The sequence below is a fragment of the Idiotropiscis lumnitzeri genome, chromosome 10 (genome assembly GCF_059441095.1).
Source record: "Idiotropiscis lumnitzeri isolate Australia: NSW breed Sydney's pygmy pipehorse chromosome 10, RoL_Ilum_1.0, whole genome shotgun sequence".
NCBI lineage: Eukaryota > Metazoa > Chordata > Actinopteri > Syngnathiformes > Syngnathidae > Idiotropiscis > Idiotropiscis lumnitzeri.
Window position 1 is genome coordinate 12504443 of NC_142400.1, and position 130995 is coordinate 12635437.

The 130995-nt window shown below is 40.0% G+C and overlaps 4 protein-coding genes across 5 annotated transcripts; all 4 read right to left on the reverse strand.

The window, feature by feature from the left end:
• Nucleotides 1–5037: 5037 nt before the first annotated feature.
• scgn (secretagogin, EF-hand calcium binding protein) lies at nucleotides 5038–16365 on the reverse strand. Its single transcript, XM_088306963.1, has 11 exons — nucleotides 16212–16365; nucleotides 15897–15967; nucleotides 12822–12914; nucleotides 10812–10901; nucleotides 10253–10309; nucleotides 9859–9936; nucleotides 9689–9744; nucleotides 8657–8702; nucleotides 8481–8540; nucleotides 5585–5653; nucleotides 5038–5401 (listed from the first exon to the last, which is right to left on the reverse strand). Exons 1-11 carry the CDS (start codon nucleotides 16279–16281, stop codon nucleotides 5273–5275), a joined length of 819 nt encoding a protein of 272 aa, XP_088163089.1. The 5' UTR covers nucleotides 16282–16365; the 3' UTR covers nucleotides 5038–5272.
• A 1140-nt stretch (nucleotides 16366–17505) lies between these two features.
• LOC148329404 (F-actin-uncapping protein LRRC16A-like) lies at nucleotides 17506–70755 on the reverse strand. 2 transcript variants are annotated; one of them, XM_088306531.1, is made up of 39 exons: nucleotides 70094–70755; nucleotides 64249–64346; nucleotides 49042–49092; nucleotides 44465–44524; nucleotides 43509–43630; nucleotides 42693–42790; nucleotides 42475–42545; nucleotides 42249–42322; nucleotides 42047–42122; nucleotides 38581–38669; nucleotides 38199–38293; nucleotides 37493–37579; nucleotides 35408–35511; nucleotides 34728–34805; nucleotides 34031–34107; nucleotides 33048–33152; nucleotides 32890–32959; nucleotides 30783–30864; nucleotides 30593–30692; nucleotides 30382–30436; nucleotides 28492–28664; nucleotides 28352–28420; nucleotides 27006–27099; nucleotides 26705–26803; nucleotides 26416–26544; nucleotides 26154–26285; nucleotides 25278–25453; nucleotides 25109–25196; nucleotides 24843–24983; nucleotides 24516–24533; nucleotides 23481–23547; nucleotides 22967–23193; nucleotides 22782–22891; nucleotides 22462–22710; nucleotides 21996–22206; nucleotides 21474–21510; nucleotides 20581–20775; nucleotides 20356–20502; nucleotides 17506–19692 (listed from the first exon to the last, which is right to left on the reverse strand). In XM_088306531.1, the coding sequence occupies exons 1-39, from the start codon at nucleotides 70131–70133 to the stop codon at nucleotides 19517–19519; spliced, it is 4170 nt and encodes a 1389-aa protein (XP_088162657.1). In that variant the 5' UTR covers nucleotides 70134–70755; the 3' UTR covers nucleotides 17506–19516. The 2 variants fall into 2 exon arrangements, with proteins under 2 accessions (XP_088162657.1, XP_088162658.1); XM_088306532.1 differs by lacking the exon at nucleotides 24516–24533 and having other exon boundaries at nucleotides 70094–70753.
• Nucleotides 70756–72905: 2150 nt separating this feature from the next.
• Nucleotides 72906–75488, reverse strand: LOC148329405 (tumor necrosis factor receptor superfamily member 21-like). The gene is made up of 5 exons (XM_088307238.1): nucleotides 75418–75488; nucleotides 74932–75331; nucleotides 73709–73888; nucleotides 73337–73418; nucleotides 72906–73259 (listed from the first exon to the last, which is right to left on the reverse strand). The coding sequence occupies exons 1-5, from the start codon at nucleotides 75442–75444 to the stop codon at nucleotides 73007–73009; spliced, it is 942 nt and encodes a 313-aa protein (XP_088163364.1). The 5' UTR covers nucleotides 75445–75488; the 3' UTR covers nucleotides 72906–73006.
• Nucleotides 75489–77584: 2096 nt separating this feature from the next.
• LOC148329406 (tumor necrosis factor receptor superfamily member 11B-like) lies at nucleotides 77585–102248 on the reverse strand. Its single transcript, XM_088306799.1, has 6 exons — nucleotides 102121–102248; nucleotides 88562–88789; nucleotides 86730–86874; nucleotides 83038–83253; nucleotides 81004–81228; nucleotides 77585–80284 (listed from the first exon to the last, which is right to left on the reverse strand). Exons 1-6 carry the CDS (start codon nucleotides 102202–102204, stop codon nucleotides 79890–79892), a joined length of 1293 nt encoding a protein of 430 aa, XP_088162925.1. The 5' UTR covers nucleotides 102205–102248; the 3' UTR covers nucleotides 77585–79889.
• Nucleotides 102249–130995: the final 28747 nt, after the last annotated feature.

Consider the following 130995-nt stretch of genomic DNA (forward strand, 5'->3'; position numbering starts at 1 on the left):
AGAAAAAATCATAGTCAAATAAACAATTGCTCACCCCAGTAGGAAAGAGACATGCAAAAATTGTTGATGTCACTGAAACTAAGATCAGAGTCAGAGTAACTTGAATCACAAGTTATGGGTGATGGAAGTGAATGTTCCATCAAAATGCCGAATGGATCAATCACACCAAAGAAAATGAAATACAAGCAAAATAAACTAAAGCGGAACTCAAACAAAGCAAATCAATATGAAAAAGTCAATTGACCAAAGAGAAACTAAACTAAACAAAAGAAGCTGAAATGCAAACAAACAAAGCATAATAAAAGCAAGAGAAACAAAAATGATCAAGTCAATCTGGAAAGTAGCGGATCAATCAAAGTGAAAAATGAATAGAAATAAAAGAAGCAGCAATACAGCTAAACGTAAGCGGAATACAAGCAAGAGAAAATTAAATAGAAGCTAAAGAGTCACAAAATCAAGAAAAAATGGAACTCAAAAGAAGAGAAGACAGAGAGTTGTTTTTGACCTAGGCGACATTTGTCACATCACCGCCCGACTCACTCATCCAATGATAAATTAGATTTGTTAGCTTTGTGATTGACAGTCAGCGTAGCGTCTGTTGCTGCTGCGTTGGCTTTTGGCAGTTTTGCCAAACTCTGACTAAACAGGGTGTCAGAACCAGTGGAATCCATTCCAACATTTCAACGAGACTTCCTAAAACTATCCACCATCGCCAGTTCATGCTGTCACGATGTGGATCAAGCGATTTCGGGTCAGTGCACACGCAAGTGCTATGTTGGGCCAGAGGTCTACAAAGCAGCCCAGGCTGCTCGAGGCCCGGCGGCTCCATCAATGTATATGTGGTCAAATGTTTTACATCTCGCCGCACTGTTATTGTCATTTTTAGGTGTGATTTGTCATCATCATCAAAATTGTTGATTTGCATAAACAAGTCATGAACATTGCGAATCCATAAAATAAAATTGACAGAAATTTTAAAAGCGCAAATCCAAATTGAACCCTCAGAGGAATCATGAACAAAGTATCATTTTTTTTTCTTTTGAAATTATTTATTAGTGTTTACAGGTTCAGCCATGAGGTTTTAAGCTTGAAACGCCCTCTTTGAAAGAGTTCCAAATGTTAATCTCTCGCAAACCACCAATCTGGAAAGTTTTTCCTTTCTGGCTGTGACAGGACACCCTGTTGAGGGTTTACAGTGCGTCCGGCAGTGGTCATGCTTGGACGGCTTCTCCGCCATGAAGTTGTTTGTGTTCACTTCCTCGGATGGAGGACCCAACATGTGGTTACCACGTTTTTGTGGAGGGGAGGGGAGGCTGCATATAGAAATAAATCTCAAGTATTTATAGCCATGTTTTAAAAAGTATTTTTAGTTCAACACACAGAATGAGAACTAAAAGTAGCTGCTTTTGAAACCATGACAGCAAATATTTAATCTCCGATTGGGTCACATCCCAAACACTAAACTAGGATTTTTTTTGTTTTTTTTTGCGTACATGAAATTGAACGTTTGGTTACAATGTACATTGAAGAAAAAAAAGACTTGAAATTTTAGAATGTGCAGAAAAGCCTTGATTGAGAACTTTTCCGCCTTCGCTTGACCAGTTGCCCGCTCATCATAGCAGTGCTCGGATGTAACCACGGTATCCTGCAACCTGGCAGATCCATACATTGTCAAATGTCTACGACGCCGCTCACAGGTTCCCCCGAATGGCGTCTCGGCCTCTGGCATTTTCAGAGCGTCTGTGTTGGGTTTCACCTAGGAGAGGCGCAGCAACGCAGGCCCAAGCTGCGTCACAGCGAGACTTTAAGGGTTACAATTTACTGCATCTGTCTTGTTTGTTGTTTACTCAGCCTGCAACCTTTGCAGGAAAAGACAAAAAAAAGCTAAATAACAGAGAGTAAACATACAAGGAAGGAATTCAGGGGAGTTGGGTGGCACCATTGCCTTTATTAACTTATACACCGCCCTGTGATGAGCATCTCGATAAATGTTCAGTAATAAAGTTCAATTCAAAAAGTAAAGTTCATCAAGATTCATTAAATACATATATTTCCAAAGGCGAATTGCTACCTAATTTCTAAATTTTTATAATTTTTTTAAAAGTATTTTTTAATTGTTTGAGATGGTTATTTTTTCTTTTTCTTTGCTGTGATCAATAAAATTAGATGAAAATTTTGAATCTAAAAGTACATTCAAAATTAATCAACGTAACTACTGAAATGAAGTTTTTCAGAAAATTCAAACTTAATGAGATACACAGTATAAAGCTATTTTTCTAAATGCAAGAATTATTTAAATTTTCACATTATAGTTGGATTACTCATTAGTGTCCTTATATTTTATTTTCTATTATAATAAGTTTAAATTTATGAACATATATAGTAATATTTTTATTTGAATATTTTTCTTATTTATTTTATTTTTAATTGAGAAAAATAATGCATTCTAATTGAGTCACTGTGAAACACATTCAGACAATTGGTTTTCCAGCTACTAAGCACTCACTCAAAGCGCTTCACCTTGACTCGGACTCCTCAATGACAAACCATAAGTGGGTATTCGGATTCTAAACAATGTTGGTTTTCCCAGTGTATGAAACAAAAATCTTTGACATAAATGACATTCCTTTTCAGATCCACTTTCCCTATATTGCACATTATGTTATGTCACATAAATGTTTACTAGTCTATATATTCTGTTGCTTTGAATAGACAACAGCTTTGAAGTGTTTAATTTCTGACACATACTAGATATAGTACTCTAGATTTTCAGAAAGCCAATGGAATGGGAAAGTGCTGCATTAATTTATTTCACCACTAGACGGCAGCACTTCGCAAGGTACTGTAAACAGAGTCGGTGGTATCATTTTAAAGCAATTGTTAAATCTTGAAATGTTTATTTCAAAAGTAACAACTAGCCCATGTGGTGCTTTGTAGTGAACCATCCTTAAAGACATTTTATCAACAGGGTCATTCATTAAATCTTCAGACTTTAAGCAGCACTTAACTTAATTGTTTTGCGTGTTGAGCAAAGGTAATTGTGCCAAAGTTGATAGTAGTTTTTCTCATTTTTGTCATCTCATTTTAAAGCACAAGTCATGTTACGCGGAGAGTTCGAATGGCGGCAGAGAGATCTCATTGTTCAGTGAGGAAAAATATTGCACAACAATGTCCTGATCAAGTACAGAACGTCACACAAAAAAATGAATGAAAGAGGAAGAACATTGGTCAAAGATGCTGCTAAGAGGCCAACATGCAGGAACAATAAAGAAGATGCAGGAATTTATGGCAAGTAATGGATGGAAGATGCCAAAGCGCTTCACACTGTTACCTCATCTACCGACTCTGCACTGTAGGGCAGACGTGCTTACCAGTCAACCACCGTGCCGTCTATAATATTTCATTTTTAATTCATCCGTCCATCCATTATCTGAGACACTTATTCTCAAATTATTTAATTTTTGGGCCTTTCAAAATGACCCAACTAGGGCGATGCCGTCGTGTCTTTTATTGATGAGCAACCATTGGAAGACAGAAATTAATTAACGGAGTAGTGCATTTGGCCGGTGACCAGTGGAGGGTGTACGTCGCCCCTCACCACCAAGTTAGATGAAGAAAGCTGCAGCTCGCCCGTGACCATAATGCGGACACTCACTATAGAAGATGGAGGGACAGTATAGAAAAGTCCTTACTAAATTACAGCGGAGCAGAGCAAGAACCTGGTGGTTCTGCACTTAGTCGAGTCCCTTGGGCCATAGAGATGACAGTCCAAGCATTGCAAATGTTCCGCTCTTTGGACAATTGATATCACTGCCACTACTTTGACTCGACATTATGTTCGATTCCTATCGCATTTTTTTTTGTTACAAAATATTTACATGCATCATCTTTCTGAGTAATGACAGACAGCGGCTTAGAATTCAACCTGCACCCTTTGGGATTTCTTTGTGATTCATTAGACGTGTTGAACAGCAAGTGGACACGAGGATTATGGTCCTAGAGAAACTGAAGCGCTCTAAATGGGAACGTGTTTGTTTGGGAGCAGCTGTTAGACAGCTGCTTATACCGCACAAATACACACACACACACACACTCACTGTACACGCACACACTGACAATTTGACACCATCTGTAAACAAACTAATAATATGCAATGTCTCTTTTTGATAGCTACAGTCTGTCGTGGCTGGCTATTAGATTGTCGACAAATTAGCCGTAAGTGGTAGATAAGAAAACTGGACCCTGCGGTATATCTCATGAAAAGTATTCTCACCCACATGCACACGCGCACACACACGTGAACATCACAGGTGCAATTATCTGGGGAAAAAGAGGGCACTCATGCTTTTATGTCCACCCTATTACCTCCGTTTAGTGGCCACAGCAGGTCTGGACAAACAAGTCAGCCAGTTGCAGTCATGATGTATAATCATAAAAGGGTCTGCTTAATGTTCAAATGTTCTCAGACAGAGATAACGTAGAGGTCCATTCAAGTCAATGAGAGCAAGTCTCGTCATTCAATGTATCCACACGATCCTCTTTAGGGCCGCCACACGCGCACAATACCAGGCAAGGTTCACAAAGGTTGCTACAGAAGGACAACATGGTCGGCAAAAAAGACAAAAATGAGCATATTTTGAAAGACAGGACTTTCTCGGGTTCACTTGAAAGCCGCTCATGACATTTTTTTCGTTTTGGATATTTTTTTCAATGAGTGAAATTGTTAGCTACTTGTGAGGCCATGCGTTTCATGTTGTTCTTAATAATGTAACGGTAAAATAGAACATCCGTCAGCGATGGACTGACGGACCAACTTGCCCACCTCTGCTTTTCACACTGCACTAAACAGGTTGCAGCGTGCCGATGTCGCGATTATGGGTATACGAGCCTTATGGAGACACTTGCGATCCCTTATGGGAACACAAAACAAATAAAAGCCGGTTATCATGTGCTCTCAGTCCGAGTAACGAGAGCTACAACAATTCATTCTTTTCGTTCATTTGAAGCCACAATGAATTCCACAGCACCAATTCTGAATTTAACACAAGCATTCACTTTGCATCATTTAATTTGAACTTAAACATGCACAATACAGCACTTTTTTAATTAAACAATATCACAATGTGTTTTTTTTTCATTATAGTTAAGTCAAAGAGGTGCTTCAATGATTGAGCAAGATCACACATGAACCAAATGATCAGTCTCTGCTTCACATAGATTACATTCATGCTTTGAAAATCTAACATGATAACGCGATGCTCTAACAGTACACCTAAGGCATGTGTTTCACTCCCAAGCAAAGCGAGAGCTCATTTTTCTGAATTTTTCCATCCTTGTTGATATCACAGTGGCGCAACAAAACAGCTCGCAGCTTGTCTAGCTCGGGACCTGTGAGGTTGGGCTGAGGGCCACACAAGAGGAGGGAAAATATGTCATTTATAGCAGTGTTGAATTCAGTAATGGTGCTGAAAAAAATTGTAAAAGATATTTCTGTAAAATCTCAAGGATTTTGACTTATAGCATGACTAAAATTCACGTTAATAACTTGAAACCAATGTTCAGTACTGATCTCCTGAGATCTTACCCTGACCAGTTCCATCATATCTTTGACAAAGCCATCCACCTCTGCACCCTCCAGTGCTCCAGTCTTGTTCTAACATAGGGAGGAGAAGAATTAAAAACAAAAAAATGCATTGCCTCTGAAATAATCACTACATCATCTCAAACATTTTGACTCTCAAGTTTCTCTAATCATTTGAATAGATCTAATTGAAAAACTTGAATATCCAGTCTTGTAATATGTGTTTGTAATTCCAAGGCCAAATCGTAGCCAACTCCAACAAGGTAGTTCGATATTATTATTACCATTATTCGGCTGTGTTTACTATTCATCGGGGGAAAATTATTCGGTTTCCATTCATCCATCCATCCATTATCTAAGCCACTTCTCCTCACGAGGGTCGCAGGGGGTGCTGGAGCCTATTCCAGTTAACTACAAGCTGTAGACGGGGTACACGTTGAACTGGTTGCCAGACAATTGCAGGGCACACCAAGACAAACAACCATCCACTCTCACAATCACACCTAAGGCCAATTTAGAGCGTCCCATTAACCTGCCACATATTTTTTTCGGAATGTGGGAGGAAACCCGAGAACCCGGAGAAAACCCACGCAGGCAAGAGGAGAACATGCCACCCTGCACCTCCGTACTGTGAGACAGACACAGACTTGCTAACTAGCTGCCTCTCTTTCATTTCTATTAAGTCAATTCCTTCCACGCGATTCTCTCACTTGGAAGGTGCCGCAAATCTCCCGTTTAGACTTCTGACACACCCACCATGCGTAATCTGGAGATATGTGCGGAGCCACCAAAGCGATGTGATTTGGTCAAGTCTAAGGGTGGCCGTAATTTTCGTCTCATGCAGTTATCATGAGACGTGTGAATTCCATAGAGATCCATTTTTCATTATAAATCATACCATGTGAAATGAACTTGGGTCATGGATCTTCAAATTATTGCGAGTAACATTTGTGTGTCTTATCTTTTGTCTACTTTGAAGGAGCTTGTATTTTTGGATTCACTTTTTAATATATAAAAAAAAGCAATTAAAAAAAAAGCAATTTAATCTGAATACTGTGTGCAAAACTGAATACTTAGGAGGTGCAAATTGTGAGTTGACCCGGTTGCCAAGCAACACACTTGGTATGAAATACCACAAATGTTTGTATAACTCACATAAGTCACAGTCCGTTATTAAAATGACTGTATTGTTTGTGATTGGCGCTTCAACATAAGCCCCATCAGAATGTAGAAATGCGCCTTCAATAGTTGAAACATGGCATTATGATTAATATTGCATGAGTGGACAATGAGTTAAGTAGCAAAATCCTCCCGATTTTTAGCTATCTCAATGGGAGGCTATTTTGTCACTTCTGTTGACTGAAAATGACATCACAATTGCTCATGGCTCAGGTAACAACCAATCATGTCTAAGCTTTTTTTTGGAGCTGAGCCATGATTGGTCATTAGGTGAAGCCTGAGCAACTGTGATGTCATTTTCAGTTGACAGCAAGTGGCGAAATGGCCGCCCCCTGAGATGGCTAAAAACGAGTGGATTTTACTGCTTAACTCATGTTTCACAAACGCAAAATCAATCACATTGCCACGTTGCGACTACTACTACTGCATAGAACCAATCCTTGTATAGAAATGTTTGGGGTGCGAATTTGTCTAAATGTTCCATGTGGTTGACGAGTCCAGGGAGTGTACCGCTTGTCAGTGTCAACAGAATTTAACAAACAATGACTCATATACTAACATTGTGGTATTTACTGCAGCTCAGACTTTGAGTTCCATCATCAAATCTATGTTCATTTGAGGTATGTTTTATACTGCCCCCTAGTGTTTAAAACTGTTAAACTATATTGTATTTAACGTTACTATATTACAGTATTACTATATGCTATTATACAGTACAGTACCGCAGACATTGTTTTATAAAAACAAAAAAAAAATGTGTTGGTGTTTTTTTGGGGGGGGGAAAGGGGGGTCATGGGTGCTGGAATGGATTACACATATGGGATGTCATCCAATTAATAGTTAAGAAGACGTGCTATTTAAAAAAAAAAAAAAAATCGCAACACATGCCCATAAGAAATCCAGTGATGTTCTCTGAACTGAGATTTTGAGTAATATGAGGATGTCATGCCAGACTTTTTCAAGACATGAGAGTAGGAGGGGCCAAATAAATGATCGCATCATATTACATACAGTAGAAATCAAAGGCCAGTAAAAAACAAAACAAAAACAACAACAAAAAAAAACAAGCTCAAATCACATTTACTTTGAAAGGGGGGTTGGAAACTAAAACGGCTTGCAATATTTTTTACATTTTTAAAAGTGAAGATGATTTGCAAATGTTGTATTTTAGCTAGAAACAAAGTCAATGCACAGAATTTGGTTTGGTGGTTCCCATATAATGATGCGGAGGGCACGAACTGGCCCCGAGCGAGGAATTTGATGCCTGTTCTTTAGAGTTTAAGAGTAAAGTAAGAGACGAAATCAGTGATAACACTTTGTGGTTAGCTCTTGAGATGCCTTATTACTATTTCTAACCTCAGAAAACTCTTTAAAAACATTTACACTGGCTATTCATTTACACATACATGTTCATATAAATTCTCATCTTAGTGCACAGGAATAAAAGAAACGTATTAGTGCCGATAAGGCAATTACCTTGTTAGGCCAAAGAGTGCACTGACAACCTAATGCGTGTTCTATTTCATTAACGACCTTTTACTACAAGACTCAGACCTCTAATAAGTTCTATCACTGACCAACACATGAATAAGTAAAATGGAGGGTGCTCTATCAATAAAAAGCGACATTACAAGATATGTGGAAATGCTTCTTGTGGTCGTGTAGCATAGGCACCGGAGGTTTTTTATGATGGATGTATTAAAAACCTATTCGTACTTACAATGTCATAATGGTCAAAAATCTTCTCAAAATCTCTCTTCCTTTCTGCTTTACTGCCGGCCTAGAGAACATACACAAAGACAAGTTGTTGGACTGGTTCAAATGGTAAAAAAGACAATTTCATGACGTTAATGACATTCATGTAGTTTGTATTATTATGTAAAATAGGACACCTACATCCAAGTGGAACTGGAGCAAAAAATTCTCTTCTAATGCCAAGATCCTGTTTGAGGAAAGCATTGTCATAACATGTCAGTATAAGCAGATTAATAAAACGATCTAATGATCTATGTTCAAACATTTTGTTAAAAGAATAGCCAGAGATAGGCATTTCGTCCCAGGGATGGAACATCACAGATGGACAGACGACAATTTTTTTTTATTTAAAAAAAAAAAAAAAAAAAAAAACGCACTAAGAAAGACTGAAAGTGGCATTTCGTCCGTCCCTTTAATCGTCCTTAGAATTTAAATGTTTGCACTTGGAGCAAAAATCCTGTTGTTTTTACAGGCCCTTTAACTGAGAGTTCAACTGAGAGTGTGCAAGAGTGACAGAGAGAGAGAGAGGAGAGAGAGAGAGTAGGGAAAAATAGACGCGATACCTGCGGTTGTGTGAAGAAGCAATTGAGACCCAAATCAAGCATCTTAAATTGCGTTTAATCTCAACAAAGGGATGAATTGCAATAAATACAGCCATCTCTAAAGTGCGACCCCAGTCCGAATTCGCAACAAGAGTCTGAGAAAGGTTCCAGTACGCTGTGTAACTTCAGCTGTGTTCTGTGTTGTTTAGACCTGCGGCTATTTGATCAAAGCGACTAATGTATGTAAAAGTCAGTTTTTATGGCTGAATTTAGCTAATGTGGCTTTTAGGAAATTCCGGTAAGTGGGTGTGAATAGGTTATTAGTCAGCTGATGACATTTAAATAATGTTTATGAATTATGAAACCCCTGATGTTAGCCTTTCATCATGCACGGACGCTATATTTTTTATTTTTTGGGGCCGGGGGAGACGGACTGGTTAAGCAGTTTAAAAGGACGCAAGACGGATGGGAACGCAGGACGAGTCTTTTATGAATAAGGACGAGGTGATGGCGGAAGGAGGACAGAGCAGCAAAATACGGTAAAATGCCCATTTATGCGGCTTACTATGGCAGTGAACACTTACACACATACCGTATGAGTCACACATTTATTTATTTTTTTATTATATACCTGGCCAAGTCGTTCAGATCCAAACGACCATCCTTGTTCTTGTCAAAGATTTTCATCTGCCGCACAAAAATAATATAAAAGTGTTTTTATGTGATGTTGTAATAAGCAGCTTCTCTGTCCGTTAAGGCTGACCTCAAATAAATGTGTTTGATGCGAGGTGTGAATCATACCATTGTGTCCGTGTATTCTTCCAGCTTGCCAGGTGACACTTTCCGATTATGCTGTTGGAACAGGTCTTTCAGGAAAGCCTAAAAACACACACACACACCCACACACACACACCCACACACACCAAATGTAATCAAGATGTTTTTACACACAGGGCCACCAAAAGGAAGAAAAAAGATTGCAAATATCTTAAATGAACTTTTTAAGTCATTCCCAATTCCCGAGCGATCATCTTTGCTTGCCAACCATTAAAGCGCCTTGCAAGTGGTTAAACATGCCAAACATGTTGATGTGAAAGTGGAAGGACAGGAATTGGGGGCTGAGCCTTTTACATTCCCCTTCACAAAGAAAGATTTTTTTTTCATTCTGCTTTTCTTTAGAGCTTTTGTTTGTTACCTTCAGCTCCTGAGCTGAAATGTAGCCACTGCAGTCCACGTCGTATTTCCTCCAGATCTGCAGCGGCCGGCATGTGAGCGATGGCATTCATGGGAAAGGATTTATAGGGAGGATGAGAAGAGTGGAAAAAAGGTTAACCATGATGACAAACTACAACTGAAAATAATCATAAAAGTGACAGTATCCTTGAGTGTTATTTTATGCAATGTTAATGAAAATAAAATAAGAAGCTCTTGTTGATCGCACAAAAACGATTGCCAGTATAACTTGTACCTATGGAATGAAATAAACAATGCGATCCCGAATATGAAGAAAAAGTTTGGCGGACCAGCTACGGTGTAGAGTATATTTAATTTCACTTTCAAGTTTCAATTGTGATGATAGATTTCTTTTGCTTTCAGAAGCTGCGGTTACCTTGCCTCATAGCGAGGGGTGCACCTTAATATGAACGCCACTTTGGTTGACCATGCTTGATAGAGGGCTTCTGTCACCCCCTGATTAAACATGCACTTAAACCCTATACCCAACAATTTATTAGCGTAATAGCGATTGGCTTCACCTGCATGAAGTCGACACTATTGTCCAAAGGAGCTTCTCTGTGGAAGATCAACAGGAAGTTCTCCGTCTCAGGTAAGATCATGTTAGCCAACTGTAAAACAAAACCCACAATTGAGGGATAGACGATTTCCTTACAATGTAAATGTTCCATTCGGAATGACTTTTATCCGGGGAATAGAATGTTCCAACGAAGTAAACATGAGATGATGGAAAAATAAAGTCTACTACTCCTACCCTCCTCCGTAGATAATTATTGAATTTATCGGAGTGCAGACACGACCGAGGGAATAGCAATGAGTGTTTGGACCAACTCACCTCTCTCTCATTCCTTCCGTCTGTCCTTTAATAATATTACTGGAGGTCCATAGTAGATTAAACCTAGCCCGCTGGCATCAATCTCACTGAAATAGTGGCCCACATTGCAGCTAGTGGTTGATGCGGAAATAAACGCAATGCACCATCATGAGTGCCAAATGCACACTCTTTAACACATGGCCTATCAGAGAGGAAGCAGCAGCTCCCTGAGTGATCGGCTCACTTCCTTTCTAATTCTGCAGAATAATACTTGGACCAGAGAATAAGAACTATTTTGACACGGGGGACTTGCTCAACTTCATCCACATCTTAATAGCATAACATCAACATTTATCTAGTAACATGACATGAGCAAATTAACAAATCACACTCATCCGAAATGCTGATAATTAGATGTACAATTGTGCCTTGACTTATGAGTGCTTTGACTTACATTTTATTTTTTTTTTGTATTACGAGCTGTCACTTGACCATTTTTTTATTTGTCTGTGTCAAGTTTACTCAGACCAATCAATGAAAGCAAACAAAAATGTTGACGTTATTGTGCTGGTGAATTTGGATTATCAATATATTCTACACTAAAAAAGTATAGTGACATTTACTTTAAAAAAAAATCGGGGAAAAAGTTTATCAATTTCTAATTAATACTAAAAAGTACTAATGAGACTAAAATTAATTAAAATATTTAATAAATAATTGCTAGTCGTAATTATTTTAAATAAACTCATACTATGACCGGAAAGTAAAATTTAATGAAGAAATTTCCTTATAAAATGTCATTTCTGAGTGAAAAAACATTTTTTCCATGTCAATATCGTTCTAGATTCGACAGGATATTGACATGATGACATATAGAAGCTGAAATCTGATTGGCCCAAAAAAAAAAAAAAAAAATCCAATATCTACATACAGTACATCTAATAAAAGCGAGTGCAGACAAACACTACAAAATGACAAGAATAGACTGAAGGGAATACATTCATCCAATTCAATGGAACAAATATTCAAATGTAAATGGAGGTCATTGCCTCTGATAGTCTTCAGACAAGCAGGGAAGGTCCTTGCTGTCCCTCAGTGTTCACAACAAACTCAAGAAAAAATGGAAAATTTCAGGGCGTGTATGCTTCAAATGCAGCAAAGAAAGAACCCGTTCTCAACTGGTTCTACATCGTAAACTAATTGAATTGGTGGAGCCTGGGAACATTGTCATCTTCCATCCGTGACATTAAATCTCAGTCGTCAGACAAGTTAGATTAAATGAAAAATGCCTCCTTTGAGAATTGAGTCGATATTTGAACAGTACTTGACAGGGCCTCGGTGTCAGTCAGTCAGTGAGATTAGCGGTGGAAAGCCTCCAGAGCAGACTTAACAGCATTAAGGCTGTGTCTTTGTCATGGAAACATGAATTAAATAAAAGACAGATCTTTAAATGCAGCAGCGGAAGAGGAGAGTGGCAGTGAATTAGTGACAGACAAAAGTGCGCCATAAATACTTTTAATTGTGAGGCTTTCAATTGGTAACGACAAAAAAAAACCAGTTGAGTGCGTGCTTTTCTGTTCATGTGCGCAGAAGTAAGAGTTGAACTCGAGAAGATATCCATATTTGCAGCATGAATGACCTCCACCAAGCTCAGTGCCACAGACGACACAAAAATGACACATGACACTAAAGAGACATGCTGCTGATGACGCCGTACCTCCTGGATCTGTAGTTTGCCATCAGCGGAGACGTCGTAGGCCGACATGAATCTCTGCTTCAGCCTCTGGACCCGCTCCTCAGTCACATTCTCCTGCAGGGACATAATGAGCAGTCATTTGAACATCCATAGCAGTGAGGCTCAACTTTCTATCTTGCAAATGTGTTTTCATTACACTACATCGATGAGATTCACAGAATAACCCGTGATGCGATATCATACCAACAGTAATTGCGTAGAAATCAACACAGAGTCAATTAACGATGAATAAGGACGTGATCTTGACAAAAGCGATTCATTTTAACAAGACAACCCTTATGAAATTACTATTTTCCACATAGTATGTGATACTTTATTGTTTAAGTGGAGTTTATGTGATGAAGATGTGATCAAATGTTTTTATTTGTTGTGCAGTGTTTTAACTCATTCACTACCAGCCGAGTAAAAAAAAAAAAATAAATAAAAATCTTTGACGTGTTTATCCGTCAATGGGAGCGAATGAGTTAAGTGATCAGACTTAGTCAGCTATAATCGCGATATATGATGTTTGTGTCGATATCGTATCAAAACAAATCACATATATTGTAGACCACACAGGGCGTATTATTTAATTCTTAACTGTTGTAACAATTCAGATTAATTTAAAAGGTATAGGTGTGTCACTAAGCTGTAAAGATGAAGGCCGGGCACGCACATGCATATAGATGTCAAAGGGGGCTTGAGCCCCTGCCTCTTTTTCTTCTTGAGGAAAAAGTGCCCTTGATGTTTTTCTTTCTGCTGTTTTACTCTTGGAGGCAAGTGCTGATGAATGAAGTTTTCTAGTTCACAAATGACAAGACCAAAGATAGCTAGTGTATGTCTTGCTAACATGCACGTAGGAGGTGCTGGCTGATGTTGTTTAAGACGCTTCCATTGGCTTAAGAGCAAGTCGGCGGTGATCACTCCCACAACGGCGCAAACTCTATTTTCTAACTGCCCGCATCTATGAAAAGGCCAAAAGATGAAGAAGAAAAAAAACAACTCCACCCATGTGCACAGTTAGACCAGCTTGACTTGTGCTGGGAATGTAATAGGGCCCAAGGTGTCACAGTTTCTTTTATTCGTGCTCATTCTTGTGATAAACCCAGTGCATACTCAAGAAAAAAATGTCTTTGTGCAGCTACTTCCAACCATTATGTGAGTGTAAAGGTACCGTAATAAACAGGTAAGTCCTCTGGATGTTTCTATACATAAGTTACAAGAATCTCTTTTTCTCACTTGAGCCCCCACGCTTCAAAATGTCTGTGTATGTCCCCGAGGGTTTCACTCTCATATACAAGTATCACAACTTCAAACTAAGCACACATCAAAGATTACAGAACCATGTACTGTTCATAAGAAAATAATAACAAGATATTTAAAAATGAAAAAATAAAAGGCCAATGTCTAATCATAAAATTAAAAGTTCAAAGCATTATATGCAACTAAAGTTAAAATTTTTTCCCAAATATTTTGATTGTCACTGATGAATGGTATGTCCGTATTACTAGGGAAGGTGACTGGCAATTGTAACACTAAAAGGTAAACAACCATGTACCGGGACTTTTTATTTATTTATTTTTTGGTTCTGCAGTCTCAAGGATGCACTTTTCTTCACAATGTTTCCGTTTCACATATTGGGAGAAATAAAGAGCAGTGACATTGGTGGCTGACTCACATAAGCAAGAGACACATTTTGCACCGAATGGAGACAACAAGAAAGGCCACAGTCTTTTTTTTTTTTATACAAAACGTCATATATCAAAGAATTCATAACCACAGTTGAAACAAGATACCAACATCCAAAGAAGCAAGTAACTATGGAAACATATGATTGGGAACATGACTTTTCAAGTGGAGAACGCGCAGGCTGCAGATGAGCATGCTGGCTTCAGATCCATTAGTGAAAAGCCAGTGTTTGTCTTCATCATCATCATACTTAAGTCGGGAACCATTTGTTGTTGCTAGGCAAACCTTTTCCATCTCACAGACTGAAACTGGACTTTTCTGGGAGATGGGGGCATTGCAAACTTGCACATTTCAATTTTGTTGATAAAAATGAGCGTCACTTTTCAAAATATCATATCACAAGAATATGTATACATGTACAATAATGTATGAAAGATTACAATATTGAACATCCTAACGTAATTATTTTTGCAAAGTCACTCTGATAATGTGCTTAGAATTGTGTTTCTAAAGCCTTATTAAGCCAAGGTAGAAAAAAATCTCACCGCACACCAAAACAAACAAACAAAAACAAAAAGTATGAATACTGAAATAAATAATGTCTCGATGTACTCACAATTTTGGTTTATTGATCATTGCTTAGTGTACCTTTTGCCACCTAATCTCGTTGCACACTTGAGTACAATGACAATAAAGGGATTTCTGATTCTGATTCTGATTCTAATTCTAATGGCAGAGCATTTAATAATTCTGCCTACCAATATACATCATTAGCAAAGAAATAGAATAAAGATGTTAATATTAATGTCAGAGGGAGTAAGCAAAATTGGAAAATTTTCTGCTGCACTCATGATGAGTTCTCACTGCCGATTGGTTAAGAATCTCAAGCTCAGGTACAACGACTGAATTGTCCAGTGTGCGAATATGGTACTGACTCAAATATAGTATCGTAAGACGAGGTTGGTGCGTTTATCCGAGGCCACATAAATAACAAAGCAATGCACTTATCCTTGTGGCTTTTACACTGCAAAGCAAACAAGGACGACTAATTGACATGCGGCCTGTATGTTTAATACAATCCCATTTGTGAGCACGTCAAACACGCTCGCACTTTACAGAGACATTCTTTATGATTGGAGGCTAATTTACCAAATGCGAATGTAAAGTGACATCAGCTACCTAAACATGACACGACCATGTGCGGAAATTGCAGAGCATTTGCAATTCATAGCTGAGTCATGCATCATGTATCATGAGCCTTCATCAGCAAATGCGACGAGTGATGACATGATAAATGTTGTGCGTACTTAAATGAACTGCTGTCATCACAGGTGAACCGGATGAGTTCAGAATGTCAAGTGGACTCACCTTTGGCCCCAGTCTCTTCATCATGTGTCGGAAAAACTCATCCAGCTCCTTTCCCTCAATGTAGCCATTGTCTGGAAAAAAAAAAGATTTATTTAACAGATTATTTTAAATTGAAAAGATCTAAAAGAAGTCACTATTTTTCACTACTTTTATCCAGCCTTTTTCCATCTGTGACTGTACTCTATGACCTGCTCTCTTCAAAATTCAAATATAACAAAAATTACTTTCCCGATGATTTCCTCACAAGACACAGAATACATCTCCTTTAACAGCTGTTTGGAGATGAGAAAAAAAAATGTGACTCATTTTTCTTACCATCTGCATCAAAGTGCTGCCAGATTTCCAAGAAACCAGCAGCGTCCAGCTTATCAAAGGCACTGTCCATTGTGACACTTTTCACACAGAAAGACTCCTGCGGGGAGAGGAGGTTGTCTTTTAAACTCTTGCTTGAATGATATATGTTGTATGCAGAAACCACACCCCTTCTGCAAGTGGGAACTGCACGCAACATTCGCACACACTTCTGATGTGTTGTTAACGCCACCTGGTGGTTGTGCATTTGAAAAGCGCGTGGACGAAATTGGCGGTACCAGCCCTGCTAATGAAATAAAAAGCTACAATCGTCTTAGAAATAAATTGAATCTAACACAAGTAATAAATAATACACATGAACAGAAAATAATCTAAAAACAGACATTGCTTTTGAATCGTGGTTACAAAACATGCTCGTGAAGCAGGCCTAGCTGGGTAGAAATTGTACATGTGACCCGTAATATTTGGTAGCACATCTTAACAACTTTCAATGAGACTTCTGTACCTCTCAGCAGTTGTTTCTTGGCTGACTCTTCATGAACAAAATTCTCCAGTTGTCGCAGGTTTGAATGTTGCTCTCTCCAGGTTGCATGTTTTCAGCTCCTTCTGCAGATTGAGTAGAATTTAAAGCTGGGCTCCTGGAAGCCCAAAGTTTTGCTCTTAGCATTTTTAGCTGCGAGTCCGGGGTCATTATCCTGTTGCAAGACAATTGTACCCTGCACAGCAAAGCAGCTTCAAAACATAACAGAGGCTCCTCCATGTTTCACATGAGTAGGGACAGTGTTCTTTACTTGATAGGCTTCATTTTTGGATCTGTGGACAGAGAGTCAATGTGCCTAACAAAAAAAGTTCCAGTCCTGATTTGTCTCTCTATATGACATTCTTCGAGAAGTTTTTCTGATTTTCATCAGTTAATTCCATCACCCCCGGTCCTAATTGCCTCCATTACGTTTTAAAGTGCTCTGGGTTATTATTATTTAAATAGCAAGAATTGATCAGTCGGCTTGAACCATAAATAGGGTTGAAATAAAGAAAGCAATTTGTATAATAGTACAATTAATCCATTACATTGCTGAATATTTGAAAGGGAATTTATGCTAATCTTGAGCCACCCAACATCTGCATACATAGACAATGTACAACAGTTAGCATTATGAAAATCTTACAACAAATCAATTCACATTATTTCCATTGGGAAAAAGAAGTTAGTCAAGTCAATAACTATACTTTGATTCTAATTCATTGGAGGTTCCACTGAAAGTTCTCCTAATGTGTGAAAAAAAAGCACAACCCAAAAGCCAGTAAAATGATTTTAATCAACGTTAATATTCACATGGACATCAGCAGAACAACAGTATGAAAGCAACACAATTGGATGCCCAAACTAAATCAAGACGTAGGATGTGCAAATATGTTTTCAGTATTGACGTGAGAATTTTGCATTACAACCCCTTTTTTTTTTCTTATCATGTCAGTAATGTTAAGATTTAACACGTCATACCAAACGCATACGTAAAGACCACAGGCTTTACAAACAAAATGTACATGTGAGAGAGAATGTGGTGGGTGTTATCTCAAATGTTACATGCAGAGTACCAAAACAAACCGCATGTGCCAAAACAAAGAAAAAAAAGTCACAGTGTACATATTATGTGTATGTATTACACATACACACCTGTAGGCTTGGAGGGACAGAGTATATACAGTACAGTACACGTCATGCAGTCTCACACACACGTACACACACAAAACTCATTCGAGTCTACTGTTATTTGTGTCAAAGTCACAGCCAGCTGCAGCAAATTTGTGCACCTGTGACCTAACATCTTTTTGGACAAAAAAAATAAATTAACTTGGCGAAATTATTTACAACAGGAACTATTATTTGCATGATTAGTATTGAGAAGCCATTCTACAAAAACAAAAACAAAAAAAAGAGAGCAATTGTTCTTTTTGGCCCTCAATTGACATTTGTGCTTGAACGCCAGTCGGCTTATTCGTAATCTTAAATCTGCAAACTGGAGCAATCCAAACTGGAGCTCATGTTTCCCATCCACCTCATTTTGCAGCGCATGCGTTGACAAGTCGCAGTTGTCAGGTTGTGTAAGATGAGTACAAATAACATTTGTTGCTCTTTAAGATGTTTTTGTGCTGTCAAGGTATGCATCCAGAAGCAATGCAAGAGCACCGAGGTAAAACAAACAAACAAACACTGCCAGTTCATTCCAAGATCCTTATTGGACAAAATGTTACGCCACTTGCATTCCAGTCAATAAGGTTGAAAGCCCTGACTATACGTTTCTGAGGGATACAGATGAGCGTCGCAATGTGTCTTGAACTCAAAAGTCAGAAGGACAACGGGACAAAAAGTGGCATGCAACACAACAGCTAGCGTCATACTTAATGAAACTCAATCACATGACTTCATTTCCTATTCACACAAAGACAGACCCCCCGGCAAGTTAAAGGGTAAGATTATCAATTGTTCCATCCACGAGACGTGAATGCTTGTTCATTAACAGTGCTGAAGCCTTTGTTGATTAAAAGCTAAAGTGTACCGCGCAGTGCGCAAAGGTTAATCACCAGTGAGGACCAGCGGGGTGGAGATTGTTCAGTACAAGTAAGCTACATTAGTGTGATTTGTGTGTGCTGAGATACTCAGCTTCAACCTGTATTGTCCTGTAAAAAAGATGAGTTGCATAATGGAGTCAGAAAAAAATGAAACGGATTTTTAGCAGTTAGAAAAATTGATGGCAATTAGCCAAAATGCCATTGGATCTAAGATCATATTTGACTGCAAGTACAATAGAGTGATGAGTGGTATTATTATTGTAAGTGTGGTCCCCGGGACAAGCGACAGTGAGAAATAGCACAGGATATTATTACTAAATCGTTTCACAACCTCTACTCTCAGCCCACGCTTGCTTTTCCGCTGAAAGCATATTCATGCCTCTTTTTTTAGTGCTTTTAACTGGTCAGCTCACACTATTAATTGCCGGAACACTCAGGAACTCTTTGAATCACCAGAGACTGTATAAATAGAAATTTCTGTAGGAAGGAAGCTCTTAGTTCATGTTTGGTTTAGTAGGTGACATCAAAAAGAGTATGAAAATGTTACTCTGGAAAAACACCACGTTTGTATGATGACTCATATTAACACAATTACTGTTAACAGTAAACAGGTATTCCATCATTTGTGCTCGTGGCATACAACTTATAAATACAAAGTATTCTTCATGTTGACAATTCAGTCATTTTCAAATGGAAAAAAAAACATGGGTTTATTTATTTATTTAAATGTGGTGAATTTAGATTAAAATTATTTCTTTGTCTGTTTCCTCCCCAGGATTGGAAACTTTTTTGCCTGTTTTGTCCTTCTCTGAATTTGGAGACGGTCCCTTGCCCTTGAAGGCGCTGTGGTCATCAGAGTTGCTGCGTTGATGGCTTGAGCGTTGAATGGGCTCCGACACGGACGCTTTCCTTCCTGAATGGGAAGGATGATGAAAAGTGGAAAAATGGAGAAAGTCAGTGGAAAGTTGCGATTATTTTTTTGAAGGTCCTTTTTCCTTCAAACAAAAAGCAATGCATCTTTTTTACAACAATAAAAAAAAATCACAATTATATGCAAACATAGTTAATCGTAATTTTCTGTGGTACACTTGATGATCTCTCACGGAACGCTTCTGCAAACTGAGATATGCTTCCAATTCATAACGACTTCTGCTCCCATACCGCTTCCATTTTGGAGGTCAGCTTTTGAAAACCCATTAAAACCAGTTTGGTTTGACTGTATAAATTCAGTTTAAATGGATTTATTAATGAGCTGTAGCAATCAGTAGCGGTAACAACCGAGTAGTGATTATGACAGACAATGCGTTCATCTAACAGCTATTGTCTCTGATGCTTTTTGCACAATTTCATTGCTTGTTTATGCACAGTGGGTTCTATGAACATTTGCTTTGGCTGCCAGGAGCTTAAAGGGATTGTCATTCAGCCCAACTATTTATTTTTTTAGCATTCATCCAATGTTACTCATGACCTATGTCATAATCCTCCTTTTATGATTAGAAGAAGATTCCTTACTCTGGATGACACAAAAGACAAATACTATGTAACATGAGCGATGATGCGCAGAGCCGCTACTCACCTTCCTGAGTGAGTTTAGTAGCAGAACCTCCCGGCTGCAGATTGTTGTGGCCCTCCTTGTCTTTCTCTGGTAACACCTTCTTCAGCGACGGGAGAGCTGTCAATTTAGGAGACAGCCCCCCACCATTGGGTGCATCTGAGCTCTCATCTATTAAACATAGAAAATAATATGAAAGCATTTCGCTCCCATCGCATTTGTTACATAGCAAAGAGGATTTGAAAGTACCTATGCTCCGACTGCTGGTGGTCCTTGGCTTCTGAGGAAGGGAGGGCCGGGAGGACAGGGCGGGCTTCGTACCCAGGGCCATTGCCGGTTTAGGACTCACGGGCCCTCCAGGAGAGCCTGAGGAGGATGGAGCCCGGGGACGAGGAGCTGGATCAGGCTTTGTTTCAACACGAGCTGAGGTCTTCTCTGGAGAACCTGGTCGAGGGAAGATGGTCACTGTGATGAAAACCTGCAGAACTGAGTATAGCTCAGTTGCATTTTTCAACGCAAAATATAACATCTGCAAATACTGCTAATACAGTCAGAACCACTTTATTAGGTACACCCCACTTGTCACTATGATATTCTGACATACAGAGGAACCTTGAGTTATGAACTACCCCGTAAAGTTAAGCACAAAGTCTTTGTAGAAAAATGAGCTCTATTTACACATTACTTTCGATATATGAAGGGTCCTGGCCTGGACTAGCGGATGTTGTGATTCTCATGCTGCATAACTATAAGTGGCAACGTGTCTAACACACTTCTGTAAACTGAAAAATAGTTGTATTCCTCTGCGGCGGAAAGCAAAAAGCCTCGTCTTGGATTTTTGTGGAATGTGTTGAAGGCATCAAAATAAAATGAAAAAATACTTCAAGTACAAATCATTGCATTCTCTTTTCATTTTACAAAATGTCTCTACTTCATTGAGGTTTGATTATTTAAATCTGTTTTTATTAATAAAAACATACGAACACAATGACTTTTCAAACTAATACAGGAAGGTACATTTGTTATCAATATGAAAACTTTTCTTTTAATAAAACTCTAAGTGCAAGGTCATGTTCCAACGTCCCTGTATTTGTTTCATATGCCATTCTGCTAGCAGAATGAGAACTAACCATGTTAATTACCTGTGGCATTGGTGTCAGGTCTGTCAGGGCTGGAGGACTGTAAACACACAGAAAATTTTGTTCATTAAAGATTTTTTTCAAACATTGGTGGTCTTTGTCTTCCACTGGATTATGTAATAGTAGATCTTGTGCAATCCCAAAACATTCATTCGACTGACATGTATAAGGCACGGAGTCCTTCTTTATAGCAACTTAGCCGAAATCTAGACCAAAGTTGGAACGTGTCGTAGCCAGGTAACAAACCTACAATAACATGCATAAAAAAAAAAATTCTAGAACAGAATTATATTAGAATTATAAGCAGAATTATAAATACAATCAAACGGAAAACAGTAAGTAAAGGGGTAACCCTGAGCGTGCATCACGTGACAACGGTTGCTGGCTTAACAGAGGCTGGCTCCACAAGGGGGCGCAAATTCCCCGAACAAAGATTTACATGACAGTATGCCAACAGAAAACCATTTCATGCAACATTTTTGTTCTTTTGTTTTTCTGCTTCTTCTTTGCCTGACACCAGCTCACCTTATGTGCTCTCCTCTCCTGCTTGGCCTTCATTTCCGCCAGGAGCCCACCACCCATCATCTGCATGCCCGGGTACCGCCGGCCGCCCTGGGGACTCCCTCGGCCGTCTGAGCCCTCCCACGGCTCGTCTATAGAGTCGGGCGTCCTCAGCTCCTCCGAACGTTCCGAGCCACTGCTGTAGTCTGTAGGCTGTGAACGAGTGGATGAATCTCTGCAGGATGAAATGGACAGGTTAATAAATAGGGAATGCATGGTTGTAAATTTCAGAGTTGTTCAACATATTAACCAGGTCCCAATAATATGGTCAACTCAAATGACTGATAACTTCACGTATGAATGAAAATTTGAGGGGCGTAAAAAAAAAAAAAAAGTATTCTAAAAGCCTCAGACCTGCGCACAAAAAATATTACACTCTAATTGGGTTCTTTTTTCTTATTTGACATCAGAGGCACTGGTGTAAAGGTACCTGGACTTTGGCTCGGGTGCTGGACTCTTCACTGTCGACTTTGGAGAGGAGGGTTCCTCTGCAATGCTGGAAGCTGACACTAGAGATGTCGAAGATGTTGCAGACGATGAAGGTGTCACCTGGTTTTTCTCTAATTTGTCCAACTTGTCTGATTTATCTGATTTGGAAGAGCGTTTGATCAGGTTGAGGAAGCCTCCTTTGCTCTTTTTCTTCTCACCATCGTGAGATTCTGAGCTCTTTATGGAACGTCTGCGGAGAGAACAATCCAACATTTGAGCAGAAAGCCAAACGTAAGAGAGAACAATGTCAACGTGACTTACTTTGAATCCATCTTGGTGACTTTTTTGGAGAAGAATTCATCCACACCCTCATCCACCCTTCCCATGAGGCCATTCTGCTCACCATCCTGAGGTGGGGCGATGCTCATTTGCTTTTGAAAATAACAACAAAGATACATTAGGTAATCACATTTCACTTATTGTCTTTAAACGCAAGTCACACTCACTGGTATTTTGCTTGAGTGTGTTTTCTTGTTTCTGCGGGGTCTTAGCTTGGTGAAGTGCTGCAGCTTCTTCTCCTCCTCGGACGGAAGCTCCAACATCCATCCCGGCACACGCTGCTCCCCTTTTGGTAAAGGCTGAGAGGAAACTGAAGGAGTGTGAGATGGAGGCGGCGTGTCTTCCACATGCACTGGTACGTCCTCCAGTGCCTTGTCTAGGTCGAACTCCATCTCTATTGATAGTGTTGGGGAAAAGGATGATAAAATTAAGACACACTAGCAACAACATTAGACATACCCGCACAATATCTGAAACTCCTTTACAAAGACAAATGTTACGTTTCAACAGACAGGTATTTGTCAACATATATGAAACTTCCTCCAGTATGTTTGGAGGCGTAGAGCAGGGCACCAGTGCACCTTTTTGTTTTAATATAAAGGTCACTTTTTAGACTTTTTATTATTCCACCCCAAAAATTAATTGGATTTGAAATTAAACACACTATCGCATGTATCTTACCAAAGGCACGAGATACAGGTCGCAGCATTCTACTATGGATGCTTTTCCGCTTTGTCTTTGGCGTCATCTGTAAGAGAAGCACACACACAATGTTTTGGAATTATTAAAAAAAATAAATAAATAAAAAGCCAAATAATGTTTTTCCCATGATTTACTTTGGTGAACTGTGATTGAAGTGTGGAATTTGGGATTACTTTTTATTACAGAACAAATAATATTAAGGAATGCAATCCAAAAACACTAAGTACAAACAAAAAATATCACTCACCTATTTTATTGATATACTTCATACATATAATAAATATAGATATATATTTCAGGATGAAACACATTTTCCCAGAGTTGGTATAAATAAATAAATACCATAACAGGTATTTTTACGAGGGGAGTGATTAAGTGTCCATCTACAGTGGAATCTAAATATAATTTGATGAATGTCTCAAAGTCAGCGTCCTGATTAGAAACCAGATTTTGATCTGAAAACTTCCCGGAAGGAACAAAGGATGAAATTGGGTTGGATAGACTATATCAAATTTAATTTCTTTCGAACATATTTGTTGCAGTAATTTGGAGCGGTGTATGTAAACGCCATTATCATTTCACACCCACAGATCTAATGTCTATTGCAGAGTTATGCCCTTTGAACACCATCAGATAAAAAAAAAAAATCCGAGTAGTGAATGTAGATTGTATTCAGAATGCCATTAAAGCATCACAAATATGACAGTAATATCTCCAGTATTTCCTGCTTCGGTTATTGCTGTCATTCCATTTTATTGCTTATAAGTAAAACAGTTCTAGAGCTTCACATATAAACTTAAGTGTTTTATGTGGCAGAGGGATGCACTACTAAAATACCAATGGATCAACATAGCATTTGACTGGTACACAAATGAATACATCCAGCTTTCGATCTAACTTAACATAACACACTGTAGATGGTGAAAGACAAGCATAAACACTTTTTACACTGCAGATAACCATTGAGCAAGCAGGTTCAGTGAGGGAAGACAAGGACCGTCCACGATTACTTACACTGGTGCAGCACAGTGTCTCCATGGAGCAAAGGTGCAAGAAGAGGATGAACAAAGGAAATTGAAGAAAAAGACAATAAAGCCTATATAGGCAAACCTTGGGGAAACTGAGGGTAACAGCCAAGATGGCAATCAACTTAGAGAACGGGCTTCAAAAATAGGAGAAAGACAATAGAGATGATAGAGGATAAGGAAAAAGGTACACGACATCAAAGGAAGGGACAAGAGAAACACATGAGAAGTAAATGCCACCTGATGATAACTGCAGCATATTTTCTCCATCTATTCAGTCACATGAGCAACATAAGCAAAATAAAATGACCCTTACCATGCATGACTCCAGCTCGTCCAGCCGCTCACCCTCCAGGATTTCCGTGGACGCCCGTTTAGGAATTCTCTCCTCGGGAACGTCCATGTCAACAGACTCTTGCTGCACCAAGGGCCGCCCTCTCCGCACTAGATGGTCTGCCTAAGAGAGGGCGGGCATGAAAAGGGCAGAAGTAAATTGGTTTGAGCAAGAGTAGAAAAATGATGCTGAAAGTGGTGAGGAACTAATGCTGAGCAACAAGTCACAATTGTGATGGATTTACGCACCAAAGTGTGTTGTGAAGTGGAAAGAGCTTCTAAAATCTCATCAACGATGCGATCGGACAGGAATGAGGCGAGACTCAGTTTCACCTCACTGACGAAAAAAAGAAAAAAATAGGGTCAGACCTTATATTATATCTCAACATTACATTACTCAAATAATAAAGGAACTCGCCTGATTTTATTGATGATGTCAATACCAGACTGATCCAGGAGCGTTTTGGTGACAAAACTCTTGGGGATGACCATCTTGGTTGAGCTGGCTTTCACGAGGTCTGAGCGCAGATTACTCCTTTTCATCACATGCGGACAAAGAGACTCTGCTGCATCCATCATCGACTCCAAGAGGCTCTGGAAGAATTGATTAACAAATTCAAAGAGATGTGCATGTAGACATCATTAACTAAAATGAGATTCAATGCAACAGCTACAGCTTCATAAAACGTTTTAAATACTTTGTACCACAGTGAACAAGAGGTTAGTTTGTATGCCTCACAGTTCTGCGGTTCATTGGTTCAATTTGTCCATTGTGGCGTTAGCAAGTATTCCCGATGCTTGTGTGGGTTTTCTTGAGTCAACCATTTTACTCTCACATGTCAAAAACATGCATTTTAGGTGAACTGAACACTCTAAATGGAATATTTGTTTGTCTATACAGTATGTACTCTGTGATTGGTTGGTGACCAGTCCAGGTTGTACCCTATTTATTGTCTCAGCTCCCAGCATATTGCATGACAAGCAACAATGTGCATTTTCATTTTTTTAGGTTAGATAAATTGTATTGGATGTCATTTAACTGTTATGTACCTATTAGCGTGGCCAGAGATGGTTCACTAATACACATATAATCCCAACAAATGAGTATATGACCAGGCAAAAGTAAAGAATTTGGTTATTATCTTTTATTATTGACTGGATGTGGCGCCAATGCCATGGTTTTCTTCTATGACTGGACAAAAAAGGCCCTTCAACTCGAGTGCGAATTTGGGTCCCCAAATTATATCCAAAAGGTTGCCCGGGCATAATATGCCGTTAATGTCATCACATATACCTGCAACTGTTGATCCATGACAGAGGTCACTTCGCCTGCCATAGACTCCAATTTCTCCTGAATGGGGCCTACTGAAGCACGGTGCACCTCCTCTCTAGATGCAGAGCCCAGGTGGTAGAGGTTAGGAAGGAGCTGTGAGAAAACCCAAAGGCAGAAACAATTGCACATAAAATTGTCTGAAAGGCCTCACAGATGAGCTTGGAAATGAAACATCACATCATAGATTGTACAAACAGGACATCAACCAAGTCCTGTTTCTCACCGTTTTAGAGTTCCTTGCATCTTTAATGAGGCTTTCAGCAGACCTGACATCTTCGAGGATGGCATCGGTCTCAGAGTTCCTCAGAGAGTTCAGGTGGTCCTGCACCTTCACACAAATCCGGTCCATCATCTAGACAACAGAAAGCAGCAGTTTAAAGCCCAAATCAATAACTCTGCAATCAAAGCTTGGGTCATTTTAGCTGTAGAATGACAATCACTTTTGCATTTATACAATGCACGGTAAGTAAAATTAGTAAGCGGTAGAAAGTGATCCTTATGTGTCTACAAACCTGCTGTGTCGTCGTGGTGACAATTCCCTGTTGAAGGCGATAGGCCTGCTCTTGTTGATATTTCCTGCTTTCATGGTTTCTGTAGAGACAGTTTTCAATCTGTGGGGGGAAACAGGAACACAAATATAATGGCAGAGATACTGTATTTAAAAATGTTTGTCAGTCTATTGATATACAGTATCAACATGAATACCCTGCTTCTTGTTTTCTTGTTTTCCAATTTGCGTAAACATCACTTCACATGAAAATGAACACGAGGCAGATCGTACATGATGGAACTAATGGAGCTTGGCTACAATACCTTGAGCAGAGCATCCTCTGTCTTCTCTGGACTGGCCTTCAAAGCCTGAGAGGCATCGATGATGGGGATGGGCATGAAACGGATAGTGAAGTTCCTATTGGGCACACAGTCAGAAGACAAAATTGAAATGACACAAACAGAGGAAGGAAATTGGACACACTTATCAAATACACCTGACTGTAGATGGACATTTTCTCTCGTGCATTTCAATATGCAAGCAAATAAAAACATTTCATCCATGCTTTCATCCATACAATGTGAATCACATGCAAAGCACCAACATCAACAACCCCGCCCCTACCGGTGATTCAGATTCGCTTAAAAAATATGAAATTGGTGAAGCGACGATTGCAATGCACAGATTAATTGGTATTTCGTCCCACAGGAAAACAAGAGTGTACTAAAAAGAGTGGTCAAATATCTAGCATCAGAAACTCAGGCAAATTAAAACAAATTGTGGTGTATGTATGTAAGAATATATATATTATTTGACCCTGAGTATATTAAGAGAAAACTCAAAAATCAATTTAAACTTGTGCTCTTAAATAAAACTGAAAAAAAAAAAACAACCTACGTTGCATTCTAGGACAAGATTCCCCAATCCCAATCAGATTTTTTTCCACCAACAAATTTGACTTGTGTTATTTATTCATCACCCTTCTTCAGGTTTGACAGTCTTCCCACATGATTTAATCGAAGTACTGTGACAGTCTAACAGTTAAACTTTTATTCATATCATACATAATAATAAAATAAATCACATTTATAAACGGGATCCAAGCGTGTTTATTAATTGAATTACTTTTCAAAACACCCATTTGTAAAAGTTATTTAAGAATACTTAATATTTCTGAACAGTTGAGAACAATTATAATATCAAGCATTATGAACTATTTTTATGAGAAAGAGAGAGACAGCAGGGGAATATTTGAGAGCAATGTAATGTCAAGCATTATTAATGCTTTTTATGACAAGAACGACGGGGGCATGAGGAAATGGAATTGCACAAAATATGCACACACACACAACGGGAAAAAATGAAAACTGTTATTTGAAAAATGAAATAGCGTGATAGGAGCTAGACAGAATGTCCCTTCAGGAGGCTACGATAAGCAGAGAGAAAGGCTGATGAAGGCAAAAGAAATTGATGTGTCCCAGATGGAAATTTTGAAGGAGGCGCACACAGCCAGGAGCCGATCATTCAGTCAAAACACTTAAACCCTGATGAATTCCATCTCCACCAAGACATATTCTACTTAGCATATTCAAAATAAAATGGCCTAACAATGCACACACACTTTCGAAATTAGATAATTTAGTCAACGCTCATAAAAATTGACACATACTTCTCCAAAGCTGTTGCTACATCCTGTAGACCTTGAGGTCCAGTATTGTTTTTGTCCCAGATCACCGTCCTGTAAAGGCAAGAGCACACTGTTACACAAATGGGCAGATGTGCGCATATTTACTATCTTGTCGCCCTCACCTGAGTTTAGAGTTTATCTGCAGCGCCTTTGCCAGCATCTTGGCACCCATGTCGCCCATCGCGTTGCCGCTGATGTCGAGCCTAGTGAGTGACGTGTTGCTACCGAGCGCATTCAGAACAATGGTCAGATCGCTCTTCAGTCGGGAGTCGGCCAGAGACAAAGAGGTGAGGGGCTGGGGAGGAAAGGAAAGCCGACAGTTTGAAAAATCTGTCTTTTTGGCCAGCCCTGCATTTATTGCTGTCAAAAAAAATTACAGTATTTTAAATAATACATCTTTAATGGAGCTTCTGTGCTTGTCAAGTCTCATTTCTTAATAGCCATGCAGGGGTTTAACCAGTTGAGAATAGTTGCTCAACTCAATAACAACAAAGGCGGAAAATTATTATTTCATGCCTTCTTGAAAGAAAGATGCAGGGGGAATTCTTCACAGCCTGTATTTGCACAAAGCAGACATGATGCATGCAAATGTAACCAGCCACAAGACACATTAGCTTCCCCGTGTTGCAAATGATGGCATATTATAATGCTTTTGTCCAAAGTGTTTCACAAGCTTGCCTCTCAGTCACACACAGATGGCTGCAGGGCAGCCAAGCAAGGTGGCCTGTCTGACTCAGTGCTGGATGCTGTTTAACAACAAAGAACCGAGTGTGACCCACTTCATCTTGAAGAATTAGTGGGATTTGTATGCTGGTTTTAACTCCTTTGCAAAATGACAACATGGTAACAAGAAAAGCAGCAGTACCAACCACATCTAGTGTAATAGATAATTCGACAGGCAATGGGACCTGCAATCTCAACATGGGCATGTGTTGATAAAATGTAGTTATTAAGTCCATTCTCCCCTTTGGATATAGAGAAATTGGCTCTCACATTCCCTCATTAATCAGTGAAATTAAGAAATCATTACCCGGGGTTAACACACCCGCCCTGTTTAATTAAACTGCGGAAATTAAAAAATTTATAAAAAGAATAAATTGCCAAATTAAGAGCGCAAGTCACTATTCTTTAAAAAGTGTTGCAATAGTAGCTTCCTGTGGAGGGCTACTTAATTGTATCTGCTGATGTTTGACTGCAAATGGGAAAACTGTCTTTGTATTCTACTCAACGTGACATGTAAATTGTTTGAATCGTTCTACAGTAACTTTTTAGTCCCCTGCAATTGGCTTGTGATCAATGTTCTTTATGTCTTCGTTCTTAGATGCACCCTTAAATGTTATAAAAAGAAAAAAAAAAGACATTTACGCTTGTTGTTTTGCTAATGTGCATTCTTTTTGAAAAGGTTGCTTTTTGGACAAATTGTCCTGGTTTAGATTAACAACATCATTTCTGGCAATATTTGACAAGACTACAAATCAATTTAAAAAAAACAAAAACAAAACACATAGCTAATGTTATACTTTATCCTGTATGTTTGCATATCTCCTATTTCCCTCTAATCTGAGTTTCTCGTTTGACCAAGAACAAAACTTTTTTGTTCCCTTGTTTTGTTATCACAACCGTCACTTCCTCTTCAGCTACATACTTGAACACTGCATTTGAGCCGTAGCCTTCAATCAACCGTCATTTCTTTTCCCTGCTGCGTAAACCTTCACACTCAGATCAACAGATTACTGCATTAGTCTCCTGCAACTAATGACACACCCACACACACAAGCAATTCCTCACTCATCACTTCACTGTGGATGTGACTCATGAAGGAGACAAATGAGGGCGGGCATGCAATATTTTAATATTCAGGTGATCAATATAGGGGACTTTGGTTTATATAACAATCAAGGGATGAGAAGCAGGCAATGTTAGACGCATCAGAATCATGCGAGGGATGCCTTCTTAACAGTCAAGGTAATGCCGCTTTGAGAGACAGACAAATAAGGAAATGAAAAACTCACCGACTCTTCCTCCTGGATCATGTGAACCAGACTGTCCAGCACTGGAGCAAGGTTTCTGAATCAGATAGATGACAAAAGCAGAGGATAAGAGTATGTATTGGAAAAGTAATATTCTATTTTTACAACATATTGCTGGTCGGATCATCATTTTTGACAAGGACAGATTTTTCATGTGTGCCAAGCCGTATAAAGACCATGCTTGTAGTCTTACTTGGACTTGATGTTGTTGAAGTTCTTGCCCAGAGACAAGTGTCTTATCGATCGGTTTTTTGCCAACCATATCAGCAGAGTCGACAGATCAGAGTCAAGGCCTGTTAATGCAAAAAAAAAAAAAAAAAAAGTCAGAAAAAATACTTTATATAGTGATCACAGAAAAATCAGTACAGAGGGCGGTGCCTCACTATTGTCAGAAATATCCAGGCTGGAAATGTTTGGAATCTCAGCAATGCATCCTTCAAGTATCTGGGACCCTCCAGAACGCAACTATTGGAACAAGAGCACAACGTTAGATAACTACAAGAAACAAACAATGCACAAGTGGATCGCTACATGCAAAACCACTGGACATGACGCAACGGTTGCTGAAAAGAGACTCTCAGATGCTCAACCAACACGACTGGAAAATAGTCGCACAAATGTGCTTCTAGCGTAGCATCAAGCTGCATAAATGCAAATTCTCAGATTGAACATGCAATGACACGGTAGATGGAAAATTTATATGGGATGTTATTAAAATGATTGTGTGTATGATAATGGCATATTTATTTATGATTACCCAGACACACATTCACAAACACTAATAACATCCAATAAAAAAGTTGCCAAACTTAGTAAATCTATACTGTCGCCTTCTCGAGTAAACTCCACTTTCTTGGTCGTGATGGTTCTCAAGTTCTCCCCCTTAAGAATGACGGAGGCTAATGAACACATCGGGATCTTTAAAGCACAAATATTTAAAAATAGAACAACAAAATAAAATAAAAGGAAATTAAAAAAAAAAAAAAAAAAAAAGATACTTGAACATGTGCAAAGATGCAAATGCAGTTCGGTTTGGATCAAGCATATATAATTGCGCAAGATATTTTACAAGATCTTTCTGCTTGAAAAAAGCAAAACAATGTTTTAACCTTATCATTACAATGTTGTGTGTGGGAATTCCAGGGGGGAAAAAAGACTAATCCACTTTGTAATAAGCCTGTAACATAACAAAACGTCGCACAAGTAGAGCGCTCCAAACACTTTTCCAGATGCATTGTTTCCAGTATTGGAAGACAGTTCTACTACTAGAACAAAAAAAAACTAATACCGCGTTAATGAACACAGAGTACATTAATACTGAGCATTAAAACTTTATAAAATCAGAATTTTTGAGACACTATAGTGGATTTTATCAGATGTCAAAAGTGAATGTCATGACCTGTAGGTTTATTTAAGGGCCATCATCATAAAGCATGACAGGGATAATGAAGCACAATTTACGTAGTTCATTAAATACAAGATGGTGGAGAAATGATTTCAAAAAGAGGAAATAAAATGGAAGAACAATGACAAATTAATCAGTAAGCGGAAGCCTTTTGGTACTTACACAATGGCCAAGCTTACAGAGGCATTAAGGGGAGAGAACAGCGTGTCAGACAGAGCCCAAGAATTAGCAACAACAACACACACAGATGCTTAATGACCATATAGTTGCACTAAACACCCACACGCTGATGCACACATTTGCATCCTGCGCAGGCCACTTCTTGAGTACGGTCAGCCTAGCTAGAGCACTGCCATCAGGTAAGGGCTCATTAGGGCATAGAATCATTTATTCATTTAATTCCCACAGCTTCACCGAGCGAAGCGTTCCACTGGTATCTGGAATTGAATTTCCTGTGTGATTTCTATTCATGTCTTCTTCGGTGATCCCATTTAATCTACAGAGAGCTTTTTTTTTTCTTCTCGCAGCATACCGGTTGAGATTAAGAAAAAAAATAAATTGTGCATGTGATGTGAAAATTAGAGTGAGAAAGGAACTACTCCCTGCGCCTTACAACGATCATCCTCTACCCCGCCTGCTGTCTGCTAAGTATTTCATTATAAAGCCTCTGAATAATACCCATTATTGGCATGTCACCAGTCGGTCAAATGGTTTTAGAGTGGCTGCTAAAAAGCTGATTGCACTAAAGAAGGATCAGTTCCAAATGATTAGATGCCACACTCACCAAGATTAAGCTGAAAATGGCACTTGAAAAAAAAAAAAGGTTTTAGAAAGTCCGTTTGCAAAGATGCACCATTATTATTAGTGGGCTGTATGTAAAATGACAGATTAACTATTTAACACATATTTTACCCTAAAAAAAGCATTTAAAGATCAAAGCGTGTCACCAAATAAGTTAACATAACTGCAGCAACTGGCACATACCATTTGATTTGTGACAGAAATGATAAAACAGCAAACTTTGTCCGAAACTTAAAAAATGTATATTGCAGTAATGCCCTGTGCATAGTGGGGGAAAGTCTCACCTCACAGCAGCTTAAGTCAAGAGATACATCCTTCACATTGGGGTTACTAGCCAGGCCTAGCAGGAGAGCTCTAGAACATTAAATGGGATGGAAACAAAAATTAAATATTTAGAAATTGATGGATTAGAAAGACTTTGTTGTTGCTGTGGTTCGCTCACTTGAGGACATCTGGCGCCAGCTTTGTTCCTGACACGTTAATGGAGCTAAGAGACATGACGCTGCTGAAGAAGTGCTTAAATGATGGCGGTACCTCCTTGCCTTTCCTACAGAAAAATATAAAAAATAAAACATGACACCGGTTTTTGCAATACCAGACAGTTTTCCATTTCCTTCCCTCAGCACTAGGGGTGTGTATCTCTTCCATTAAAAAATAAATAAAAAGAAAAAATAGGAAGACATCGCGAGACATGCGATACGATTCAAGGACAGTTTGATTTTGGAGTGGAATGATTCAATTCGATTCAGTGAGATTATGATTTGATGTGGTCTAGTTTTATTTTGTCATATTGTGGTGTTATTTTACATACAGTGCAGTACATCTGAATAAACTTGTCAGTATCTTGAATGCGGTATTTCCTTCGAAGTGTGTAGCACAATATATTTCAAAGGGGAAAAATTTTTAAAATAAAAAACTTTTTAAAATTCACCTTTTTTTTGTTACATTCACAGGATTTCATAGCTTTAAAAAGGGCCATGAAACTGGTGATTTACATTTGAAATAAGCATCCACCAGCCAATGCGTCTTTTAAACTGGCTTCTCTATCTTTATGAAAGTAATTCCTTTTTCTCCTTTTGCCTGCTGCTATCCTTGCTCATCATCTCTCTGAATAGTCAACACCCGCGGGCCCCTCTCAACATCAGCTCTATTCACCGCTTGATGAAGATCTCAACTCCCCAGAGACTCAGTGGGATTAGATAACAGTGTCAGTCAAAAAAACCCGCCCCTAACCCATCTGCTACACATATGACGAGTGCAAACAAACACCTCAAGTCTGTTCAAAATGACACTCAGTCACCAGCAGGTGTCACATGGGAAATATTGAGGTCATGCTAAAAAGTCCCTTTTTTTAAAAAATAAATTAAGCACCGAGCATGGATATAGTTTGTTGGACAGTGTAAGACACAACAGTTGACGTTTTACCTGTGAGGAAAGACACTCTTTGAAATGTTGAGGACAGATAAATGCTGGGACGAGCCTCGTAAGAGAGCAGAACAAACCTGTGAAATGTAATTCAAGCATATTATTATTATGATATTATTCGTTTCGTATCATAATATATGCCTCTTTATTTTCAATACATTTCAGATGGATGTAGTATAGTGCCCATGAAAAGTTTGAACCTCTCATTTAATACCATCAAAAGTTTTTTCCAGATTTTTTACCAACTTTTGATAAGAGATAAGTTACGTATGTGATACAGGAACACTTTTTTTTTTTTTTTGCCTGTCTGTTCCCTTTTTTTATCAAGCACTTTATATAAGCACAGCTCAAAACTCTGAACATTAACTTTGTAGAAAAGACCTAAAAAAATAGGGTGGATCAATCTCCTTTTTTGACAGACTGACAGCTGGCTACATCTCAGACAAATCAATATTGGTGTATTTAGCTCTCAGACCTAAAGCAATACCTCACACATGCTGTAAAAGTGTCCTGTTTCCTGGTAATTACACATAAAGTTGGAATTATTTGAATTCAGACAAAATTCTCTGATTGTTCCGCTTTAAATGTATTCGTAATCTCTTTTAAACAGGTGAAAACAAATGTCCTCATTATGTATCTTTAAATATGTATATCTCTCTGCTTTTCTTCTTTCTGTTCTTCTTCGGCACCTACTCACCTGGTCCAATGAGCAGTCTGTGTTGGAGAGATCAAGGGTTGCCAGTCGATTGGGCTGGCTCAAGAAATTGTAAAAATGCTACAAAGAAATAAAGGAAAAATTAAACAGTTAGAAAAAAAAGCAAAAATAAAGAGGAAAATTATTTTTCTGTTGTTTGGGTTTCATTTGCAGTTCATTAGAGTTCTTTTAATTGATAGTTTTTTTGTTCATTATGTCTCATAATATTGAGAAAAATTTAATTTCTCATAAATAGAACACCAGAAGTGGCGCATCAGAAACATTTACGGTCTCTCTTTTGTCATTTGCCAGCAGGTGGGCAACCCGTCCGTCATTATTTCAAGCCGACCCGATTGTCAGTCCGTCATCCGACACTCTGTCACCGTTGTTTTAACTGCACTTCAGCCATCACAAAACTCACTACTATTTTAGAACTGTCGGGAAAAAAAAAAAATGTTTTCTAAGACAAACACATTGGTGGGCGCATCAGTTTTCATTCGCCAGCGGCCGGGCCGCCGAGCTACAAATACAATCTACAGTATAACTGAAATTGATATGTATATTTTATTTAGTACTCGTTTTGATTATGTAGTAGTTGCATAGTAAATTATAACCGAAAAAAATGTGTGGCTTAAATACAATGCAAAAATGCTTTAAGGCGAAATGTGCTTCTTTGTATGCACCTGCATGTCGTCTCCTCTGAGGATGTTCCCTGAGACGTCCAGATGGACGAGGCTGCTGGGGATGGATGGGTTGGCACTCAGAGACTGACAAAGGCTGTTCACCCCTGAAACGCATGCACACACAAAAAAACATGGAGCCAAGTGGAAGCTGTGTCAGCATTTGTCAGATCTCCACTTGTGCTTTTACATCAAATTGACGTGAATACATATTTAGTCAAGCAATGGAGTTAGACAAGCGCTGAGAATGGATTATGAATGTCTCATGGTTTTTTAGGTGAAATTGTACACATTTTTCTTTCATTTTAAAGTTTAGATAAGACATCAGTGTGATAAACTGACCTAGGGCCGTGCAATTAATCAAAATTCAATTCCGCTTACGATTAGAAAAAATATATTATATATATTGTATATTAAAACATTTTTAAAATAGTACTCATATTACAATATCTAATACTATAGTGACTATTCTCAAATACAAAATTTGAGCATTCGATTCAAGTTGTTTTTTTAAACGTTACAACAGTTCTATGGCAATTCAGAAGTGTACAGGAAATAAACGCATTTCATAATACAAGGAAACCCCACACACATTTATACATTTGAACCTTACATTTCTATTTTAAGATAAAATACATTTTGTTTTAATACTGTTTCCATTTATCTATTACTATTTTTTTTTTCTTTTTTGTACCCCCCCCCAAAATATATAGTTTGAGAAAAATCTCGGTTTCAATTATTCCTAAAATAATCATGATTCATAATCGAGCAGCCCTACATTGACCTCTCGACAACCTATTACAATCAGCATGTATTAGGTTGGTATTGAACAGTACAATGAAGGTCCTTATATAATCGACGTTTTTGGTGTGTATGGCATTGACGTACGACGTATAGAATAGCTGACCCATGTCACGCGGTCCTTGTTATGACGAATCACATTCCGTCTGTGGATTGATTTATTTGATAGCCAGTTGTATAAGGATTATGACAAATGGAAAAAAAGACAAATAAAGCAGAAAGCGAGCAAATCAGATCATTTCTGCCACGAGCGTTACAATAGATCACGTTTAATAAATTCCAGCACATCTGACAAATATCCAATCTACAATATTACAAGCCAGAACCCAAATCAAAATGTGATCCTGAGACTAAATCGGGGAACGCCTCTTCTGTGCCGGATTTGAATGGACCCGCATCACAGCCATCTGTGATTCTGCTTTCCTTGAACCAACTGAGATCCACATAGAAAATGCATTGCAACTATCAATCATTTTAAACATTGTTGAAAGAGCACAAAGTAGCACATTTGAGATATTCATCCAAAACTGAAGCTCCTGTCAAATGTTGAAAAACAAACAAGACCAATTCTGGCAATTTTAAGAATTTCTCACACCTGTGGGAACCCCTCATACACAGCAGTTCTGAGCAATGGGCAATTTAGGAGTTGGGGTTATACACCACAGATTGAGCTTTGAGCAACGGCTTCTGAGCAGAGAACGCTTAAAGCAACGCTGCACTGTGGAAAATGATAGCTCTTTATTGATTGCCCTGGGCCGAAGTTGTTTCCAGTGCATCCCACAAGACTGTCTCACGTTATAGCGGTTACTTTGATGGTAAACCATGACAAAATTTGACCTACAAGTCATTATTACCACTTGCAAATGACTTCAAAAAATACTTTTATATAAACAGAAAGTGTCTGCATGTATGGCATGCATTATGCGACAATGTTTGCAGCATAACTATGGGGGACTTTTTATCACCGGTTTCACCCACTCAAGCAGACTGTTATTACTTTAGGTCTTTGTTTTTAAATGTGTTTAAATGATGTACTTTTGATTCAAAAGCACATTGAGTTACCTTGTGTATTATATGCTCTACATAAATAAAGTTGCCTTGCCATTAGTGCAACAATTTAGTGTGAGTACCATCACTGTGGTCGGCGCATTTAGACAAGCAGAAGCTGTAAATTACATTTAATCATAATATGTATGTTAAAATGTTCACGAACAGGAGTAATATATCAATAATCTAATTATTTTTTGTATCCATTTGTTATTTATGGTAGACAAAGACAACACATACCTTTGGGTGACACTGAGGTTTTAGAGAAGTTTACATGCTTGAGCCCAGTACGAAGTTTGGCGAACTGAGCACCAAGGGAGGAAATACCTGCAAGAACACAGTTGATGAAAATGGCATCTCAAGGTACTTCTCCCCAACTCTCCTTTGTGCAAATACTTTTTAACAGACAACTTATCTATTCTACTGCTAGTTGAATATGAATTGTATTTTTCAAATCAATGTCTTCATGAATAATATATCAGTGGTCAAAGGAAAGCATTTTTTATTTACTATGGACGTATTTTTGTTAATATTCTAAATAAATACACAATATTGTCCAAATACAATTAATCATTTTAACTAAATGCAAACATTTTAAAATAAATAGAGCTACTCATGCAAAATGATTTATATCCTGCATATTCAACATTCCAAATGGTTTCCAGAGATGGGCATTCCGTCCCAGGGACGCAACGGTCCGTCTGTCCAGACACAATTTGGGGACAGAGGATGATTAGTTTTTTTTTTTTTTTTTTTTAAACGGTGGACTGAGAAAAGGATGGAAGTGGGTTTTCAATCGTCCCTTTAATCGGCCCGTACTCAAGGACGCCCAATTCACTGACAAACAGACAGAAACACGGCCAGCCAATTTTGCGTGTATCTTCCGCTAAGTTAAATTAAAGTTCTCATCAGATATTGACATGAACATTCTGGTGAAACATAATACCTCGGTCCTCAAGTGGGTTGTTGGCAAGATTGATCGTGGTGAGACCTGAGTTGGGGTTGTGTGCAAGGGCAGCAGCGAGTTTCTGGGCAAAATCCCTAATGAGAGACCAAAAAGACGATGTGAGTATGTGAGCAAATATTTCCTAGCTTTGGCAAAATAAGCAGACTAAACCTGGACTTCAATCTGACATACGTAATAGCAACAATATGTTATAAAAACAAAAAAATGACAATGAAACCAGGCAAAATATAACAGCACTTGGATGGACTTGATTTTTTTGGAAAAAAAAAAAAAAAAAGACTGGACTCTTAAATTACTCTCGTAAACTGACTAGGAGGAAGAGGGAGTCCCAAACCTTTAGTCCACTGACATTTTTACTCACGTTTTGAGTCCTGCGCTATCCAGTACTAACTCCTCAAGTCGAGTGGAGCGAGACACCACTCTAAGAATCTGCTCACAAACATCTGTAGACTTCAGAATAACACACACATAGGATAGATTAACAAGATAAGACAAGCATGAAGAACAAATAACATGCAATGATGAGAGCAGTTTCACTGTTAATCAAAAACACAACAGTCACGCTACTCAAATCGATCAGTTCCAACACTATCATGTAATTATAAAAGCTCAAATGCAATTAACCAGAAAAGCAAAGACCAGAAAGATCCAAACAAACAAAGAGTGCTATGGGACATATGCTTCCCTTTTAAAAATGGCAGTTCATGTTAATTAAATCAATGGCAAGCAATTCATTCTGTGGTACTTTGCAGCCATTAACGTGTGACGAGGAACAACTTGCAACGACACACTTCAGTCAACATTTGAGCAGGACAAAAGTGTCTCCCTGTGGTTGCGTCACCAAAGTAGACACACGTGGGAGCTAAAAGCACTCAATTTAGACAGAATTAAAATTTCAACAGTTGCAAGTACAAGCCCCGCCTAGATGTTCACTGACCCAGTTCGCTGTATGCTGCCACTCGTCATGTTTTTACAGCCAGTCGCTAATTATCAGCACGGACACAACAATTTTCCATCGGAATACCAGAACTTTACTGAACCATTGTGCTGTTTGTTATTCTTGGTAATTGACAGTCTTGCCATTAGGGGCTGCCTCTCTGGGCCAACAGCCCTGCTGGGGTCAAAACACTGGCAACATTGTCCCAAACACGGCCAGAGAAAATGGGGAGGAGGGCAGAAAAGCAGAGCTGAGGGATAGAAAGATGGAGAGATGGAAGAAAGAGCCTGTTGTTCCCATGTTTACGCCATAAAACGATGAATTACAGAGAGGGGTTGAGAATGCAGCAATACCTGAAAATACAGGATAAAAGCAATGAAGTATTAAATGGTGGGAAAAAAAAAATCAGTGAGAACGTTGGAGACATGATTTGTACTGAACCATTAAGGGGTCATTAAATAAGACCTTTTTCTGCACTGGTCTGAAGTGATGACAGGATCACACTTGCATGCGAACTGCACTTTCATGAGGTCATTTTTTCACCGTTGTGCTTTCCCATCACCCCTTTATCTCTCGTCCAGTGCCACAACCAGACTAACAAGGAGAACCGGCATGGTGTTAAATTATATAGCATGCACATGAGATGGAAGTAAGAAGAATTAATACGTTTTAGACATTTATTTTTAAATAACACATCTACTAGAAAATCAGCTCTGCTATTGAGTGAGGAGAGGATGTTTCTCTCGCTGAGATTTCACTTTCCTGCTACCTCTTGAATTATTTCATCATCTGGCACTCCCTGTCCTTCTCCATTGAAATCCAAATTGACCTACATATTTCTATCCTGTTGATTCACTCTCCTTCACTCCATGTTCTTCTTTGGTAGTGACTAGCATAGGTGCACAAAAGGGCCTTTGCCTAGCAGGAAAGGAAGGGTCTTTCCCCAAACTACTTCCCACCAATGTGTACTTCATGGAAGAGTTCAAAAGGCCTTCATAACAAAGTTCAAATTTCAGGAGTAAGTCAGCAAGCTGTCGGTGTAGACTACAATTATAACTGTGCAAACAATCTTTCGGACAAAAAGCTACACTAAACGAGCAAACAGACACAGTGGGCACAGAGTATACTGGAGGTGGAGTGATCTTTCAGAATCAGTGGATTCTTTTTCTCTGACGGAGCAATAACCAAAAAAGAATGTCCATTAACATTGGCACTTATATAATAGGTATGCAGTACTAAAATGCACCCCCCTAAAAGACTATCGGGGATTTAATGTATTTTTTTGGTGATGAGATTTATAACAAATTGACATGCTCATGTAATAACATAATCACCGGTCACCAGATTGATTGGCGATCTTTTGTTAATACTTTTTTTTTTGTCTGTTGGAGGATCGCTTCCTTTGCTCAAAGCAAACCTCGTGTGGTTGCATGTCAAAGAAAAGCAAGCAAGACAGGTGGCGCTACCCGTTAATTCATGTCTGGTATGAGCTGGCATAATAGCGCTAAATATAGTGAATAAACATACGGTACAATTAAAATAAACTATTTAACATACAATGTGTCTTATCTAGTGTGTAATACGTATGATTTTTTTTTAAAAATAATGCATCATTATGATTATTTTTTCCCTGAGCAATAACATCATGCTAATACTGCTAAGCTTGATCATTTTGAGCATGGGGATCTTAAATAAAAGTTCATAGCACTTCATCTTTAGCTATGACGCCATGTCAGGTATCCTAAAAAAAATTTATTCCTTCAACACAAATAAATATTCTAAACAGATAGGAATTACTGTGTCCTCTCAAAAGATGCACACTAAAATAATTGAATAAAGATTTACTGAGCTGCACTTTTTCACTGGTTTTGGTGACCATTTAATACTGTGAGCGTTTCAGTCGAAATATGCACGTCATGCATGGTGGTGAGGAAAGCGATTAAATGCAACACAAAGGATCTGGCAATGATGAAGGCATGAGATAATTGTTTGGACTGAGGAAGCCGAGTGTGGTAACTGCTGAGACGGCATGAAGCCCGTCGACAAGACAGCTGCTAAAAAAGACCAGCAGGGGGGGCATGATGTGCTTTTGTCTCATTCTGATCTTGGGAGTCTTATCACATGAGAACATTTGACTGATCCTTAATCAAATGGCACACGAGGGACAAAATGGGGGAACAAAGGACATAATGCCACACATCTTTGTGGGGACAAGAATGGTCATGAAGCGAACGAAACTCAACCAACAATTACAAAAAAAAAAAAAAGAGAAGAATATTTTCCAATGTAAATATATTATCTAAGCTTTTAGGACTGTTTTAGTTCCATGAAGAGCCATGGTAACCACAGAGCAGTTTCAAGAGGTGTAAATAGAGATAGAGATGTTCAAAACAAAGGATTGGTGCAAGTGTGAGAAGTATGACAATTCATAAAATTGATAGCAATTGAGACCACACATTTTTAAGTAGAGCCTCACTAGACTGACTCTGAAAGGAGCAAATCCGTCAAGCTTGTGGCAGCCTATATTATAGCTGAAATATATGGCGAGGAATTAAAAGGAGCGCCGGTGGGTGGAGGAGGTGTTAAAGGGGTACTAAACTGATATAATTATCCATCTTGACTATCAGATGAATAATGGTTTTAGCAACAGCACATAAACTTCATCAGGAATGATGTGCAGTCCTAGACAGTGATTCCTTTTCACTGATGCGCAGAGTGAGAAACTAAAGACAAAAACGCAATTCGCCCCATGATTGCTGTCTTTTCACTATTCGTGGACATAATGGAGGGACACCTTATTCGTGGTCAGCTTAGAAAAACGACAAGAATTGTTGTTTGGAGTGCCTGGACCAACAAACAGATGATCAGTGGTGAGAGAAAGGGAGCGTACCAGCTTGTAGTCCTTAGTGGTGAGCTTGGTAAACCACTGGTTGAACTCGAGGACTGCAATTATGGCCACCAAGTCTCTGAAGAACACAACGCAGGCAGAGAGGAAAACAAAAAGGTCACTCACATAATTCACAAGAATGATTTAGGTACTGTTGTTGTATAATATTTCACATGAGTCTTTGAGAGTATTTAAAAACACACACCTGTTCTCTAAATGGCTGAAGTCCTGCAAGTTTAGCTCTCTGGTATCTTGTGTCAAATAGATGGTGTCTACATCCTAGGAAAAGAATAATGTTTTTGGGATATTATTTGAGGAAAAAATCTACCAATTTTGAATTGAGTATTTTTCATAATGAACTAAATGTTATGCACTATTTTTGTTTTAGTTATCAATACTCTGCAACTATGGACGGATGAAAGAAGACTGACCCACTGAACCTCTTCTCTGTATGGCAGTGACAGCCAGTCACAAACACACTTGTACATCTGAGAAAAGCCACCTGCAGCACAAGTGAGCGTCAGAAAGACAGAAAGAGACGATTGAAAAAAAAACCACAGAGCTTCAAAGCTCTACTTTTGTATTTGATCCGCTCTCGCAGTCCTTTTGAGTATGACATTATGATTTCAGTGACATCACTGATCCCTACCACATGGTCCCGGGTCAGCAGGTTTGTTGTTCTCCCACAACGTCTGCAGCGAGGTCAGTCTGTCAGCAGGCTCCATGCTGAGCTTCTTCATCACTTTACTGGCATGAGAAAAGCGCAAGAGTTTTATTTACAAAGACATGTTTGTCTATACACTCACTCCAAGAGTCATGATATAAAGTCTAACAAACAACCATTTATACTCACATGCACCATTCTGAAAAATTATGTTTTCAGTTGATAAAACATGCATTATGCATTAACTCTATATTTTTTTTACCCCTAACACAAGAATCCAATAGGATTTTCAAATGCATTTAAACTCTTAAAACAGTTCACATATAAAAAAAATAACTTAAACATCCACTAAACTGGCAACCTGCCAGGTCTGCGTTATAGTACCGAAACAAATTTACGTTGCCCCAAAATTCACGCTATTCGGGATGAACATTAATTTGTTCTTTGCTGGCTTGTCAGATGCATTGCGAGTTGTTCATGAAAGTTCAAGTTCAAGTCAAAACAAAGTCCGAGTATCGCCAATAAAACCATCATGTTCAGTCATGCAAATGTGATCAAAACAACACAAACTACTAATTCACTCCTGAATGTGAAAAGGTTGACGGGGAAAAACAGAAAACCAATTGTAAAAATTTATTCGTCACGTGACTAATTAATCAAGCGTGGATGTATTAAGACATCAATCATATCGATGCAGCACAACTCGATATTATAGGACGTAGCATGCACCTGTGGGTGGATAAGGGAAATGAAATCAGCATTTTTCTTTCTCTCAGGTTTTTGGGAGTTTCTTTGACCCACCTGGGTGAAAGGCCTGGACATATTCTAAGCAGACAGTTTCCGACATGTGCAACCACCTCGTTGACCTCCTCAGTGGAGAGCAGCTTCAGTGAGAAGGAGCCTCGCTCGTATTCTACACACAGCTAAAAAGCAAAGACAAAGTGAAATTTATTTATTTTTTTTTTCATCTGGATTCTATTTTTTCTCCCCTCCGGACTCCTTCCCACCCAAAAAAGAGCAGCGGAAAGGCAATAATAAAAAATAAATAAATAATGAACTGTGACAGTAAAATTGTATGAGCACCATTTGAATTTTATAATCATTTCTATTGCTTTCCACTAATCTATTCACATTAATACATACTCATCAGTCCATGCACCAAGTAACTGAAGTTAAAGTAATCTAATGATGTGCTCATCATCAAAAGCATTCGCTCCAATTATGCTAATGAGCACACGTGTCACCTCCACAACTCAAAATTAGCATCATCCTGGAAAGTTTGTATCTAACATCATTCTTCTAAATTTTAGTAGACGTGACATCTTTGAGCATGAGTTGTACAAAGGTTGAACAGAAAGAATTTAATAAAGCCACAGATTATCCTAGGTTGTAAAGTAGATCATGCCGGCAGCTCAAATGAAGCCAAACCGGAGAGCTCTTCAAATGGAGAAAGTGGATTTCAGAGCTTTATTCTCTCATGCAATTGAAATATGAATCTTAACTGTGTTTTCAAATATTTACACACAGATACACTCTGTCAAACTGTGCTTGAGGTGCAAGAACACTCCCCTCAGACCCGTGCGCACTTCAGCACATATCCCAGTTACAAACATCCCCCTACGTCCCTTGTGGAAGTAGCGCTGGTAAGTCCAGGCTTGTGTGCAAGCAGTGGCATGTCCTTTCAAGATGCCAAGTGACCACACAGTCAGCTTTGTTTATCTTTTGTGTACTTGTACTTGAGATGAGATGTTTTGTACCTGTTTTGCCTTATTACAGGTAATGCCCTGGATCTCCAGGTAATTAAAGGAGTGCTCCACCTAAACACAAAAAGAAAATACATTTTCAAAAAAGTCAAGCATGTAATCTTTCAGATGGAATACTTGAATCCAATGTTTATGTGAAATCATCACTATTGTTGCAATAACAAGACTTGAAAGTGTGCAAAGATTAATGTCTTGTCCATAATTAATCGGTTCTAAGATCCTCTTGTTCCTCGTGTACACACTACCTTACTACTAAAATATGATTAAACTGTGAAAAGAAGCATTTCAAGTGAAATATAAAATAAGAAACAAGAAAAGCAGTAGTCTTCTTTTGCATACCAAAAAAGGACAAAACAAAAAATATCCTCAACATGATAGTGGGAGAATCTCGGTGCCTGAGTCTGTTTATATTAGAGTAAGTAAGCAAGCAAGCGAGTAAGTGAATTCCCGCACTTGCATCTCACATACACAGTGCCTGAAGGCAGACCAGGAAGCCAGAGCAGACAATTCCAGGTGGGACTTGACTTTCTGGCTCACAGATGAGAGGGGGAGGACGATAAGCAGACTGTCTGCTGTCTGTCTCTATGTGTGTGTGTGTGTGTTTTAGAAAGGTCTGTGCTTCTCACCAATGTTTTGTCTACAGTGTGGAAATTGTACTCCAAAAACACTATAATAAACATTCCATTCCAATATCATAAGATTACTAATGCAGTGGAGCCTCAAAGCCGTGTGTAACCTGATACTTTCATAAATTGAGGTAATATTTAAAGATGAGAAAAATTGGAGGATGATGACAGATAGCAATGTTAGTGATAGTGAATCGCTTTGTTTACACAAAAGCGACACTTTGCAACAGTAACATTTTAGAAAAAATATCTGTAACTCAGTTCGCTGGATGTTTAGTTTTTTCAGATAATGATGTTCATCAATTCCCAGAAGGCTTTCTATTGTTTATTGACTTGTTGCCCTGTTCTGCAATACTGCAATCATCTTTTTGGCATTAGTTTGTAATTAAGCCTAAGATAACAGAAAAACTAAAAGTGCCACACCAAAACAGCATTTTGCATTAATCTCATAAAACCACAGTCAGAGGAACCAAAACAAGCAGAAATATAGAAGAGTAACCTGAACAATGGTGCAGTATGAAAAAAAAAATCCCATCAATTTAATGTGAAAACAAATGCTTATGGGCAGAATGGGTTCAAGAGTAAACGTGTATGATATTATTTATTATGCCAACTATGACAAAATATGTTGCACATATTGTTGCCATAGGAGCTCAACTGATTTCCGGCCAATGTTAGAGGAACATGCTGACAAAAAGAAGCTGACAGGAAAAGAAAAAAAAAATATCCCTGCTGGGAGATGACCGTATGCATTAGCATTTGCACGGCTCACTCATTTGTCCGTTGTGCACCTGCCACTACTGTATGCAAACAGAGATTTTGAAAGGGAAAAGATAAATGATCATAAATAACACTAAGATATATGCATCATACAGTTAAATAAATACATTATAGCAGCAATTGGGGTTTAAAAATGATTGGGAAAATATTTGTGTTTGGAAACAGATTTGTTTGTGGAATCTGAGACGCCCACAACCAGAAGAGCCCATTGAGGATGTGAGAATGAGCCAGAGGTAGAATTTGAAGATATGGAAATACACATTGAGAGTGAATGGGAGGGGTTAGTGCTTTACAATACTTCCACATCAACATTGTGCACTCTACTCAAAGGAGCAATGCACATTAACAGCTCTTCTGTTGTCCTTAAAATACAACATTGGAAATAAGATGCATATTAAATGGAGTGCCATTCGACAACCAAGTGTAGCAGCATATCTCAATTGTCTGTGGATGCATCCTCACTCTCATATAGATTTTATGTTTTAAAAAAAACATATGCTCCGAGATATACTGTCGCACTCAGCTTTTTTCAAATTAGTTCGGCAGACTTCATCTTTGATCAAGGTATGCAGTACAGTGTCCGCCGCATAATTGCGCTATGGAACCCCCTGATTGACCTATTTGTGGATTTTTTTTCCCACAATTTTTAAATCTTTATTTCCTTTGTTGTTTTTCTTTAGGAAGGAAGCCAATTTACGTTTTTCCATGGAAAATCCATAGTGAAGATTTATCAGCATTTTTTGGAAGACTTTGGGGGTAAAAAAAAAAAAAAAGTCTTAAAATCTGTATCGAGAGCTCCCTAGGATACAGCCGAGAATAAATTTTGATGATATGTGACTGTGACATGGGCAAAATTCTTCAATACACAAACACATTTGCATGATGCAGAGTTGATTTTTCATTCTTTATTTATTTATTTATTTTTTTAAATCGCTGTAAAATCATATTGGTGGATTTCCGGAGAGTCATACTAAACACGCTGCTCACATAACCACATGAAAAAGTAAGTCCACACAAAGGAAACAGGAACAAAACATGATATTCAGCTGCAGGCAGACGTTGTTCTTTGATGCAACGTGCTCTTCAGAAAGAGACAGTCCAGGTTATCCCTGCTGACCTTTGACACACTACTGAGCAGGGGGAGAAGTGAGAGCTAGAAGTAATCTGGATTGAGGAAAAAGTGGTGAGGATGAGAGCGAAAATACGGAATGAAAGGCTTAAAGGACATCGGAGCAGAGGTGGTCTGACTGAGCGGATTCTGGCCTTGGAAGTGCTTCTGATTGAGTAGTTCATAAACCAATGGTAATGGTAACTCTGAGTCTGGATTGGGAACAAACCAAAGAACAGTTGGAACAGTTTCACTGCGTAAATAAAGATTCCTCGGGAGCAACATCAAATCATATGAGAGTGTGAGAGAGAGAGAGAGAGAGAGAGAGAAAGAGAGAAAGAGAGAAAGAAAGAGAGAAAGAAAGAGAGAGAGAGAGAGAGAGAGAATACGAGCCTCCACATTTGAGTCTTTCCTGGAACGATTGCAAGTCATGAGTCTATGGCGATATCATTGAGAGGACAGGGAGGAAGCTACTCAACCTGCATGCTTGTGATCTGGTTCACTGTGTGGTAAACATATAATATACAGACCAGCAAAGTGTAAATTGACTCCCCCTTGAGGGATTATAATCAGTAAAGATCTCGACTCTGGAGGCAAGAGTCTAACATTAACCCCTAACACTAACACTGTTCAATGTATTCCTGGAGGACAACACAACTCAACTTGATTTAATGACCACTGACATGAAATTACAACTACATTGAAATAAGTCTCAAACTATAGCTTAAGCAATCTTAAACATGTCTGTTTGATTGTTTAAAAGAAATCATACTGTCCAAGGTGATACTGTTCCACTATCACCCTGTGGGTGTAGCTTCGTCTGCTGAATATGGTTGGTCACTGCCCCAGGTAAAGATGAAAACTGAATAGGATAGTTTGGACTTGTATTGTTTTACTGACAGACATCAGTGACAATTATTCTGAAAAGACACTGGTGTTAAAGTACCATATTTTTCAGACGACAAGTCGGACGTTTTCATATTTGGCTGGTTGTGCGACTTATACTCAAGTGATGCATGTATAAATTAAAATTAGAGCTCGGACTGGCTCCAAAACAATAAAACTAAACAGAATGAAAAATAAATAAATAAATAAATAAATAACAAAAAAATTGCCGTTCCCTAATCTTATTCACTTTCTTTTGGCAAATACTTTTGGTGCATTACGGTCAGCGTACAGAAAGGGTGGAAATGCACCAAAAATATTGGCCAATCACCAAAAGAAAGTAGGAATAGAAATTGTGGCAGAAGAAGAATAAAAAAAGAGTTTAAAAAGAAATAGAAGTTGAAGAAGAAATGGAAGATGATGAAATGCAAAAAGAAATGGAAGTAAATTAAATGAAAGAAGAAAAACTAGAAGAAAAAGAAGAATGGTCTTTCACTTGTATAGAATAAATGGAAGAAAAATAAATCATAGAAGAAGAAATAGTAGTAGTAGTAGTATTAGTAGTACGAGTAGCAGTAGTAGTCACGCATTACCACCAGTGGCCAACTTCTTCAGCATGCTAACAAGGTATGCCAACCGACAAAAGAAGGTAGAAAAAGAAGTAGTAGTAGTAGTCACATCAACTAATGTGTGACCGTATCACATTACATGAAGCTTCCTTAGGCACAACAATCAACCAGGATTCCACCTTTGGGGATTTTGGGTGTGAGTGCTAGCTTGACTGTTTTAGCTGTTGATTTTTGAAAAACAAATTTCCCTAAAAATGTGAGTCAAAAGTCCGGAGTGACTTTTTTTGTATTCTTCATGATAGTCCAAAGATTCCGGAAGTTATATGGCTTTGCATTACATGCAGCACTATTTTACAAAAAATTTAAAAAAAAAAAAAAAAAAAAAAAAAAAGGAAAAATAATCAGACTTGCCAAACAGCTGTTTGATTACACATGGAGCATGCACGCACATCTAGACACATCATTACAGTCATTTTCACCGGCATTTCATAAAGATACACTCCACCTACATGCACCAAAATGTAGATGATAAGTGTAATATTTGTAACATTTGGTGATATTTTCATGGTAAAAAAATTTGAATGTCAACTTTTCCCAACTTACCTTGGTGGGAATGCGTGCAGTCAGAAGGTATGCTCGATGGGACGCAAGAGCCTGAGAGAAAGAATATAGTGGAAAATGATGAGTCTGTGCCTGTAAATATACGCTCTTTAGTGGTAAATGCACAGTGTGAGCTGCACTTAAAAGGAAGTGATACAAAAGACAGGCAAGCTCTTCTGTTGACTCATCAGGATGAAAATGCTTGTGACTAGGAAAAATATTGTCAAAGACAAAAAACAATGTTCCCTAATTCTCTGCTGTCGTAAACTGAAGACATAATGTCACACTATAAAGTAACTTCTTAGTTGTTGCTTGAACGCATTCAGCTTCTCCTACCAGACTACACAGGAAACATGAGGATGAACAAGAATACATGAAACGCATACACTTAACATTCCTACGTAACAATCCGCCTTGAAAGGTCAGCCTATGTTATTGAGATGCTGACAGAGCACGACATTGTTACAAGGACTTGAACAACTTATTATTTCTGTCGTCACTTGATCCCACAATTGTGTAGCGATATATTGTAATTATTACTGGCATTCCGATGTTAAACAAAACATGCTACAAGGACTAAAACCTTTGAAACAATTGCGACGACAACATTCAGACAAACCATGTGGTTTTAGATGCTATAATAACACTAATTGTTTGGTGCCGATGGCTTTATCTCTGTCCGCCAGATATTTCCTTTTCAAAACAGTAGATACACACGCCAATCTGACTTTTAAATAAATTACAGAAGCACTGTCACAAAGAGAAAAAAAAACACCAGGAGCACTTTTATTCTTTATGAATCTGACGTTGTGAAATTGATCCTCTTTTTTTTCCCCCCTAACTTAAAATTCAAAGCCCTTTGGAGAGCCCCTAAAGTGGAACAGGCAATCTTTAAAAGCTGTCAACCCATTTGTTCAATACAGCCTGTTGGCATTGTTCCTATACTGGAATCATATTCATAAAGAGAATACAAACGAACGTAGACAATGAGAAGACAAGACATCAGACGGCAACGGTATGGCAGGTATTAGAGCCTGTATCTCACGGAGCAGCGGAGTGATTGTGACTGTAGTGAATGTTGATTTTCATCAGGATTCATTCAAGGTTGCAATGATGTTTGCCGAATTTTAATAGTCAAAAATAGATTTTCTTGTCGCAACCTTACCTTGACAGTCTTGAGATTTCATTGTACCCTGCGCATATTCAAGACACCATGTTCTAGATAAGGGGTGTCAAACTCATTTTTGTGAACGGGCCACATCGTAGTTGTGGTTTCCCTCAGAGGGCCGGTATGACTGTGAACCCATATAAATTGATTGGAAAGCCAGTTTTGAAATCAGAAGCTAGTAAGTAATTGTTCAACAATTTTTCAATTTATTTTAAAAGGGGAGGATTGGTAACAAATAAATGGCAATATCTCATATCTTAGTGTAGTTAAAAGTGAAGAAAATATGCTAGAAACAGGAAGTTGATGCAGATGATTTGCCCTTTGTGGGCCACATAAAATGAGGTTGCAGGCCAGATCTGGCCCCCGGGCCTTGAGTTTGACACGTGTTCTAGATGCAGGGAATCAGCCCGAGCACATAACATGGCCTCCTCCTTCACTGAAGGGACAGTGTTCTTTTTTTTGGTATGCTTTCTTTTTGTGTTTGTGCCTTGCCAAAAAGTTCCATTTCTGAGTTTCATTCAATTTATCATCCATTTTCCTCCAGGGGCCATGTCCAGGAGGTGAGGAGGTCCCATGGAGCTGACATTTCTGAGTAATATTTGCAACTTAAGACAGAGAAACATCAAACTGCTTGGTGACGGTCTTAACCTTAAATGTGCTTATCTAAAATATTCTTTGTAATCTCCTGAGGGAAACTCTTTCCTCCACTTCATGGGTCCATGTGGTTTACCGAGCACACAAAAAATGTGAACGTCCCATTCAAAACTGAGCAATACTATCTTTACAAACACAATTATTCATACAGTTCTTGTTTTGGCTGTATTGGTGCATGTGTTTGACTGTGATTGTAATACTAAAATAATGAATATCAATGAAACAACATATTGAACCCCAATAAAGGGACAGTGACAGGTAGACACTATAGAGTATGTCTGTGTGTCTGCTCTCCATTCACAGCAGCAGCATGACTTAATTATTCTTTTTGTCTAACTGTCAAACCCTCATGATGCACACAATGGGTTTCTATGGTAACAATTGAGCCAGGGTTATACACAAATGCGTGAGCACAAACACTGTATTTCCACCAACAGTCACGCATGAAAGTGGCTACTGCGGTGCCAAAGTCTTGCCTGAGAATGTCAATGAGTTTTCGCTTCCCTGAGCATAGCGTCATAATGGCCAACAGTTGTGCCTAAATCACTGCAGAAACTCAGGAAGTACAGAAAATGTTTCATCTGGACCCTTTCAGCAGTGGCACATACCCAGGAAATATTTCATCACAAACCCACCCCTCCCAACTTGAAAATGCCTTTGCCATTTCTTAGGGTAAATAATTTTGCATACTGGCAGACTCATGAATTAGCAAACTGACTTAATTAACAAATTTGCATTATTATTAGTTTGAAAAAAACTATTGCTATTTTTTTAAATATCAAAGATAGTGCAACACTGTGCAACTCACTCAGGCACTCACCCCAAGAGAGAGTAAGGGTCTGATTTCCTAAAATCCCAAATAGTGGGCGCTTAGTTGCGCATTCACTCAACAAAATATTGTTTTTAAATACAAAGACAACTTTATTTTATGACGTTAGCAACATATGGTGTGAGGCAGGAGAATTAAAAGCGCTTCCATTGGATGGCAAACAGTACAATAAACCTGTTGCCATTCATAAAACAAACAAAGTCCTGACTTCCAGCTGCATTCGTCTCTCAATAATCTGGATGCCGTAATGCTGTCTAGTGTCATAAGCGAAGTGATCATAAGCAGGGCAAATGCAACGGTGGCCATCTTGCGTTGCCACTCGTTAAAAGTGCCTAACCCAAATGCAGACAGAAAAATCGAGTTACTCTGCACTGAATGGATATCAGTCCTTTCACCCACTGGATGCTGATAGAGCAGATCAAGGAGTTTCTTTGTAGAAGAGTATCAATCTGCAGGGTGTCCTGTAAGAACGCCGTGTGTGTTTTGTTGACAAAGATAAGGAACAATCCCAATCAGTCATCAGCATACCAGCCAGACGCTGTAGGGAGGAGGTCTGTGTGTGAAGTGGCCCTGTATGCTGGCCAAGGTTTTTTAGTAAATTACACCAGCACCCAATATAGAAACGCTTGATACAAAACTGGAAACAAAATAATCAAGAGGTGAGTAAGGAGTAAATTTGCAGCGCTAACAAAGCAAAGGCAGAGGAGAAACCTTGCTCCAGGTTGGACCCACAGTGCTTTGTGGAAGAGACAGTCGGGAAATACGTCAAAAGAAGGCATGACAGAAACAAAGGCAGATGAAAAAGAAAAAAACGAAGAGGAAGGGGAACCTTTCTGATGTTGGCAGCGCGGCATAGGTTTCCCTCTGGAGTAGGCAGATAACATCAGTCAACACCAAGGACATATTCGTACAGCTATCTTTGTGAGGGAAACACTGACATAACATACCCTCTACCCTAACCACCTAAACTAAATAACAACACCTTAATCAAGCACATTTATTCCAAGTGTTACACTTCCGTTCAGAATAGTGAACTGGTGACTCTGCCAGACTTATTAAATGATGCACTTTGTGATCTTACTCATTCATCTATTATAGAAAGGAAGTAACAATTTTGTTTACCCAACAACGACAGCAAACGTGTCAAATTACCCAACGCTATCATAGCTGCCATAATTATAGAGCAAATGTTCCTTTTGGCTAGAACCAGCAGTGCCACTGTTGATTCAGTCGCCATTAGGGAAGTCACGCACGTACCCATCAACTACGTAGCTGTGTGGGCTCGTCATTTTAGTCTGCACATGCCATTTGTGAGGATCGCTCCCCAGCCGGGGCTGGGAAGCGGTGTGGGTGGATTCTTAAGGCGCAGACAAGGGAAAATATGGTAGGAACAATATTTATTGTGGCCGGCAAAAAACAATTTACAGTCGATAGGCAAGGGGAGTTGCTATCAGAGACAATAGTGGAGCTATACTTACAGACGCCGGGCGACGTGAACGAAAAACACTGGGGGAACAACCTTCCCCCAGGAAAAGAAAAACGATTAACAAAAGGAGCTTGCAACGCAAGAAAACCGAAAACAAGAATGTCCTTCCTCCAAAGGGTAAGGTTAAATCCAATCATCGAAAAACACAAAGCGAGCCGAAACGTAGCTGAAGACATAAACAAGGTAACAATAAGCACGATCAAGACACGGAGCAAAGGTTGGCAAAGACTATAGCAAAGGCACAAGGCGAGAGCAAGTTGGTCAGCAATAATCCGACACGCGGAGGTGCGTGTCGGAGGCTTATATAGTCAGTAATCACTGGCGTGATGAGTTACAGCTGAGCGTCTCGTGAGCTCGCCCCGCTCGTGGCCGCGTCTCCGGGCAACGCGCCCTCGACCCCGCCCACTCTGCTGCAACGACGAGGCACGGATCGTGACAGTACCCCCCCCTTAACGGACGGATTCCAGACGTCCCAAACAACACAAATACACAGTACAAGAACAAGGGTGGGCGGAAGGGGTTGGGAGGTGGGACCACCACCCGAGTTCGAGACCGGTCTGGCGGATGTCCGGGAGGCCAGACCAGGGACAGGAACGTGGAACGGTGGCTGGTCGTCGAGCCCCGCCGGGACTGGAACGTGGAGCGGCGGCTGGTCGTCGAGCCCCGCCGGGACTGGAACGTGGAGCGGCGGCTGGTCGTCGAGCCCCGCCGGGACTGGAACGTGGAGCGGCGGCTGATCGTCGAACCCCGTCGAGACGGGAACGTGGACTTGGGGCGGACGCACGATGTGCTCCGCCGAGACGTGAACTTGGGACGGACGCAGGGAGTGCTCCGCTTGAACGTGGACTTGACCTTGAGACGGACGCCGGGCGTGCTCCGCCTGAACGAGAACTTGGGACGAACGCACGACGTGCTCCGCCGGAACGTGAACTTGGGACGAACGCAGGACGTGCACCGCCGGAACAGGAACTTGAAGCGCCAGAACGGGGCTCAGCAGTTGGCGAGGAGCCGGAACGGGACTCAGCAGCTGGCGGGGAGCCGGGACGGGGCTCAGCAGCTGGCGGGGAGCCGGGACGGGGCTCAGCAGCTGGCGGGGAGCCCGGAACGGGGCTCAGCAGCTGGCGAGGAGGCGGCGTGGTCTGCCGCAGCTGGCGAAGGGGCGGCATGGTCTGTGCCGCTGACGGAGAGGCTGCGGCGGGCCGGGCGCAGCAGGTGGACCGGGCGCAGCCGAGACGGGGAACCTGATCCCTAACCTGCACGCCCTCCTCGGCGGACCGTAGGCAATGCGCGAAGCAAAACGGGCTCCAATTTTGGATTGAAAGGCGCCCCCAGTCGATGACTGGGTTGTGTGAGGTTAGCCACGGAATTCCTAGCACGACGGGGGCTGACCTGGCCGGCATGACGAAGAAGGAGCGCTTCTCGATATGGTTACCCGACAACTTTAAGGTAAGAGGCTCGGTTAAGCGCCGGACATCGGCCAGCTCGCGCCCGTCGAGGTCATAGATTTTTTTGGATCTATCGAGCTCGGTGACCACGCAGCCGAGTCGGGACACTAAGCCCGCATCAATAAAGCATTCGTCAGCGCCCGAGTCAATGAGTGCGCGAATCTTGATGCTACCACCGAGTCCCATGATCTCCCCGGCCATCTCCAGTCTCAAGGGGGTACCGGGACTGTCCGGATCCCCTGCCACGCTGGCAGCCGGCTCTTGTCGGGGTTCTTTGGCCGCGGAGGAGCGGTCCGCGGACTCACAGTTAGTTGGGGGGCGAGGAGACGATCCCTGGCGAGCGGCCTTCTCCGGGCACCCTGCTACTCGGTGTCCTGGCAGGCCACAGTAGAAGCACGCCCCCGTGCTGCGCCGACGCTCCCTCTCACGAAGATCCGGGCGGCCCGGACCCGGCTGCCTGGACTCGTCGGAGGTTGACCACTCGGAATCCCGGATGCGTGGACGTTCGGGACGGCGCTGCTCCCACTCCCGCTCTCGAAGCTGCTCCCGGGGCGCCTGGCGGGTTGCCCCTATCTGCATGGGCTCGTCAGCTGGTGCAGGCTCTGGTACCCGGAAAAGCGGTAGCTCGGCACGGCGCTGCTCCACCCCTCGCTCTCGGCGACGCTCTCGCAGGCGGTTGTCCAGCCGAATCGCCAGGGTGATCAGCTCCTCCAGCGTCTCGGCGTTGTCACGGGCTGCCAGCTCATCTTTTAGAGCCGAGTTCAGGCCTCTCCGGAACACGGACCTCAGGGCGCAGTCGTCGAACCCACTCTCGGCTGCTCGGATGCGGAAGGTGATCGAATAATCCGCAACAGATCGTGAGCCCTGGATACAGTCCAACAGTTCGGCTCCGGCCTCCTTCCCGCGGACCGGGTGGTGGAACACCCTTTGAAACTCGGCGAGGAAGTTAGGAAATGAGGAGCGGATTGCTGGGTGCGCGTTGCTCACGGCCATGGCCCATGCACTCGCTTGACCAGTCAGGAGGCTCATCATAAAAGCTACTTTTGAGCTGTCTAGCGCATAGGTTAGGGGCTGCTGGTCAAAAATCAGCATACAATGATGAATAAATGGGCCGCAAAGGCCAGGCTCTCCGCCGTAGCGGTCAGGATGAGCCAGGTTAGGCTCCTTAACCGGGTAACCTGGGGGCGGAACCCCGGAAGGGGGATCGACCGGGTTGGGAACCGGCGAGGCAGGGTGAACTGGGGTACTCAGTCGGACCCCTAGGCTCATGAGTTGCTGGACCAGTTGGCCGACCGCGACGCGCAGGGTCGCGAGCTCGGTCGCCTGTTGGCCCACTAAGCGTCCTTGGCTGGTCAAGGCATGAAAAATTTTCTCCTTGTCTGCAGAATCCATGGTCGGATTATTCTGTGAGGATCGCTCCCCAGCCGGGGCTGGGAAGCGGTGTGGGTGGATTCTTAAGGCGCAGACAAGGGAAAATATGGTAGGAACAATATTTATTGTGGCCGGCAAAAAACAATTTACAGTCGATAGGCAAGGGGAGTTGCTATCAGAGACAATAGTGGAGCTATACTTACAGACGCCGGGCGACGTGAACGAAAAACACTGGGGGAACAACCTTCCCCCAGGAAAAGAAAAACGATTAACAAAAGGAGCTTGCAACGCAAGAAAACCGAAAACAAGAATGTCCTTCCTCCAAAGGGTAAGGTTAAATCCAATCATCGAAAAACACAAAGCGAGCCGAAACGTAGCTGAAGACATAAACAAGGTAACAATAAGCACGATCAAGACACGGAGCAAAGGTTGGCAAAGACTATAGCAAAGGCACAAGGCGAGAGCAAGTTGGTCAGCAATAATCCGACACGCGGAGGTGCGTGTCGGAGGCTTATATAGTCAGTAATCACTGGCGTGATGAGTTACAGCTGAGCGTCTCGTGAGCTCGCCCCGCTCGTGGCCGCGTCTCCGGGCAACGCGCCCTCGACCCCGCCCACTCTGCTGCAACGACGAGGCACGGATCGTGACACCATTAAGTGATGTAAATGTGGTATTTATCATTCGATAAATCAAATGCACTCAAACAGAGAAATCTCTTTCCTTCCCTGTTAATAGTTTGGGCCAATTTGTGGAATTCATCCTCAATGGCCAAAATAACTGAATGACATGATAAAGTAAAACACCAGGAAGTATTTTCACGCAGAGAACCTGTTTACATGCATGAAAATATTGCACCTTCAAGTAATAGTGAAAATGTTATTGCTCAGTGTCCGGGAGTACGTTCCTCACGCTCAGTGAGCAATTATTATGTAAACAGGACAAAGGATGATCTGAACCACTGTTTCCGGCAGTGAACCTGAACAACCTTTCGCTCTGAGGACTCTTTGATGATGCTGGGCAGAGAGCTGTTTGGCCTCAATACATCACCATGACTTTTTCCTTTTGAATATATGCTCGAGGAAGATTTCCAGGATGCGCCGCATGTGGCCGGCTGCAGACACACGGACTGCCTGCCGTCTGTTAGTGTCACACGTTAACTACTGGTACTGAAATACTCAAAACATTGCACAGGAGAGTGTAAAACTATTGCAGTGTGATCAGATCAGGACAAATCTACTTCAAAGCCAACCTGGAATGAATTCATCCAGACATAATGGCGGGAAAAGCACACAGGAAAAGTCACATTATTAAGTTCTCTCTCGTGGGTTGCACAATTTTGATAGAAAGAGTCATGCTAATAATTAAACTCAACCAATTGTTTACGTATGTCAGTCGACACAGTGCACAAATGTCATTTCGGTCCAATCAATGTTGACTGGCTACGACCTACAAACCTCATTCAACTGCAGCCATTGACAGCAGACTGACATTGTACCAACCAGGGAATTTCATACAAAAAGTATCATTTGTAATTAAATCATTGTACAAATGTTACACCTCCCTTGTGGTCATACATCCACTTCAACATATTTTTTCCAACACGCCATGAAGCCACAATGATATTTTTTACCCAGACAAGCAAATTTTACAAACAATTTCACGTTCAATAAAGGATAATGAAATAATGTTGTTGTTCTACGACAATAAAGTCTATTCTTTATTTGGGTATATTCTATAAACACAGTACCACCAAAATCAGAAGACTGGAACAAGATGACATCAAAAATTTAAAAATTAAATCTTTAAAAAAACGTTTGAGTGACCATAACCCTGAGCAAAACTAGCATTAAATTGAATGACTGTTGGAGGAGGTCTCATGAGGCCAGACTCCATTGCTTGGTCATACCTCCCTTGGGATACATTAGTGAGGGGATTGTGAGCTTCAAATATGCTAAACTGTGCAATAAAAAAATAAATCCACATTGCTAATGGTGAAGCCTCACACAATACATTTATGATGAACGCTGATATGGTAGTCCCTGAAATGTCTAAATAACATGAATTTTGCAACAAGCTTAAGAGAAGGCAAAAAAAAGAAGATCTTAGTTTTCTCTTGTTCAATTACCTTTTACTGTATATACAATACAGTACGTGTTGTAGTTTATGGATTTGGAGGATTTTGTTTGGAATATATACATATATATCCTACATGTCTTTTTCTGTTTTGCACACTAGCCAGGAATTACATTCCAATGCACACCTGACCAAGCAATTAATTGAATGACAAGACTAATTCTAAATGTAGCTACTGTTTATTTATGTTATATAGTACTTTAAAAAAAAAATAAACACACACACACACACACACACACCTCTTTCTCACTCGACAAAAAGTAAATGCTGCGACCAGGATTAATTTTCATGAGGCAACTGTGTGAATCATAGCTGTAACTTCCTGGCTATTTTTAAAATGTGTTAGCTGATAAAAAATAAAAAAAGGAATAAACAGCCTGCAGCACAGACGGGATAATAAAGTCATTATCAAAAGGAATTAAAAATGATGAAGATACTTTCACTAAAGCCTTTAAGGAATCGTTGTAGTGCCACTGACAAAAGATGCCGGTGGACTTAGGGGTTCTCAACAAAACAGGTAGGCTTAAAGAATTGGGTCACTTCCATTTTCTCACTAACCCAAATGACATACAAAGAGAAGATCGTAACAAACAAAAGTTAAGGCTTCAAATGTAAGATCGTGGAGTCTGGAGTACTCACAGTCCTGCATCGGTGGATTCACCTAGTTGAAGACTTTTTTTCCCATTATTTAAAAAAAAGTGTTTGTTTGGTATTTAGTAATAGTAGTGTGACTTCCTTTTGCCACAATTTACAGCACCAAACGGCGCAATAACCGACCAGGTTTCTACCTTTGGCCGCAATGTGATGCATGATTCTAGTTAAGGAAAGCCATTTTAAAATAAAAAGAAAAAATTATCTGTGCTTAGAAGCCTCATTTGCTGCAGTCACAAAGCAGGGTGTGTTCTGAAATTCACTGAGAGCCAGAGTACGCTTGCCTCCCACTCATTTCCAAACGCAGCCTGTTTTATAAACCAATCAGCAGTTTGTTCAGTGTAATATATACCTCCCAAAAATGAGACATACCCCAGAGTGACTGTTGTGTTTTTATTTTCTTCTTCATGATGCATTTTCTGATTGGTACAAATCGTAAACTGGAAAATATGGTACACCATCTTATAAAGCCACACTATGACAGAGCAGTTCTGTCAGTAACAAAAATGTATTGCTTTCCTTTGAACTTTATTACTATCAGTGGAATAAGGGCCTCCAATATTTGTTTTTGTCTGTGTCCATACATATAATCAACGAATGTGAGACCCACAAGGATGGCGCCTCACCACTTTATTTAGCCCAGGTAAGCTCCTCCAGCATTTCATTTGATATTCTAAGATATATGTATTTATTATTTTCTCAGCCTCCCATGTATCAGTCAAGACCCCCTTTATACCAGGGAGAGAAAAAAAATTTGGAGCTGTGCCTGGATACTCATGGATCCTCTTGTGTGGTGTCTTTTAAGGAAATGCGAAACTAATAGCTTCTCACGCCTGACAGTTTTAAATTTGTAAAATATTAACCGATTGATCATTTCAAGGAATGCCTGATCAGTGGAACATACACTCAATGTTACCTTTGATTTAATTACATTGATGTATCACACAGTAATATATGCTGTAATACAGACACTCCTACAAAGCAAACAGTATGAGGCAATAAAAAAAAAAAAGCGTTACTCCCATAAACTGACTTTTATTTGGACCATGAGATCAAGAAGAGGTTAAATCCTACAGGGAGGACTCCAGCGCAAGAGTTGTGAAAGACAGCCAAATGTCTACGAATGAGTAACAACATTTCGCAACCTCTGGCACAATGACAAAGTCCCTGGCAGCTCTCCGTCCGGTTTTCATTTGCTCGCTCCAACTACATGCACAATTGCAGCAAATAAATTGTGCATACTTCTCACTCTTTCTCCCAATATTTGGGCATGAACATATCCTGACGGCAGGGCTGGCTTGCTCATTATGACCATCAGTTCAAGTAACCAGCCTCATCAAGGGCGACTCGGTTCAATGTTTTAGTAATGGACAGTTCGGCATGTTGATGGTTTCAATTAAGGATTAAATCGCCACACCAGTATATTACTCGCACTCAGGGTGTTTTTTATGGACTGACCTGACGCTATTATCTCAACCACCATTACACTCACTCACCATCATCAAAGGAGGCAGGTGAAAGCATCTGTCAAGGCTTAGTGCTAAAAAGACTCTACAAGGCCACACAACAAGGTCTCCATTCACAGTCAAAGTAGCGCATGGCAGGAAAATGAAGAATACATTATCTACATTTCATCTACAAATACTGTAAAGGCACAGCAGCAATAACGACATTCAAGTCATTATTTAGCAATAGACGCCGCACCGGTGATGAGTGGACGGTGTTAAGAGCCGTAAATCTCCGCCTTATTACGACTAGTAAATTGGGGCTTTGGTGTGGCGAAAGGGGGTGTGTCATCAAGGGTGATTCATACTTGGAAATACCAAAATGTGTTTTTATATATCAGGGTGAATATTAGGTAAGTGTTCTATTTATTACACAAACCTCTCCCCTGTCACTGAGTGCAAAAAGCGGAAAAGGAGTTGGTCACACAGACGCTACCAAATTGATTATCCGCGAGCTGCTCCTCATCTATTAATTAAGACATGACAAACATGCATGTCACGACTTAAACTCACACTTAGTGTGTTTAATTTTGAACCCGGTGCTGCTCAACTGTTGTGTAAGAAACACGGTGTGTGTCATTTCCTTGAATTTTACTTTGACGTCGAGTGTATTGTTCTGTTCTGCCATAACTATTTTGTATGACCTTTAGCAACAGCAATGACGGACCCTAACATGAATGAAACAGAAAAATAAACCAGAGACTGATTTGGTAAAAAGACAAACCACTGCCTAACTTAGTGGGAGACCAGACACAGGGAGGCAGGGAGGCACTGTTGCGTGTTAAGTACAAAAGGAGTACCATCGTAGCTCGTATGTACGGTTTTAAAATGTCGCTCGAGATTCCCCATCTTTGCCAGTGCCAGCGGTGCATTGCAGATCTAACAAGCGAGCTTTGAATGAGAATAAACAACAACAAAAAAGTATATCTCAAAGGCTGTGATCTTGAGCTGTAATTACGGATTGCTGACCGCTAACAATTTCCTGAATTGCAGGTCATGCGCCATCGTAGGTTAAAGGTGACCGACCTTTTTATTTAAATTCTTTTTAACGCTTTTTTGTGGCTGTGGTACCGATAGGATGTATAGGGTAAAGTGTATATTAACACAAAATATATAATGTTAATAACACACACTTCTTAAAATAACACCATATATTATTTCACCATTTATACCCCCGATTCACAAATTGCTCTTAACATCTCAAATTCACAATAAATGCCATCTCACTCATAGATTAAAATTCCTCAACATGCTTGCCTTCCTTTTGTGTTCATTCTAGATTCACTTTCTCTCTTTTCTACAGCAACAACTGCCCATTGTTTATTTGAGTGTGGTCAAGCAGTGTAGTCACGGGGACATTCTCATGCCCTCTGCCTGTAAAAAATCCCACAATTAGTTCACTGAAAATCCTCATACAGATTCCCACTTCTTTGCATTGTTCTGCATATTTTTTCTCCATGTCTGTGTTTCCATGTTCTCGCAAAGGACATTCTTAAATTCCGTAAAGTTTTATATTACTGTGCATCCAAAACTTCAATGACTATATTTCTCTGAGATATAAGACTCACTGCCTCTCCAGTTAATGAGAACAGTACAAAACTGACGAGTACTATTTTCTTACACACTAACTCGTTCCCTGCCACAAGCTTCCCACTTCGCACAGCTGCCAGATCATTTAGCCAGCGCAGGAAATGTGAAAGTAAAGCTCATCCTTTCTGCTAATGTCCCTAGATGACTCATGCGGTTTCTAACAATGAAAGAATGACCTTTTTTTTTTCTATTTTGATTTTTAAAGGAGGTCGACTTAGTACCTCACATACACTAGACGAGGGGTGGGCAAACTTTTTGATTGACGGGCCACAATGGCTTCCAAAATTTGACAGAGGAGCCGGACCAGGAGTAGATGAATGGATTATTTTGGTAACCTCACCTCATTGGAGAAAAAAAATACATCTAATTTTAAAAGAACGTGAACAAAAGCATTACAACATTATATATGTCTTTGAAAAACACAGTACTTACAAAATAAAACATTAACAAGGTTTAGTCATTTAATTTTTTTCAAGTTCGGCGGGCCAAATTAAAAGTGCTAATGGGCCGCAGGTAGCCCCCGGGCCGTAGTTTGCCCACGCCTGCACTAAACGGACAAAAGAATCTGCTTTGAATCAAGTAAAACAATGATAAAAATATTAAACAAGGGTTGGACAAAATCTCTTGGATTGCTCTTAATTGAAATTTGAGGGCGCTCCAAAAAAAAAAATCAATTTTCTGTTCCAAAATTGATTAAAAAAAATAAGTGGAATAATTCCTCTTGATCAGATGCCAATTGAACCGACTTATTGTATCTTTACTGCACAGCCTGAGAAGAAAGGTGGTGGATTGTTACTAATCCACAGCGGAAGCATTATTTATGCAATCGCTTGATTTCATGCTCCATGACCAACAGTTAAAAGTCCAAGCTGCTGTTGCTATTTGGCTCATAAACACAGTCAAGAGTAACTTAATGACTTTTTGAATGAGCCTCCAGTAAGTCCTAAATAAATGCACTTTACATGTTGAACAGCAGGACGAGTATGTTTTTCATGTGCTGTCAACAAGATATGAACTGCTGTTGTACCACGTGTGAATTCATTGGTGTCATTCGCATATAACTGAGTGAGTCGTTTAATAAATGACTGACAGTTTGCTTCACATTATCTGAGTTGTTAGAGTTCCGACAGTGAGTGCAAAGTACTACTCGGTACATGCATGCCAAAGTATTAAGGCTCCAGAGAATTAATTTAAAAGCTGGCAACTGCACTTAAAGTCAATGTGGAACAGAAAGATAATGAAACTACATTGACAACACCAATGATTTCTTTCGCAAAGTAGAACATCTTGGTTTATCGTGGTGTCGTTGAGACCGGTAGACCCCAATCCGTCTCGACTAAAGGCTGATAATATTGACAGCTGCGTTAGCTCCATAAATAGAGTGACGTCATATAGTACCCAGGCAATTAGTCAGACAAAATCCATCACAAAGTGCAGGGCTGCAGCCATAAAGAAATAAAAAAAGAGTACATTTTAATTCTCTTTGACCTTATTGACTTAATTAATTTTTTCAACAGCGTATTTTGTGCTTCTTACCATCCAAGTTATCGCACCAAAGTGGCATTTCTTTTTGATTAGCTTCATCCGAATTAATATTCAAACATTTGTTAGCCAAAATGAGAAATGCAGAAAATGAATATTTGGTTTGAGTAACCATTACGTCGTCACAAATATGACAGACTAAAAAGAAAAAAAAAAGACATAAGTGGTTCACCGGCCCGCCAGTCTGTCATCATCAGGCCGTCACTCCGTCATTGTTATTTTTACCATCGCTAAATTATAGTTCATTATAGCCATTTTTGGACCGACATTAAAAAACTGTTTACATGGGTAACAGCACACTATAAACAGTTTGGACCACTTTGGACAAAAACTGGAAATGTTATGTGGTTTCACAAAATCAGGCATACGTCTTTTTTTCTCTCAGGTTTTTATTTTAATTTCCCAACAGCCAAAAATGAAATTTGCAGTCGCACCCTCATGACAATAAGTAATTAGTAGACAATGTGTGTCGTAACTCAGGATTCTGGTTCTTATTTTTAGCCGATCCTAGCAAGCGCAAGAAACGTTGGTATTTTAAATACTGTACATAATGTTGGCAGTATCAATCGAGTTTCATCCTCTTGAATCAGATCAATATTTTACGATGTAACAGTTTAATATGTCCCAACGATGCTACTAACAGGGCTTTAAAAGCCTAGCCTGTATTTCTCCAGACAAGTAATCATGAAATTAAAGGCTAACTGTATCTCTGAGAATACCGAACAAAATGTGAAAGAAAAGATTGATGAATGTGTGGTGGTTACATGAACACAGACAGGAATGCAGACAGTTATTTTTATTTTGTGTATGCTGGAAAACAGCAGTCATCAACTCACCAAGACTCGGTTCTCTGTCTTGTCTCCTTTGATCTCCAGTTTGACTCTCTTCCTCAGCGACAGCTTCACCTTCCTTCCTACCGCATCCCTCATGCTCTCTACACACAAAAAGATTAAATATTTAAAGTCAGTCATGGCATACATAGTATTTGATTCATAGACCAAAAAAAACTCAAATCACTCTGGAGAGCGCACATTTTTGTCAACAATCCGGCACCAAATTGCCTCATGTCTAAATCCTGCCATTAGAAATCTTGCATATGCTTCCGTAGTTTCTCACGCATTCATGCTCCATTCATAGTTCACGTCAGTATTCGTCCACGCATCCCCATCGATTAACACACTGACATTTGCCTTTCTAATCCAATTGGCGACCCTGTGTAAGTGAAAAGAAAACTCGCTCCTGAGTTTAATGTTTATCATAATGCTGAATAGGAACACTAGCAGATCTCTTTCTATAAGCGCTCCTCGAAGCAGGCGTCCATCTGCTGGTATCTACAATCTTTAATATTCAAATGCAAAGCAATGTTAAGATAAACAGATGGCTCAAAACTCTTAGCAAGGTGTCATGCAGTATCCCAAGCATTTCAGCTGTTACTTTTAATTTTCATATAGCCTGTATTTGGATTACTCGTACACATGTGTGCAGTGGGGATGGATGGACCAATGCGTATGCGTGGAATGCATCTTAACGTATACCCCGAAACAGAGTATGAATGCAATAGTGTGTGCATTGGCGATCCGAGTGCAAGTCCAAACTGGTCTTTAGACGTACAATGTGGAAAGTGGGAATTGGTCTTAATATAATTTGAGATGTCCTACTGTGTGAGTAGTCATTAAACGCATCACAAGCTAAATATGATATTTTCTTTTGCTTCTCCAGTCAGCAATCAATCGCCGAATGCAAGCACTTTTTTAGTGTTTATAAAACTGAAATAAAAAAAAAAAAACGCAAAAGCTTCTTTGAGCTTTTGAACATATTAAAATGCCAATCCCTCACCAAAAACAAACCCAAAATGGTGTTTTTCTCCATTTCGCCATCTCGGAGCATTCATGTTAATTGCTGTTCTCTGAACACCAGCCCCACCCAGTCCAAGAAAACAACTGAGTCCTCACGTTTCTACGTCGCAAAGTGAGGAGACACCCTCGTACCATCCCTGCAGAATAAACACACGCCCATTTCTCAGAGAAGCCACCAGTGAAACGTTTTCGTTCTTGCCCTGAAGTTGGGCAGAAGTGACACCTTTCACGCACTGGGTCCAATAAACTTCAATGAGAGGTCATATATTTTTTTAAAATAGATTTTAATATGATATTGAAAAATATTCTGGTGCTCATATTGTGGAATTTCTGCCATCGCAGGTGGGTCTGGAACATATCCCTCAGGAATAAAGGGGGTTGCGTGTATTATCGATGGAAAAAGGTAATCCAAAATGTGGATAAATTGAAAGAGTATCACCGTTCCAGGATAGGATTGTGTTCAACCACAGAATTCACAGATTAACATTACTAAAGTGTTAACTATGAAGTTAAATTTGACAGGAATAGCAGTTTTAGAGAGCAATAAAAAAAACTCTCGGAACTACTGCTCTCAGACCCGAGTATTATACAGCGTATGCTCCCTTCAGCTTGATTGTTCACACCCAGGAGAAGCACCAAAGTTGGCAAGCTGGCCTCGAGAGCAGAAGTGGGTCAGCTGCCTCTCCTCGCTCTTCACACTCCCCCTCATCCATTTTGAGGGAGAATGTACTTGAGCACATCTGTGCTGGCATGTGTATCCTTGCCTCCAGGCTTCTTTGGATCAAAAGGAAACAAATAATTAAGGAAAGAGCTAAAAACAGCTCATCTGGCTAAAATGAGTGTCATTTTCTTGCGTGGCATTTGTGTCTCTAAGCAACATGAGACCTCAAAAATTTTAATTTCTTTTATTTCCATCCATGATTAATTTAATCTGAAACAGCAGTGCTAATTTTACCAGTCAGCCACCCTGTGGATTGAGTTACAGCATGTGCACTTCGTCTAATTGAGAACATGAACCTCAAGCTCAAATTGACTCATGTTTATAGAGTCTTAGCAGATACAAATTGGTGTACTCCCTGTTAAATGTCCCATTCATATTTTAAACACATCAAGGCGATGGATCGCAGCATGCTCTGTTTCAGATTGAATGGTTGGGCTTCCACTGACAAAATGGTGACAAACCACGATATCCTTCCCATAATACATTTTGGCACCTTTGTCCACGGTACCAGCCAACTAAAGTTGTATGGTATGGATATCGTTTGATGTGTTCTTTTGGTTTTATGATCTTTAATGCCTTGAAGTTACAACTACCACAAAGCATAATGGAGAGGTCATGCTACTGTTACCAGGTAAAAAGTTAAAAACAACTGACAGATCTTCAAAATGTTTAGGTGAGTATGACATGAACCAAGGAAGTAACTAGTAGTGATGAGCAATTTGGCAAAAAAAAAAAGATCATGATTACTTTATACCATCACATCCAATCTTCGTTGTTATCACTATTGTTGTTATACTGTTTCTAAATTGGGCAACATGGTGACCGACTGGTTAGCACAAGGGCCTCACAGTTCAGAGGTTGTGGGTTCAATTCCTGCTCCAGCCCTCCTGTGTGGCATTTCCATGTTCTTCCCATGCCTGCGCAGGTTTTCTGCGGGTACCCCAGTTTCCTCCAACATTCCAAAAACATGCATGGTAGGTTGATTGGACACTCTGAATTGCCCCGAGGAGTGAGTGTGAGTGCGGATGGGCTGGCAACCATAACCGAGTGTACCCCGCCTACTCCCCGAAGATAGCTGGGATAGGCTCCAACAACCCCGCGACTCTTGTGATGAGAAGCGACTCCGGTAATGGATGGGATGGCTATTTCTAAATTGCCTAACCAGTTAATGCTATGTCTGCTGAGAGAAGTGGCAGGTTGTGCATTCTTCAAATGATTAAACGGATTTGCTGCAGCCCGTGTTTGAGACCACCGACCGCCGACATACCTAGCTGCAAATCAGTTTGATTTGCTCCAAGTCGCTTTTACGATACCGCCGCACAACCGACGGCAGGTGATTCTCTCGGCAAAATAGCTTCATTTTCGAAGAATAAAACCATGTCATGGTTGAGATCAATTTTGCTAACTCAGCTTCATGCTTAGCTTGCACATTTGCTCATTGTTTACTTCTAATTATAACTTTCTGATTATTTATTGTGAAAGTACCCTCAATGCACCATTTTGCTTGCATAGCAAACTTGTAGCGTATGCGACTCTGCCATCCCTAAACATGGTTAAACGGCTTAATGACACCCTAGTTGGAGTAAACGCAATAAAAAATAATTATGCACATTGTACATTTAAATACAAAATAAACTTTATTCTTAAAACATATCTAGCACTTATGCTGAAGTCAATGCTAAGAGGAAATGAGCACAATATTTTTTTATTATTATTTCACCATATTTTTATTTCATTTTATCGTTGTCCTTTCAAGTTATATTTGAATTTGAGGAATTTTCCATTCTACAAAAAGAACACAGGACTTGATACGAACACAATTTCACAAGACATGGCACAAAATGCAATTCCCGAGGTCCCAGGTTAGCGCATGCAGCTGGTTTTAAGACTTGTGAAATTAACATGCAATATAACACAATTTTTATAGCGCATTTCACAACATGAAATAAAATATGATGAAGCGATAATGGTGATACTTATTTTGGGCTTCAATTTATGCAAAGTTGCAAGGTGTACCGTAGATGTAGCAGAATAAAAATGCAAGAGGGTTGAATTTCACATGATACTTAGATACTTTTGTACTTCAAGAATACGATGTTCAATGTGCAAAGTTAAATGGGCATGATATGATAGTTGAAGTAGTTGAGTTTTAGTCATAAATACTAACTTTTGAAAACATTGACTAAAGTTTTTATGATTTCAATGTCAATCAAAATTATCGTGATTATTATTTTTTTCCATAATCATCATAGCTTATCCTGTACCCCCCACCCACTTTTTTTTCTTTTACAATTTAAAAAATAAGAAAAGCAAAAGACGCAACAACGACCCACGTCCCATGATGCTCTTCTCTTCCATGCTACCAAAGGGTATTTGTACTGAAAACACTACAAATAGTAAATAAACATCGGACATAGGAATAACTTTACTAAATCTATACATCTCAATGTTGGGTAGACATTCATCCATCCATGTTGAGGTAAAATAGAAGAGAAATTTCAGAGGCATTTTTCTAAATGCATTACTTGTAAGCACATGAGGGCAGGAAATGTTGCATGATGCTGAATCACCGGCACCAGTGAGCAAATGTTCCTAACAATGGTCGTCATCCACACAACACCTCACATGACGTGATCATGACAGATTCCTTAGTGTGCTCAACAAATGCATGAGAGTTTAGATTATTTCACAATACCACACCATAAACATAAGATTCAGTGTGCGCATGACGCACAAGACGCTGTAATATAGCCAGTGAAGTCATCTCTGATTAAGTGCCTCCATAGAATTTCCTGAACACCACATGCCCCATTAAAAGGAGGAAGTGTTTGTCCATAGATGGGATGGAAAGTGCTTGTGCTTGCCCAAGATTGCACCAAGGTGTCAAATACTAACTGCTTGGTCAAACAAAGACAGTTAAACACACAGCTGCACAACTGGGGTAAAAGTAAATGTCCAGCATAACCGCATAAACAGGTCAGAGACGCACACTACATTCACAGAACCAGTCTTGTGAGTTTTAAAGCTGCAACTGTGGACCCTGGCCACACATGATAGACAAGCTACACTTCTTCTATACTTCTGAGTACAATGGCTTTTCGCTGAGGTGCTACATTTGAAAACACACATCAGAGTTTCTATTTGTGAAACCAAATCCTGACACTTTCGATCATAGCGCCCATTGAATGATTGTTCATTACAACGAACAAAACTGTTAGCTATTTTGTTTGTTCTGCAGGCTGTCCGCGAAATCTCTCAACAATTTGAAAATTGTCTATCACAGGCAATTGAGATGTTCTCACTGTACTCAATCTGAAAGCACTTCATCAAATTATGTGTATTTCAGGTACCATATGGATTAAATGGGTCACGTTAAGAACAGGACAACCTTGATAATTGTTACTCTTCAAAAAAAGGCACAATGTGCATTGTGGTTTAAAGAAAGAAAATCAGATACGCACAATCAGCAAAACTACGGGATTACGTATGTAGGCGCCTTCACATCAGTGTCAATTTGTCCATGAAGTAAGAAATTTACGGAAAGAGACTTTTTTATATGCTTTATGCAACTAAATGGTTCCCATATAAAAGGCCCAAAAAACAAGCACGCTCCCTTCTCATCTTCTAACATTTTACTTTGTAGCCAATTTATTCAATTGCTCACAGATAATAAACAACATATATATCATAAATGTACCTTTCGGGGTCCTAAAGTAGAACTTTGAAAAGTAAAGATTTGTACCCTTATAACACCACGTTTTAGGCTTACCTGCACCTTTTGGGCCTTGGAAAGGGATCATGGTGTGCAATAATTAGTATAGCTTGTACAGTACAGTTGTCTCCATTTCTGAAGTAATAGCAGTCGTGTGCACCAACGATTCAAATTATCATGCAAAATGAATCTATACAGGACTACTATATAGTTAAAGTAGTGCTACACAACTGAGACAATCCCACTATTGTCTGCCGCTGACGGGCACAATGAGAGGCTGTGCAGCGTTGCAGGAGGACAACACAACACGTTCGCACCGACAAGTACACATGCACGCACGCGTGGGTCTGACAAGAGGGTTGAACACATGGTCACAAATGAGCTTTACTCACCCATTAGCTCTTTGGGGACCTCTGACACGTCCTCGCTCATTTTGTGCGCACTTAAGTATCCAAACAACACGACGCTGAGGTTTTTCCGTTGGGATCGGACTGAAGGCAAAATAGGGAGAAAGCAAAGTCGAAGGTAGTGGTACCACACTGCCGCCTCGCCGGTGCCTCTCTTGCCGGTTACATGCTCCTCTCTCCCCGCAGCGTCCGGACAATATGTCGGTGTGGATCGGCGGAGAGCATCGCTTTGTGATAAAAGCGGCTTTAAGATGACGTGAGCTGGAGACAAAAAAAGTAAGCCGCAGAGCCCAGATGTACGGTATCTCCGGAGGCACGACGGGACAACATCCTCTCTCGCAGTCTCCCTACAGTAAATCTGTCGGTGGTTGTTCCGCGGCAGCCAATGGTGGAGAGCGGGAGCCTGAGCCCCTCCCAGGCCGATGATGCGACAGTCTGAAAGCCGATAGTGGCGTGGCAAGAGGGGGGCGGTGGTTGCGTTGGTGTCAGACGGGCGATAATGAGCGTTACGCAGGCTGCTACTACGCGGAGAACCGGAGACAGATACCTAGCTAATCTTTACGGCTCCTCCAAAACGCAGGCGACGTAAACAAAAGCCGTTCAATTTGACACGTAGTCTTGAATATTATATTGAAGCTGAAAATAATAAAGTTTCGCAAAAGTTGTAGTTTTCGATCATCTTGAAAGCGAACAACGTCTGCTTTGCTAGCGTTTTTTTTTGTTCACAACCATTAAAGTAGAGAAAGGAGAGAGTGACATCTTGTGGTTCTTAGAGTAATTGCAGAAGGCTCAGGCTGCGTTCGTAGTAAGTGGGAAATATGCAAATTCCACTCGGTTGTCCCAGTCCCCACATGAGTGTTCGAGGAGAACGTAAACAAAGATGGTTGATGAATTGTGTTGCTTCATAATTTCTTTGAATGATAGAAATAAAGGCATGTCTTATCTAAAGCGTTTCATCCATTTCACCAATGGACGGAGATCACGGGACATATTCACGCAGTCAGTACAAATCATGTGTTGCGTGAAGTTATTTCGAAGAACTAAATTAATGTCATAATAAATATAGCTTTAAAAATATATCTTTAGAATCTTGTAAATTGGATGGCCATTGTCGAGTGACGTTGCATTGAAGTTGGTCTGTGAACTCGGACCTCCAAGTTCAAAGGGTCGTTTATGCACTTTTCCTAGTCGGAAGTTGGGAGGTTCCGACTTCCCATTTTCACCGAATGCAGCATAAGTATGACAAGCTCATTCAACATTTAAAAGCTCAATTTGACCATCCGGTACATTGTAGAAATCAAACCGTCTGTCTCACCAGTCCCTAATAGATGAATAGTTGCAATGTTTGTTCATGATACTCATTATTACCAAACGCATTCACTTCCCGTGACCTGCATTTAATGATGAATTTAATGCATGAATTTAAGTGTAATGTGAGTAATGCATAGGGCAGGATTAGGGCCTCAGTATTTTTATTTATTTATTTATTTATTTATTTTATTTTTATAAGTGCTACTGCGAGGCCACATCAGACCAGGGAGACCCTATATTTTTCCGGCAGTTGCCTTCCTTGGAAATTTTTATCAATCTCTTTGTATGCTGAAACAAGAATGGTGCTTTCCTGTCCCAACATGACTGTACCACTGGACAAAGCACGGTCCATAAAGGCATTCTTGTCCAAGAGTGTGTGACCTCACAAACTGGAAGAATGGTCAAAAATCCACATAAGCCCACTCCTAAATGTTGTGGGAAAACCCAGTCTTTTACTAGCATACACATGTGTACAAATAAAGGGACTGCATATTTTATGTTTTACTTTGACTTCATGGTCACTGTGAGAACAGGTCAGAGACTGTGGGTGGATCCGACGTGGCCCACGGGCCATATTTTGCTTGGTCAGCTCCAATTATTTTTCATTGTTTTCTCAACTTCACATCTGTTTTCACCTCTCAGGCTTTCATGTGTAATGCAACTTGGTTGTCGTACATACTACAACTGTAGTATTGACTGAAAAAAAAACTAATGAAACTGAGCATAGTTATTTGTTGCAATTTATTGTTTAAATAATCAATATTATGCTGATAATCTAGTACTGTCAGGGTCGCCGGTCGGCGAGGAGGAGGTGGACCCAAAAGGCGAGGAGGCAGGGAGGTAGGTATCGTTAAGGGATTTTATTTCAGGAAGTCCACAAGGAGAGACAACAGGGAAGGGAGCAAAAATAACAAGGTAACCAAAACGTGACTGACAGGAAAGGAGGATGAGGAACAGAAGCCGGGGCAAAACACTGAGGGACGTAACGGGAACGGGAACGGGAACGAGGACGTGAACGTGAACGTGAACGTGAACGTGAACGTGAACGTGAACGTGAACGTGAACGTGAACGCGAACGTGAACGCGAACGCGAACGTGAACGCGAACGCGAACGTGAACGCGAACGTGAACGCGAACGTGAACGTGAACGCGAACACGAACATGAACATGAACATGAAACATGACATAACGCGGTCGTGGAAGTCCGTAGTATGCGGCAATGACCCGACACTGCGTTGTCGGCATGGAAAGCCTAAATAGTCTAGTCGTTAGGGAGCAGATTGGGATCAGGCGTGACGGCCAACAGGGAACAGGTGCGCGGCCGGTGAGGACGAGACGGCCGAGAGGGAAACGCCCCCACACAGCTGACAAAACAATAACAAAAAAGCACATGGCAGGAAGGAGGGAAGAAAACAACACAAAAACACCGACATGCCCGACACGGGTCATGACAAGTACTATGTATGCCTCATTCTACCTGGTGAACTGAAGCAAAATGTTATATTTATTAAGATTCTCTTTAAATTCTTGACACTATCTGAACACGTTTCATCGTTGCAAAGTGTATAATTTTGATATTTAAAGTCATTAGTCAAAAGAGAATAAATGCATTAAGGTACAATTTGATTGCTGCGCTTCAATCTCTTTGAGTCTCTTGGCCAGCTTTTCTGCCATGGAGGTGAGCTGACAAGCTTTCAGCATGCGTGGCAGTAACTGCAGCTGCTCCTTTGGGGCGTTTTGGAGCCACTTTCTGATTAGATCCAACAAATGAGGTCGGCGCTGATGTTGAGTTAAAGAGAAGCGCATGGCGTCCCTTTCTAGTCCTGACTTGTCGATATATCTGTTGGGGAAGAAGTTGTTAAATGCTACAATGAATCAAAACTTTTGAGAACATTATATATTTTGGTGGGGGCTCACCTGTTAAAAAATCTCATCATTTTCACTAAGCGTGATTTGTACATTCCAAAGAATCTTGACAAGAAGGTCCTGAGCAGCTCACCTGGAGAGGAAAGTCAATGCATGAGTGCAAGTAAAATCCAGGAATATTTCACACCTTCACCAAGGAGGTAATGTTTTATTGTGATTTTTTTTTTCTCCCACGAAAAATTCTATGAAGTTTATTTGTTGGTTAGATTAATGGATTACATACAAATGGTAAAGTGATAATATATGGTTGCCACTTTTTGGGCATATGTGGGGGTAGTGTTTATAGCTGTCTCAATTTAGGTCTATACCAAATAAATGAACGTATCAAATCAAACGAGACTCAGAGAAAGAGTACAAAATTACCTCCATTTGCAAGGTCCTCACAGAAGCCACACATCGTATCAAGGGCTGTGGAGCCCTTGAGGAGCACGAGCTGCCCGTTGTCACACTCCTTGTGCTTAGCACATGTCTCCACTGCAGAAGATGAGGCGGAGAAGAAGCCATCGGAGCACTTTTGACACACTGTGTCATTTTGTAATGTACCTAAATTAAAAAAATATATTTTTGTTCTCATTAGGTTATTGAAATACGTCAATTCCATCTGAGTTTGGGTGAGAGGCAACGTTCAGTTTCACATATAGCCATGTAACCTAACATCTAACATGCATGTTTTTAGAGTTGTGGAGAAAAAAAACTCAAGCAAATATAAGGAGAACATGCAAATTCCACACAGTATAAAGCCTGGGCTGAGGTTCAAACCCAGATAATCTTTTTTTAAGCAGTCATGCATACCAATTCTCCATGCTGGAGGAGAGGTTGTGATCAGTTGTTGTGGGACATGATCTTGGTCAAGTAAATAAACTCCCTCAAAATACCTGTTGTCAGACAACACAAATGTACGCGAATAAAATTCTGAGTTGATAGCTAAACCAAAAGAGCCAGATCTCTAAAAAGACACAGAATTCCCACCACTACTGAAGTGGACTCCAACTGTCTGGAAAAAAATTCTGTTTGTTTTGTTTTTATGTCTTGTTTTGTCATGTGCTTTTGTCTGCCATGTTCCATTTGGTTTCCACCTGTCTCATCATCCTGGTTCCTTGTGTTGACCAATGAGCTCCCTTCAACACTGTTTCCTGTCCAGGTGTACCTTGTTGGCTCGTTGGAGTGGTTTAGAGCTGTTTCTTTTCATCTATTTTCAGGTCATTGCTTCTTTTTGTGTTCTTGTCACTTGCTGTTTGTGAGTCCTGCATTCCTGTTCGGAGTTTGTCTTGTCGTGTCTAGTCTTTTGGACTCCTATTCATTTTGTATATATTGTTCACATTTTCGTTCTGTTTTTGGGAGCTAAATACTTTTTGTTTTGAGTTCATCCTGCCTTGCCTCCATGATTTTGGCGCACCTTTTTGCCATAACAACCACAACAACTTGCCAGTTGTGACAAAAAGAAGCCCCCCAAACAATGTAAGATAAAACCAAACCTATCCTTTTTTTTGTAGCAATTGTAATTTTTGAAAAATAATTCCATATTATTTTATAGTTTTTTTATTCTCTAGCTTCCCGAAACGCTTAAAACGATTAAATATGCGCACCTCTAGTAAGAACACCGTATCCGTGGGCGCACTCCGAGTGTTTATTGCAGTAGTCTTGCGTCTCGTAGTAGCCCTCTTTGCAGCGACACACTCTATTGATGCGAGGTCCGCACTCGGTCTCCACCTCCTTGTCGCCAGTGCAGAATTTGTTGCAGTACAGACACTTGGGCAGGTAGTTCCACAGCTCCGTGAAGTGTCCGCTTCTGCACGGCGCGCATTGCGTTTGCGTGGCGGCGGTGCAGTGAGCGGACATGTGCGTACCGGGCGGACACTTGTTGCATACGAGCGTCTCCTCCGTGGATGGATCTCTATACAAGAACGTGGGAGGGGACTCCATTGCCAATTCGTGGCAGCGAACGCCGCATAGTAGCAGTAGCAGCAGCAGGGATGACAGGGACATCTGAGGAGAACACGTTTGAAAACACGAGGCTGTGATTGTCAGTCTTTTACAACTGACTTTGAACGCAACGTCGTCCTTGTACTTACCATAACGATGTAGCGCATATGATGCATACACTGGGATGCTTTGTCATGCACTTATATAGCACCGAGCGCGGAACACATTACTTTTCTCGAAAAGGTCAAACCACTTCTACTTCGATATACAGTATGATGGGAAGTGTTTAATTCCCGAATATGCGCAACAAAGCATAAGAAACACGCAAAACAGCCCCTCTTACTTAATCAGAAGCATAGATCATAGTGTCATGCTTGAAAATGGTTATTGACAAACTTCAAAATGAAAATAAAATACTGCTAAAAGAAATGTAATTGCAGAATGCAGTTGCCTAATAGAAACGTTCATTCATTTGTGTTGTTCAATTTGAAAAGTGAAATCTCAAATAGATTAAGACAATATTGAAAATCATTGCGATTATTTCGTATGCATGTAATCTTAAAAACTCCATATCAATAAAGTAAAAAAAAAAGAATACAGTTGATCTATCCATTCATTACCTAATCCGCTCATCCTCAACCTCTGTTCAATTGAAAACACTACAAAGATACAAAGATATTTAATGTTCAAACCGATGGACTATATTCAAGTTGCTTTTGCAAATATTCTGTCATTCAGCATCTGCAACACATTCCAAAAAAGACAGCAGACTGGGTAAGTTAAGGTAAGCTTTGTGATAGTAGTCCCCAGTTTAAGAATAATAATTTTCAATGTAGAGTTACAAGGAATTTATCGTCATTAGAAGAATCAGAGATCTCGAGCAATCACTGCACGTGATCCGAAAGTCCTAAAACCAACAAATGCCTCTTACCTTCCAACCCTCTTTTGGCGCTGCATTAAAAACTGGCATCATTCTGTCAAGGATATTCCCACGTGGTTTCAAAAAGACTAACTATTGTCAGTTAACAAATGACAATTAAAACTGCCATAGTGATGGGTTCTTTTGAGTGTATTACATCATTATAACAAATTCATTAAAAAGGTTTGTTCATCAGAAAATGGCTCAGAAGTGTATGCCAAGAACGAGCATGGATATACAGCTTAGACCCCGGAATGTCACTCAGACAAGATGAGTGTCGGTGAATGATGTATATGTGAGGAAAGATCATAACCAAAGAGATTGAACTACCTGAAGGCAGCAGAACAGATGTGCAGGATTGAACTAGTGCACCAAACAGTCACACTCACAATCATTATCACAACTATAGGAACAATTTAGAGTGCCCAATGAACCTAACATACATGTTTTTGGCGCATGTTTTCAAAATGTGGGAGAAAATCAAAGTACTCACAGAAAACCCACGCAGGCACTAAGAGAACATACACACTCCATACAGGAAGGCCACAGCCCGGATAAAAATATTCTAATATATTAAAGGTCATATGTATAATAGTATCCAGTATTAGATTTAATTATACAATGATGCTGTGAGATGAATTATCTTTGTTAAATTTACCGCATTGAAGTGAATGTAAATGTCATTAAGTTTTAGAGTCAGCGAGTCCTCCCTCAAGCATCTCCAGTTTGTCCAACATGCTGCTGCTAGGAGGGAGTACATCACTCAAATTCTGTCCTCTCTGTGGAGTCTCAGAGGGGATCAAACTTCTTCCGTTGCTGTTCCATCCCTCCGGAATTAGCTTCGATTAAGCAATAAGCAAGGCCCTCTCTGTTAATCTTTAAAACTCGTCTTGAAGCACATTTTAATTCTTCTGCGCTTTGAAAGGCGACCAATAAGTTTTGTGATTCTAGTTTGTTAGTTTAAATTACATGTTTTATCTACTGATAGATGACTTATGCTGATTTGTACACACTGTTTTCAAAAGAGCTCTGCACAGTCAGCCAAATGACAATTGAGGCGTCAAATCGCAAAATTACACATTTTCAAGTAGCAAAGTTTAGGTTTTCGACTTGCTTTTTGTACAAAACTAAATAATGAGTCACCACATCTATGATGCTGATGATTCATCTATTTGCAGCCCCTGTGACTCCTGTACCGGTAGTACAATACATGGCAATTTTTTTGCTGAATATAACTCTACAATCATCCATGACTGTAGTGACGCACTGCTTGTGTTGCTGGCAAAAGCATCTTTAAGAAATTATAAGTCACAGCAGAAAAAGTTCAACAACCTTTTATGAAGCAATGCATTTGTGCAAACCATTTGGCATTAGTGTTATACAAGTATACACACACACACACACACATATATATATATATATATATAACAAAGTTCATAATATTAAAAGTGATAAAAAAACAAAACAAATGATAAAACAAATATCCCTTCAAGAATTTGCAGCATTTAAAATCCAGTATTCCTTATGAAGCAAACTAAAAACAAAACAAAAAACAACAACAAGAAATTACATTGAATGGAAAGTAAAATTTTCTTTTGTTTTTAAATAAAACACAATTGTACATTCATAAAGCTGACAATTCCAAAATACAACTCCTCTAAGCTTCACTTGCCAGCAGTCGCAGACAAAAGCAATGAACAAAGGACATTCAGTATATATATTTAACCTGGATTTCATTATGAAATCAAATCCTTCCTCTCAAATAGCGAGAAAGCAAAAGGAAAGATCGAAAACAAAATGTTCTTGCCCACATTTCTCCAAATATACTATTTACATTTTAAATAGTTTGTATATTACATTTCAAAGACACCAAAAATGCCCATGAAATATTTTCCAACAATTATGTTATGTACCTAAAATAAACATCCATCCATCTATTATCTGAACCGCTTCTCCTCACACGGGTCGCGGGGGGGGGGGGTGCTGGAGCCGATCCTAGCTATCTTCGAGCAACACGCGGAGGACGCCCTGAACTGGTTGCCAGACAATCGTAGGGCACACAGAGACGAACAACCATCCAAGCTCACAAACACACCTAGGGGCAATTTAGAGTGTTCAATCAACCTTCCATGCATGTTTTTGGAATGTGGGAGGAAATCCGAGTACCCGGAGATTAACCCACGCAGGCACGGGGAGAACATGCAAACTCCACACAGGAAGGCTGGAATCGAACCCACAACCTCTGCATTGTGAGGCTATCATGCTAACCAGGATCCACCGTGCCGCCCCTACAATAAACAATCATATAATAATTATAATTCATTAAAAGACTGAAAGTGGGCAAAAGTACTGTATTAATAATTCAACCTTATAATATATTATAACAAGAAACACGATTAAATCCATTTTATAATCATGGGTGTAGCTTAAAGGGAAAGTCAACCCCAATTTTTTTTTAACAAGAATATGTTCTATGCAGCCCAACTAGTCAAAAAATGGCATTCTGATTCATATTGCATTTGCGGAATCTGAGTTAAACAGTAAACTCCAGCCGTTTTTGTACATCTCAAGTGACAAATGGCCTCCCCCTGAGATGGCTAAAAACAGGTGGCTTTAGTTACTTCACTCATTTTGGACATACAATATTCATCAGAATGCCGCGTTTAAACTTGTGAAGGCACATAGGACATATTATTACAAATAATGTTTTGGGCATGACGTCCCCTTTAAGTAGCTTCCTACAGACGTGATGCCATTACGAGACCTACTGTAAGAATGCACAACCTACATAATCCATTATAAATAATAATAATTTATAGTATACAGAGCTAATGATAATTTTGCACTATAAATACATTCCTGCATTGGATCCATGACAATGTTTAGGTGTACTGAATGTTTTGACTGTGTGTAATTAATCTCAGTGAGTGGGTGTCGGCTTATGTCATTGGTGCTCTTCTCGCCTTGAACGGCAGTGGGAATTGAAGCTAGGGATGGGCACAAAAATTAAGTAGACTAATGATCCTCAACAATTGTTGACTGTGTGGAATTCAGTGCTGCTGATTTTGAAGTAGTTGAGTTGAAATGAAGTGCATTTTTTGCCTGCCACCAGTAGAGGTGCTGTTGATTCCCTTCCACCTACAACTGGTCTGCGAAATAACCATGACACAAGCTACTGGAAGTTAAGCGGCTTTGGGAAGCATTATTCTACTCAATAACACACTGGAAGCAGGAGTTTGGACCATAGAGGGATGGATTTTTTTTTTCCCAACCATCCAATCACAATTTTTTTATAGTGCTTGGCCTCATTTGGGTGGCAAGCATCTATAGCATCTGACTTGGGGTAAAATGCGGTGTGCACTCTGGATTGATTTCAGTCACTTGCATGTCACATTTAGACAACCATTCACACTCACACCTAACAGACAATTTAGTATTCAGTTAACCTAACATGCAGTTGAATATGGGAGGAGGCCAGAGCAATTGGAGAAAACTCACACATGCACGGTGAGGACATGAATATTCCTCAGTTTGAAGTTGGGATTTGAACATCAACTTCATGCTGACCATCGTCTCGACCAATCAGAAATGCAATAATTTATAGATATTAAAAAACAAATAAACACTAAATTGATCTTTAATTTGCCCCATAGTCAAATAATAAATTTAGTCAAATGCCCATCCCTAATCAAAATTATGCCCTCATTCATTGAGTGGCTTGAGAGTTTTAAAACACAGATCGTCCTGCAACATGCTAACAAACATCTTCTCATATGTCTTGCGTGTAGAGGTGGAACCGATAATGCGGCTGATCTTCTTCAGGCCCTTTAAAAGATAGCGGGGTGCCCCTTTGCTGCGTAGCACCCTCAGACTGTGAGAAAGACCTTTCACTAGATCCAGGTCAAAGTTGGCCGTCTTCCAAAGGTGGAGGAGCTGCAAGATGTACTGTTTGGGGAGACAAGTAGCCACTAGCGCTGACACATCCTCCCGGTGAACTTTTACCCCTGGCAAGCTGTTTGTGACCTCCAAGAGGTCGCTCAAAGTTATGTTTTTCAGGCTGTTGCAGCGGGAAACCTTCCGCTCACAGTGGTTGACACCTGTATGAAAAAGACGAGGAAAAAAATGCTTTTGAAGTTAATTTGGTTATTGGTTCATGCTAGTTGTTTCATGTGTTCAGTTTATGCAAACACAGCCATATCAGATGACACTCCAAAGACGGCAAAAAAGGAGTTTAATAATAAACCAGAGTCAGAATGAACTTTATTCATTTGTGTGATGTCTCAGTCTGAACACTAGGGGGCAAAATGTAATAGGAGTGCATCGATAAGTGACAAAGAAGAATGCAGAGGGTTCGAACATGGACGCCATATTCCTTCTGTGTAAACTGTGAACTAAATTAAGTGAAGAGAAATAAAAAATTGCTTCAGAGGAATTCCGCAAGTAGTAAAATGAAACTTGAAGGACAACTGATGTGATATTTTATCAAACTATCGCTTCCTTTTCCTTATTTCACAAGTTCGGGAGATGGGCATTTTCCAAATTTGGCCTTGGCCACGCCCACCAAAAATTCCCTTGTTTGCCCTTGTTTGTTGCTAGGCTAACTTTAGACCTTCCTAGTGGATCCTGTAATTCTACACCAATCTAGAAGATGATTGTGGTCGTCGCTGGAAAGTTCATGTCAGGGTCCCTTTAATGTTCCACTCAAAACAAATGAAATTCGTGGTGTAATTCTTGATCTTAATTTCATCTGCAAGAATTTCAAAATTTGCCTGCAAAATCCAGGAGGGACTGACAGGAAATTGTCGTCTTAGGATACCTTTTATGATGCCGTAGAGTTTGTCCTGGTCCTTGTTCTGCTGCCTCCACAGCCGCAAAAGCTGGATGACTTGCTGCTGTGGAGAACAGGCCTTCTTCAGCCTCTCCACGCTCTTGCCATCCACCCTGCGCCCCGGAAGACTCTCCTGGAGATGCTCCAGAGGCACGGAGGACAGCTGCAAGGAGGCAAGCGACTGGAAGACTGCCTCCTCGCACAAAAGCGCATCTGGAACGAGACAGCAAATATAATTTAAACATATTTTTGAAAGTAGTAAGGCAGCGACTTGTTTTCAGTTCATAGTCATTCCACAATGTAACTCCTCTAACGGAGACACATGTGTTTTAGATTCGTTTTGGCCTTAGATTTAATAAAAGTATGACTGTTCTCCGGAAATCATAACTTCTCAAGTCAAAGTCAGATTTCAAACAGCTTTTAAATAATTTGCCGTATTATACAGTGCAATTTGCTTAACAGCTGATTGAAACACCAAATTTGAGCCTAAACGTTGCACATTAATTTATGGACCAAACGCTGAAATGTCTATTGCAGCATCTATTCTAATTTGTATCGTATCAGTCAGGGCAGAAGTTGAGTTGAGAGGTGCGTGATAGAGAATTGTGTGAAAAACACTTTCTGTTACTTATTTTGCTTTCTAGAAATCTTGTGAAACAGTTTTGTTTTCAGCAACTGACTTTTTTTCTCAAGTTTTGCAAAACTTTGCTTCCAATTTTAGTGTACTTTCTAGATGACTGTGTTTGAAACTAGAATTACCGGTATCTCAGAAATGATGAAATATTCTGTTTCCAAGATGAGAATGAACTTATTAGAACTGGTGCACCACAGCAAAATCCATTGCGGATTTTTCACTGAACAATACCGACTCAGAACTATTTCTACTACCTAGTACCAGGTCCCAAAGGGTGCCGAGTCAACGCCATAAGGTTGACGTAAACCCCTTTGTGTTTATTGATAAAGCAGATGCTTCTACGGTCACAGATACTGTATAAGTTGAAACCAACATAAGTATTGAACAAAAATGTGATGAAAATCAGTCATTGCTTTTGAATTGTGGTTCAACGGAACTACTAAAAAAAACTCATGAAACTGTATCATCTAATTAGCATAGCACGTGTCTTCAAACGCGGAGTCAGTCAATCAGCCTATTTAAAGGGTGACACTTACACACTGTGCTGTTTTTTGACATGGTGTGTACAACATTAAACATGGTCGAGAGGAGTGAGTTTTCTCAGGAGATTATTAAGATTATTAAAGTGATCTCCATGCGACTTGATGTTCCTTGGACTTTTGACCAGGTCTGTTGCATGAGTTTGGTTTTTAAAAGAATTCTGTTGAACCACAATTCAGAAGCATCGACTGATTGCATTACATTGTTATCTATTATTACTTTTGTCGGTTCCGTCATTTCTTAGACTACTGTGGGCTTTTCATTCATTAACAGGGGCTACCAACAATTTTGTCCACGTGTGTACTTGAACACAAAACTGCATAATCATAAAATTTATTATAGCTTTGGCTAACATCAGTCCCTAGAAGAGATTTGCTGATTTCATTTGGATTCCCGGCATTCAATAAACAACTGAAAACTTCATCTGCAACTGTGTCACTCCTCACCCATTTATAAGGACATTACAGATACAGGTCAAATTAGCACGACCTGAGCATTCATACTGCAAACCCATCGAATACATCACCAATCGATAAACAACGGGTCAGATTTGAAAACATGGAAAAGCAGTTTGGATAATGAACAGATGTATAGAATTGTACTGTTCACAATGCATGGGGAAAAAAAACGGACACATGTCACATTTTGGGGCAAAAAAAATAAATAAATTGACTTGTAGTGTGTGACCATACCATACAAAAAAAAATCCCCTGTTTTGAGGAAGGGAAATAACCACATTCCGAAAATAGGTCACACAGACTCATTTCAAATTGTAACCCGTGTGCATTGTGACGTGCATAAGGCATCAACTGATCTTTATAATGGACCTTCTTCCCTAAAGGTCTCACCTGTGTGGCACAAAGTGTGCTGATGAGCACAATCGATGGCCATAATTTGGTCCTGACTCCCACAGATGCTGTCTGAAGTAGATGTTCCCCATCTCAGTGTCTTCAGGCCTGAATCTGTGCAGTTTCTGTGGGGTCGACATGGTTCTGTGGAGGAGCGGCTGCTGGAGAAATAACCAGTGGGGCATTGCTTGCACACAGTGTCACTCAGTGGTGTACCTGGAAGGAACCAGAGACCAAGCAGTCATGTAACGGAACAATAAGGAAAACTAGAATGTCAAAAATGAATAGTAACGTTAGCATCAACACAAGGCGTGTCGAGGCTAATTTACCAGTATTCTAGACTTTTATTGATTTCATATTAAAAAAATCTCATGGCACACCACCAAACAAAATCACGAAATGTGATCAAATATTGTATGCACGGTCTATCATATAAGGTGCTATGGCTGGTATAAATTGAATAACTGTTCTAATGCACTAAATCAGTTGAGACATGGTTTCCATGACAACGACAGACATGATATTCTCTTTACGACAAAGCAAATGATTTTAGAAGCTGTTATTTCAGGTCAAATGGCAACAAGGTGCAGTGAAATTATTGAAGAACATCAACTACAACATGGGCTTATGTCATTATGTGAGTGAGTCACATCACTGTGGCAGCTACTTATTTTTATTTTTTTCAAGACAGTATGTCTTGCTGTAAACAGCATTAATGTGTAAGAACCACTTCAGTCAAATGCCTCAAAAGCTGAACCAATTAACCAAAAAGTTGACGGAAGTGTACCAGTGATGTCAAAGATGGCACAGGAAAATGTGGTTTGTGTAGGAAAACGGTATACACACACACACACACACACACACACACACACACCCACACGTGTCCTGACTGTTCAGTACAATTATTCTCAATGTGACATGCCACGAGCGTGATTCTAGGAAACAAATTATTCTTTTAAAGATATAATCTCCAGTGATGAACCTACTTTTTACGCTTGTATGACAGTTAAGAGCATTTCAAGAAGTTGATTTGTCCTCCATAATGCTCATCAAACTTAATAGTGGGCACACATCAATGTTTTTAAATTGTATTAATGAGTTTCTTTTACAGTTTTTTTTTACTTGTGCAAATGTTAATGTGTTTACAATTCTACAGTTATACATATATACATGATATATACAGTACATAAAACATCAATTATCCATCCACTCATTTTCTCTACTGCTTGTCTTCATTAGAATGGCATTTCCATTTGTATTATTTCCTATCGAAAATTTTGCTTCCAAATATGACCAAGATCTCCACAATGGATTGTGTTTGATCATAGAGCAGTCCTTCTCAAATAGTGTGGCAGTGGAGCTAAATCTTTTCTTCTTCCTGAGAGGATGTAACAAAAAAATCTTGAGAAGCAGTGCCTTAGAGCTTTCGCAGTATTTCATACGTGATTTACGGCGTGATGATTCATTTTTGTGAGAAGTATGACTTATCTGCCAAGCAATGTTCCCGTTAAGCAGTGCGTGTGAGCAATTGTGGACTGCTCTCAGTCTCTCAGCGCACAAACAATTCCCACCTTAGCTGTGTTTGTGTTTTTTATTTTCATATTATCCTAATATAAAGAAATTGAAAAGTTCACTTGGCACCTGCGGTTGATGGAATGGGAAAGAAAAATGCCCCCCCCCCCCAAAAAAAAAGACAGCACGTATGTCGTGTAATATATTTTTTTTATTATTTAACAAGTGAAGCATCTGAATACTTTTATCGTAATTAGTAATGACATTATTCAATATTTAAAATCTTCTACCTTTTCAACCACTTTTATGCTCACATATTGCTATGAAAAGCATCCCTCATCACTCAAAAGGTGGAATTAAATGCTTAATTCTAATCCATTTCTTACTACTAATTCTATTTGTGCCTCAAATCTCTATTTTGATACATATCTGGTTTGAATTTTATTTTGTAACATCTTGTTATGATCTAAGGTTTTGGACAGGTGCAATCCTGGTTTGGCTGCCGTGTGCATGTCTGATGTTGCTAACTGTGCTCCAAAGAAAGAGTTTGCGTGAAAGTTCAGACACATGGAAAATTAGAGACGCATTGCTGCCAAGTCATTTTGTGATATTTCTTTAGCATAACGACTTGGTAGTATTTTAGGCCAAGCTGCAAAAATTATTTGCCTGCTAAGCGCGCAAGTCACATTGTGCATGTTGTGTGTCACAATCACATCCTCATTTTGCGTCTTGAAACTAAACATGCGGGTCAACAAACTGCATTAGTCAGTTTAAACGCTTGTTTCGCTTCGTTTTGGACAGCGTGGTAGTTAACGACACGCTGGTCTTTATTTTGGTGACCTGCAAAAGTCGAGCACAAAATATGGTCTTAATCTGCACAAGGTCAGGCAACATTTTGTTTTGGTATTCACACAGACGCACGCAAAATTGGGCGTTTTGCGCCCATGTGGTCATGAACACAGCCGACTGGATTCACTGCCAATAGAAGCGACTCCTCCCATTTTCTTTAAAATCAGCAGGCGAGAGGCGTACAGTCCTTGACATGACGGAAGAAGCGACAGATTTGCTGAAGTCCATGCAGGAGGTCGAAGCATGCACCTTCACTAGGAAATGCACGCAGATGATCTCAACTTGATCAGAGAGATCACAGATTTTCCTCGCAACCTGACGTGTCCATTCAAATTCCCAATCACATTGAAACTTGCACGAAAATCTGAATTTGCCAGTTTTTAATGCTCCAGCGCAACTTTGTTGTCGACAAATATAGAGCCCGCTGTGCGTTTATTTAGACTCAACAGCAAATGGGCACTTTAGGTGGCCAAGTGGGAGGAAGCTGAGTCACATCAAGGCGGCAAAGCGTTGGTATTTGTTCATCTTGTGGTCTTGAGGCTTCAGTCACATTTGTGCCCATTACACAAAGAGCCAGGCAGCTTAAGGACGGGGAAACCCCAGTAATGCTGTCCCACGTCGAGTAAACTTGTCTCCTATTTTACTATGGTGGCGTGTGAATTACAGGGTAATAAGAATAGAGGCTCAATGTCATTGGTGCAGGAAGCGAGGCTTTACTGTGTTTAATGCAAAATGAGAAGATATATGAGATGGATTATTTTTTTTATGTATTAATTTTTTTTACAAAATAACAGTTGACTCAAACTATGATGATATAATAAATGAGTGTGCAATTGACCCAGTGCAGTCTAAAATGACAAACATAGGAAAAGGACATTTTAGCCATGATCACACTTCCTGGTTAAAGTGAGTGCATCCTATCGAGACGTTTTAGAATTAGTAAAAAGAATCCTATATTCGGATATGCAAGTAACATGTCAAACGCCCACACAGAATTTAAAAAGGTTACCTGGATGCAGAATTCGGAATGTCTGCTAACCAAACATGAATGCTTTGAGGAAGTTATCAGTTGGCTGTGAGGAAGTTCAACAAAGATCTGACGCGCTCTGTTCACTAAATGTTGCATTTCGTGAACAAAAACAATTGTTTTCAGTGAACGTGAATGAACGGATCACTTCCTAAAGCGATTCTCGATTCATTTGAGAAAGTTGTCAGTCTTTGCGAAAGAAAAGAAAATGTGTATTGATTGACACCACACGGCACTTTAAAATAAAATAAACAATTAATGTAACTTGGTTGTTTATGACTTGTGCAAGTTAAAAATCTCTTACCTAAAGCGATCACTCCATAGCCAGGCGGGCAGGAACTGTGTGTAATACAGAACTCGACCACCAGGTGGAAACCTGCAGCGCACTCGCAAACTCGGTCGTGGGTGCTGTTGCACTCCTGTTTCACCAGCTGTCTCTCTTTGCACACCTAAACACGAAGCACACAGCAGAGCACTGTCACGGCCCTTTAAGTGGAGAACGTGGAAATTATTCTTTTGAGACACAGTGCGGGACCACAAAGGTGCTGCATTACAAACCACAGCCTTAAACCTACATTTTCATAAAAGACATGCAATAAAACCATCTTGTGGACTTCTAAAAAAGCCCCACAGTATAGCATAGTCCGGCACATAAGGAAAAGATCTGAGAGAAACCACAAAAGTGTCACGTAAAAAGAAAGGAGAATAAAAGTATGAAGGCAACGTCAGAGGAATTTCTGACCAGTTCACATAAGTGAAATAACAGACTTGAGTCCACAGTGTCTGTCATGGTGTGTGTGAGTGTGTGTGCAGGAATCTTAAATAGAAAAACAGGTCTTTCTGAAAACTACAATGAACAGCGACATTTAGCTTTTTAACCTCCATCCTGGTCAGAGGTGGCAAAAGTACTCACACCCCGTACTTGGGCTGATACTTGAAGTGCTGATACTTGTCTTCAGAAAGGACTCTGGTAAAAGTAGGACCATGGAATAAACTTCTGTTCTTAAAGGGGAAGTCAAGTCAAAAATGTTCTTTACAATATGTTCTATGCAGCTCTACTCGTCTAAACACGGCGTTCTGATTAATAATGCGTTAGTGGAAAAAAGAATTAAGCAGAAGACGCCAGTTTTTGTCCATCTCAGGGGCTGAACTATTTTGCCACTTGGACTTAAAATGACATCACAGTGCCTCAGGGTTCAGCTTGCGAAAGTCACATGACTAAACGCAGAAAACAAGTGAACTGTGATTGGTTATTACCCGAGCCATCAGCACTGTGATGTCATTTTAAGTCCATAGCAAGTGGCCAATTGGCCGCCACCAGAGATGGATGAAAACGGGTCGATTTTGCTTCTTAATTCCTACTCCACAACTGCAATATTAATCAGAATGCTGTTTTCCATCTCTCCCGGCTGCAACACACCTGACTCAAATGATCAGATAATTAGCAAGATCTGCAGAAGCTGGTTAACGGTCTTGATCATTTGAATCTGGAGTGTTGTAAAAGAGAGAGATGGAAAAGAGACAGGATAGCAGACCACGAGGAACAGGATTGTAAGGCCCTGGTGCAAAGACTCAAGAAAGTTCAAAGTAAAAATCAATCTTTGACTGACATTTATATATAATGGCTGTTTTGATGACTTGGCACACTAATGGGAAAAAAACTCTTCACAAGAAATAGCGTTTTATATTTTGTTAGAATTTATTATTACATAGTTATTGTACTGAGAAGAGAACGGTGTATGCTGTTGTCTTTTGAAAAGAGCAAAAGCTAGCTTGCGTCAGGTCAACTTTGTGGCTATAAAACTGTGGATGGAGAATATCTAGATTCTCTGATTCTCATCGTTATTTGCCCCCTGATTATGTTCCCGCATTTCACTGATGTCCCGCATTTAAAATTTTTTTTCACCTTTTAAGACCCCAAGATCTCATCCAATCAAGATTTCAACCCTTCTTGTCTTTACCTCTCCCCATTTGTATTTTGTTTTTAAATCCTGTCATTATCAGAATTTTTTTTTGAAAAATTAGAGAGTAGAAAGCACAGTTTTCTGTTTTTAAATGTAGGAAGTATAAATTAAAAAAAAATTCTACCTCACTACCGTTGCAAAGTATTTATACATCATTCCTGTCTGTACCTACCAAGGTGCAGTATTGGCACGAGTCCCCCCAGTGCCAGCTGTCTGCAAAGTGCCTCTCCGGACAGGCTTGGCACTCTGTGGGCCTGTCAGCAGTGCAGTGTTTCTTCACAGCCGTTCCAGGAGGACACTGGTCACACAGGAGGAGGTCGGAGGTCACCGGGTCGCGGTACTGGTACTTTGATAGCTCAGCCTGTTGCTGGAAGGCCCAGGTGAGGGAAGCTGTGAAGAGCTGCACCAAAGATCAAAATGGTCAACACGTGTGATGGAGAAAGCCATCTCAAGCACATCTCGACTCTTTTTGGCTCGAGCGTGAAATATTTCTGAATGCTGGAGCAGTGGCCTGCCCAAAGGCTTCCAGTAAGAGCGAGTTGAAGGAAAGGTCAGAGCTGTAAAGTTGTAGCTCCTGGTGGACTCGCTGGCTTCCAGCCAATTGCTGTGCTTTAAAGAGCCTGAGAAGAAAATCATCCATGGAGATGAGCTATTTAATCACCGGCGCTTCTCAAGCAACAATTAGTCACATTGTATTGATGCCAAACAAGCTGTAATAGTTGTGTATGATTTCAGTGTGCCTGTTAGTCTTCATTATTTTTCACTGCTCCTTTGGCATATTTTCGTCATACGCTAAACGATTTTTGGACAATAAAATAAGTGGAGGCAGATGTTTTAGACCAGCGTAAAGTTTGAAGGGGATAAACTCACTCATTAGCTTGTTTACAAATAGTTGGACCTCTGGAGTGCCTGCCACCCAACAACTGTGAAATCAACCAACCAACGGAATCGTTTGTTGTCTGAAAATGTATCGATCCGATCCAATCTGCACACGCCCCACTGTTACGGAATTGCTGAAGCTATTGTAATTAACCATCTCCAAGCGGAGTCTCTCCACTATGACTTGAAAGTTAGCCTGGCCAAACATCCAAAGCCAGTTTCAAGCAACAGTCTCGTTAAAATTAGACCGTGGTGGTTTCACGCAAGCTGTCTACGTTTGCAGTCCGCACACATGTGTACAATACGATTTCAAAGCCCAAAAGAAAATAATGTCTCTTTCTATCAATTGTCATTTGTGTAACCTTTCCTGTCTCTAAAATGTGATCTTCTGCATCCGTTCATTATAGAGGAGCTGTCACAGAGATTCTTGTTTAAATTTGTTTGTTTTATAAGGCAACCTTTTATGACGATTAGAATTTTCTACACCACTTCCTTTTTTGTTGGTACAACTGAGTGGAGAGGCCCTGAATTACCCCTCTGGGGATTACATTTAAAATAATAAATGAGTAAGCTGGAAGCTTATATTAACTACATTTCCAAGCCAATTATACAAGCCTATTGAAAGCAAAAACTGATAAAAGCACTACTGTTTGTTCACGTTACCTGAGACCCGCTGTCACTAGTCTCTTTCACCCTGGCTATTCTAATTTTCTTCCACCACAGTCCTGTTGAGTCACCGACAAATGCCGCATACAGGAAATGGTAGCGAAGGTCAATCAGGTAATCTAGTGGCTTCGCAGATAGTGACAGAGGCAAAACAAAGGTTGACGTTTGCCAACGAGCAGATTGTGAGGTTTAACACCTGAGACTGTGGTAAAAGTTTTCCAAAATGAAATAAGTCAAATTCTTAAGAAAGATCAAAGGCTGCCTATGAAGGTTGATGACATCATAAATGTACAAATGCAGTCCACAAATGTGGCTTTCTTTACCTACATCCTGAGATTCTCACAAACCATTTTTAAATTGTGGCAAATTTTCAGTGTCGGGACAAAGGCAATGAATTTGACTTACAAAATGAAACTTGTGTATTTGACGTTGCGCACCTAAAGCATGCCATTTTAAACATCCATACATGGTGAGCCAGTGATGATTTAGGCCAGGGGGATCTCAATGTTTTTGGGTCCAGAGAAGTTTTTTCAAGGACCCGTCCACATAATCCCAACGCTAACTGATCATATCTGGCCATAATCTAGATGACATTCAATAAGAATTAAAAATTTTTGGAGAAAAAGTCATAATTTGATAACAAAGTCAGTAATACTGTGGACCCCCAATTACTCGTGGTTCAGCACCCATAGGTTCATCTATTTCCAGATTTGGTTGTGTGCCGTGAGGCTAACTAAAATATCAGGACCCTGAAAGCAGAGATAAGGAATCACCCAAAAAGTAAACATTTATTTTATCCAAAGTATCAAGACAAAAAACTATGATGTTATCACATAAACAAATTACCAACTAAAAATCATCTAATTTAGGGAAACACTTGAGACTACTACAAAAAATGAACTATATCGCCAAATTACTCATGATGCTAGACAGCACGGCAAGAGGAAAAAGTAGCTACGTGGCAAGACACAGTTTGGACATCGAGGAATCTTCTGGCCCATAAAATGAGATGAAGCTAGTTAAAAAGTCCGCTACACTTTTTAAATGATACAGCATAACTTATTGCACATTATTTTGCAAACCCCAAGCTACAACTACCGGTAACCCCTGAAGATCCGGAGCCGTCAGTCTTGAGAACCACTGATTTAAAGCTGACAATAAATCTAACATAAATGTTTTTGCGACTGCGAGAGCAAGCCAGAGAACCTGACGAGAATCCGCACAAGCTCATGGACAAGAAACTCCAAACAGAAAATCCGAAGCTGAGATGCCACCGGACAGCATTCCTTAGGCACTGTAATGCACTTTATCACAACTTCTCGAAGATTTCCCCGCCATACATGCGTCACCGAGCCATCGTATTTATTGTCTAATTGGCTGTGAATCATCGTGAACAACTCGCAGTAGACTTGGAAGCGAAGCAGTCAGTTAGCGAGTGTGTTTGACATGCAGCCATGCAGACTGTGGAGGACACATGCCGACCAGATGTCAGCTGACAGCTCGCTTCCTTTCGGTTGCAATATTGGCTCTGCGGACTTTCCCATTGGCCGAGCTGCGTCCTCGTAGTTAAATGGGCCATCATTTTATCGTGTGATCGCACGTGACTGCATTCTTTGTCTTTGCTTCATCCTATCTACAAATAAATTCAGCAAGCACCTACCGTCACAAATGTTGCATGTGCAGGGTAATGTATTGCATGTGTGGGCAGCGCATGTGTATTTATGCGTTATGGCTGTGGTACTTTCTGTGGTCGCCTCTCCTGGCTGCTGTTTGTAAAAGTAACTGTTAGAGGTTACTGCTGGGCTTTCCCCATTCACCACCACAATACAAAACACTGGGCTACTATTTTATCACCATGCACCACTGACCTCCCTCTCTGCTGCGTGTTTGTATATCTTCTTAAGCCGCTTACCTCAAGGAACCTGCTACCTACAACCTCAATAATAAATCTGTGTCACATTTGACAGGATGTTCTTAATGCATCGGAGGTCAAAAGTCTGTTTGCTTGTACTTTGGTATACAAAGAACAATGGGGAGAAAAATATGTCAGTGAATTTGCCACAAGCAGTGTTTTTGTTGATGTTTTTTTTTTTTTTTTTTTTTAATTAGATTTAGTTTTGTTTCATGCTATGCCGTCTTTTCTTGTGGTTTGTGTCCTGTCTTGGTTTGGTTATTTTGTTTCCACATTCTGTTCCGGATTTCGTGGAGGAGTTAGGACCTAAAGTACAGGGAAGCAGGAAAGTCAAGAATGTGTCAAACCAAAGAGGAATGCGTTGAAAAAAACAAAAAAACAAAAAGGAAAATAAGACGCTTCGAATTACAACTGCAAAATTAACAGAAGTCCAAAACTATACAAAGTAACAAACCAAAATTGGGAGCAGTCTTTCTACAACTGGGAACAAGACCAGATGGAAACAGAAGCAAAAAAAACAAAAACAAAGAATGAACCAAACAGGACTGTTCGATAACAAGCAACTAATACAAGGAAACTGATGAGCTAATGAGGAAGACTTGGACAAGACACAAGTGAGGGAGCTTTTTGGTAGACACCAGGCACCAGTTGATGAAAACTGGCACACATAAAAAACTTACAAGACAGATTGAGAATAAGGGACAAAGAGAAAACATGACCATAAAGTCTAATCAAAACCAACTAATCAAAAACACAGATCATGACAGTATTTCTCCTAATTTTGGCCTCCACTTGAATAGATAGACATTTATTATGGAATGTCATGAACATAAAAGCCTTCTTCAATGGCCCCAGCAGTAACATTTGCCATCCCTCAAGTAATCTTCAGATGGCGTGTTAGACATTTAAATGAGTATAATGTCAAAATGAAAAATACACCACACCTAGTTACATACTGTACCCTATCTCTTAAAATATTGGCCTCAAATGAATGTCAGAAACATCTCCTAATTAAATGTCAGGTGTGTCACCCCCTTTAATATGGCGTCAAAGGGTACAAAAAGTAGTTTGTTCCTCGTGTGCATTTGATGTTAATTAAATATTGGTATGCCATCAAAATCATTCAGCTGATAGTATATTGATGCTAATCAGATGCACACTGAGTTCTGTGTTGTTCACTTAAACAAATACAGTGGTGCGATGTCAAGGCCTTCTCTGCTGGCCTAACATAATCAAGAAATAATGACTTCACATTGATGTCATGTTGTATCCTAGAGTTGAATTTTTAGAGTTTTTATCCAATCAGAATTCAGCTAGCTCATGTTGCCAGGCAGATTTCATAATACCAGTAGCACGCACTATTCGTCCGAGGCCTTCAGATACAATCGTGCAGGCGTCTGGTCTGTGTCTAGGGAGCTTTTACAGTTGATAGGCAGCTGCGATAGCCAATCAGATCACAAGTTGATGACAGCAAGGCCTACTCGCTGGCCTTACGTTGAAGGTGATGAACGCGGCTTGTGATTGGATACTCACTCGTGAGGGGGCAGCGCGATATGGAATCAACACACCCGAAAGTCATAACTGGCGACCGTTTGAAAATCGAAAGTATATTTTTGCTTTTTAGAATTAGAGAATTAGAAATCCCTTTATTGTCATCGTACTCAAGTGTGCAACGAGATTAGAGTGTGGATTTAATTGCAGATACACTTGCAAGGCCATTTTCAAGACGGACCTTTCAAGAGATGCAAGTTTGTCCAATACTCAGTCAGTAGTGGGTAAGCATCTTTCTGTATTACTATTAGTATTCCTCCAGCCGTGGTGTCATAAATGATGGTAATAAGAAGGAGAATTATTCAAGTCGGACTAAGTAGGACTTCACTGAAGGCCGATGCGTGAAATGCACGGCCCGCCACTGAACAAATATAATGTCAAAAAGAACAGCATATCACACTTTACAAAATAATGGCCTCCAACCAAAAAATGCTAATCCTCAGTTAATTGCCAAGTGATAATGCCTCCGTACATCTGAACCAGAGGTGCGCAAGTCCAGTCTTCAAGTGTCCCTTGTGTGTTTGTTTGAGATTTCTTCTTCCTCCAACACACCAGATTCAAAACATTTTGATCATTAACAGGCTTCTGCAAAGCTTGCTTATCATTGAAGCAGGTATGTTGGAGGAGGGAAAAATGAGAGAGAGAGAATCTGTGGAGTGTATAAATCATAACGCAAATGCATAATAATGCTAAAATAATACCCAAAAGCGGCTGGGATTCATTGTGCTGTGTGTTCTTGATTAAATGCACATTCGCCTCTTGATCATCTGGTAATTGTTTCACAAGAAAGTGGAAAAAAATAAACATTTTGTTTTGTTTTATGTAGTTCCGAAAATCAGAGCAAAAGATAAAACAGAATAAAGTCTCCATACTGGGAAGCGAAGCTCCAAGAAACCAGTGAGGTCAGTGTTTTTTTCCTGACAAAACCTATCAATCTCTGAGGACACTTGATGGAAGCATTTGACCCAAATTGACTTTGTGAGCCATACCATGACTGCATGTTTTGGTTGTAGCATGGGTGGCCCCCACCGGGAATCATATTCATAATAATCACACTCATAAATTAAGAAGGCTATTAGGCCATGAGAACGCAACCAGTCGATTTAAAGAGTAGAGAGAAGCCCTGACAGAGAGTGACCCCGGTTTAGCTAATCTGGTTACAGTTACAGCCGTCACATCAATAAGTCACACTGAGTTCACTGGCGTGTGCTCCCTAGCACATGTGGAAATGGTCACGGTCGCACTGATTTTGTCAGCCTTCTCACAGCGCACTTTGGACTGAGGCCAGTGGCAGTGACAAAACACAGTCAGACACAATGCACGTAAAAGAGATGGAAGGACAACACATGTATTCTGGGAAATGTTCAGAAGAAATAAACTGTGATGGGATCTGAGTAATCCATTTTGGGACAAATTGAAAAAAAATTGAATGGTTCACTGGTTCAGTTATAAGGATATGATGAGAGACATGTGGACTGGTAACTAAAATCAAACATTCGGTGATGAAACGTGCAGAACTGCATATGGCCACTTGGGGGCAGCAGAGGAGGCACATAATGTGAACAACTGTATTGAAACCCCCTGGACATTAGTTCTGCAAGAAGTGACATTTGCAAAAAGTATGGTGTTGTTTTGCATGAGGGTATTACGGGTTCCATGCCTTTGGAAAGACCAAGGTTGTCATGAAAGGTATTGATGATAAAAGTCTGAGAATTATATCTCATACAATCTCCAAATGCACTACATTGAAATTGTGGTTCAGGAAATTTGCTTCACATTTCTGAGGTTTGGGGTTCAAGTCTTGCTTCTCACTATGGTTGCATGTTTTTGTTTGTTTTTTTTCTAGGGCTGAACGATTTTAACAAATAATATAATTGCAATTGTTTTCCCTAAACACTGCGACTGAGATTTAATGTGCAATTATATTTTTTTCAAGGTCCTTTACCATGTACTGTATATTTCAAAATAAAACACAAGCAATAAATGCCTTTGTTCATCCTTAAAACTACTGGATTAAAATTGGACAGACCAATTTGACCCAACTTTGAGTTGTTTTGCACAAAACAACCAGGAAATTGATTCAAATTAATAAAGTTAGTGGGTTGGTCCAATTTTGACCCAAATTGTTTTTTTTCTTTTTTTTAATCAGGCAGTTTTAAAACTGCATAAATGGTGAAGGGGTATCATAACTATTTTGGTCTTATAGGTTAGCCTTTCGCTAAAATAAAGGCAAATGAACCCCAAATTATTGTGAAAGACAGTTCGTGAATCTACTTCGATCAGTGTTGTTAACTTATGTCACAAAATTCTACCAAACAAGTGTGGAGTAAATCATCCATCCATCCATTATCTTATCGCGGGGGGTGCTGGAGCCTATCCCAGCTGTCTTCAGGCAGTAGGCGGGACACACCCGAACTGGTTGCCAGTCAAACGCAGGGCACACATAGACGGGGCACAACCATACCTAGGGGCAATTTTGAGTGCCCAATCAACCTGCCATGCATGTTTTTGGAATGTGGGAGAAAACCGACACAGACACGGGGAGACCTTGCAAACTCCACACCGGAAAGCTGTAGCCAGAATCAAACCCACAATCATCGTGCTAACCAATCGTCCACCGTGCCCCCCAGTGAAGTGCTATAGGATAAGTTTATGTCCATTCTCCCGTCTGGTGGAGTGACATCACGTACGTATGCGCCTAGTCACGTTTTCCGCACGTTGACATCTCACATGTAAATCCAAATGAAGACGTTTTCAAGCTGGAAATACAGTTCCTATGTTGAGTGTGTGTCAGCAAAAGTTGAAAATATGAAGGTTGATTGTACACTTTGTACTGTCGACAAAGTGTTATCTAGCTTTAAAAAAAAATCAATTTTGATGAAATGTTTGAAGTTGCAGCACAGGTTCAAGGTTACAAAATCCCAACAAGTTGTGTGAAGCAGAACTGCGACTAATGCAGGTGGTCCCTGAATTTTGCTCTTCAAGAGTATCACATTACCCGCACAACCGTCATAGTATTGCAAACACGCTGCTCTCCACATTGTTGAACCGCAGTCATTTGGTACCTTATATTACGGAAAGACTTTCTGTACTTATATGTCATATCTTTATTTATTGTACTTGGTTGTTATTGTAATACTAGTGTGGCTCATACTACCAGAGACAAATTCTTTGCGTATTTACATACTTAGCCAATAAAGGTGATGATTCTAATTCTGACTGACATTTTTTTTTCATTTTGGAAGTAACTCACACATCATTGGAGGTTCTAGTTCCCAAATGTGTTTGATGAATCTCACCAAACTCATCCAAGCATAACTGTATGGACTGACTGGGCACAGTCATTTAAGAACAAAAAAAAAAAGAAAAAAAGACTAGCCCCTAACTGTTGGAAGCACTATTCAATTACAGAGTCCACAATGTCTGATGTTATGTTCTTAATGTTTCCTGGATGAACTGATTTTGCTCAAACATTGCAGTGTATCATCACTCTTTATCGAATATGCTCAAGTTTAAAAAAAAAATGGATGTGCTGGAAGAACCCCTGTGGAGTGTGCGTCTATGTGTGTTTATCAGCAATTAAAAGAGTTAGTGAACTTTCCAACCTCCTCGTTTTCTTTGAAGACACCATTTGATGACATCATTCATTGGCCATCGCTGGAAAACCAAATTACACGGCAGCTAGGTCTCACTGACATCCATAATTACACTGTCAGTGAGATAAATGCACAAAAGGGATCGTGGCCAGATGGGCGGAAAGGATGGATGAAGGTATTGAAGTGGAGAAGGGAAATCAAAGGATAAAAGGGGGAGGTCGTTTGATTGAAATGTAATTATGTCGAGACAGCAATATAAACAGCAAAAGGACAAATGTTCGAGGATGTTAGCTTGGTTGTCAGTATCCTGACTGAGGACTTCACTTCATTAAAAACCTCCATCTCCATCAAAGCGTTTTGTTGGGGGGGGAAATATATCGGTTAGTTGAATAAACAAAACATTCCTTGTTACAAAATGGCTCATATTATTCCGTTTGCTATTTAACCGCAAAAAAAATAAAAATAAATCACATCCGGTTAAATTCATGCACTCCATTTTCTCAAATTCAGAACATGTGGTATTTAACAAGTGTTTTGAGCACACTGCAACAAACAGCATTAACCAAATTAGATTATTAAAAAGCACCGAAAACATGCCGATTCACGACACTACAACTGCCGCAGCGTGCTTGGTCGCTCACTGACGAGTTCAATAGATGAAAGACTGCTCACAGAACGCTAATAACTCTCAGGCCAATTTTTTTGCAGACAGGCGCGCAAACGCTTGATGTAAAAACTGACACGTCTTCATTTTTGTTCCGGGGCAAGTGGAGTTGACTGTGTTTGGGATTTTAGCAGACCGCGTTGTGCTTCACTGGATGTTCCAGCAGACCCAGGAGGTTTTCTATTACATGCTGCCGGTATACCTGACAACTTGGTGACAGAAGGTAGACAACAATTAAGACCCGCTAAAATCAGGTAACACAATTTGGTGGATTTGATCGAGGTTCAGGCCGACTGAATCTGATCTTCACAGACGTGTGTGGTGGATGTCATTGAATTTAATTCATAAATATGACAACAGCATGCATCAATGCCCCTTGGAGCAGTTAAACACAGTCAAATTGATTCTCTGCCAATCAAAGCAGCTCATCTTATTCCAATGAAACGCAATGGGTGAGAGGCGCTCAACCTTTGACATGACGGAAGAAGAAACTGATCATACACGCGTGTTTATAAGGAACTGCAAGCAGAACTAAATTGGTAGATGATAAGAAATGATCATGTTTTTGTCCATGTATAACCCAACACACACACACAAACTCAGAAATCATACCCCATTGGTGAGATGTGGCCAAAAATCTAATAAAGTTGACGACAATAATAGTAATAACGCATTCAATTAATTTATTGCGACAATAATTCACCGGGTTTAATGTTCGTCACATTGATGAATAAATTGCAATGACATCAACCGCACGTTTGTAAAATGCAGAATCTATCTGCCGGTGCTCTGACTAAATTTACCAAAATCACATTAGACTATATGCACAGTTGGACTTGGTTCCGGCAGGTTTAAATTTTAGACTATTTTCGGCCACCAAATTGTCTGTGTGTGCAAAGGAAACACGCTCGGAATGCCCACCATGGCGCAGAGCTGTCTGCCCATTTCCCAAACGCTGAAGCGCAGCTGCGCTGTCTACGAATATAGAGCCCCGAGCGTTCATTTCAAAAGCTCGTCCATTATCAATTGGAGATACACCGGAAATAATTAGTTTGAATGAAATAAGAGAACGTGAGTTTGGGTTATCGGAGGTCATCCTTCAAATGGTGGCATGTGGCGTGGGGATGCAGCACAAAAGGATCAAACGCCACAGCACCAGCTCACATCGGGCACATGGCTTCAGTTAACTGAAGAACGCAGGTGGTCTGAGGGGGGATTCCAACTCTGCGCTCGTATTTTTATGTGTGAGTGTTTTCCCGTGAATATAGAATCTCATTGTTAAGGTCATAAAGTGAGACAAAGGGAGAGGGAGATGTGTCCGTGCTACTTTACAGAATGGCACATTGATTCACAACAATTAACATTTAAGCGATACATTTAAAAAAAATAAATAAATAAAATAAAATCATATATTCTGTATTCAAAACCACGCCCCCAAAAAATATTAGCCTGATACTTGCAAACATTTCTGAATAGTGTAGTTAAGCCATGTGTAACTATCACTACTCACTGAAGGCCACAATGTATGCACTGTGCTATAATTGTTCACCGCATTTGCATCAGTCATACTGTTTGGAACGCAACACATACGGAAGTAAGATGAAACAAAAATGAAGGCCAGATTGTGACATTGATTCAAATAGTTGCATGCCTTTTGCATACTCCCCCACTTCTCTTTGTCTCACTCCACAAACTCCTAAAATAAAGAAATCCTGCTCTACCCTGCCCCCCCCCCCCCCCTTTGCACTCCATACACGCAAACTTTTGCTATCTGCTCTACTGTTGATGCAAAAGAGGAAGTTAGGTGTGTTTATTTGTCTAAAACACCTAGCTCCTTCGCACCCTATGGCACGGCCCTCCTGTCACTCTTCACAAGGCCTCAAAAGAATTAAATCAGTTGGACACGATGACTTCATATCATAAAAAAAAAAAACCACCCGCCACACAACCCCTTTGCATGTGAAGCTTCTACAATTTAATACAGCACTTGTACGTTTGGGGAAGTTGGTGCAGGTCACACCAACGGACGCATCCAAGAGGAAAGCGGGGAGAGGACGTTAATAAAGAAGGAAGAGATAACAGATACAAACACATGGTGATACTGTACATTACAACAGTGCGATTAAAATGTGAATGAATGATTGAAAACTTGGGTTAAATTGGGTTGAAAAAAAACTCAATAGTCGCAAACAATAAAGAGAAATAAATAATAAAAAATAATAATGAAAAATAATGTGTGAATGGATGGATGAACAGTAGAGTGGATGGGATGAAACACTGACAAGTTGGTAGATGGGTGATTTATATGAATAATAAAATCATGAATGAATGTAAGGATGGATGAGTGGCAGATGGAGTTGCCAGGTGAGCAGAAAAAAAAATGATGGACGCTGTTGAGATGGACAGACAGACAGGGTGGATGACAAAAGATGGATTGATAGACGGAAGATGGACTGGTGGACTGACAGATGGGTATATCTATAAAACTGTTGCATTCAAAATGTGAACCGTTACCCTATCTTGGGACAGTTTCAATCAAGCACCTTTAAGGATGATAGTTGATTGGTTGAGGAATAAAAAGACAGACAAAGAAGCATAAACGTCAGAAAAGTGTATACGGAAATAAATAGAAGGCCAGAACAAGTAGAAAGTCAAATAGGTGGCTAGACGGATAGATGGAGAGATATTTGGACGTATTGTTGGATAGACAGATAGATGAAGGTGGGCGGACAGATTAATGGTTGGATGGATGATGAAGATGAACAAATGAATGATCAAATGCTGGATGAACAGGGTTGAAATACTTGTAAATGGAAGAAAAGTTGGACAGATAAAACAAATGAGGGTGAACATATGGATTGGTGGATATAGAAAAAGACAGTCAGACAGTTGGGTGGATGGAAGAATGGACATGTGGCCGGATGATTAACAGGTGAATAAACACATTCGAATTGACAGGCAAAGCAAAGTTATGATCACACAGGATGAATAGATGGATGATGAACAGATTAGTGGAAGGAAGGATGAACTGTTAACAGACTGAGCGGTAGTACAGACAGACACTTGTTTAGTCGCTGGAGCAACAGACATATAAATTGAAGAGACATGATAAAATATCTGCCAGCTGGTTGGCTGATTAAGAACACATTAAGACATAAAAAAAAAAAAAAAATCAAATAAACACGTTTTAGTATCCGTCTTCTGAAAGCTCGCCAGTTGACCTGTACATGCCTCTGTGTGCTTCAAAAAGATTTTATGCAATTTCATGTTGATATATATTCCACTGATATCATCCAAAAGGAGCATGCGTTTGAAGCCAGATTGCAGCCACATGTGCTGGGGACACGCCGGGAAAAGAAAGTGCACACAGGTGCACGAGGTACATTCACTGCCTGGAACCACAACAGCGTTTCAGGACAAGTCTGCAGAGCATTTGTTCGACTCAGACACGAGTTGCTCAATGACCGACCGCTTGGCTGCGTGACTCGCTTGGAAGCAGGAGCACAAATATGAGGGCTTCCCAAAGGAAGCGATTGGCTAATTAGCCGGATGTTGAAAGCAGTAAGAAGACTGACTCATTAGTTGGCTAAATATGACAGTTGCCTGACTCAATGTCTGAATTATGCAAAAGCGTATCAATATGACTTTTCACATGTGTAGATTTTGCAAATCCAGATCCCAGAATGTAAACACTCTGCCACAATTTGGCTTTAGCCACAAGTGCTTCTACTCAACTGTCAGGTGTGCGATCGCTATGGGAGGGTTTTTACTTTCTGGACCGGGCTTTGTCAACTCGGCAATGTCATGAACTACTCTACATGAATCGTTTTATGCATTGGCTTTAAGTGTCATTTGCACACATTGGCTTGAAAATGAAAAGGAACATGTTCAAAATAAAGATAAGCACATGTTGAGGCATACAAAAATATTTTATGTATGTTTTTCTGCTCTGTATGAAAAACATATGCAAAGTCTACAAAAAACAACATTACAGTGCAAGCAAACTACACTGGAGTAAAACAAAAGTGTTTGGCTGGAGTCTGAAGCCACTGTATCAGTAATACAACTTGACACAGTATTTATGGCAACGAGATCAGCAGACAAATTAAATGTCTTTTGCATTGAATTTATTTGCATTTCTGTTATCTTGTCACCATCAAGACTATGTAAATGCAGATAATCCCCCATACACGTTGAGACTGAATGAACCTTCCCTGCTTGTTCACGTTTTAAACAAAGACTGTTTTGTAACCACAGAGGAAGAGCACTATTGCACAGAAAGCACATAAATAATCCACAATTGGGACTAAAATTGTAACTAATAGCTAGACTTATATCTTGGAAATTAGACCCATCCAGCCACAAAACACTGTCTAATCTACATGCATGCTTAATTAATGCACAAACACACACACACACAAATCATGTTTCTCCAGGATCAAAACAACTAAAATACAACTTACCAAAATAAGTTTCATGGCTGAGTTGGAACTTGCTATCCAAGCGCTCATCTCCGCTGCATAAAAATGAACTAACGTGGACTCCATCACAAATGTGCTCTTATACCAGAGTCACAGAGAGAGAGGAAGAAAGTGTGGAAGAGAGCAAGTCAGAGCGAGAGAGAGAAAGTGTGGAAGAGAGCAAGTCAGAGCGAGAGAGAGAAAGTGTGGAAGAGAGCAAGTCAGAGCGAGAGAGAGAGAGAGAGAGAGAGCACATTGCCCACCCACTGAGTGTCTCCCCCTCGCACAGACAACGCCAAGTGGCGTATGAGAGAGGGGGAGAGAGAGGACTACTTCAAGTGAAGAGGGACTTTTCATGAGGGGATGTGACTTGAATTTATGGCTCAATTATGTATTTATTTATGCATTATTGTCGAAGTATTCTTTCTAATAAAAAAAAACACTTTTGCAATGTCACAACTCATTTGTTTTCCTGAAATGACCCCATCCTCTTCTTTTCCCAGAATGTTTGAACATCATGAGAATGTCTATTTCCACTATTCCATCCCGTGTTTAAGTTGACACACTTCATTGCTCAAGTGTTGAAAATGTAGAACCATGGGCTCAATCAGCAATAAATTACAATTATATTATACATACATTCTATATTGTGCTTATGCTGTTGAGGGTCACAAGAAGCTGGAGCCAATATTCCCAGCTGACAGCAAATGGCAGACTTCACAATGGACACTTCGAGAGGCTATTCACGTTCACACCATAACAGAGTGAGAACTGAACCCATGTCAAGGCGAGTTTACCACTTCACCATTGAGTGATAATCAAATATAATGTATGAAGGACTTTTTGGGCCGTACTGAATATAACTAAACGTATTATAAATATTAGGGATACCACTTTTCCAAATAATGGATCAGGGGTGGGCAAACTTTTTGATTGGCGGGTCACAACGGGTTCTAAAATTTGACAGAGAGGCTGGACCAGGAATATATGGATGGAGTGTTTTGGTAACCTCTCCTCATTGGAGAAAAAAATACATTTAATTTTAAATGAAAGTGAACTAAAGCATTACAACAATATATATATGTCTTTGAAAAACCACAGTGTTTAGAAAATTAAACATTAACAAGGGTTATTTATTAAAGTTCGGCGGGCCGGAGTAAAACATCTAATGGGCCGCATGTGGCCCCTGGGCCGGAGTTTGCCCACACCTGTACTGGATAATCCCATTATTTTGCTAATTTGATGAAAATGTGTTTTATTATACACAACTATTGTTCCAAAACAAAAAAAACATCAGCTTTCCTTGAACATTAAGTTATAAATTAACGCTTTTTAGAGTAACAACTTGTCATTACGTTGACATTTTAACATAACATAACTGCATGTTTTTCAGACAGTCTTGCCCAACGTGATGCTTCATGTTGTTATATATGTGATGTCTCAGTCTTAACACTCGGGGGCAATATGTAATAGAAGTGTATCGATAAGTGACTGAAGAAAAAAGATGAAGAAGAATGCAGAGTGGAGTGGAGTAGGAACATGAATGCCATATTCCGTCTGTGTTAACTGTGAAATAAAGTTAGTAAAAACAAATCTTGAGAATACCGCAAGTTATAAAATGGAGTTATATTTGATTAAACTATCGCTTCCTTCTCCTTATTTCACATTTCCGTGACTGGAATGCAGCTGTCAGTCAAGTCTGTTGAAGTCCATCAAAAACGTCAGCAAAACTGGCGTCCATCAGTGACGAAGTGACGGACGGAGCAGGTTCGTGACGATTATGCAAATGGGTGAAAAGCCACTTCCGTCATTTGTTTGTCAATCATTTTTAAAGAGTATCCTGTCAATCATCAGCAAAACAGTTGAATTGGTGCATTTTGGGGAATAGGAGTACTGTACCGACTTGTAGTCAAATTATTGGTGCATCCTTAAAAAAAAAAAGCATGATCTGAAAAAAATATTTTATGGAAATATAGTTGGAATATTCACCCCTTCATTTTCTACAGCTTTGATACACGTGCAGTTGAGCTGCAGCCAATGTTTTTGCCAGAGATGGAGTATGCACAATATTAAGAGGCAAATTGATTTCCGAATTCATCCAGCTTCTGGTGTGGCCGTCCATTTACACTGAAGTCTGTTTGACCTGAAAAACAGTGTGGCAGGACAACAAGTGGAACAGTTTGGTATATTTGAAGTGTGTGGTAAAATCCGCAGAAAGAAATGCCTGTATGCGAGATTTATGATGTCTTCTTCATTCATGCTATTAGCTGTTAGTCATAGAAAGTAGATGTTTTGGGAGAGTAACCACAGACACAGTTAAACATACGTAGTGAGCGAGGTCCATGACACATCACAGTGTTGAGTAATTGAACTAATTTCCAGAGACAGTGTTTGCTGTCAACAACTGAAACCTTCACTTTACTGTCAATTGTATTACCAAAAAAAAAAAAAAAACATTCAACAAAGCTTGAAAGCGTGAAACTTAAAACTGTCTAAAACGTTCAACTGGGCTTAGTCAAGTTGAATAGATCCCAAACGTGTCACTGAATCAAAATGATACTTCTTACACCCTTGCAATCCTAAATGAAAAGAAGTTCCTTTACTTTGGAATTGAAACAAGGACACGTTTGTGTTGTTTTCTGTTGTATGTCTTGACAGTTACCTGGATGACTGCAAGTGGGCGGAGCCTCCTGAGGCAATCAGCAGAGTTCTGTGTAAAAACAGTACAATTGTTCCCACTTGTATGTGATCATAAAGTGATGTGTGTTGATTTCATAAAGCCAAGACAACTAAAAAATTTTGCAACTTATGTCTGTGGTACATTTCAAGAAAAACAACCATTGCACCGGACCTGTTTTATATCATGCGTATCCTGTTCAGGGTCAGAAAAGGGACTGATGCCATTCAATCACATTCAGTCACTTCTTAAACATGTCTTCCACTCCTTGGTTTAATGTATTAAATAAACTACAAGGAAAACGTCCAATCAGTGCAGCAATTTAAATCATAATCAAGGTTCAAAGCAATAGCAGAGCACAAGCATAGGTCATGTTACATGACGGATCACGGGCGGTCAGGAAAAAAGCCCTCTGGTTTGTGAAACTGTGCTTGAGTTGTTCTAGGCATCCGGTATGTGTTGCTCATTGAGAGGAAAAGTGATGTATGTCTGTATAGTTGTAGAAAAATAGGCATTACGTTAAGAAAGGAAATTATTTTGGTGCGAGGGTTCGCCTGACAAGGCAAGTTGGACGACTTGATGGATGTGGAAGCAGGTGGCTGAGAGTAAAAATGTGGAATCGGACTCGCTGAAGACAAAGCAACGTTGGAAAAATATCATGAATATTATTATTTTAAAGTTGCGACACTAAAGATTGTTGAGGGGGCTGAGGTCATCAATAAAACCATTACGTGACAAGTTCTCCTTCAACAATGCTGAACTACAGATGAACTTCCCATTGAGTGGCATCATTGCTGTTCAAGTCGACTGAAGAATGAAGGTCAAAGCTCATTGAAATTCATGAGTTTAACAATCTTATCCTCGCAAAACTCTAATTGGAAACATTAGTTGAAAAAATATTCTTCTTATAGGATATTTTAGTCTCTGACCTATAAATTGATTTTTTCCCCCTTATTTTTCTGATACGAAAATGGTACAACTCACAGTTGCCCGAAGCATGATATTTTTACGACTGCAAATTTACTTTTATATAGCGTATGATAATCATAGCTCAAAAAATACTTATTAGTCAAAATATGACATAGAAAAAATGTCATTTCATTCTACATGATGAATTTGGGTTTGGCTGACATGCACATACCATTTACTTGAGCAGACTCAGACTTTATAGCTGTGCAAATTATTCTTCAACTGTTTTCAGACAAAGGAATAAAAAAGCGTCATTTCACTAGTTGATTAAAATGTAATTATCTTCTTCATGATGTTATTTTTACAACAAAAAAAAGAGAAAATCCCAACCTTTGTCATATTAAAAGTTGATAAAAATTGTCCATTTATTCACTCACTCTCTCATTATGTTTGTATGTCAGATAGTCCCAGCAGGACTGCAAATCAGCTCAGGTGTATATATATATTTTTTTTTATTTTGACCCGACCAAGCACCTTTATCTTGCAAAAGAGCACTCAAAATGATGGTGCTTTGCTTTCGTGTGAGCCTGCAACTCTTGCTCTTCAGTCTCTCACACGACCACCGTTGACATCCAGCAAAATCATAAAAGCTAGACATCACGTTAAACCCCAAAAATTGGGAAAAAAAATAAAAGAAAGTAGAATTGACCTCTGAAAAACTCAAAAATCAGCGCAAAATCCTTTTTAACATTGCACATTTAATAGTTGAACTTGATGAGTAGAATTCTCTTTGTCTATTGTTGTGGACATGTGTTGGAAACTGCCACAAAGACCAAAACAACAGCAAATATGGGAGTGAGCCATCATGCTGTTAACAGCAGCCACATGTACTAAAGTACTTCTGCAAAAAAAAAAGTATTAATTCAGACAGGATATCAAAATTCAATCCAGGTGTTTGTATGGTTTACTCCTGTTCCCGTCAGAGTCTTAGAAACTCTGGGCGCTATTTTGCAAAGCAGGCGTATTTGGTGTCCTGGCAACTCTGGTCTAGCATGTTTGAGACCGTGACGCGGTCATTCCTGGGCATTCTGGCACAGGAGCTACTGTGTCCCCAACGCGGCTGATAATTTGCTTTGCTTTGCGTAGAAACCAACACATCTCCACTTTCGTGCCAGGGCAAGTCTAGTTTAGCGTGCTTGTGAATTTGGTAGACGTGCTATGCCTTGCTGGCTGTTCTGGCCGCATCTCGCAAGTTGGTGACAATAAGCCAAAAATTTGTAGAAATTTGAGAGTACCTAAATGTTTAATGTTATTTTGGTGTATTTGAAGTTCAGCCAGACAGAATCCTATCTCCGCAAACGTGTGTGGTTGGTGTCATTGTATTTCATTCATAAATAGGACAACAATGTGGGATAATCCTTCTGAAGCATGGTAGAAATCATTCCATTGAACACATTTTAATCATCATCTTAGCAACCCGACTGACTTCGAAGCACAACTATTGGTGGGTTAAACACAGATGCTCGGTTGTGGATGTAAGGCGGCCCCCAATTACCCAGGACATCTGCATGGTCGACGACATCATCCGCAAGGGGAGATCTTGCAGTTTATCTGCCAATATCATGCGTGGACCCCAGCAAGCCTATTTCTGTTTCATAGCATGCGCTCTGGCCTCCCTGATTTAATGCAAATGAGGGCTGCTGCGAAGATTGGTCGGGACTGGGGCACGTTCCATCTCACAAAGGCGCATAATGGCGCAAACGTCCCGTTACGCCCCATTTTCAAATTTCCACCACAGTGCCCAATGCAGCGCAATGATCAATACGGACAAATAACAACTAACAATTGCAAAAAAATAAATAAATAAAAATACAGATTGAGACTCAAACATGCACACATAAACTGAAAAAAAAAAACAATAACATACTCTCTTCGCTTGAATGAGATAATAATCATGCCTCATACATAAAATATTTTAACATAAACTGTCACACACAAGTATAAACTTAAATCAACCACAATTTACGAGGTTAGGACACAGCACAAACATCACTCTTCCTTTTATTCACATGCGACAAGCATGGCAGCTGGCTAGTTGGGGGCTAGTAAGTTAGTGACAGTTTTCATTCAGCAGTCTTTCTAGTCAGAGGGACAGCAGCCAGCACAATCGATCTGCTCATCTTTTTTTCTATAAGTTTATGGGGAGCTGGAGCCAATCACAGCTGACTTTAGATGAAAAGCAGACCACACTCTGGAGTGGTCCAGCATTGACAGTCTCAAATGCAAAACAGGTAAGCAGGCATCAACCCGATGGATCGTCTTTCTTCCTCACATTCTTCTTCAATGTCATCAGTAAAAGTGTTGAAAAAGCCAAGTGCAGTGTTAATCCTTTGAGATCAGGAAGATACTTGTTTAACCCGAAGCATATTTTTCAATGAATTTTGGCCATCCTTTGCATTTTACAACTAATGTGGCGTTTGAAGTTCCAGGTACTGCTGCACATTTTCCGATTAGCCCACATAGTCTGGGAAGCGAGATGAATGACCTTAGCGTGAATGTTTGTCAGGAAACGTGGGCCTCTGCTCTGTTGTTGTATAGGCAAAGCACAACCATTGTCTTGACCTTCTCATATTCTTCTCTCCACCACCCTGCGGTCCAGCTCCATTTCTTTTTTAAGGTTATTTTATTGTCAGACTACCCGGGCCTCTCAGATGGAATTTACGACAGACAAGTGGTAAAAAAAACACCAAGAAAAACAACAACAACAAAGGCCTCAGGCGGATGCAGAAATTGTCACTTGGGGTGAGTGATGTGAACGCAGAGCGAGGACAAGGAAAGGCTTAAGGCGGCAGAGACGCAGGCATGAAAAAGAGCGATGAGTGTTCCGACAGACCTTGCGCTCGGCGTTGCAAGTCTTGCCAGTCCAAGCAGTGACTCATATGTGGCCTTGAGAGAAGAAATAACAACAGAGGGAACCCTGGACTTCCACGGCAGCTGATGTGGTCACCTTGTTTTCTCTTGTGAGGTTTCTGAATATGATTTAGGGGAAACTCTCCGGCGCTTATGAAGACCGGCGTGTCTGGAGTGACACATAGCAGCGTACGCAGAAACAAGGCTCGCTGTGAAAAAGCCTTGCCTAATGACTTGCATGGGAATGGAAATCTGTTGCAAACTGAGGACCCCATGAATGTGTATACCTCAATTACAAAATGCAGTCGCTCATTTTTCCTCAGAGCTTTAAGAGGATTTAGGGTCAATGAAGTTCATTATAACAAATGTAAGGATTAACTTAATTTTGTGTTATTTTGCTGATATTCTTTGTCGTTTCATTTATACTGAATGTGTCAAACTACAGGCCTGCGGGTCACCATGTCATTTTACGAGGCTTGAAAAAGCTTGCCAAAAATGCTTCTAATTAAATGCAAGGGCAATGATCGAATAGGATGTCAATCAATCAATTTTCTACACAGGACATATTAGGTAAGGGACAGGAGTCTAACTGCTTTGTTCTCTACCCACTTGCTTAGTCTAGAAACAAGCAAGAAGCAAACACAGTGCAGCTGAGGTTCTGCTGAGCAGACATCATGAATAGCAGAGTGGGGCACTTGACCCTTTTTTGCCGGTCAGTCCCTCAGGCCGCTATCTCGGTAAGTTAGACGCTCCGGCCTTATTCATAAAAATCGGTGGAGCCAGACCCCGTTCTGGCTTATTATTCGTCTACGTCTTCTTAATCGTCTCCTTCTCCTTCTTTTCCCTGAACGTGCCCAATGCAAGTAAGAAGGCACTGTTGGCGTTATAGAGATTCTGGTATTGCCCCCCTTGTAATGGTATGCCCCAGTAGTAGGTGGGAGGCGCGGGTTACCTGACGTCAGAATAAAGAAATATAGGCATGCTTGAACGCACACTGTTGTCTCACGTCTCTTCCTCCACAAAGAGTTGGTAGTGGCGCTTTTGAAGCCTTCTGAGGCAATTTTTGTCATTTGCGCATTTGGCGAGTAGGTTCATCACACGCATGAGGGCCGATTCGTGGGCCAGACTAAAATCCACCCTCGGCCTTTGTTAATCGAAACCTTTTTTTTTAATTTGTCACTCTCCTCCACCTCCCGTCCCAAAAATGTCCAACCACTCGGGCCGGCGCCCCTGGGACGGACAGCCCATCTCTGATGATTAAGCAAAGGTATAGCGTAATAATTCACATTGTTCAAACTGCTCTGTTAAAACGCTGCATTTGTCTGCAGCCTTCATTTTCGTAGAGGAGGAAGAGGAATTACTTCTATTGCACTTGCCTACAAAGAAAACATTTATCTTGTTGCTGTTTCATTTTAAATAAATCTGTTCCTGTTTCCAAAAGCGATAAGGAGTTTGTTTTGCATTTTGTTTGAATGTCAACTGAACCATGAACTTAAAACCAAAATACGGTTCCAACCGTGACTTTTAGTGCACTGTTACACCTCGAGCTATTGTCCATTTTTGTTGTTTCACCATTACAACCATCTCCCTGGAGGCAACGAGAGCTACCATGTGGCCTATGATGAAAACATGTTTGACACCACTGACATATACCTTCTGGCGGACAATGTATGGTAATAATCCTTCCAAACAGCTAAAAAACTAAAGACTATGTGCAGTAATTTGCAAATAATTTGCAAGTTAACTGAAATAATGGACACATTATTCATTAGTGGTTATCAAGTTTGCCTCTGAGTCAAAAGAATTCGATTCAAGTTTCGGCGCAGGCCCTCTGAGTGGAGTTTGCATGTTCTCTCTGTGTTTGCATGGATTTTATGGCTCATTCCCCACATAAAAAAAAAACATGCATCTGAGGTTAATTGAGGACGATAAATCACCCACAGGCTTGGATATGAGTGTGAATGGTTGTTTGCTTATATGTGCGCTGGGATTAGCTGGCGATCAGTCTAGGATGCGCCCAATATCAGCTAAACTGTGACCCACATGAAGATAAACAGCATATGAAAATGGAACATCCCATTGTCTTATGAAAATTCAGTTAAATGAAGTATTCATTACATCGTCGGTGTGTGAAACTGTACGGCACTCTCCACAGAGAAACTGGGGAAACTTGCTCTCTAACATGTTTCCAGCCTCTTGTACATTAAAAGGATGGATTTTATTTATTTTTCGAGGGTGGGGGTTCAAGGAAAGTCAACAGACAAACGAGGGCAGCCTTTTCCCTTGTTTGTATGTTCATTTCATGTGAGGTTGAATCCGTGTAGTTGTGCTTGATGTTTACCAACCAAAACAAGTTCTTACTCACTGGCTGCAATGCTCAGTGGCACGGGCCCAACGTCAAGAAGGCCGCACAGTGCAGCTACTGTGCTAACGCTTCACTCTACAGGGTCTCACCCCTGGCTGCCTTGTTACACTATCATGAAATAACCAAGTGAAAAATAAAAGACGTGCCCTAACGAAAGAGGAAATGGAGGTTGGCTGCACGCCTTTAATCTGACACGTAAATATGGAATAAATCTCTTAAATCTGAAGCAGTAAGTGCTCCCCTCAGGCAACCGGAAAAATCCCCCAATGTTGTAAAAATACAAAATGTTCTTTTTAAAGAACATTACATCAACCAGACAAGACCCCGACGGGGTCAAAAGTCAACCATAACAATTGAATGGAAATTACCCTCATATTTTACCCTTAAGAGACCCCAAAAGGATTTTTAAATAACTTGGTTTTTCTTTTTTTGCAGTTGGAAAAGGTTAGACGCTAAACGCTACTGTGCCAAAATGAAGTAAGCTGACATGCCCACTGCAGAAACTGTTGGGAAAAGAGAAGTAACGGTTGGAAGGTGTCCTGTATATTTGGTATTGACTTAAACAGGCTGATCTTTCCAACTACATACTCGACAAACATCACCTGCTGGAGCCAATGCGGAAAACAGTAAAAACTTTTCAATCAAGACAAACATCTAGAACTGTTCTTTCCTCTCCCTTTTTTTTTTAGTCTATCTATCTAATAGATGTATACATGTGCAAGTCTCAAGTGTTGACCTTCAGGTCTCAAGCAAGCTAAATTGCTCCTCCTCTGGTATTTCTTGACTAATCTTACCACTTACAAAATCTAGAACTAGTCCAGTAACTTATTTTTCTCTGCGATGCAAAAGCAGCGGGATCTAAATTTGGCCAGACTCTTTTTATATATGGCACTGGACGATGGTAAGAAAAGGTAGAGCAGAGAGGAGACGGAAGGCAGAGAGAAAACAAACCGCTACAGCAAATTGGAGACTGTGGAGCAGAAACACAGCAACATAAGTAAGCTAATGTTGGCATGCATGTTTATTTTTGTCATTTCTATCCTCAATTGTCCTCCATGCAAAAATTGACAATTCAGCTCGACTAATGTGCGGCCAGCAGTGGTTTGCGTGATCCATATGGAATCAGTGAAGTAGTGCATTCTTTTGCCAGTGAAAAAGTCTCTTCAGCAAGTAGAGTCATGTTGAGTTGAATGCAGTAAAAGTCATTAGAGCGAGAATAAAGATTTCCACATCAACCCTCTATCTTTGTCTAAAATAAATTACATATTCAAGGTAACCACTTGAGTCACAGGTTTAGTTTCTTTGTTGTCTTTTTTTTTTTCCATTATTATCACTGCAAGTATTTTCCATTGGGCTAATCTCCTGGAGTCTCTGGTTACCTTGGAAAAGATGACAAAGAGGCCAGCAGCCTGCAAAGCAGCGGCATACTTCCTGTTCTCTCACCAGGATGCCACTGGAATGCAGGCCACTGGGCTTTCCCGCACTGGGCACTTTGCTGTACGCAGAGGAATAGCCTGCCTGTCAGCCTGTCTGCATGTAAGTGTGTATTGGGGAGTGCGTGGGTGGGCGTGTGTGCTGCACAGGCAGTCTGTGGGTAAAAAAAAAAGAAAAAAAAAAAAAGTGTTTCAACCCCAGAACAGTGGGTGGGTGGACGTAATCGCATGTGTGAAGTTGAAATGGGCAAATTGCTAAATTGAAATAGGGAAACCATACTCCTAAAAAACATTTTAAGAGTGCGGTTTGGAAGCTCTGGTTGACAAAATGATGGTGACAAACATTCTCAATGTTGCATTTGTGGAATACATCATTCATAATATTATGAAGAAGTAGTCCACGTAGTTTGACATTTTGTTTTCCAACATATGGGATTGGGTGTCTCCCAACCTGTCGTGAAGCAAATCACATATTGCACATCAGAAAAAAAATGTCATCGCACCCCACTTTCCAAAGAAATTCTCCAAAAAATGATACCCCAGGTTGAGATGCTAAATGCCTGAAAACAAATTCAATTTTTATTGCGGAATAATACTCTTGTGGTGACACCACACACAGAATCAAGTCCATCGCAGTCCCCAGACCTCAACCCCATTGAAAACTTGAGAAGGGGGCGAAAGAAGAGAGCGCTGAAGAGGACTCAAGTCGCTGGATGATTTTGAGAGATTGTGCAAAGCATTAACATCAAGTGTGCCAATAATTGTAGCCCATATGATTTGATGTGGATTCCCTCCACTGAATAAATAATAATAATAATAATAATAATAATAATGGAGGGAAGTGTGCGTACCCTGTGTCATCAATCGGAAGACCATTTAATCATTCAGCCAGTTGTTCTACATTGTTGGCAAACTCAGTATATTTTTTTGTTGTTAATTTTTTTCATCCAAATAAGTGACAATGGATAAATTCCAACAGCTCACCTGATGACCTCTCACTGCACACCTGTTGGGGACTATTGTGTAATCTTGCTGAAATATATAAAACACCTCTGAACTCAGAACTTGTTGGCTTCTTTCAATCTGTAACATACTCGTCATTCATAATGTGACCCCCAAAACAGAATTTCATCCTCTAATTTTAATGAAGTTTTCCTGTCATTTAAAAGAGAGTGGCCTTGTTCTTGGAATCTGATATTTTTGTTGATCTGTATACATTAAATAAAAACAACACAAGGATGATGAGTGACATACGTCAAGGTTGTTGATATTCATGCATGTATTCGTAGTTGTTCCAAAATGTGAAAATCCAGCCAGACTGTACATTTACATGCGGCTTCGAAAATAAAGAAGCCTTTATTTTTCGTTGTGACCCAATTACTGTGAGTCAAGAACTACCATAAAATGTGATTTACCGTTAGCTTTGATATAAACGCACCAGCCATCAGGCCGAATTTGAGCCTTTCCCTGCTTCAGGAAAGACCTGCTGGTTCAAAATCTCTAAAAAATGATCCCGAGCAATTACGCTGTGGTGTGGGATATGCTCAGAAAGTTTTTCTCTTCCTCAGTAAGCTCCAAAACCCGTCCGGGCAGACAACCACAAATGATAAAACGGTTCAATATTCACAATCGCTAATCACTGTGTGGTCAACCCGGTTGGAGATCGGATGTTCCATGGAGCCTGTGATTGACTGTGTTTACATGCAGTCAAGAACAATTTTAAAACATGAATATTGGCCGCTTTTAAAGGCCATGTAAGCTCGCGATTAAGAACCCTTTTCTAACCCGACTCTTCTCTCATGCAAACAAAATCGGGTTATCTGCTCGGAACAAGGCATCGGTTTGTGTTGAGCGCATTCCTTATCCGCAAGGAAACTCGGTCATTGTCATTGGTTCATTATTTTCTGAGATAAACAACCATGGCGAAGCTCGGCGACGCAGCTCAAAAGCACACTTTTGTTCAAGGGAGGAGGACACTGTCTGCTTCATTCCTGTGGTGAGAGACATGAATATAACGGGCTTCAAGCGGAAATGACGTCTATTTGCGTCATGAGGTCTGTGTGTCACTACTTAAAAGCGAGTGTCACTGTGTAATGTTTCAGAAATGTGAAATTTGACCTGAATCGGAATATTGACTGCATGCTTGTCATTGTGAGGTAAAATCACAGTTCCCTTTCTTCTTCGACTACTCCTTGTAGTTCCCGTCAGTCTGCATGCCGCTTTGGCACCATGCTGACTCTCACAGGTCCGTTCTGGTAGTACAAAATGTCTTTGGTTGTGGGGAGGTCGCAATTGTTGGTGGTGTGTGTTATTATGTGTGCGGTGTAGGAGTCCACACAAATTTGCGGTAGATGCTGCAGCATATTTGTTTGGTTTTACAAAACAAAGTGTAAGTAGTAATTTGGCTTTGCCAGCTTGCCACCGCGAACCTTACTTATTGGTTGCTTGCTTATTTGCCTTTACTTTAACTGCTTTGTATTGACGCAGCACCGCCTTCTAGTTAACCTCTTTCCTTCGTTTGCAACCAATTATATGTGTTTGCCTTTCTAATGAGACACATTGTAGGCCCATGTTTGTTTTATGCAAACAATGACCTGGGGCTTGAAAGAATAATAGTGGACAGAAATACACCCAGGCAGACACACATGCTTTCATTTGTTTTCTCCCGTCATATGCCAGAAGAAGTGTGAGCTTAATCCAGTGATGGGTGCACTGCCAGTAAAAGGGCGTTGAAAGCTAAATTTGGCAGACTGAAATTGGCACAGGGGGAACTGTTGAATCCTTCTGGAAGGAGAAATTGATAGGTGCACAATGAGAGGGAAAAAGTCCACAGACATGAGGGCATGAGAAGGAGTGAATGTGATGAATGGATCTTAAAACTGGCGAGTAGGGGAAATGGGATCAGTTTGAATACGTGTGCTTTCGCGCCGTCAAAACACTGCGCTGTGTTTGTTTAACACGGGCTTGTCATGAAGAATATTGAGTTAATTTTCACCTCATCTCACCGTTGGACCGGCTCCTTTTCAGGGAGCTTTCATGTTTTGTGCGTAATAGCGGTTTGCTGATGTTTTTTTTTTTTTTTTGCTGTGGTCAAGGCGACAGCTCGCTTCATGAGAGCGTCATCGCAATCACAGCAGGAGAAAGAGGGAAGATGAAAATTGTTCATTGAAATTAGAGGGTTTGTGTCGAGTTTGGCATTTATTAATGGTTTATTCTTGATGTAAGTCCACAACAGGAGGATTTGTCCTGGCCATTTTAACCAACCAAAATATTGAGTATCTCCTCGTTAAAATGGCAATTTGAGAAAAAGAGAAATCATAAAGTGGTCATGAAATGGACTTCATCTTTGATATACAAATTTAAACAGTTACAAAACAATGAAGAAAAAAATGATTAAATAACGGAACACATTGTGATGTCATCCAACTGAGAGAAGCCAAGGAAAAGACGGTTTTCCTGCCTACCCAACAATTGTGGAATGTCTGGACTTTAGGGTTTCCAAAAGCTTAATTTTCAGTGACCTAAAATCTGAAAGTATCTGCTTATATAACAAAAGGCAAATACATAATATGTATTTTTTACAAACGGGTCACACCTGAATCTAAGTCAATATACTAAGTCAACACACTCCTGTTTAAATGCCAGATATATGTGATGTAAAAATAAAATAATTAATAATATAAGTTGTACAACCAAATTGATTAAAAAAAAAAAATGATGCCTTAAGTCCGCCATATTTTCTCCTCTTGACTTCACAGTGTTCCATGGTACATTTAATGCTGTGGATATTCTTTTTGAACCTTCGACTGATGAATACCTCTGAACAATGAGATCACTCTGATGCCTTGGAAACTCTCTGTGGACTATTGGCTCTACTAACATGTCTAAATATGTACAGATGCGTGTTGAAACGGGTGTTTTCAGACATAAGGGCGCGTCACATTTTAAAAAAGGGTAGTTTGTACCATTGAGGGTGTGAACACTGCCGAATCCATTCGCCACCAATAAGTGGCTTATCTCATTCCCTTTACATGTGGCACACTCACATCTTGCATAGAGACATCTTTATGAAGAAAAAGACACAACTATCAGTGCGGGATCGCATTATTATCTCTGCGCTTGGCTGCTATAGCAACGGAAAATATAAATGGTACCATCATCAAATAATCTGGTGATTACCGCACTTTGAATGGTGTTGACTCACATTCAATACAAGTTTGAATGTGATTAGTTCTGAACACATCTTCCTCGTTATGACTGATATAGGTTATATATTAGGTCACTATAATGGTGCAAAAACTGAAATGATTTATCTTGTATTTTTTATATCTCAGAAAAACTTAACATTTGAATCAGCCTATGGGCTATTTTGAATTTTCAATAAAATTTGGGGAATGTGGGAGGAAACCAGATTATCCGGCCAAAAATTGGCAAGCACGGGGAGAACATGAAAAATGCAGAAAGGAAGGCCAGAGCCGAGATTACAAACAAGCCAACCATTATTACGTGTTAAGTGTTTAATAATTTACCTCCCACAATGTTTTGTATTTTGCTATCCAAACCAGTGAGCATAGCTTTTGTGCCAAAGTGCAATTGTGTATGACACATAAACAGATGTGGTTTATAAATACATTTGCAAATGAAATTTATCAGCATGCCGAAAACAAAGTTCTCAGCCTTGACTCAATCAATTGATCCGTGGCCCATTTGAGGTTATGTCTATTGTGTGAAATCTGAACGATTCTATTGTATTATAAATGCTGTCATCTTGATTTAACCACACTCAAAAATAAATGAAGCTGTGTTTTTGAATGATGCTGGGGAAAACACAAGTGTACAAATCATACGAGCTACATGCTAAATTCCTGTTTGCATTTGTCATCAAGTTACGGTAAAAACTGAAGTTTATTTGATGAACCGCGTATTCTACTTTGTAGCTCAACTCATAAAGAAATGAAAATGTTTCCCCAAAGATTTGTTATATTGAAACATCATGTCGAAGATCATTTTAGGGATTAAAAGTCCGGCTCAAGGAAAGCCTTTGAGGCCTTAATCAGCAACTGGTGATGCCTTCCACAAACAGTTTTGCAAAAGCCTCCAGTCAGAAACCATTTAGTTCCACATTCAATGCAGTCATAAACAAAGCAATCTTCCTGAGTGGACACACACACACACACACACACGCACACACACCGTGGTCTAATGCTGGGAAAGCAGTGTGAGGCAGCCAGGACAACAAGCCGCCTTTTTGCACCGGTGTGTGGGCCAGCAAGTAGCAGTGCTGGTAAAGCTCAGCAATGAGTGGTTGGAGCGTTAATGTGTCAGGGCTGAATAATCAGTGATGTTGTTGCTGTTGTAATGCTTGGCAAGATTTTCACTTTTAATAAAGACATGAGGCTTTACACGTAAGCATCTATTAGAAGGGAATTGCCACAGTAGCTATTACTTTATTGTTTAGTTTTGATCAGTGGTGGTTTTGCTTTTGGGGCAACAGGAATTCAAAACCAGTGCGGTTCTAGGATTGGCACTAGGTAAAATACTTGAACGTTCTAACGAAAGACTGTTCACTGAAATTTGACTCGAACAAAGAGCGCAAAAAAAAAAAAAAACAAAAAAACAAGATTTACAATGTGTGGTGATCCTGTGTTTTCACCCTGTTTTGGAGTCTACGGTTTTCCCCACAAGGCTTGGGCGGCTCCCGCTCTCCCTTTCTGGTCACGCCTTTGCAGCTTCAGGCTCCTGCGCACCTGCAGCTCATCAGCCTCATCAACGCCCAGACTTAAGATCAGTGCAGCCAGGAATCAGGGCCCGGATTACTCTGTTATGGTACTCGGTGCTCTCTGAGTATTTGAAGATTTTACCCTGCTCTGTATTTAATCGTGTGTTTAAGACCTGTATTCCTGAGTATTTCTACTTGTGTGCCTCCCCGGCCAAGCCCTACCACACTGCCGCTCTCATTCTCCCGATTCTCACAGACTCTGCACTCTATACAACTGGACTCTGGACTCACCGCTTCACCACCATCCACAAAGAAATAAATCTTAACTGCCATCCCTGACTCCGCTTGCTTTTGCGTCCTCAATTCACCCCTCGGTTACGACTAACCGTAACACAATGCATATTCCAAGTGACACACAGCTGATTCTTCTCAAGTGGCAGGCACTGTTTGGTTATGTGTTATTGCGGTGTAATATTTTCAGAACTTAATCAGTACCAGATCTGTACTACAGCGAGTGCAGCGTAAATGAGCAGATGAACGGCAAGTGGATTCAACATTTAAGACAGTCGTGGGCAAACTACGGCTCGGGGCCACATGCGGCCCATTAAACGTTTTAATCCGGCCCGGCAAACTTGAAAAAAATTCAATGAATAAACCTTGTACATGTTTTATTTTCTAAATACTCTCTTGTGTCAACACTGATATTTTGTTGTAATGCTTTTGTTCATCTTCATTTAAAATGATTTATTTTTTTTCTTCGATGAGGTCAGGTTGTTACCGAAACACTCCATCCATCTGCTCCTGGTCCGGCCCCTCTGTCAAATTTTTGAACCCATTGTGGCCCACCAATCAAAAAGTTTGCCCACTCCTGATTTAAGAGCTAAGTTGTTGGGAATTTTTCTTTTAAGATATCTGTAACATAAGTGTGAGTAAAAATATCTAAAATTGACTTTGGCATAGTCACAACTGAATTATGGATAGCTGCAGTGTCACTTTTTAGGGTGTTCACATTATAGTTTGCAATATCTGCTTGTGGATTATTGAGAATCACGAAACTTACTGAGGAGGAAGGAAGGATTGCTTGCATATATTTTTGTTTGAATTAAAAATATATTGAACCGGCATTATGAGTAGTCAAATTCAAATGTTCTTTTAGTATGTATTGTATATGTCTTTTAGTTTGTTTTCTAATTTCCTGCTAATTTATATGCGCTGTATAAATAAAGTTGCATTGTATATATATATATATATATGTACAATTGCTCGTTGAGATCTCCTATTTAAATTCCGCAATATTCATCTTATCAGTAAAAATATTCCTTGAAATCATTATTTTTTTTACATGGAGCTATAATCGCAAGACGGAAGATTTGTTTTGTCATTATTTGCAAGGAAGAGGATCCGAAAATGCAGGGAAGCACAGAGTGGTTTAATTAAAACAGAAAAAAAATGGCAAGCAAGGTACACGGATCACAAAAAATATCAAAGTAACAAACAAACTAGAAAAGGAGGACTTGGACTTTGTCTAGACATGAACTGAGGACATGTGACCGCAGACAATGAACTGACAAGGACTGAAAGGAACCAGGGCAATCAATGCCAACAAATTAACGAGATAACAAGGAAAACCTGGACAAGACAAAAAGGTTTGGCGGGAGCTGATTGGTTAATACAAACAATTGGGTTAACGCACACAGGTGGACACAATAAGCTTGACAAGGCAGATACAAAATAGAAACACAAACATGAAAGGTTTGAAATTAAAATATCTATGCTAAAGAAAAGAATAATATGTTGTGTTGGACACAGCTGGAAAATATTACTGTTCATTTTCATTGCTTTATTAAAATCTTTCCAGATGGACATGGGGCTAAAATTCATTTAGGACATTTGGATCCATTGTGTGGCTTCTCCTTATACATGCATTCAAAATGCACTTTATTGAATGTCCACAAGCACACACAGTATGTGAGCATTTGCAACCTGGGTTGGATAAAATATATATATATATTCCCGGTTACACTTAGGGCAAAGTAAATCAGGACACCTAAATCATATATTGGAATCACAGCTCGACTATTAAGAAGAACAAAAAGTATGGTCCAATGAGATTCCTGCTTGAAGCCAAACAAATCTGTCTGGGAAAGAGGAAAGAGACAAAAACCAAAGATGATCCAACTAGAAAACGTGGATCAAGCACTGAGAACACAGCGCTATAAAATAGTTCAGCTACTGAAATGGGAACGACAGCCAGATTAAAAAAAAAATAATAATGATAAATGTCTGCTTGTCCACATTCTGGTCTCGGTTGAATTGTAGACTATTCCTGCTCAAGTTGGGTGCACCCACGACTGGTCATCAGTCAATCGCAATTCATCGCACTTGCATGTTTTTGGCAACTTCATACAGTGAGAACATTCAGTCACCATTGAAATATTTAATGAAGGTTATCAACGGCGAGGCGGTGTCTTCCCACTGAACCCAAAATGCTTGTAAGGTTTACGGGGTGTGGTTTTCACAGGGTGTGAAAGCGGTGACTAAACTCACCGCTGATCTTTCACGTCGCTAAAGCCAAGCAGGAGCGGGATTGCGATGACGGACAGCATATTCATTGTGTGAATCATTGGATTCTCTGTGGTCAAGTTTTTTTTTTACACAGTGAAGCCGTTTCTCCCATGCTGTGTTTTTGGAATCACAACGTTGGCACCCCTTGATTTGGTAAGAATTTTTTCAACCCTTTGTTCACAATAGGGCAGTCGGTCAAATTTCTGTTCACGTAAATGTTTCATTAAGTTTCTTTTTACATGTAAGAAATTCTGAGTAATCTTTGTGTTTTGTTTTTGCTTCAATCTGTATTTTAAAGGCCTGAAGTTTTCTTTTTAAGAACGGTTCTACAATGTCCCATTGTCACTGTCCGAGCAGGGCAGTCTGTACTGGGGTCAGATCGGTCTGGCCCTCTGGCCCGGCTGGACCCCCATTTTTGAGGCGTTGTTTAGAGGATGACAAATTTACGTAACGGGGTCGGGGGCCGACTATTTTGTTTTTTTTTACGAATAAGGCTGGATGGTCGCGGCCGGAGGACGGGGGCTTGACCAGCAAAAAGGGTCAAGTGCCCATCTCTGGTAACTATGAATGACCATGTATATGTATCCCGTGTCGAATGTTGTTTTAAAAACGGACACATAATGGAAAATTTATTTTTTGTAATTGATGCGAATAATTGGGTCACCGCTGGGCATCTTTGTCTGTCTACTTCTAAAAATGTGTCAATGAGCAAGCCAATCAGAGTGTAATTAGGCAGCTTGGTTAAGAAATGCGGCCTTCACAAGAGACAATTCAACCGAATCTGTATGGGAGGAACACGAGTGGCGACTTCGCGCAGACAGCCTGGACATCTCCTGCTCTGAAGGGACTCTCAGATTGTCCAGAAGTCTCCAATGACACCACAAAGTTGCTTGACTTATTGCTGGGCACTTTTTTTGAAAAATAGTTGCTAAAGCGGCTAAATATAGTCAGTCAGTATGCCACACTGAGCACTCCTCACTTTTGTCATGTCTTAGCGCCTATAAATTATAGAAATCCTGTCCAAGAATCCAGTGACGGGGCATTCCCAGCTTTGGCTGCCACCATTGCAATGTGCCACCCTACAAAGGCCTGCACCATCAGCCAGCTGCATTGAGTCTTCTGAAGGCAACATCAGAGAAGAGAATGCGGTCACTCGTGGTTAACCAGTAATTATTTCATGAGCTGAGCGCCTAAGCCTTTCTCTAAACCTACTCAAGGTTCAAAGCTGTGGTGAAATTTGGGTACATGGCAACTCCGTCATGCTACCCACTCGGAGTATTGTGGTGGACATGGATTGACCAAAATTGGTCCAGGGTACTTTATCAATAAACAATAAAAGTCGTGGGTTTTGGATGTGGATGGTAGTTCAAATTATGTACAAAGGACTTACGCTCATCACAAATTGAATACATGCTAAATGCTAAATCATTCTCGTCAAATTTTCCTCCCGAAGAGGTCTGCAATATTTCATTCACCAAGTCAAATGATTTGATTATTATTGGCAATGATGTGACAATCAAAAAAAAACAACAAAACAATGCCATAAACAGCAGAGGTCAGCAAGTGATGGTTATCATTAATTTGGTTTAAAAGCAGCATTCCGGAAAGGTCTAGTTCTGAGGGAAGTGGACACCAAATAAAAAGAATTTGAGTGGAACCAGCCGTGGTGCTGTAATTCATTCAGCACTGATGGCACAATCACTGCTGAGAAGTGCAACAGAAACACTCTTCAGACAGAAACATCTTTGTTCGTGATGCCATGTTGTAAGGATTACCGAGGAAAAAAAAAAAAGTAATCCAGGTGTTGGTCTGGCTGCCATCAATCCAAGCTTGCTCTCATTTGAATACAATTGAAACTCAAAGGTCACTTACAATCGGCTCAGTTTACAAATTGTTCAGATTCAGAAGAAACAAATCCATGGCAAACAATAGAAATTGTTCTTTGTATCTTCAGATTTGATTATAATCCTAAATTCTTGACTGTGCATGAAAGGCTGATCATGCGGCAGGCACGTCTGCCTCACATCAAAAGTTCTTCGCTCAAATCTCAGCTCGGCCTCGTGTGTTCGCCCCGTGTCCGTGTGGCTTTTCTGCTTTTATTCCTCCTACATTACATAAACATACATTTTAGATAAACTGAAGTCTTTTAGTTCCTCCCCTAGGAGTTAATGTGAGTGTGAATGGTTTATCTGTATTTTTGGCGCTACATATACTGAATGTATTTTTTTTTTTTTAATTAACCACAAATAAAAAGAGAGAAGACAAACAGAATGGTTTTTGTTATATGATATGAGATAATGGATTATAATTATACAAATAAAGACAAAAGAGAGAGTGTCTGCAGTGATAACCCCCATTCAGACTGCAATTGTACATTTGAGCAGCAGAGACTCTCCACACTTTGCTTTTTATCCACAAGTACATTTGAAAAAATAACTATAATGTCGCTTTGAACCCGGAAATGTATTTCTTTTTGTTGTGAAATCTCATTAATCCTGAATAGCAGTTTTAATTTGGCCTTGCATATGCGACATTGTGACAAACATTCACTTGCAATTAAAGTTTGAATTGGCTGACGGGCGACCATTCATAAAAACAGTCACGTTCTGTCAAGTCGTTGATTATATTGGAAATATATTGGCCGTTTCTGTCGAGACACCACCTGCTACACCCCATCATAGTTTTTTTTAGAAATTCACATCCATCTTTCACCTTTTCTACTACTTGTCTTTGTGTTGATTCTTGTTTCTACTGTCGGTTTGAATGTGAGTGTGAACAGTTGTTTGTCAAAATGTGCCCCGCCTCTCTGCCAAAGTCAACTGGCAATGGTTCCAACTCGCAAATATATGGTATAGAAAATGGACGGATGGTCTTTGTGTATTTGCTTTGCGAGTGCGCAGGGCTGTGTGAATGTGCGTTCAACTGTTCAACAATGTTAAGTATGCTTTAGTAGGCCCTTGTCCCTCCTTAAAATGCGGTTTTGATGTTGTCAATTCCTGCCGCGGGGGGATTTCTTTCCAAGGTTCTGTTTTAGTGATTAACTATATTCCTCTGAGGCAGCCCAGGATTGAAATAGCTAAATAAAGCCTTAGTTGAGCCAGTATCTGCGTGTATTCTCGGAAGTTAAGACGGTTGATGTGGCTTTCTGATCCATCATGGTCACGTTTGTTCTTTTGAAAATGTCAGATTTATATGAAGAATAGCCGTGTGTGGAAAATGCCACCCTCCTGTTTAACTTCTCATAATTCTTACGTGGTTTCCTGTGAAATGACAGGACTTGCAATCAATCTGACAATTTTAACAAGGCATGATGGGAACTAAAGTGTCATCATCGCAATTTCACAAATGTCAAACTGGGAATTCCGAAGAAAGTGAATAATCTGATATTCATCGGATGAAGGTATTGCCTTCTTTAATTCCTTCACCGATTTTTGACGCACGCCAGCCTGCAGCCCGCCCGAGGAGTTAGCCAGGTCGCTTGCGAAAGAGGCGCAGCCGAAACCCCCTTCACTATTCCTGGCTTTCCCCTTCTTTCTAGTGGGGCACATTATAAACGGTCTGTGGTCGCACACTGTTCCAATTTCCTCTTTTCTTCTTCTCTCATCTTGTCAGGGAGCTGCCAAACGAGATGTCTGAATGAACCCTGAGCTGACATAACATCATCTTAGTCTCATTCAGTGGTAACATATAAAAGGAATGGCAATCGAAAGGAATCCAGTGATGTAAACGGTGACTTTTAGATTTTCAGTGGCTGACATACAACACGGCCTCAAATCAATACTTTTACATGACAGGTGAGTCATTTGAGTCCCACATCAGATTTTTGTTCCTCATTAGGTCAACGGATGAGATGGAGCTTTTCACAGCTGATTTTGGGAGATTTACGGGTGATCGGTCACCAGTCAATCACAGAGCACATGTCGACAAACAGGCACTGACTCTCACAACTATGTTAATGACATCCCCCCCCCCAAATGTGTTGGGAAAGAGAGTCGACAGCTTCATTACAGCTGACTAATTTTGGAACCTGATTGTTTTTCGAAGTGTTTCTCAGCTGGCCCATGTGTCACCAACTGCTTGTAAAAAATTACATGCATTTGTGTTCGGATTTTTATGGTACAGCACAGAGGCGTTATGAGTTTCCACACAAACCATTTTATTTGTTCGTTTTAGTTTTATCCAGGTAAGGCAATTGAGAATAGATTCTCATTTGCGATGCTCGCCTGGCTGCAGAGACCAAATTAAAAAAAATACAAAATAAAAGCAGATACAAATAAATGCAGTCAATTATTTGTCATTTCCATTTCCAAAGATTATTAAAAAGTATTATCGTGATCAATTGCTTAATTAATTATTAATTGTTATAAAATCGTAAAGTTTGTGTTTTTTTTTAATCAAGGTAAACCAGTTTAACTTTTTTGACATGCACATTTGAATCCCACTGCTCAAAACATTGCTCACACCTGGTGGAGTAACCTTACTTTGGTGTGTTCACTTCCCAGCTGTGACCCCGAACATGGTAAGTGGTGTAAAATGCGAATGGATTAATAAAGACTGTAATTGTGCATTCTAGTAAAAAAAAAAAAAATGTTACGCAGCTTGTTATTGTTGAACGCGACTGTATGGCAGTGGAGAACCACTCAGTAACAAAGCTGTAACTCTTTGTCGGAAGCCTGGAAAGCAACAACTGCCTCGGTCGCAATTTCACAAAATTTAGGGAGAATGTGTTAAACTGTTTCCGTCTGTTCGAACTAAAAGTAGTAAGTAATTGTGGTTGACAGGACCAAGTAACATTAGCTGTATTACACTTGTGATCAATTGTGTTTGTATTTCCACTGTGAGTAAGTGTCTATGCTGAGTGACAACCCCTCCCTCGCTCTCGCACACAGATGTGCGATGAAATGAGACATGTTCCAGATGAGATATTACGAAGGCTGTACTCAAATTAACTTTTCGTTTAGTAATATCGCCCACATCGGTCAACACTAACTATATGTCATGCTAACACGTTATTTTCTCCATTATTTCATTTCATTGGCCTGCAACAGATGTGAGAGACACGATACAGAAGAACATTTTTGCACGGCAGAGCTTTTTTAAGTTTCTAGCTGACTGAAGTGAGAGGCTGGGTACAGGCACATAAGACGAATTCTGTCGCACCTGGAGAAAACTCACGTATACATGCAAGTTTCGCAGGAAAAAGGCCAGTGCCAAGATTCAAATCAAGAACCTGAGAACTGTAAGGCAGACATTGCAAATCATTTCCTTTTCCAGGTGTTTTCCAATGCGTTTGTGAAATTTGGCATATGAGAATTGAATTGAGAGAAGCTGTTAGAAAATAATGTAATTGAGCCAATTTTGAGTGCATCTCCCATGATAATCAATGTGATTCAGTGATGATGATGATAATGACCGTTCCCTAGATCCTGTTTTTTTTTTCTGCGGTTGTGTGAAGCAAAATTGCTTGAAGCTCAATTTATCACTTAAAGGCAATTCCTCTTTTCTTATCAAGGCCGACTTATAAATACACTTGTGGCCGTGCTCATTTCCACCAGTGGCTATCTCCGGCCAACAAGTGTAGTCTTTCGGAACTTTAAACAAAAGAACGGTTCCTGCGGTAGAAAGAAGTATGAAAAAGAAAATATTTTCCCCTGATACTTTGTAACTCATTCACTACCAGCCGAGTAAAAAAATAAATAAATTATCTCCGCAATTTATTTCATGAAATTTGCTGGTTTCATTAGAAAAATAACTCAATTTGAATTTCTGAATGTTTCAGTGTACACAATATTTGCGTGACTGTGTTTTTGGCTGTGATCGGGGAAATTCCAGACTTTTGAAGACCTAATGAATGGGTCGCTTATGTCTTGTTTTGTCGTCATTGTCAAACATTTCCCCTTTTGAAATTGTTGTCACAACCCGATTCAACAGTCGCACAATGATCTCTCTGTTGTCTTTGTTTTCTGAAAGCCACTAGGTGCCAACACTCCGAGAACATCATGAGGCATCAGTACATTTGGTGACTCGCACCCAAGCGACATATGTGTTCAGGGTCCAGACACACGACCGTGACTAATGATAAAGATGCTTCCAAACTCCTGTGGCTACTTAAGATGAACAGGATAAGACAGGCGGAATCACTTAAACCCCAGTTTGGTTTTGATGGACCGACTCGACATATTGCCTCACTGATTTTGGTCATGATTATCTTTCGAACTTAAACTCAATTTATGACCAAATCCAGGCTGCTGAGCAGCAGGAATCTGTTTGTTCCAGCAGTGGAAACAAAGTTAATTAATCTAACATATGAAAATGTTCAGTGAACCAATGTTATTTATTTTTTTTAATGAAATGTTATTCCCCAAACACTGGAAACAAGTGTGGATATTTTGGCTGCAGAATTGTGACATCTTTAACCATTCCAGTAAATGTCTGTTCTATTCTAACAAATGCGAAGGCAGAATTACAGCAAGGAATAAGTCAACTTACTGTCTACAGAAGAACAGTGTTTCCCAACCATTATTGGGCCAAGGAACATATTTTATTATAGAAAAATCTCACGGGACACCACCTAACAAAAATACCACGAGAAAGTGGATAGGACAGGATAATTATGCAGCTTCTGTCATCTCATAGAAGAGCATTTGTTCTGCCAATCATTAGACGGTACATCAGGCGGGACTATACGTCTATGTTCGGCAAGATAGACAACCAAAGATACAATACATGTCATTTTAATAATACTTTTTGGATGATTTCCTGAAGCACACCTGCTCCTCGTGGCACACTGGTAGGGATGTATTTTTCACACTGGAGATGATGGATGGATAGAGAGATATAAAGAACGTTATCTTGTTCCAGATCTTTTGAGGTTCCACTGTACAAAAAGTAAAATACAGTAGAGTTTTCTCAAGTCAGGAGCGCTCCGCAGACGTCAACAGCTGACTTAAAACCGCCGTTTCCACAAACATATCCAAAAACGTATTTTTCCTGGACAAACGTGACATTTGACTAACTTTACCAGATGGATGTGTGTGCTTTTTTCCCCCGTAGGGATATCTTGATTCATCCTTGGTAGCTACACTTGAAAATTGTGATGTAATTCCTGACCTTTCCAAGAGCGGCCTTGTTTGTGTGAAAGCATGCATAGAGGTGCATTTTAATTGACCTTTGTGGTGTGATTTGACCGCGTAATGCTGACTCCCAAAAGGTTTCTTACGAGCAGACCAGCACACTGCATTGGTGCCAGCACCCTTCAGTCTGCTCCTCTCATCAAAACCAGGAAGCCCGAGGAAACAGCTGACTGATTACTTCTCCAACAACACCTGAGTGGGCATCAAAGAAGATATGTGAAAGTGAACTGAAAGATGGGAAAACGATAAAGAGAGACAAGAAGGACGCAATAAGACGGCGTTCAGATGGCTTCTGTGTCTTACCCACTTCCAGAAAAGTTAAACAGTCTGCACAGTAAATGGGCTGAACAACCACGATGTGTGTTTCGAGGGCCGTAATGATGATGATGTCAGTTTATCCAAACACGATGAGATGAGCAATAGTTCCGCTGGCTAAATTACAAAACTCTCTGGACTTTCAATTCATTTAGAAGCAAAATTTAAAAAAAAAAAAACAGTGAGACTGCTTGGACAAAAATATTATTTTGAGGATTCTTGGGGCCAGGCAGGAGAAATTAGCTTAATGAAATCTGACCTTGTATTTACTGTAACTGTGAGCAGGAGCCGATACCAGTGGTCCCCAACCACTGGGACGTGGACCACTTTGAACGGGCTGCGGCGACCTGCTTAGATGGGGGAAAAAAGAGCAAACTTTGAGTTGATGCATGTCAAGATGATAATTGTCTCTGTCTTTTGTGTCTGTTGTATTTAAAAGTAAAAGTGTTACACCTAAATAAACTTTCACATCCCTTCCTTCAGATCTCTTGGAGATACAGTTGACAAGTTTTGGCATTTCACTGGAACTTCAGTTAATCTCATGTGGCACATTTTAAAAAGGAAGCATAAAGTAACGTAAATTAGTTTGGATATTTTCTAGGTAACAGTGTATGCATGTGTGTTTGTACAAAAAGGGGATACAATGTCGGCATCCAACATTGGCCACTGATTGTCAAAGTAAAATGCTTTCATTGGTCTTCAAGCAGAAATATGGATCCCGCAAAAGAAACCACATTTGTAATTTGGGAAACCCCGATTTAAGGTTAGGAGAAGGTCATTTTATTGAATCCATCTGACAGGATTCATGTTTTCAATAAACAGTACACTCACATCAGCCAAGCTTGCCTCCAGCATCTTTAACATTTTAGATGATGGATCTTTGTCAGGTATAACCTTCTTTTCCGTCTGTCAAGGTACCGTAACTGAATACAGCGCATTCGGAAAGTATTCACAGCCCTTTGCTTTTTCCATAAGATTTTATGGGTACACCCATATTCCTACGTACATGAAATACTTTTACGCCAACAGGAAGAAACAAGATGCCACAATGTAAACGTGAAAAATTGTATTAATTTTATTATTAAAAACATAAAACCAAGAAATCAAATCGACATTCACATTCTTCGCCACAAAGCTCAATTGAACATCCGTCAGTCATGGCTCATCATCGGCCCAATACCATCCCGTCAGTGAATTACGCTGATGGTTGTGGGAAGATTGTTCAGCAGCAGAGACTAGTCATGATTGAGCGAATGTACAGAAACATCCTAGATCCCCCAGAGTGCTTTTGACCTGTGACGGGGGAAACATTTCATTTTTCAGCAGGTCAATGACTCTTCGCACATAGCCAAAATATAAAAGGAGTGGCTTCAGGACAACTGCGTTAATGTCCCAGACTTGAATCCAATTGAACTTATCTGATGAGAAGGGGGCCGACAATTTTTATGAATAAAGGCCGAAGGGTTAAGGGGGAAGGCTCGCCAGATTGTGGCCGGAAGGCAAAAAAGGGCCCAGTGCCCAGCTTTGGGTGCCGTGTACAATTTTGAGGGGAATAGGTAAATTTATTACATTATTACTGCATCATAAAATGTGGAAAAAGTGTAAAAGAGAAGAATATGATCCGTCATCTGAAGCCTAAAAGATGCTGGCAAGCTTGGCTTATATGAACGTGAACTTGCATACGACACCGAATCAATCAGTCATCAAAATCTGCTTTGCATCATCTTAATCTTCCCCCTCCCTTCCTGTCGTTTGCTCTCTTTGGTGGTTCGCCTAAGCCTCTGCGGAGTGAGAATGTACGCAAGCTTTCAACTGTGAGTGACATGCTGTCATCACTGTTTGTCTGAGAAAGCCGAGGGAAAAAAGAAGATGGAGCATGGAGAAAAGTTGTAAATAGTTCAAGGTAAATCGAAGTCGAATTCAATAGATCTGAAAAAAAAAAACACTGAGAGCCAACGCATGTGGGCCTAAATGATGGACACGTAAACACTGGAGGAAAAACATCAAATGGTTTTGGCAATGATTGACCCTGTGATCAAGTCCTTTCCAGCAATATCTGTAAAAGGAAAGCTGTCCCCAGTTCCCTTAAATTGTATGGAAATAATTTTCTTAACTTCTTACAAATCTTTGCCATTTTCCTTTGTTCTTATTGCAAAGGCAAATTGATGGCGACCCGACAAATGAAAGAAGAGAGGCAAAGAAAATGTACTTTTGGAGTGGACAAATGTTAGTTACATTCATCTCTGCCTTACCACCAAATGCAGAGAATAATAATACCATACAAAATACTTTGAAAGCCCTTCAACTAGTTTTAAGTTCAAGACAAAATGTTAGTAATGACTTCAAGCGAGTTCAAACTATCATCATGCGTGCATACTCTTAGAGTTCCACATAGTGAGTCTATTGATTCCACTTTTTTTTTCCAGGGTCAGGTTTAAGACAAGTCATCAAATTTAATTGTCAAGATGACCAACCAGCCTGACATAGAGCTCAAAAGGGAAGTGTCTGCTCAGAAGGAAGTAAAGCAATTATTTCAAAAGCAGTTCCATGCACAAATTAATCTTAGCAAGTGTGTATGTTTTTTTTGTTTTTGGGGGGGGGGGGGTTGTTTTTTTCACACAGTGGGTCACGGTGTTGAATTGTTACAGAGGTTTTTTGTTTATCTCCAAAACAATTGCATAACGCAATAAAATGTAAATAATAAATAATCATTAGGAAAAAAAAAATTAAAAGTGACCCATACTAGATAAAATGACATTTCTTCCTGTTGGATATTTGTGTGTGTGGAGGTATGTGTGTGTTTAACGTGGAGAGACAGAAATGAACCTTTTAAAATAAACAAAAAAAAAAAA

What these genes read in the sequence shown, in the direction of transcription:
- scgn (XM_088306963.1), bottom strand. Translation starts at nt 16,281, where the DNA reads ATGGACAGTGCCTTTGATAAGCTGGACGCTGCTGGTTTCTTGGAAATC. An exon ending in GCAAACTACAGATCCAGGAG is followed by an intron (nt 10,902 to 12,821) that starts GTACGGCGTCAT and finishes TTTGTTTTACAG; the next exon opens with TTGGCTAACATGATCTTACC. An exon ending in GATCTGAACGACTTGGCCAG is followed by an intron (nt 8,703 to 9,688) that starts GTATATAATAAA and finishes TTCCTCAAACAG; the next exon opens with GATCTTGGCATTAGAAGAGA.
- LOC148329404 (XM_088306531.1), bottom strand. Translation starts at nt 70,133, where the DNA reads ATGAGCGAGGACGTGTCAGAGGTCCCCAAAGAGCTAATGG. An exon ending in TGCTGACCCGGGACCATGTG is followed by an intron (nt 42,546 to 42,692) that starts GTAGGGATCAGT and finishes CTTGTGCTGCAG; the next exon opens with GTGGCTTTTCTCAGATGTAC. An exon ending in ACAGAGAAGAGGTTCAGTGG is followed by an intron (nt 42,323 to 42,474) that starts GTCAGTCTTCTT and finishes TTCTTTTCCTAG; the next exon opens with GATGTAGACACCATCTATTT.
- LOC148329405 (XM_088307238.1), bottom strand. Translation starts at nt 75,444, where the DNA reads ATGCATCATATGCGCTACATCGTTATG. An exon ending in ATACGGTGTTCTTACTAGAG is followed by an intron (nt 73,889 to 74,931) that starts GTGCGCATATTT and finishes TTTTTAATTTAG; the next exon opens with GTACATTACAAAATGACACA. An exon ending in ATGATGAGATTTTTTAACAG is followed by an intron (nt 73,260 to 73,336) that starts GTGAGCCCCCAC and finishes CTTCCCCAACAG; the next exon opens with ATATATCGACAAGTCAGGAC.
- LOC148329406 (XM_088306799.1), bottom strand. Translation starts at nt 102,204, where the DNA reads ATGGAGTCCACGTTAGTTCATTTTTATGCAGCGGAGATGAGCGCTTGG. An exon ending in CAGCCATGAAACTTATTTTG is followed by an intron (nt 88,790 to 102,120) that starts GTAAGTTGTATT and finishes TCTTTGGTGCAG; the next exon opens with CTCTTCACAGCTTCCCTCAC. An exon ending in GCACACTTTGTGCCACACAG is followed by an intron (nt 81,229 to 83,037) that starts GTGAGACCTTTA and finishes GTCTCGTTCCAG; the next exon opens with ATGCGCTTTTGTGCGAGGAG.